Here is a 140,284-nt window from a genome sequence, read left to right on the forward strand (position 1 = left end):
CCTAAGTGCTGTACAGACACAGGACAAAAAGACAGCCCCAGCCCCAGCCCAATCTCCAGCCTTTTCCTCACCACATATTAGTCCAGAAGCAAGGAACAAAACTGAAGGTAAAGTTAAAGCTTCTTTTTATTCACAAAGACCTTCAACCACTTCAGTGTAAATTCCTGGGTCCTGATCTCCCTGTAGCCGAAGCTAAGGGCAAAGCACCCACTCAACAGGATCAAGCCCCCAGGTTGACTGTGAACCCCAGGAGTGACACCTTACTGTTCTAACAGCCCCATTGAGTCCGGCAGGGCTGGTCAAGAAGTAAGGCGTTCCTAAGAGCTTCACAGTCTCTGTGCCTCACTAGAATTGCTCGGCGTTCTTGCCATCTCCTCTGCCCGTGCACTGGTCAGATTTCTACCTGATTTGGTGCCAATCCAGCTCCATCCACCCAGAGCTCTTAAATTTCAAGTGCAAATATGTGACAAAAACTACAGAAAAGAAAAAACACATTACAGTACATTTCCCACTAGTCTTTTTAAATAAACAGTTACATGCAACGCAGCTTCTCACACAAAGCTAGGAGAAGCCCCTAGCTCGGTACAATACAGAAGGAGCAACCTGCTCCAGTCCGCTGCACCCAAGAAGACCCACTGACTTCAGCTGGGTGCTGCAGCCCCTGTGGTGATGAGAACCCATCAGAGCTGCAATCTGTTTCATAGTATCCTTTTACACTGCAGCCAGTGGCATGCATTCACGAATTTCTCCCAATGTTAAGATTTCTTAGTCGGGTCAAACCCAGCAGGAAGTCAAAAGAGGCAGGTTTGCGCTCCGTTTGGCATGACTGGGGAGCCCAAGGACTGAAATATCAGAGCTGCAGGTCAGCGTTAGTTTATCTGTGAGGTGGCAGCTTGTATCCCTAGACCGTAAGCAAGGCAGAATTGGGCTCTAACGGTTTATGGTAGCATCTTCCAGCAGGTTCCCCTGCATCCACCTTCCAGCCCTAAAGATCCCACCCTTTTCCACCGGTTTACCCTCTCCCATCCGTTAGACCCAGCTTTGCCATCACCATCCTAATGAACGAGGAGGACTGGCAAGGCTTCTCTTTGGAGCCCAGCATCACTGACCAATAGGGTAACTGCGGAGTGACACATGACTCTACCTCTTTCTCCCCCACGCCCAGGGCTGGATCATGCCGCCTCCACGATACACCCCTGCAGCGCAAGAAACCAAGGACCGGGATTGAACATGGCTCTCCGCCACGGCAGCACAGGGCTCGAACCACATGTCCATTAGTCCAGACCCTGAAGCGTGTTCTGACCGCATGTCTTCCTTAGCAGCAAACAATTGCTTGCGACCTGCTGGAGGAGGGAAGGATCCCGATGACGGCTGCCGTAAAATGTCAGTCATCCGAGCGGCTGTCCAAATCGGGGAAGAAGGAGAGTCAGGGGCTGACGTACAACCGGGCGCAGCGTGCACAAATAGTGCAGATGCTGCCGCCAGGCCTTCCTGTCCGAAAGCCTCCGAGAAAGCTGTAAAGAGAGGACAAAGGAGAAGGAGAAGCACGGTCGGGCTCCTGACCCATCAGCAGGGCTGGGCTCAGATTTGACAGGTCCTCTGGTGTTTCGTTTTCTTCCCCCTTTCCGGGGTGACAGGCTTCTCTTCAGGGAACACGATGACGGCATATTCTGTGTTGTCGGGTGGGTAACTCTCCACCGGAGCCTCTGTGTGCTCCTCCTGCTGGAATTCCAACACGCCATAATCCACTGTGTAGGTCGTCACCTGTTCTTTCTTCTGCACAACAACAAGAGGGGGCATGCTTACGAAGAGTCACATCCACACACGCCTGGCTTCTCTATGTACCCCACACACAGGCACACGCAGGCATGCTCCCACAGATTCAGACCTTTTAGGGCCAGAACAGACGACAGTGACCGGCCATTCTGACCTCCCATATAGCACAAGCCAGAGGACCTCAGCCAATAATTCCTGCCTCAAGCCCAGAACTTCTCTTTGAGCAGGAGGGTACCTTTTTAAAAGCCTCGATGTATAGATTCTACAAGATGGAGAATCCACCACCTCCCTAGGTAGATGGCTCCAGTGGTTAATGACCCTGAATTAAAAACATGCACTAGGCTTCTAGTCTGAATTGGTCTAGCTTCAGCTTCCAGTCATGCCTTTTTCTGCCAGATTCAATCTCTTCCCTGGGTAGATACTTACAGACTGTGATCAAGTTATCTCTTAACCTCCTCTTGGATAAACTAAATAGATTGAGCTTCTTTAGTCTCTCACTATAAGGCATTATTAGAGAGCAACCAACTCTATGAACTCAGCAAGGCTGCAGTCAAAGCACGTTGCACTGTAATCCCATCAGCTCTCACAAACTCAGAGGACTGGACTTGGCTAGTAACTGGACAGGACGTCTGCAAAGGACAGGAGGTGCTAGTGATTTTGCAGGGAGCACTCCTCTCTGCGTCAAGGCTGGCCCAGGTGTCCCAGCGTGGCAGTCGGACACACTGTGAGCTGCGGGTGCCACCTTTGGGGGCTGACATATAATCAAGGTCCACACACCCATGGCCCTTTTATCAAGAGGAGGGACGTTAATCCAATTGTCCCAGTCCAACTGCAGCTCAGAGAATTGCATTCTCCCCCTGGCTATTTCCAATGCAATATTCTTCGCTGTGCCATGGGGCTGCTGAACACCGACACACACCACATTAGCAATCCTTATCAGAAGTGTTTGTGTTGCTGCTCAGAGCGCTGGGGGCTATTTGGAGATAAAAGGGGCCATATAAATAGATAGTCAATCCATTATGATTATTGATAATAATGATACATTGGCTGCAAACCAAAGTACTTTGGCTGCATCTAAGAGTCTTTCATTCTGTTTCTTTTCTCTCTCTCGTTTCTCCTCATTTGCTGGAAGGTGCCTGGTTGCACTGGCCCTTGAAGGACTCGGACTGGGCTGTGGGGACGGGTGAGAAGCTATGGCATTGTGCAGTTCTGCCTGCGGTCCTGGCGTAAATCTGGGCACTTGCTACTAAAGACCTGGCAAGTCCAGGTTCTTTCCCGCCTGGCGACACTCCACAGCAGTGCAGCCGCACGTGAGTGACAGGGAACTTACCAAGAGTGCGTTTTCACGATGTGGTTTCTGCTGCCCTGCAAAGTAACACATTTGGTTAGACCATGCACAGGAGCTGGGCTGCAGCGAACATCACGGGGGGGAGTGGGCGTCAGACTTAGCTCAGCTTCCCGCAGCATTACAGCTCCCTGCAAACGACTCTGGGGCTGCACAGACTCCACCCCACACCAGCCCCTTCCCTGTGCAAGATCCCACTGGAGGGTGTGCCGGCATCCACCAATCCAGACATACGTCCCCTAGGCTCCCCTGAAAGCCAGCAGGAGAGTCACCAGCGCACGAACTGCAGGGCTGGGCCCAGCATTCTGGAGCAGAGACCCATTGTGCGGAGAATCGTGCCCTGTTTGTCTACTCTAACGCCCTGATCATGAGCAATTGATCACTAGGGCCAGACCCTATTCTGCTCTGTTCAGGTTCTTATGCCATGAGCATATGTGAGGAGCTGAGCTCCTGGATCCAAGCCACTAGCCCAGGTATCAAGGCTGAAGAGCCCTGCTGGGACTGGTGGGCTGGAATCTCCTCACAGGTCTCTGGGCAGCCGCCGGGCGTCTCCCTGGCCACACTGCGCCCTCAGTTTCTGGTAGCCAGCAGCCAACGTTCAGCCTGCCTAGTGGAGAGACCAGCCAATGGATACACAATCCATGCGCCCCAGCTCTGCTAGCCGAGGCTGCAGCAGGCTCATCGAGTCCAGCCGCCGCTGGACGGGGACAGAGCGCTGCACTGAGTGGCTGTGGGGCCGACGGACCAGACAAGCTGAACAGCTGGGGACCCTGCACTCAGACAGCGCTGCCCACTGTGGGCTCACTAAGGCCCAGGCCTGAGGAAGGGGCAGCGTGGAGGAGAGCTCTGGGAGGCACAACCCCACTACCGTGGAAGGGCACCCACCACGCCTTCCCTTGGGACCGCAGAGCCAGCTCCACAGGCCACAGCCCTGCCCAACCCAGACAGGGAGCCAGCCACACGCCTGCAGGGCTGGGGGCTAACTGCCCTTTAAACAGGGGCTCCAGGCAGGGGGTAGGCTCCTTGTCCCGTCCCCCACACTGGCCCTACAATGGGCTGAGCCAGTCTAATGCGGGCTTGGGGGAATGTCAGAGAGTTGGGGCCCAATCCTGGGAGGCGCTGAGCACTGTCCACTCCCAGTGAAGCCAAGGGGAATTTTGCCCACGTTAACACCCCGGAAGGGCCTCAGCGTTCGGCCCACCAAGCTCCACGGCACTCAGCACCTCTCAGGATGGAGGCAGAATGGCTGAGCTAGCCCTCCCATCCACAGCGGCCCTGTCGGGTCCGTCTATAAAAGCCTCTGCTCACCACAGTCCCTAAGCACCCCTCCTGTCCCCCACCCTTTTTTCTCCAGCTAGCCCTGGCTTTCCCCCAGCAGAGGCACCGGCTGGGAAGGGCAGCAGACTGCCGGGGCCGCGCTCGCCCTGCCACGACGCACCTCCCGTCCGGCGCGTGGTGATGAAGAGCACATAGGTGATCGGCCCCAGCAGCATGGCCGCAGCGATGCTCACGCCAATGATGACTGGCACTTTAAAGTCGCCCACCTGGTTGTCCTCGGTCACGTTGGGAATGGTGGTGGGCCCTCCTTCTAGGGAATTGCAAATAAAAAAGGAGAACCACTGCAGTCTCTGTGAAATACAAAGCAAACCAAGTCCTCTCCTCCAGCACGACAAGCCGCCCCCTCTGCCTCCTCACAGAGGGGCCACGGCCCAGCCTCAGCGCCACTGATCTGTCGCTTGCACCCCATGGCTGGAGTTCACAGCTCTTAAGGGAGCCCTACACCCATTGAGTTTCAACCTGTGGCATAAGCAGGACTTAACTGGTGTTCCCGTGGACAGAGGTGAATTTCACACCGTTTGTCAGACCTAGCACTGGTGCTGTCGTCACACCGTGGGGTCGTATGACGGGACTGCCCGTGACAGCTGGGGAATGGACTCAATGACCCAGAGTGTCTCTTCCAGCCCTGTCTTCCTAGATCTTCCTAGTGCCACCCAATCAGTCCAGGCCCCTGCTTAGCTCCATCTTCTATTTCATTTGATCAAAACAAAGGCAAGATGAAACATTTGTACTCAAAGTAACCCCGTGCCCCCCTGCCTCCATTCGATTCGGCGGTTCTGGGTAATAGGGTCAGCTGGAAGAGGCTCTGGCCCAGTGTAAGACTGTGTAACGAACTGGTGGCCACATATGTACAGGCACCATCCATCAATATTAGCAGCCAAACCCAGAACCTTTGCACCCAGCACACATCTGTATCAGCTGAGATAAGAACGGCCATAGTGGGTCAGACCAATGGTCCATCTAGCCCAGTATCCTGTGTTCTGACCATGGCCGATGCCAGGTGCTTCAGAGGGAATGAACAGAACAGGGCAATTATCAAGTGATCCAGCCCCTGTTGTCCAGTTTCTGGCAGTCAGAGGCTTAGGACACCCAGAGCATGGGGTTGTATCCCTGACCCTCTTGACTAATAGCCATTGAGGGACCTGGGAGATACAGGTGTAATCCCATTAGCTCTGTGTAAGTAGGAGGCTGTCAGAGTCACTTGAGTTGTTTGCCAGAGGGACACATAGTCACACGGACTAAGGCAATTAGAGCTGCTAGATTGGGGGGGGGGCAATTTAATTCACAAAACAAATTGAAATATTTCCATTTCACAGGCTGCAAATGACCCCTTTTCTCTCTTTTTTTTTTTTTTTTTCAAAAACTTTCATGACATTTTCAAATCAAAAAGATTCCTGAAGTGGTCGATGTTGTTTACTGACAAACGTGCTTTTGGTGAGCATAAAAGCCCCCTCCCCCCTGTGTTTGGCAAACGAAAGAATGCCGATAGCCATTTCAATGACCGTTTCTATGTCTTCGATCAAAACCATCACCAAAAACGGTTTTTCACAACATTTTTCCTTTCTAAAAAGGCCACCTTTGACCCCAAAAAATGGGATTGAAAAGTTTCATCCAGCTCTAAAGGGCAGGTATTGCACTCTGACACGTCAGGGGTGCTGGAACAGTTAGTATAGCGGGGGTGCTGAGAGCCATTGAACCAAACTGTAAGCCCTGGATATAATGGAAACCACTTCAAGCCAGGGGATGTGGTGGGGCTGCACACCCCCGCACATCCCGAGTTCCAGCACCTATGTTACACTGTGAGCTCTGTGGGGCAGGGATCGGCTTTTTGATCTGTGTCTGTACAGCGCCTAGCACCCTGGGGTCCTGGCCCATGATGGGGCCTCACTGGTGCTTCCATAAAAGATAATAATAATAATAATAGTCCCTGCTCGTCCCATGCATCTTAGATCTACAGGAGTTCAAACTCCACCTGCAGCACCCTTTTCTAATACGCGACAGCTGCATAAATACAGACAACAGGGTTGTCAGGGGCGTGAGCCTTCAGCATCTAAAACATGCAACGTAAAGGAGCTGGGCTTTAGCGGAAGGACAAGAGATGCTTATGGACTTGGGCTTCCACCTCCCTGTTGACTGTGGTGTCAGGAAGCATGTGGCCATGGGTGAGAGGTCCTTACAGTGGCAGCAGATAATTAGCTGGGCTGGGACAGTAAAATAAGAAAATATCCATGGCCGAGTGACTGCTGCCAGGTAAAATGCCACGGTTTATTATTTCTGAAGTATCACAACTGTGCACCGGGTGCTTGATGTGGGTCAAGCTCTCCCCGCACCAACTTGCTTTCAGTTACCCGCAGTGAGCCCAGTGGGGCCCGCCCCAGCACAGATCTGGCCTTGATTCAGGTCAGCTGCTGGCAATGTGGCCGCGTGGTTTGTAAACATCACACCAGAGACCATTACTACTTTCACTCTGGCCGGGAAATCACACGTAACAGTGTCTAACCCTGGGGTCCGTGGTCCTGGAGTGGTGCCTTTGGGTGCTACCGTAATATATTGGTTGGAAAGAGGAGCCCCGACATACACCCTGCAGAGCAGCAAGCGAAGGCTCTGCTGACCACCAGCAGACATGAACTCCACAGCCAGAGATGCTGATTGATTTGAGCAGCTGGAAACTGCACATTCTAACCTAGCTCGTTAGGGCATCACGGGGTGGGGGGAATTCTGGACTGGAAATATCACTCAGCCCACAGGCCAACAGAGCATTGTAGCAAATCTTCAGCCTCACTGCGTCGCATGGACGCCTGGAACTTCCCCACAGCAAGGAGGACAGAGCTCAGCCTCTCCCGCTCCAAAAGCACAAGCCCCTACCACTAACGCAGGGTCTCTGGCACACAGCTGGGCTGCTCTGAGCCCCTCCAGCAGAGGGCTGCGGTAGACACGCATACAGGCTTGCTCGTTATACTGTCTTTGAAACAAACCTGTAACTATGAGCTGGGACACGTTGCTTTCCACCACTTTACTGGGCGAGGAGAAAGCGATCAGCCCGCAGTAGTACTTGCCACTGTCATTCTCAGTTAGGTGCAGAATCCTTATCTCAACAGACGAGGTATGGTTGATAAGGGTGAATTTCTCCTTCGGGAATTTATTTGCATTCCCATTAAACTCAGCAATTTTTTGTGTGTAAGTGGAATTGATCTTTTTGTACCAGTTTAAACTATAATCAAACTGAGGGAAGTTCGCCGTGGTAATATTGCAGAAGAAGCTGGCTGTGTCGCCCACAGGCAAGGATAGCTTCTCCGGGGAAAACGTCACTGTTTCTGAGAAAGGAAAGACACAAAGAACAGGACACCATGATCAGCAGGAGCCGATACACTCATGGGCCTCGCAGGCACATTGCACAAACCATTATTATTTATTTATTCTTTGTATTACCAGCGCACCCAGCAGCCCTCGTGCTGCATCAGGACCCCCCTGCGCTGGGTGCTCTACAAACGCAGAACAGACAATGGTTATTATTGATAGGGTGGTAGCACCTAGAGGCTTCAGTCAAAGATCAGGGCCCTATCGTACAAGGTGCTGTATGAATGAGTAGAACAAAGGCAGTCCCTAGCCTGGAGTGTTTGGATCTTTGGCCTTTCCCAATCCCCCCACCACTAAAAGCAGAGGGAGGATCCAGACGCAATGTATGTGCTGACAGCCTGAGAAATGGTTAACCATGGGTATGCGTCAGCGCAGCAAACATTGCTCCCCTTAGACAAAAGGAAATTCAACCCCTGTCCCTGTTGTGGCTGTCTCACAGGCATTGGGAAGCTCTGTGCAGTCCTTGTGAGGGATGCTGCATTCTCAGTCTATGCCTGAGCCTCCTACCTCAAAGGTGCACAGAGAGGCAGTGTGATGCAGTGGGTAGAGCACTAGACTGGGACTCAGAAGAGCTGGGTTACATTCCTGGATCAGTCACTGGCAAGTTGGGTGACCTTGGACAAGTCACTTGCCTCAGTTTCCCCCTCTATAAAATGGGACTAACGATCCCTCTTTTTTAAAGTGCTTTGAGAGCAACTGATAGAAGAGTGTTGTAAAGCCAGGGGAAGACAAAAAGTGCTGCACATCTGTAATTAATTGGTTAATTTATTACTGACTCATTATTGTCAGACAAAAAGGTGTCATGAGTCTAAGTGGTGATTAATGCTCTGTCTCCTCCATGGTATGTATGCAGAGCAGCGACCAGAATTTAAAGCTAAAACATTTAGCATTGGTTCTTTTCCTTGTTTGTCAGCAATATGGGGCCCACAGAGTCTAGGAAATTTACAAGAGCTTCACCTTCCCCTGCCTCATTGGCAGCTGACTGTTCTGAAAACCTCTGGGCACTGAGGGTTTGGAAATCTCCCGGAGAGCTCTATGTACTGCGGAGTTCCCGATGAGTGGGGCGCACTTGGGTGTCTCAAGCCTGGTCTTCAAAATCTCTAGTCACTTTTGCAGATTTTTGCCGGAATTAAAAGATATGTATTAACTGTTTGTTGTGTCTACCTTCTCAAGCGGAAGCTCTTTATCTGTATGTGCCACACGGCACTGAATACAAAGCCCTGCTGGCCTAACTCCATTGAAATCAATGGGATCTTGACAACAAAGGGTCTGGTATTGGTGCTAAATAACTAGCTAACGTTTAATCATTGATAATAACTGTTCTATTAAATGTTTATACGGGGCCAAATTCGGCTCTCGGTTGCACCCACTTGACCGCAGAGGAACTTCCAGCTGTTTCATATGAAAATTAGGATCTATTTTTATACCATGTTAGTCATCCTTTCTGTGGCTGATTTTGCCTCTGAAAGCCAGCAGGTGAAACTGACGCAGAGTTGATTTACAGGGTGGGGTGGGGGCATAACTGATTGTGTACCTGATTCCAATCAGGGTGCGTGAAGCTACCCTGCCTACCCTGAGAAGCCCACATGGCTAGTTGGAAAGGTACGCGTGATGCCTCATTTGTCGCTCTCTGTCACCTCTTCTCTCCGCCGGGTGTTGAAGGGGTAATAACACAATCAAATCTGTAGCAACAGACTGATGCCCTAAGCTCCGAATTCTGGGTCATATCGTACCTGTGCTCGGCCTATGGAACTCCCGTTGACGTCAGCTGCGTGGACTGGGCCAACGACTGAGGGTAGAGAATGGCCTATGGCATCACCGCAGGACTGAGGCAAGTGATGATTCAAGGGTGCAAAGAGGGAGACAGTGGACTCTAGATCATACACAGAGACCCCCGAGGGCCAAAGCTTTCCAAAATGAATAGTTATTTTAAGCGCCCAACTAGACACCGCAAGGGACCTGATCTTCAAGTACTGAGCAGGCCGACCCAGAGAATTCCCATGCGGCAGGCCACAGCATGTCAGGCATACATGCCTCAGTTCCCCCCTCTGGTAACCCATGGGTTCTACGCCAGGCTCTCTTGCTTCAATAATATCCCTCCTTGGGGACAGTTCATTAAGAAAACATGATGCAAATAAGTCCATAACCCCAAGTCCCAATCACTATCTATTTCCAATACACAGTGTAAGCCATCTTTAAAACTCAAGACATCTCATCCCTCCATGCCCACCTAACACAGCCCAGCACCTTGGACCATGCCCGGACTCTCTGTAAGTCCTTGTCTTTTCCTCTGGCCCGGGACAGCCACCCCAGTCCTTCTAATTAGAGTGCAACCCTGCTCTTCTCAGCGGGAACCCCCCCCACACACACAGCCGAGCATCCGTCACACACACCCCCCACCCCCCGACCCTCTCCCAGTTCCTTGGGGTCCAGCGCTCTAGCCCTGGAGGTAGCAACAGTCAGCTCCTCCGCTGCTCTTCTGCCTTTTCCCAGGTCCCAAACCCGCCACCTCTGGCAGCTCCCATCTCCAGCCCTTCTTCTGCGGCCTCTGTCTCATCCGGTCTCTCTTGCACGCTCCAGTCCCAGGGGACTCTAGTAGTCACTCCCAAGGATCTTCCTGCTTCTGGCCTCTCTCCCTATTCCCAGTGAGTACCCCACATCTGTTCTCTCTCTTCCCCCTTTCCAGACTGACTCTGTGCCCTGATTCACCCAGGGGCCCCAGGGGCCTCCTCTTATAGCCCACTGGGGCCAGCTGGCCCAGCACAGATGCACTGGCCCTGCTCCTTAAAGGTGCACTGGCCCCTCCCTCGCCCCAAATCTTGGCCTGTATCCATTATTGTCACCTTTCTTGCCTCACCCACCCACCCACTGCTTCTTGCCTTAGCCTCAGCAGTGACGTAAGTGTCTGGGGCAGGAGCTGTCTTTACACTGAATATTTGCGTAGGTCCTAGCAGAAGGGGGACGGCTCTCTGACTGTGTGTTTCTAAGCACTACTGCAACCACAGCGACACCAATCGTAATCATCATGATCATTTTAAAATATCATTTTAAATAAAGTGTTAACTGTCCCCATCTGCCCCCGTCCCCTGCAATCATTAATAATCCGTCTAATGTGCCTCAGCCCTGGAGGGATCACCCCGTGGGATCAGAGCAAGAGCCACCAGGGAAACTACAGTCCTCAGCCACTCCACTGAGACTGCCAGCAACCGTGTCAGATGTGCCCGCTAGGCCCTGGATTGAGACCACCAGCTCCTTTCCCTGAGGCCACCCAGCTGCTGGCAGACAATGACCAGCCTGTGACTTGAACTCATTGCCTAGCAAGGAAATGCTCCATCCCTGTGGGAGCTCCCCTGTGACAAAGTGGGAATTTTTTGTAACATGAAGCCTATGTGTGCCTCGGTTTCCCCCTATGTTTTGCATTCATAGACTCATAGAATCATAGAATATTAGGGTTGGAAGAGACCTCAGGAGGTCACCTAGTCCAATCCCCTGCTCAAAGCAGGACCAAGACCAACTAACTCATCCCAGCCAAGGCTTTGTCAAGCCAGGCCTTAAAAACCTACCCAGCAAAGGGGAAAGAATTAAGTTGGCTGTCAGGACAGACTAAGAGACATAGGTGTCACCGAGCTGTCTGAACAAACTGCATGGCTCATTAAAAGAACTGGCCGAGGCCAAATCATATCAATGGAAAATGCGAGAAGACAATGGAAAACCCCAATGGGCCGAATACTTACACCCAGCAATCAATGACCCAGACGCTCCTGTTGCCTAAATACGAGCGATACCCACCCGTGTGCCCATCTGCAAGGAGGTGCCCATTCTGGTCTTGGCTCACTAGTGTTTATCGGCTGGGCATCCGTGCATGAGGGCTGCGAACTCAGCATGGCCTGGCCTGGAGAACAAAGGGCTAAGAGGTGACTAGCAGGGAATACAGCACTGGTTTCTGGCTCTCTGTGACGCTGGCAGACCAGGTGCTAGCTCATGCCAGATCCCCATGCCTGAGAGATACAGAGCTGGAGCCAGGCTGGCTCCCCTGTGTGTTAATATGGTTAAAATAGGTGTAAGAATTCTAAGAATGCATTTAGACTTTATTGAATGCTGGTAAGGTGCTGCCTACATTAACCTCACTTATAACATCTGTATCCCATAGTGTATGGCAATATTTGTATTGTGAGCCTCTGTGGCTGTGTAAATCACCAGACAGGAAAGAGACATGAACTAGTATAAAGTGCTGATCTCTAACAGAAGGTGTTATGCCCTGCCCAACTATTATCATTAAAAAGGACAAAAGACTCAGTTGTCCTGCTCTTCCCCCCACACCCTGCATGGCAAGGAGTCATGCAAGGGAATTCCTCCCATCAGCTGACTTTGCAGCCCTGAGCACATGGCAGGAGGGAGATAAAAACCCCAAAGAGAAGGAACTAACTATGTCCATACTGCTTGGACTCCAGAGGACAAGGTTTTTAGGCACAAGCAAGAGATCCCCAGTGCTTAGCCTGGGGTAGCCCTAAAGGACATAGAGAGCTTGCTTTTATTACCTTTTGAAACTTAAGATCATAACTCATTTGTGTATCTATGTTTGCCTGCTTTAACCTTGTAAATAACTCTCCTGTTTCCTTTACATACTTAATAAATCTGTACATAGTTTATTATGGGATTGGCTACAAGCCTTGTCTTTGGTGTAAGATCTAAGGTGCAACTGACCTGGGATAAGTGACTGGTCCTTTGGGGCTGGAAGTAACCTGAATGTTGCTGTGATTCTTGGTGTAAAGGACCATCCATCACAAAGGCAGGGTGGCGAGACAGATCGGAGAACGCAAGGGGACCGTCTGTGATTCCATGTTAAGGCTGTTACAACGCCTGAGGAGCTTACATTTGGCATTTGGTTGGTGAAATCTAAGTATAGAGCTCACAGCCAGTTTGGGGTTTGTGCCCTGCTTCCTGGCAGTCTGCCCTGAGGTTGATATGCACGCTCTTGAGTCATGGCTGGCAGCTTTACACTCTCTCCTGGGACTGACTAAGGCAGTCAGAAAGAGACAGAGCCTGCAAATGGAACTCACAACAGCTTGGCTGGGGAATTGCTCTGGCTTGACCAGAATGGATGACGCTTTCACCTCTATTTGTTTGCACTAACCCAAGGACTTCCAGTGCTGTGTCCCAGGTGACTAATGAATCCTATGCTGCTTGAGTGTCCCTGGAAACACAAGGTGAGGTGAACTAGTCCCTCAGGAGGGGACCAGTCCTGACCTGGAGTCTCAGTTGGACTCGCTGAGCAGAGTTCCTGGTGTGAAACAGGAGTGCGGGAGCTGAGTAGCTCAGTCTAGGAAGCAGCGAGGCAGTATGGCCAACTCTGAAGAAAGAGTGGGACCCCTTGGGGATCTGGCACATTAGAGGGGTTCCTCCCAGAGACTGTTCAAAAGCTGGGACAACTTCTTCAAAGCACTGGTGCACAGACGCCCGGCTGATAAACACTAGTGAGCCCAGAACAGAATTGGCACCGCCTTGCAGATGGGCACACTGGTGAGTAGTGCTCGTATTTCGGCTACAGGAGTGTACAGGGCTGCAGCCATATGCTCTAGGGACACTAACGTTAATCCTCTTAACCTCTTAACATTTGACATGATCTATTTTATGATTGTAATTTAATGGCTTATGAGCATCATTGGCAAAATACTGGATGAGGGAAGGGCTTCATATATAAAACCCAAAATGGAAGCCTTTACTTCCATTGACTGAAGCCAATGGGGCTAGATTCATTGGGAGGAAGAGGTTCACAGTCCGCCCCACAATTATTATCATGAATTATTGATAATAAGCTTCTCGGGCGCTTTCCCCAATAAATCTCTCTCTCCAGGTTAGACCCGGTCTTGAGCCCAGCTAGATAGCAGTGTTGGAAATCCAGATCTAAATCCAGATTTTTGACTTGAGCCCCTTACTAACGCATCTTGAGAGACAGACATTAAATTAATGGTCATTCCGATTTCCCAGGGAAAAGTAGTAACAAGCCGTTTCTCTCACAGATTACAAGAGCCAGTGATCCGAGCTGACAATCCCCTTGAAAGCTCCAGAGATTAATAAACACATAAATCTCTTTTATTAAACACAGAAGATCAAAACCTCCTGGGTCCAATCGTGAATGCTGGCACACAATTCCCTCAGCTTCTATGGACATTTCAGACAGGCAAGGAAGTTTACAGAAGTTACGAGGCTTCCTTATGAGATAGGGGATTAGAAGGACAATTGGTCTGTTGTGAGACGGCATATCCCCTGCTTATGAATAAATGACTGAGGACATTCAGATGAGAAGAGACAACTGGGGAATCATTGCAGATTCCCATAGTAGGCTCTTTGGGGTGAGGGCTTTCCTTTTGCTCGATGAGGATGACGCACTTAGCACACTGGGATACTGGTCCATGACTGGTGCTCCTAGTGCTACGGTACCACACATATAATAATAATAATTAATAAGTAGGCAAATTTCAGAGTAACAGCAGTGTTAGTCTGTATTCGCAAAAAGAAAAGGAGGGCTTGTGGCACCTTAGAGACTAACACATTTATTTGAGCATAAGTGAATGCATCCAATGAAGTGAGCTGTAGCTCACGAAAGCTTATGCTCAAATAAATTTGTTAGTCTCTAAGGTGCCACAAGTACTCCTTTTCTTTATGTAGGCAAAAGAGTTTGTCTGGGTTTTGCACTTGTCAATATGGTTTAATTTGCGTGATTGGATTTTATTTGACGTGGAAAATATTAGACAGGTTTGGGGTTTGGGTTTTTTTACAAAATGCAGCTGTTTGCCCTGACTGCAGCGGGTAAAGGACTTTATGACCTGACACTGCTTTTTTTTTACTAGTTCTAAAACAAAATCCAGACATTGCTCATTTCCAGAACTCACTTTACCACATTTAGAACCCGCTCAAGAACTCGTCACAGCTGGAGTTCATTTTGGCTCTGCCAGATGTGATTTCTGTGCTTTCACATGCCTTTGATTTGATTTCTTTTCCCCTTAGCTCAGCCTTGAAGCCAGACAATGACTTTCAGGCCAGAGTCTTTATTGTTCCCATGGCACAAAGTGCCAGTCACTTACAGTCACATATTTTTGTTTCATTTTTCCAGCCATGGCATTTTGTCTGGGCTTGTCACCTACGGATCTCAGAGTGCTTTACAAATGTGGGTACATCTCGTTGACCGCCTTTTACTGATGCCCCCCCCCCGGGGCACAGAGACAGGACATGGCCTGGCCACACATCAAGTCAGGGGCAAAGCAGGCACAGAATCCCGGGTGTCCTGACTCTCAGCCCCATGATCTGTACCAGACCACACCACATTCCATTTTCAGAAGATCCCCTGAACAACAATGGATTAAAGGCCCGAACCTCAGAGATCAGGCCCTGAATGAAGCGGGGATTGGAGGGCAGGGGGAAGGTCCAAAAAGTTTTGCCAAACCCAATTTTTAATATTATAATACATCTACCCATTCCACTGCCTTCCCCCCCAGCTCCCTCCAACTATTCGTTTCCCCTTCCACTATTCTCAGGCTTCTACCTTCAAACTGAGTGGTGATGGGGGCCGGATCGGGGCCCCGCATCCACGCCAAACATTTGCATTTGTTTCTATCCCGGGGTCTCTTCCCAGATGCTGGCTGCCTGGGCATTTCAGATCCGGCATTTGGCTTTCCTGCCTTCTCGCTGCCACTGCTTGCGCGGCTCTAAGCCTAGCAGATGCTCCCCGCCAGCCATAAGCCGCACCAGCTTTGTGTTCAGGAGCGCTGTGAGCGTGTCGCGCGGCCCAGATACATACCAAGCTGGGAGAGCAGCAGCACTGGCCTGCAGGTCAGCAGCACCGCACAGATGCCGACCACTAGAACAAGCATCGTCCCTGGCGTCGCCTTCGAGGGGCCGGGAGCCCTCTGGGGGTTGGCTTCCTCCCCTGCACGTGCGATGCACCAGTCAGGATCCAAGCTGCTATGTCTGTGCTGTGTGGCGGGAGGGCACTCCGGGGCCTGGCCTGGCCACCTCGTATCCCAGTGGCACTGTTCCCCTCGGGGGCCGCACGGCGGCTGTCGACTGACTGCAGCTGAAGCAGAAGTGGAAATGAAACGTACCCATCTCGGCTTGAGAGGGAAACCCTCCCTGCCTCCCGCCCCCGTCTTTCCCCTCCTCCTCCTTCTCCTCTGACACAGCTCGACAGCTGCACCCAGCCCCGCTCCCCCGCTCCGCACCCAGGAGCCTCGGCAGGCTCCCACGCGCCATCCACCCGCAAAGAAGAGAAAGCGGCATCAGCAGAACGTTAGGGGTCTGAGGCACGAGACCACAAGCGAAGGGGGAGGGGGCCCGGAGCCGCACTTCCTTTGCCCCACACTTGACGTCACCCACAGGTTTGCTCCTGCCAGGCAAACGGCTCTGCGTTTTCTGCTTGTGGCTGGGGGAGCGCTTATCTCTGTATTATTTATTCTGACTTTTTATAGGGCTGCTGACAGCTCCCGGCCTGACAGCTCCAGAGACGGGACTCCTCTGTTTATCCAGACAGCAAGTACATCACACTTCCCCTAAGCCCCCACCAGGTCCCCTCAGCCTTTGCCCTTAAGTGGTCACCTCTAGCGGCAGAAAGGGTCTCTCGGTTCCCACGGTCTCCATTTGCTCCTTGGCTTCTCAGCTGAGATTCCCAACCGGGGCATTAGCTAATGCCAATGGCTTGAGATGGGGACACTTGCTGACGGGGAACTGGAGTGAGGCCACCAAACTCAGTTCATGTAGGCCAAACAGCCATTAGATGGCAGCCATTTTGATTCATCACCCACCTAGCTTGGATTCAGACCTACAACCTACAGACCCTTATCAATCCCCTGAGTTATCCAGGGAGAGAGAGAGACACAGAGAGAGAGAGAGAGAGATAGCTTCATGAGCTGAGACTACCAACAAGAGTACCAGCTTGTGCCCACACTCAAGAGTTTGAAGAAGATGATGATGGTAGATTTTTCTGCCAACCCCTCTCCCAAACTATAACTGTCTAAAATGAAGAGGACTAAAGATAAATGAAAAGGAGCACTTGTGGCACCTTAGAGACTAACCAATTTATTTGAGCATGAGCTTTCGTGAGCTACAGAAGTGAGCTGTAGCTCACGAAAGCTCATGCTCAAATAAATTGGTTAGTCTCTAAGGTGCCACAAGTACTCCTTTTCTTTTTGCGAATACAGACTAACATGGCTGTTACTCTGAAACCTAAAGATAAATGTTATATTCAGAAGGTGCTTCCCACACACACAAAGGAACTGTGTACAGAAAATCTTAAGGCCAGTTTTGCAAGGAAGAGGGCTAGAGGACAATTAGATACCACAGTGCGAGGGGCCTTAGAAAAAGCTATGACAGATGACCCATAGCACCTCAGTCTTTTCCATCTTAACCAACTTTGCTTCTATGTGTCTGCTGTGCTGACTAACATTTGCATAGGAAATCAACTATGATGAAACCGCCCCGTTCTATGGTTCTTCCTGCATCTCTTGAATGGAAGCTCATTACCTTTAGAAAGTCTCAGGGGAAAATTTGTGATTTGTTCTTGTTTGTCATTGTGATCTGATAAATTTCCGTGCTTGCAGAAATGAACCGGGCTGTTGTGGTTAGTTCAATGACAGCATTCAAATCCAGCATCAGGGTGGCCTAGATCAGTGGCTCTCAACCAAGGGTACACATACTCCTGGGGGTACACAGAGGTCTTCCGGGGGGTACATACATCAACTCATCTAGATATTTGCCTAGTTTTACAACAGACTCCATAAAAAGCACTAGTGAAGTCAGTACAAACTAAAATTTAATACAGACTTGTTTATACTGCTCTATATACGATACTCTGAAATGTAAGTACAATATTTATATTCCAATTGATTTATTTTATAATTATATGGTAAAACTGTCAAAGTCAACAATTTTTCAGTAATAGTGTGCAAGGACACTTTTGTATTTTTAGGTCTGATTTTGTAGGCAAGTAGTTTTTAAGTGAGGTGAAACTTGGGGGTACATGAGCCAAATCAGACTCCTGAAAGGGGTATAGTAGTCTGGAAAGATTGAGAGCCACTGGTCTAGATGGCACGGGGCCAGCCTGCTAATTAGAGATGGGCCAAATGGTAAGATTTCAGATCTGGGGCTGGAGCATATCTAATGTAACGTAGGTCTGATGGGATGTTCATCCCACATCAGCCCTGAAAAGGTTAAGGTGGCCCAGAAGAGGCTAATGAACCCTTTCAGTTGCACCTGGGGGGAGGCCCAGGGGTTTATAAATTACTAATTGCTGATGAAGCTTGGGTGGGAGAGAAGTTGGGAAAGGATTATAAAGAGAGGAAATTTGTAGTAGCAGGGAGCTGCCATGTGGAAGCCTGCAGGCACTCTCTGGGCTTAGAGAGGAAAGAAGGAGAAACCCAGGAGGTGAATAGGAGCCCTGGGCTCCTCTCCCTGAGGGAAGGGCATACCAGAAGGGTGATGGATAAGGAAATGTGATAGAGACAAGTAGGAAGCAGTCTAGGGACACAGCAGCAAGGTTTGGGATGGAGCAGACCTTGGCTGTGGAGTGTAGGGTCCCTGGGCTGGAACCCAGAGTAGCGGACAGGCCGGGGTTCCCCCTAACAGCCACTGACGAAATGGCATAGCCTTGAATTGGAGGACTGCTGGGAACGATACCTGCACAGCCAGTCCAGTCCAGTGAGACTTTGAAACCCGTGAAGGGGAAAACTATGGTGACCTGGCTGGAGGGCCAAGCCACCAACAGGGAGCACTGCAGCTCCTGGGACGTGAACGGGGACACAGCACAAACGAGAGACAGAAGGGGGTGTCAGACCAGGCAGATACCCTAGATGCCTGGCCAGGAGGAAGCGCGCTTGCGGTAAAGGGAAACCCATTACGCCAGGGATCTGGGTTTAGACCCGAGGCTGAATCTGGGCTAGTGTCCTGAGACAGAACTTAATGGCAAGGAAAACTTGTGTTCTGCGTTCTTGAAATGTCAGTAACCATCCGCAGCAGAAATCATGTGAACTCAGGTGAGCTTGTGAGATTTCTGCCTTCTTGGGCCAAAATCTCACAAGAAAGAGCGTTCTTTGGAGATTTTTTGGCCTCACCATAACCTTAAAAAAGAGGCCCCTTCTCTCTAGCATCTATCTAAGCGAGTTGGAAGGTTTCAAGTGTCCATCAAAAATCCAGCCTGTTTTTGTTCTAGGGGTTTGGGACTTGGGTTTTTTACGAACACTTGAAAATTGGTCCCAAATGCAGACATTGTGCAAGGTCTTAGTGACAGGGACGGCCTGCCTCACTCACATGCAGACGAGCTGCCGAAACCTGAGCAGGGCAGGAACCCCATGCACCAGGTCACAACCCCCCCGAGCAGGGAGCCGGGCCCAGCCCCATGGGAGAGGAGCCGCCACTACGGGGTGTGTGGGGCGGGCATCCGCCCTGGGTGGGAGAACTGTATGTTTGCCTAGAGCCCTGGGGTGGGTTAATCTGGCCCTGCTCCTAGAACACTCGCTTGACAATTCCAGCAATTGTTGCTCCTTCACAGGCCTCTCCAACAGCCCACTCTGCCTGCCCCCTGTCCCTGACTCTGAAGCACTGCCCCCTCCACAAGCCCTCAGATATTCCCCTGGCTTCTCTCCTGCCCCAGTGCAGTCACACAGCAACACCCCAGCAGCAGCAACTTTCCGCTGCTTTGGCAACACTTGCTGGTCGGTTTGATTTGTCCCTTGTCTTCTTTCCCTACACGCGTGGAAAAGAATGCCACAACAAGGGCCTCTTCCTTAAGCACAAGGTAGAAACGTCTAAAATATCACAGAGGCCAGGCTCCCCGGGGCACCAGCTTTCGGCTGCATTCTACCCGTGCGGCTGCTGCCCACTCTAACCGGGCTTGTTGGATTAGATTTTACCAGCTGTGGAAAAAAAGGCTGATTGTGCTAAATGCGAGGCCTTTGATCGCACATGAGCGTGTGTGTCTGTGGGGGGAGGCACTGCATCAGACGCTGAGTCTGGGGGGGAAAGAGGCCAAAAAAGGGCTTGAAATGTCAAACCCGATCTGAGACTTTTCCCCACGGGCTTCTGCTTTTCTTGTGCCCCCATCTGGGGGAGATGTTAACTGCAACCCTGCAGCCATTCATGGCCCACTGTGCTTTACCACAGAGCTTTATCACATTTCCTTATCCATCACCCTTCTGGTACGCCCTTCCTCAGGGACAGGAGCCCAGGGCTCTTATTCACCCCCTGGGTTTCTCCTTCTTTCCTCTCTAGCCTGGGGCACTGGCTAGTTCTTAATTGGGGTAACTATATTCTGTTTCCCTAAAATCCTCCTGGAGCTCTATTACGGTGGCTCTCAACCTTCAGGACTCGTTTATAAACCTGGCTGGCCTGTTGCAATCCAGCGAATAGCTTTAGTACAAAACACTTGAGTTATTAAATATGTTTTACCCACAATATATAATATACACATTAACATAATAAGTACTAACTAAGTACACCGTACTAAGTACACCATAGCCCCAGTTCCTGCAGCTTCTGTCCTGCAGGGCTAGCTGAGCTCAGCTCCCCACACCCAGCATTGTGACCTCCAGGATCACAGCACCTCTCAGGTTTGGCCTGGCCCCCTCGCCCAAATTTGTGTGCGTGGCATTGCAACCTGGCACACTTGCTCACATTTGGCCCTGTAAGGAAAAGGCCTTTTCCTGTAGCCATATTGTAAGGCCTAAGGCCTGTGTCTGCAGCCACATTAGGAAAGCGCACTAAAGTCACATCCTCACATTCCATCTAAATTATATTAAAACAATGTAATATCGGGCTGTTCAGAAGACGATCCTGTCCACCATCAACAGATAAAGAAAGAGATCTTAAGATGATTAAAGAAAACTTAGTTTGATAGCATTCTGTCAGGCAAGAAACCACTTATCAATAGTTGTGGTTGTGAAATCCTCATTTCTTTATTGTTTTATCTTTATGGTCCCCACTTCTCTATTGTTTGTCTGTATGGTCTCTGTCTGGTTCTTTGATTCTTTCTGTCTGTTACACAATTAATTTTGCTAGGTGTAAATCAATTAAGGTGGTGGGATAGGATTGGTTAGAGAATTTTGTTACAATATGTTAGGATTGGTTAGTAATATTTTAGTATAATGATTGGTTACGGTACAGCTAAGCAAGACTCAAGTTTCACTATATAAACTGGGGTCCAAAAGGAAGTTCTTGGGAACCAACTGCAGGGCACAGCCCCAGAGCTGCCAGACTTCAACACTCTGCCAATGACACCTTCCAGAAACTGGAGTCCCCCAGGTGACCTGATCCTGACTAGCCATCAAGAAAAGTTCATCTGTCTTATTGAGACTGGGTGTGGTGAGCATTGTATGTTTAGCGAATGCATTCTTTTGTTTTGGTAATAAATAGAGGTTAAGTAGGATACTACTGTGTAAGGCTCTTTCACTGGTAAAAGACCCTGCAAACCTACAGTGTAAGGTTACTCCTGAGCCCTAGGAATGGGGCAAGGATGGGTGCCTAAATTAAGAGAGTTACGCCTTGAGCCCATGGAAGGGTAAAGGTGGATGCCCCTAGAGTGGTAAAGGTGGGTGCCCATAGAGTGTGTGAGTAACAGAGAATTTTGTCAGGTGCCCCCTTCCCCCCCCACGTCATCATGATAGAGGAGAGGGTGAGCCAAACCCCTCATCCCCAGGCCCACCCTGCACCCAGAGCCCCCTCCCGCACTCTGAATCCCTCATTTCTAGCCCCACCCCAGAACCCACACCCCCAGTCCAGAGCCTGTACCCCCTCTTGCATCCCAACCCAGTGCCTCAGCCCAGAGCCATCTTCCCACACCCAGAACTCCTCATTTCTGGCCCCACCCAGGAACCCACACCCCCAGCCAGAGCCTTCACCCCCTCCCCAACCCCTTGCGCCAGCCTAGTAAAAATGAGTGAGGGTGGGGAGAGCAAGCGACAGAGGGAAGGGGGACGGCGTGAGTGGGGGTGGGGCCTCAGAGAAGGGGCAGGGCAGGGGTGAGGCCTCAAAGGAGGGGTGGGGCAGGGGGAGCAAAGGTCTTCAGTTTTGTGCAAGTAGAAAGTTGGCAACCCTAACAGACACCCACATCTGCATGTGAACAGGAGTGTGTGCGGTTCACTATTTGCTAGTTTCCTGTTTAAAAGTTTGCATCATCCAATCCGGAACCTAGAAGCAATACCATGCGATGTAAGGGACCAATCACACATATGAATAACGAACCAGTTGTAGTTCACAAACATTCCATAGCGCAGGTATTGTTGGACCAAACAAGGTAATGGACATTTATGGATAACAAAGACATTTGCATAATCAGGACCTGTTCGTGAATATTTGGCCATCAAACAGAGGCGATTTATTCACAACACAGCGATTTATTCACAACACATAATTCAACCAGTTCTAGTAACTAAATATCAGAGGTAAGACAGTCTCATGGTCAAAGTCCAGAACGGGGAGTTAGGAGACCTGGTTCTATTCCTGACTCTTCCACAGACTTAGTGTGTAATCCCTCTGTGCCTCAGTTTCACCACCTGTAAAATGGAAGTAATAACCTCCTGCCTCCAATGGAGGTGGTGAGGGTTGATTAGTGCTTGGGTATGTGTAGATGCAAGATGCTCCAGAAGTACAAATTGTTACATTGTATCTTAGACAGGTCTCATCTCTATATACTGCAGCGTGCCCACATTATGACGTTATAGCTATGCATTGAAAGTCTGAGTCTGATTCAGATTGTAGCACGATTGCTCAAACTTTCCAGCACGTCCTAAAAATAAGGAGCAAGGGAATTGTTTTCGTCTGGGGTGGGGAAACTGCTGTATCCACTCAAAACTTACAGCTTCTAAATTTAGACCAGAACTCAGAAATTTTGACGTGAGGATTCCATTTGACTCAGGCAAAATTCATGGTCTGGGCCGTTACCTGTGTTTCGATTTTTATTTCCTGTGGCCCTAGATGCCAGGGCAACAATTATTTGCAGAGAAGAATCTGTATGGTGTGCGTAGCAGGCTGCTGTTTGCTTAGAAATGCAGCTGATGTGCCTTAGTCTTCAGAGTCTTTATCGAGCAATTAATTGAATGGCCAGTGCCTCTCTTCATCACAGCATCACGCTTATCTGCAGCCAAAATTATAGGCATTTTTACAGAAAAAATAAGTAATTTCTACGCCGAGCTTTGTGGGAAATCATTTGAATACAAAAGATAAGCACATTGTCCAGGGCAAATCCAGACACATATCAACTCTTTTGTTCCAGTGTAAAATGTTTCTTTTTCCATCACCACTTCCGGGGCGCAGCACGGTGCCAGGACAGGTAGGGACTAGCCTGCCTTAGCCCTGCAGCACCACCGACCGGACTTTTAACGGCCCGATGCTGACCAGAGCTGCCAGGAGCCCTTTCAACTGGGCCTTCCGGTTGAACACCGGACACCTGGCAACCCTATCAGAAGAACATTTTTCCCCTTTTAGTTTTAACAAATAAGATGGAGCTCTGTGGGCTGGAACAGCAGCAGGCATGGCCACGGGAGTGAGGGGGTGAGCCAGGGGCAAGGAGGCTGAGCAAGTGGCTAGCGTGTTTGCAAGGGAACAAAAAGAGCCTTTGCTACAAAATGTGTTTCTGTTAGCAATAATATCATACAATAAATTGGCTGGTGACTCCAGGCCTATCCCGAGCCCGCTGTCATCAATGGAAAGACTTCAGTGGACTTGGGATCAAACCACAAGCTATCGATCCGCTCTACTAGATGGAACCAGAACAGCTCAGCTGTGTGTCAGGGATTCTCCTTCGGCTCAAGGGGTAGTGGCCTGCGCTTTTGGAAAAAGAAGGTCTGGGTTCTATCCTCACCATTTCCATTAAATGCTCAGTGGCCATAGGATCCAGCACAGGGGCCACCATGAAGATCCTTCATGGCCATGGGCTTCTTGCACCCTTTTTCCCTTCTCTAGCACCCACCCAATGTGCTTCGTAGGCATTTTGAAATTTAGCAGTTTGGCCGCCGCCACCAGGAGACAAGCAAATATTATTGTCCCTGCTTTACAGGTGGGGGGCCTGAAGTGCAATGTAATCAGCACGCTTCTTCCATTGTTTTTTGCCTCCCTCTCTTGCAAACCCCAATGGAAAAAGAACAGCGCCACACACTCCCTAGGGCAACCTGGCCACGTGCAATACCCTGTGCAGTGTCTAGACCCCACATTCTGAAGGGTTTTGGAGCAGATGCCAAGCGGCCAGTGTACATGAGTATTGGCTGCACCTTACCATAATACAGCTCCATGTTTGCATCTAGCAGCTTTGCAGCCATACCCAGAAGGAGCTGTATTTAATCGATCCACATGAGCTATAAACAAACGCCTACATGACTAATGTGGTAACTGCTAGCCTTGCAAATAGAGCACAAATCGCCAGGTATTATTCTAGAAGTGCTTTGATAACTATCACCCCGATGTAATTATTTTCCCTTTCAGAAATACCTGACATTTTTGGTAATGTCACATCTATTCAGTACATAACAGAAACTGCTCAAGCCTGGCAAACTCTCCTTATTAGGTAATATCTCTCTAAGAGGGAGAAATAGCCAGTCGGTGCATGACCAAATGTCTGGATAGGCATGATTGTTGTTTGACACTTTTAATATGTATTTTTAAAAGGTGATTTGAGTCTTTCTGTGCATCACCACTGCACCATGCATCACCAGCTTAAAACAATCAGCTCAACGGACTTGCTCCAGGTTTTACATCAGCGTCTCTGAGATCAGAATTTGCCTTACCAACTCTTCCATTCTGAAACCAGCAGCAACCAAAAACGGATGAAAAACATGATTTTTCCTACATTTGGATAACTAAAAATTGGCTAACCAGAAAGTTCTTCCTAAGCCACAACCATGGCATTTGTTGCTGGAATCCTATGATAAGAGTAAGGCACAAAGAGATTACAAGGATGGGCACAGTATAACGCATAGAAAGAAAGAACAGAGCTGGTCAAAAAATCAAAGCAAAGTTTTTGCAAAGTTTGAGAACATTTTTAGTTTGAAGTTTTCAGAAAGAACTTTCCCAACGTTTCCATAGTTTTTTCAACAAAACTTTTCAGTACAGAACATTTTAAGTTATCAGTTCTCCTCCTCCTCCTCCCCCCACCCCCACCCCCATTCCCCTTCCCATGATTTCTTTCCTTGTTTTCACTTGGACTCTGAAAGATGGCAAAAAAAGGAAAAAGAGGGGGAAAGGAAGAGAAACGGGGGTAGCAAAATATTAAAACAAAACCAAAAAAATTCAGCTTTCATCAAAAAATGACAATGAACTTTTTTGTGTGTGCATAAAAAGGCCATTTTTCAGCAACAAAAACTGGAAAATCTCAACCAGTTCAAACATACAAATAGATAAATAGCTATAATTAGGGTGACCAGACAGCAAGTGTGAAAAATCGGGACAAGGTGGGGGGTAATAGGAGCCTATATAAGAAAAAGATCCAAAAATTGGGACTGTCCCTATAAAATCGGGACATCTGGTCACCCTAGCTATAATGACAATACTATGATTCTATAATAATTCTGAGGAGGATGTAGTATTTCTGTACGAATCTGGGGACCCCACCCACCTATTATGACCATACCACAGAACCATAATTCTCATTAGGAGAGTGAGTGCTTGCCGTTCTTCAGTCCCCTCCAGCAAGGAAAGTGTTAAACATGCCAGGTCTTCAAGGCACCCGATTTCCCCCCTCGTGGAACTCCCAGGGACAACTCCCACTGACGTCACTGGGAGCTGGAGCAGGCCCATGGCTCTCTGCGAAATTGTTCAACCCATACCGCTGCACCCCATTGCCCTGTTTGCGAAGCTCACAGTCCCCTTGTTGTGAGCGGGTCCCTCTGCCGTCATTTCCACGGGCTTGGCATCAGGCCCAGAGTGGCTAAAAATGTCACAGATATTTTTTAAGGAATGTCAAAACCAGGGAATCTTGGGAGAGCAAAAAAAATGCTTCGGCACACCCCAGACATTCTCAGTCACAGCTGGAATTTGCAAGCCCATATGGTGGATCTGCAAAGCAGGGGACCACAACTCTCCTCAGCCCTCTCCCCACTGCACTTCCCCTTCCCCTGGCCAGGGAAAGGGAAAGGTCCTGAACCAGGAGGTGGCTGGGCTCTTTCTGAGAGAGGGAGCCGCATGGCAGCAGGAGAGAAGCCCTCGGAGTGGTGCGCAGGGCCGCCTGTGGACTAGGCTGTAAGATTGCAGGACATCACACAGCACTCATGGGGGAGCTCTTTAACTCTGTAACTCTTTAAGACTCTGTACCTATGGCAACTGCACCCTTTCCTGCCAGCCCATCTATAAACCTGAGTGGTTATTAGCACCCACCAGGGCTTCTCTCCAAGACGCGGTACACTGGGCACTGTAGTGGTACCCTGGGGCCTTGGGGTACAGAGCAGCTCCAATGACTACAGCCGCTTCTGCAGTCCATTTAGCTCCCCGGGAGGACACAGAAGGACTTAGGGATCGTAAGTTTCAGAAATAGAAACCTGCAGCCCTCTGAGAGTCTTTTTTTCCATTTAAATTAGAGCCACTGAAGGCACATTTAATCAAATGGCAGCAGCAGAGGCTGGCTGGGGCAGGAACAGGAAATGGTTAATAGTGTTTGCAAATAAAGGCGCAGAATGCTTGGTGCTTTTCAAATATTTCTCAGAAATTAGGAGGGTTTGTGCAGCTGATTTGCATGAAGCGCACAGCGGACCCTGTGGGGAAAGAGGGCCAGGTTGCTCAGAGCACAGCTGAGAGTAAGGAGCAGCAAGAGCCAGGGGGCATTTTTATATTTTAAAGGAGTAAACACCAAACACCCAGAGCAATTTTGTATGACAAAAATCAGGGGGATGCTAGCTAATGAATTAAACTGCTTATTGTCTTCACCCAGCAATGAATCTACAGGACAGCGATAGTAATAGTCAGTTATAATTTGTACGGCAATTGCACCTAGAGGCGACAACAAAGACTGAGCTCAACGGGCCAGAGGGCTGCACATTAGAGACAATCCTTTCCTCAGAGAGCTCGCAGTCTACATCGACAAGCCAGCCAAAGGAGGGATTATTAGCTCCATTTGACAGGTGGGTAACAGAGGGCCATCCCCAAGACACGCTGGGTATGTCCAAGCTGCAACTGGGAGTGACCCTCCTTACCCGGCACAACAGACTAGAGGGCTCAAGCTAGAGCACCAGAAATAACAGTGTGGACGTGGCAGCTTGCACTGCAGTTCAGACTAGCCCTGGGCCCTTCAGGGTCTGAGCTTGCGTGACTAGCCCAAGTCCCCGCGGCAGCTGCAACGTTCACGCTGCTAGCACAAGTCAGTCTACTTAGGCTGGGAGACTCACTCCAAGCTCTTGTAGACATATCTTAAGTGACGTACCCAAGGTCACAATGGGCATCTGTGGCAGAGCCATAGCTCTCCTTAGTTCCCATCCAGTGTTAATCCTCAAACCAGCCTTCCTGCTGGAAGCCCTTTTCAACCTTTCTCTGGCCTGCAGGACCCCAAGGCACTGCACAAACTCCATAGGCCTGTTCCTTCTCCCCTGACTCATGAGAATACAGACAGGGACTTCCCCCTCCCGTTGATGTGAGTGGGGCTGCTTGTGAGGGTAAAACTATCAGGATTTGGTTTCTGGGATCACTTTACCACTGAAATGCAACCATCTCTGGAGGAGAGAGAAGCAGCTGGGCGCTCAGACGGAAGACAGTGCACAATGTGATAAGGGACAGGAGAGCAAGGCAAGCTTCCAGCACATAAATATTACACAGGGATCTTTAATGTCTCCGCAGGCCAGGACCACAGGGCTTCAAATCTAGCTTGACAGCTCTCCCCATCATCTCCTACCATCCAAGTTTATTCACAAATGCTGGGCATCCTTTATCTGCACCTATCATATGTTCCAGAGTAAGGGCCTACCCTGGAAGCTTTAATTAGACAATTAATTAGACCACTCCTGTAAGGCCGACTCTTGCAAGCAGGGCTGTAGGATTGGGCCCTAATGAGATCCTTCCTCTAGCTTTATTGAGGTTATAACTGTCCAATCCCTCCTGCAAAGTGAATGTTCGTGAGGTTCTGATGAGTGCAAGCTCGGGGCAGGCTGCTTCCTTTGTTCGGTTTGCGGTGATTGAAAGGGTTTCAGATGCATAGTGTGTGGTCTGTATGTAGGAGCCAAGGTGGCCTAGCTGTGACAACAGAGACCTAGGAAGGCAGGCCCAGTGGGTTTAATCGTGGTGCTGCAGAAACTGTGTCACAGGGGCCTAGCCTGGGCTCAGAAACCTAGCACTGCTTCTCAGCAATAGTGTGATTGCTCCACGGTGGGAGCCAGGTTCCTTGGGACAGGTACTCTGTTGTTATGCATTTGTACCGCATCTAGCCAAGCGGTTCTTGACCTTTCCAGACGCCTGTCCCCCTTTCAGGGGTCTGATTTGTCTCACATACCCCCGAGTTTCACCTCACTTAGAAACTACTTGCTTACAAAATCAGACAAAGACACAAAAGTGTTACAGCCCACTAGTGCTGAAAAATAGCTTGCTGTCTCCTTTTTACCCTATATTTGTAAAATAAATCAACTGGAATATAAATATTGTCTGTACCTTTCAGCGTATGGTATATAGAGCCATATAACCGAGTCATGGTCTGTATGAAATTTTAGTTTGTACCGACTTGGCCAGTGCTCTTTATGGAGCCTCTTGTAAAACTAGGCAAATCTCTAGATAAGTTGATGTACCCCCTGGAAGACCCTTGTGTACCCCAGCAGAGAACCACACCCTGTTCACACCCTGTCTCTTGCAAAAAGTGCCAGGGAATCTTCGGTGATGACAAATGGACAAGACCGTGGCATTGCGTCAAAGATGGTACCTCTGACGGCCCAGCTCCCCCTATCTCCACAGGGAGAGGCTGCAAATAGTAAAAGGCCACGTGTTTCATTTTTCTGCATCACTGCATATACTTTCCAAATGGGGTGCTGCCATTGAGCAAGGCCTGTAGGCACAACCATTATAACCTGTTTGTTACCCCTCTGAAGGCAAGAACCGGCCTGGCAGCAAGATCCGTTTGACTGCGGACTCGTCTCCCTAAGGAAGCTGTAACTAACTGTCGCCTGGGGCATTTCAGACTGGTCTAGACAAACTACAAAGTCCAAAATAATTCCTTAGGCTGAACTATCTCTCCCTTGGGCTTAGCCCCACACTGATCATTTCCTGAAAAGGTTGGTAAAATCCCAGGTGGGCATTTTTGGCGGGATCGACTTGAAAGCAATCCCTGGGCAAGTAGGAGCCACCATGCTGCAAATCACAGCCACAGCGGGAATATGTCAGCAGTAACAGAGATCAGATCCCCTGCTCCAAGCAATACTGTCTGCTTAGCCCCACCATATATCCTATCTCATGAACTAGAGGGAAAATATCTATAGGGTCAGCAGTACAAGACCCATTGCCTAGAAAGGAGCAGGTCTGAGTCTATGCAATAGGGGCCACTGGTGCTAGCTAGTTCATGACAATATATTCTCAAGCATAGAATCACAGAAATGTAGTGCTGGAAGGTGCCTTGAAAAGTCCAGCCTCCTGTGCTGGGCTGGACCAAGTAAATCTAGACCGTCCCTGGCAGGTGTTTGTCCAACCTGTTCTTAAATGATTCCAATAATGGGGATTCCACAGACTCCTTTGGTAGTCTACTGTAGCGCATATGCTCTGTGCGTTGCTAACTCATTGACAAGTTATGCAGAAGACACCCCCTTTGCTGAAGGGGCTGTGCTTTTACAAGGAGATCAGAAATTTCGATCTGTTGCTGCTAGAGAAAAAGGTAATAATTAGTCATTATTTGAAAAGGAAAGGCGTGGGTTTGAATGGGAAACATGAGATTGTACAGGCAGATGTCAAGCAAAGGCTGCCCGGCACCCACAAAACACAGCAGCAACGCACCGCAAGACACTGGAAAACAAACAAACAAACAGTCCCAGGCATTCAATCTGAACTACTAAAGGGAACTTCCCGCTGCAGTTAACTCCACTGCATTTGGAAAGTATATGCAGTGATGCAGAAAAATGAAACACGTGGCCTTTTACTATTTGCAGCCTCTCCCTGTGGAGATAGGGGGAGCTGGGCCGTCAGAAGTACCATCTTTGACGCAATGCCACGGTCTTGTCCATTTGTCATCACCGAAGATTCCCTGGCACTTTTTGCAAGAGACAGGGTGTGAACATCCCCAATGGCCAAACTCCAAGCTGGGTAATAATGGTCTCCAATCAGCAGCTTCAGCTGGAGACAGTCATTTTCACCTCCTACCCTCACCTGTTGTTTAGGGTAGATGCGGCACTCCACTCCAGAGATGGCTGAGTTTCAGCAGTGACTAAACCCATTCGACAAATGCTTTGAGACCCTTGTGGAGGCAAGGTGCCACGCACCGTACCCACGAGACGTCCTCATGATGCTGGTTGTATCAAGATAAACAAAAAAGGAAGCAGGATGTGAGCTGCTCGGAAGAAGATAGCGTTAGAAGCTTGGCTGTTTGCCAGGCTCCTTTGGGACACCTGCAAGGAGCTGCTGATCAGAAACCACAGTGGGCAAAAGAAGAGAAACACTCCTGCATGACGAATCAGGACTTTTTGAGGCGTCATATGAGGGGTTTAGGAAGAAACCCGTGGGCCAAATCCTTTCCCCGACACTGGCTTCACCAGCACAGCGGGTGGTGTGGAGAGAATCTGCACAAGGGGCATGGGTGAAGTTGATGAAGTCCTGTACCCCGGCATGCAGAGGAAGCCATTCCCCTTGCAGGTGCAGGGCAGCCACAATGGCACAGAATGGCCATGGCCATCTCTCCCCTCCCTGTTAGGGGAGAGGATTGTCATGTTCCTCCCCCGAGCATACCCCAGGTGCTGAGGCTGCATGCAGGAGGGAGGACATGGCCCTGTTAGAGATAAGAACATATGACTAGCTGGACCCTCTGTGCAGATATGGCCCCACAGTGATGCTGTGCACTGCAGATCTGGGTCTCTCTGCACCTTCTGGTGGCCTGTAGCGTGGTGAGATGGAGCATGCAGCAGCCCTTCCCAACCTTGCCAGTGTAATCAAACTACGACTTCGGCTGCCCCTCAAACTCCCCACACTCCCCTCCATTCTCTTCGCCCCACTCTGTAATTAAACGGGGATAGCCTACTGGGGCATGTACTGCTGGGAACAATCCTGCCCAGGAGGGCGTGGGTCATTGGGAAATGAGCTAAGAAATCTCTTCCTTTGAGTCTCTCATTCCATGGGCTGCTCCTAATACATTTTGCGTGGGCGTATGTGCTTCTTTAGCTTAAGCAGTTGAGATTCGTGCTTTTAACTCCAGAGTCCTCCATTCAGCCCTGCAGAGGACGCTGGCCAGGCAGGGTTGTTGGATGCGCCCACAATGGGTATGCAACATAAAGGCCTCTGAGCATCTCCTCTTCCTGGCTGACTCCCTAGCAAGGAGTCCTATCTCACACCATCACCACTTCAGCCACATTCACTTCCCCTTGAATAAAAATAATCAAATGATTCATTTTTTTAAAAAAGAAAGTAGCATGGGGCTGCTAAAAAAACAACAACAACTAAACAAGTTCCGATAAGGTATATTACGGCCTTGCATTTCCAGTAAAACAGGTATAGGCCTGTGTTGGGAGGAGGAGGTGTGACGGAAAAGTGAGCTACTTATTATCATGGTTTGTTACTTAATTACCACACGACTTATCGTCTTCCTTCCTTAATCTCACCCTTTGAAGCCCAACCAACCCCTGATGAATGGGGCTCTCTGCTCTTCCTTCCATGCCTTGCTGTGCCTCGGAATCAGAACAGGGATGGAAAAGCAGCTGCCATGAACAAAAGGCTAAGAATAACACCCAGCACTGGGGGGACGTAGAAATAAACGTGAGAGATCAGGGGTCCGAGGGAGCAAGCGAAGAGTCTGGCGAGCAAAAAAAGTGGGAAACTGACAAAAAAGAGTTCTAATAGGAAGTCAATTAACCAGGTCTCCTCCAAGGGTTCTGGAACGGCAAGTCAAACCGTTCTCTCCTAGCGTCTTCCTCCGACTCACTGTTCTGACCTGGAGCAAGCCACTTAGGCCAACATTTTTAAACACGGGTTGCCTAAAGTTCGATCCATCTTTAAGCCACCCCCGGGTGTGAGCATATGCACCTAAACGTACAGGGCAAGGTGTAAAGAACTGAAAGGAAAATGCCAGTAGGCAGGCGAGTTGTATAAATGATCTGCAACCCAACTAGGGGGGTGAAGATTCTGCGGAGTAATGTTGCCACAGTCACTGCACACCTCCCTCCTGTTCCCCCTGCAGGCTGGCTCCTTCTTTCTGGGCTCTCTGAGGTTTCATTGATGTGTAGGACCCTCTCCAGGGGGTGGCCTTTAAAAGTCATATTTTATTGGTGTGTTGTTTCCAAGACACTGCCTCGGTCTAGAATATTTCTACCAAATAGTGGCTATTGTTCTTTTCTAAGAAGTCTAATCCTGCAAGGTGCTGAGCACTGCAAATTCCTATGGAAGTAGGTGGGAGCGAAAATGCTCAGCACTATGGGGATTAGGCTGTACAGTCTCTCTCTCTCTCTAGCTCCTCTGCACATGGAACCGTCTGACATCCTGCCATGTATCCCACATGGTTTTGGTGGACCTAGTTTGTTTAAGGTTTTATAGTTATCCTACCCCAGGATTCACGTGTAGAGGGAAAGCAGAGAAGTTCCCCCTACCTCTACGTCATAGTACCCAGGTCTCCTGACTCCCAGGCAGATGCTCCCCGTAGGCCTTTGCACTTCCAATGTACTCCCCACGCATCCTCCCAGCCTCCTTATGAAGCAGGTAAACATGGAATCTTAGACCAAAGGTTCTCAACCTCTTTTGTTCTGAGGCCCCCCCAACAGGCTATAAAGAACTCCACGGCCCACCTGTGCCACGGTAACTGTTTTTCTGCATCTAAAAGCCAGGGTCGGCATTAGTGGGTAACAAGCAGGGCAATTGCCAGGGGCCCCCATGAAGCTACATTGCTCAGGCTTCAGCTTCAGCCCTCAGTGACGGGGCTCAGGGCCCTGGGCTTCAGCCCCATGCGGTGGGGCTTTGGCTTTCTGCCCTGGGCCCCAGGGAGTCTAATGCTGGCCCTCCTTGGAGGCCCCCCTGACCCCTACTCAAGGTCCCCTAGGGGGCCCCGGACCCCTGGTTGCCTGGTTGAGAACTACTGTCTTAGACCCACTTCCCTGATGGCGAAACGTGAAGCACAGCAAGGGGATGGGGGTTGGGATGCTCCAGCAGCCAGTCAGTGGGAGAGCTGGGAGTGGAACCTAGGAGTCCTGACTTACAGCCAGAGGATAGCTGCCTACCCCACTCCTTCCTCCGACCAATGACTCGATGGGGAGGAAGATACACTTATGTACCCACAGCAAACTGCAGAGTAACTCCTCCTTGAGATGAGACATGATACAGATTTCTGATCTGCCAGAAGATCATTTCCAGGCGATGCTTCACACTGTAATGAGAGAGGAAAAAAAGCTTAGCGTGGGTGTTTTGCATGGGAGTCTGCTGTGCAGCTCAACTGCAGCTCCCTGTAACCCACTTGGCTGTGAGATCATTTATCTTTAGACACTATTTCTGCCTTCTTCACCATGGTTCACAGGCGAGAGCAAAGCAAAGGCTGCCATCATTGTTCTGTTCCTTCCTAAGTAAGGTCCTGCATTTCCTTATCATCTTTTACCCCACCAGATCCCATAGCAGAGAGCGCTCACCTCATCAACCACTTGCAGTGCAGCCCCTCCTGCTCCTGGGAATGGAACAGGGGCAGGCAGCTGTTTCACAGAGCACAGCTCTTTAGGACAGGAAGTAAAGAATAACACACCTAGTTGAAACTGCAGGAGGAACTTAAATAGGCAAAAGGCAGCTGCCTGAGCTGGAATTTGGTCAAGACAACAGAATCAGCACTTTTATTTTTACCAGTAGCACCATGGGATCTTTAATGTTCACCAGCCCCACTTGGTATTTGTCCACAAGTGGGTCCTTCAACTCTTTATCCCAAATATCTGCTTTTTAACTGAATTTCATCACTACAAAATGTATCACGGGCGGGGATCTCTTTCCACCTCCCTTTCAGTCATAGGCATTTTGTTGCTGTTCACTGAATGCCCGCAGGCTTTGTCTGGGCCTAGACTAGAGAACTGTTTGTCAGTCACCTCTCTTCCCAGTTCGCTGCAGGCTGCCACGCAGGAGTGTAACCCAAAAAGGATACCCTGTCGCTCTAGGGCACCTTCCTACATTGGCACGCAGGTCCCCTGTCCAGATGTGCACATTTCTCCCTGGGCACATGCCCCCTTATCCAGATGAGCATCCTTCCACATGCCCTGGGCGTAGACCCCCTCCGTCCAGATGTGCGGGCCTCCACCCCCATTCAGATGTGCTTCCTCCTTCCTCCAAGCCCTGGGTGCCTGCCCTCCCAGCCAGATGTGCCTCCTTCCCCAGGCCCCGGGCGTAGGCCCCCTCGTCCAGATGTGCGGGCCTCCGCCCCATCCAGATGTGCATCCTCCCTCCTCCAAGCCCTGGGCCCCTGCCCTCCCAGCTAGATGTGCCTCCTTCCCCAGGTCCCGGGCCTAGGCCCCCTCCGTCCAGATGTGCATCCTCCCTCCTCCAAGCCCTGGGCCCCTGCCCTCCCAGCTAGATGTGCCTCCTTCCCCAGGTCCCGGGCCTAGGCCCCCTCCGTCCAGATGTGCGGGCCTTCGCCCCCATCCAGATGTGCATCCTCCCTCCTCCAAGCCCTGGGCACCTGCCCTCCCAGCCAGATGTGCCTCCTTCCCCAGGCCCCGGGCGTAGGCCCCCTCGTCCAGATGTGCGGGCCTCCGCCCCATCCAGATGTGCATCCTCCCTCCTCCAAGCCCTGGGCCCCTGCCCTCCCAGCTAGATGTGCCTCCTTCCCCAGGTCCCGGGCCTAGGCCCCCTCCGTCCAGATGTGCATCCTCCCTCCTCCAAGCCCTGGGCCCCTGCCCTCCCAGCTAGATGTGCCTCCTTCCCCAGGTCCCGGGCCTAGGCCCCCTCCGTCCAGATGTGCATCCTCCCTCCTCCAAGCCCTGGGCCCCTGCCCTCCCAGCTAGATGTGCCTCCTTCCCCAGGTCCCGGGCCTAGGCCCCCTCCGTCCAGATGTGCGGGCCTTCGCCCCCATCCAGATGTGCATCCTCCCTCCTCCAAGCCCTGGGCACCTGCCCTCCCAGCCAGATGTGCCTCCTTCCCCAGGCCCCGGGCGTAGGCCCCCTCCGTCCAGATGTGCAGGCCTCCGCCCCCATCCAGATGTGCATCTTCCCTCTTCCAAGCCCTGGGCCCCTGCCCTGCCAGCTAGATGTGCCTCCTTCCCCAGGCCCCGGGCGTAGGCCCCCTCCGTCCAGATGTGCGGGCCTCCGCCCCATCCAGATGTGCATCTTCCCTCTTCCAAGCCCTGGGCCCCTGCCCTGCCAGCTAGATGTGCCTCCTTCCCCAGGCCCCGGGCATAGACCCCCTCCGTCCAGATGTGCATCCTCCCTCCTCCAAGCCCTGGGCCCCTGCCCTCCCAGCCAGATGTGCCTCCTTCCCCAGGCCCCGGGCGTAGGCCCCCTCCGTCCAGATGTGCATCCTCCCTCCTCCAAGCCCTGGGCCCCTGCCCTCCCAGCCAGATGTGCCTCCTTCCCCAGGCCCCTCCGTCCAGATGTGCGGGCCTCCACCCCCATCCAGATGTGCATCCTCCCTCCTCCAAGCCCTGGGCACCTGCCCTCCCAGCCAGATGTGCCTCCTTCCCCAGGCCCCGGGCGTAGGCCCCCTCCGTCCAGATGTGCGGCCTCCGCCCCGCACAAGGGCGCGTGCCCCGCCGGCAGAAGTCAGCGCCCCGCCCGCTGCCGCGCAGCTCTTGGCCCCGAGGCGCTGGGGGGCGGGGCACTGGCGCGCAGCTCCCCCGTCACGTGACGAGGGGCAGAGGCTTACAGAGTCCGGAAGCGGAAGCGAGGAGCGCCGGCCGGGGGGAGGGCCGGTTGCTGTGGTAACGCGGCGCGGCCGTGGCCATGGGGGAGCCGCTGGGCCCGCCGAGCCTCGAGAACTCGTACAGCCTGCGGCCGGCCTTCCAGCACAAGTGAGCGGCCGCGGCCGGCTGGGAGGGCCCTGGTTTGGGGGATGGAGTGGGGGGGCTGGGAGGGACCGGGAGCAGTGAGGGCCCTGGGGGGTGTTGAGGGATGGAGTGGGGGACCCTGGGGGGTGGGGGAGGTGTTGGAGTGGGGGGGCTGGGGGGAGGTGTTGGGAGATGGAGTGGGGGGGCTGGGGGGAGATCCTGGGGGGGACTGGGAGCAGTGAGGGCCCTGGGGGGTGTTGAGGGATGGAGTGGGGGACCCTGGGGGGTGGGGGGAAGTGTTGGAGTGGGGGGGCTGGGGGGAGGTGTTGGGAGATGGAGTGGGGGGGGATCCTGGGGGAGATGGGGAGCAGTGAGGTGTTGCGGGATGGAGTGGGGAACCCTGGGGGGTGGGAAGATGTTGGAGTGGGGTGGCTAGGGGGCCCCTGGAGGGTGGGGAGTAGCGAGGGCCTGGGGAGGGGGGTGGAATCAAGGTTCTGGCTCACAAATCTTCAGTCCTGCCCCATCCCTCCTCCCCCTGCCACCTCCCTGAACACCGTTTTTTGTGAGGTCCAGAGGAAAGGTGGCCATTGCCCCCCATTCGCTGTCCCCTCAATTCTGTGTGGGGAAGGGAAGGTGGGTGTGGACAGTTACCCTTCTCATCTATGCTTGGAGGTATGTGTAACAGGGTTGGCACCCACCTCTCAGGAGTGCCCCCTTCTGTTTGGGCATCTCGGCATTCTTTAGGTCAGGAGCCCCTTTTCCGTGGTTCTCAAGCACTCAGCCCTCCGGCCATGTGACACTGTCTGCCTGTTAACCAGCACACACCCCTTCTTGGGTATACAGTCCACAGAGACCTAGCTCAGTACCCCTCTGGTGGTCTCTCTCTAGCCCTCCTTTGGCTTTAGCCTTTATATAGTCCGGCCCTGGTATGGGGCCATATCCCCAGGGCTTCCTCCCTGGAGACACTAGCTTTCTGTAGCCCTCCTCAGGCTCAGTTCCTAGCAGCCAGCCAGGAGCCCCCCGCAAGTCCCTGCCAGCAGACTTGGCTGTCCATAGTTCTGCTGTTCTTCCAGGCCTCCAGTCCATTCTTCTCCTGTTCCATGCAGCAACTAACTACTGCTCTGTTCTGCAGCCCTTCTTATATGGCCCTCCTGCGCCCTGATTGTTTGCTTCCCCTGCAGCCACTGTAAGCTGCTTGGAGGCCTCTCTACTGCTCCTTTCCTGGGATGGGAGCGGCAGAACCCTGAGTTCCTCCAGCAGGGGGCCTTTGGGCCTAGTCCACCCTATCACAGTATAACTATGATCCAGTATTAGATTTTATTTGCCCATCTACCTGACTAGAATGTAGAGCTGGTGGGTGTGTACAGTTTTGCAAGGTTGGTTAACTAGCTTCTCTTTTGCTGCTCTTTTAATGCATTTCCACTTGCCGAGAATGAAAGGTGAATTTTTCCACATAGCTCATTTCATCCTGTACTGTGAACTTTCTGAGATTAGGATTTTTTTCCCCTGTTAGATTCCGATCTTCTGCAGTAAAAGAGTGCATCCATGCGATACTGAAAGAGAATCTAGCCAATGTGCAATACAACCCAGAGGAAACGCCGGGGCTCACACGGTCCTTATCAGAGACAATTAAAGATAGACTGAAAGGTAATGAGGATTGGTGGGGAAACTGCCTCTTTCCTTACTGAATTTGTTCCTTTCTTTTGCAAGTATTGATTCTCTCCTCTGTTTTTTAAAACTCCTTATTCACTGATGACTGACCACAACTCTATATTATTTAATAAACTAGTATATATGTACATGGTGCTTTACAACTTGGTCTCAGTCTTGAGGATCTTAACATTTAATTCAGACAAATCTGATTACATACAGACCCACTGGTGAGAGAGATCAGCTTAGGAAGTATCATGGAAGAAGTAGAATGCATGGAGCATGGGTAGCATGGAAGAAGGGGCATAACTGAGAGTTGGAGAGCGAGACCAGGACCTGATTCTGACCTCACTTCCATAAATGGAATCACTCCTGGTTTAGCCTGGTGTAAATGAGATCGGAATCAGATCCAAAGGGACCACACTGGGAATCAGACTCATTGGGAGCAGCTGAGGGAAAGGTAAGAGACTAGGGAGCAAGAGGCTGTGGGTCATGACATCATCATGTACTGATGGCATGTTGCAGCATAGCAGTGTTGTTTCAGAACATTGCTTTGCATGTTTTCGATTCCAGAAGTTATTTCAGGACCCATTAAATGTTCCCCACGTCCAATTCTGGAATAACTACACAGATGAGAGTCAGCATTATCATTTTGGGAATAGGGTTGTACTCTCTCTGCTGTCTGCCTTTGCAGCAAGAGAACCAAAATATCATGAGTTCCTGCATTAATAGTGTGTTTTAGATCTCCCTTACAGAGATGCTAATTTTAAAATAGATTATGTAGCATATGTCGTCTGAGCTATGTCCAGGACCTGATTTCAGTGCTTTATAAAGATATACATGGTGCCCTGAGGCAGGAGTGGCCCAATACAGCCCACAGGATTTTGCCTGACTTCTGTGTCTGCTGTCATCTTGAATAAGGAATGACACTGTGAGCACTACCAGATCTAGCATGTCACACTGCATCTTGCAGCAGAGATACAAATGGAGTGTAGCATGCTGGAGTCTTGCCTTATTGAAGATAGAGGCAGTGTTCTATTTTAAGCAAATTTGTTTTGGCTCTTGCATTTCTGGTGAGTTGCCAGTTTCACCCCCTTTACCAAATTGGTATCACCTATACCCTGACGGTATCTATTTGCTGTTCTTTTGGAATAGAACCAGACAGCTTTGTAGTCATGTAGCTCAGATCTGTGTATGCTCTTGAGAGGCCTCTACTACTAAAACAGGAATGTTAAAGATACTAGTAATACATGGCAGAAACCGCAATCAATTTCCTCAAGATCAGAACAATTTTAAAATAATTCAGATGACTTGAAACTTCTGGGTTTCATGTAACAGCCTCGCTTCTACTCTGACCCTTTTGTTTTCATGGGATTTTTTTTTTAACCTTGGAAAGTTGTCTAATTGGCATGGTTGGTGTTTGTTGTATCTGTTTGAGAGGTTTTTCCTCTCCCTATCCTGTGTTTCAAAGGTGCTGAGCACCTGCAACTCCCATTTATTTGAATCAGATTCTGGTGCTCAGTACTTACGAAAGTGAGGCCATTAGGCAGCTTATCTACTGTACATAGCATTCATTTCACTGCCCATTGGAAACTAAGAGTTTCTAGTTACAAAATAAATAGCTCTCTCCCTGTGTCCTGTCTGACTATAATAAAATTCTGTACTCTTCCATTTTGAAACTGTTCATTTTTCTCCCTCTTACTCTGCAGCAGAGGGATTTCACCGATATAAAATGGTGGTGCAGGTTGTGATTGGAGAACAGAGAGGTGAAGGAGTGAAGTAAGTTTCGTGCATTTCAGGTGTCTTGCTTTTGTCATCCTCATCAAGAGTTAATACAGCAACACCCTTGCTCCTAACTCTCTGAGACAGGCAAGTGTTCTGCAGGAGGTCAGACTAGATAATCACTATGGTCCCTTCTGGACTTAAAATCTTTAAAACATAGCTCATGTCACAGAGTTCTCTCTGCTGTAATTAGCAAAGCAAGGCTGTTCGTATCCTCTTGTTAGGCAGCAATTTACTAAGGGCCAGATTTTCAAAAGTGCCCATCTCCCATTTAGGCCCCCAAATAAGTATCTAGACTTTCAAAAGAGCTTAGCACCCAACATGTAGAATTCTCTTAAAAATCTGACCTCAATTGTGGGTGCTGAGCACTTGAAAATATGGCCCCAAATGCTGGTGATTAGAGAAGAATTCTTACATGTTGACATAGAAAGATTGTGGCTTCCACTAGTGCTGAGCTAAGAAAAGAACGTGTTGAACAACCCAGGAAGTAGGTAATCTGTATCTGCTGGGTTTATCTTCAGTATCTGTGTGCTCCTCAATGAGATAAATGCAACAGATAAGGGTAATCAGATCTCATACCCTTTGTGTAAGCTGATTAGAGATCAGGAAAGAATATCTCTTCCCTGTGCGTTACATCACGTACATTTGGCGAGATATAATGCGTGTGTGGTGGTCCCCTTCCTCTAAACCATCTCCACACGGGCCACTGTCTGAGGCAGGATACCAAACTCGATGGACCAATGATGTAATCCAATCTGATGAATCCTGTGTTGTTGAGCTTGAGGCAACAGCACCAGAACCAGCGGCCCAGGATGCCATGGCCCCCTCACTTCTTAATACAGGTGTAGTTTGGAGGGCAGTGGGGCGGTGCTGGCCGAAGGCTTGAAGTTTAGGGGGGCAGCACCACTGCAAAGTGCATCCCCTGCCGGTGCTGCTCCGCAGCTGCCCAAGGCTTCCAGTCTGGGGGGGCAATGCAACTCTCTACTCTCCAAACTACAGCCATGTTAAAAAGTGGGGGGCAGGGCCCCTGGGCCGCCCCAGTTCCAGCACTGGTGACCCCCTCACTTCTACAAGGTTCTGGCACCCTTAACTTGGTGTATAAACCATTGGAGGAAATTCTCTGGCCTGTTATGCAGGAGGATGGACTAGATTTATCATAATGGTTCCTTCTGGTCTTAAAACCTTAAGTTCTTTGCTATGGGGTATCAAGTTGGCCCGCCCTGAGCTCTTATTGACTCAGATAGTGTCTGAGGTGGGGAAATTGCAAGTAATGCTCTCCCTAACTCTCTGAAAAACATCAACTTCATCCAGCACAAAGTCACATTCCCAAGTCCAAATGAGCTGGTTTTGTTCTTCAAAGGAAAACAACTCTTGGCTTTCAGGGAAAGTAGTGACCAGGTATTCATATCTCAGTTTACCCCCCCAGGTTGCCGTGTTAATGGCTTATCCCAATTCATTTGTTTAGCATGGCTGCACGGTGTTTCTGGGATGCTGACACTGACAACTATGCCCAGGATGTTTTTATTAATGTGAGTATTTGCCATTTTTTCTGGGGAAAATTAAGTGAATCTGTTCTGTGTGTATTTATAGAGAGAGAGATTCTGATCACAGAATGTGGACTTGATACATTAACCTCTAGGCCATTTGTTCGTACTAAGTACCAAGACAATACTGAAAACAAATACCAATAGTCAGCAGTGGAATTTGTATAGGCCCCAATTCAGCAGTCTGTCCCTATCCAGCAAAGCACTTGATGATGATACTACAGTACTTAGATCTTACATAGTGTTTTTCATCCAAGTTCTCAAAGCACTTCACAAAGGAGGTGGGTATTCTTAGCTCCATTTTACAGCTAGGGAAACTGTAGCACAGGGAGGTAAAGTTACCTAAGGCCATGTTTAATGCTTTGCTAGTCAGAGTACAGGACTGGAAACCAGGATATCCTGAGCTTTGCCACTGACTGTCCTCTGACCTCGAACTAGTCACTGAACTCCTCTGCAAAATGAAGATAATATTGGGGTGCTGAGAATTAATGTTTGTAAAGTATTGTGAAGAAAAGTCCTGCTTACATTCTAAGTATTTAAGCAGTTAAAAGTGAATCAGATACCATAAGGATGTCTTCTGCAAAATTTGAACCTGTGTTATTTGTCATCTTTAACCATTTAGTGCAGCATCAGGATTTCTAAGTTTTTAGTGGATAATAAAATGACTTTTAAAAAAAAGACAAAAACTTGGTGTGCAAGTTGTTTTAGTCTGTTTTTTTTTTTAAACACTCTTAAGTTCTTGTCTAGATTTTCTTTATACCAAATTAAGGACATAACAAAAATATAATATTTGAACTTTAGTTGGGCTTCAATATGATCACTTGTTTCAGTGAGAGGAGTACACTTTTGTTAAAACTAATGTGCTTCTCTATTGTTTTCTCAGGACAGTCTGTTCTGCGTGGTAGCTGCATTTGGCTGTTTCTATTACTGATGCCAGTGAAGACTGCAGAAAAGTACTACAGTAGTTTTAGAGAGGAGTTAGTTTGTTTGGTTTTCTTCAATAATTTATACTAAAGAGGAGTGTACTCATGTTTTCTCAAAGTAGCAGACTTACAATTGTACAAAGCCTGCTCACTGTATCTCTGTAATACACTGATGTGTCCACAACTTCCTCTTCTTTCCTGCTTGTATAAATATAGCTTTGTAGCATATTGTTATTCTTTTGTCTTTTTAATCATCCTTCCTGCTTTGTGCAAAATGGATTTATTAACTCCTAGGAGCCAGATATAGTGCCTTAAAAGGACTAGATTGCTTTTATTAGTAGTGACTTGTTTCCATAATGTAATAAATATTTATGATCAATGTAATATAATAAATACAAATGTATATATTATACCTTTTCCCAGCTTTGTCCATACCTATGTGTCTGATCTTGTCTCTTCTAGCACTAGCATCTGCTCCTTCAACTCCACCAAATATGCCAGCCTTGAATGTTCATATAGCTGCTTCTCCCACAAATGTCTCCATGTTTCCTGCCATGGCTAGAATGCCCTCCTTCAGCTAGGCCAGAAGGCCACTACTCTGTCCTCTTGTAAATCCCTCCTCAAGACCACCTATGGCTGTGATGCTTATAAGAAACCGTGGTTCAATCTAGCTAACGTTAATTGGCCAGTTGGGGAGAGCTGATATTTAAGAAGAAAAACAATTTAAATGATTCAGAGCCATTAAGTCGGACTCATTATTAGGCTGTGTGACTAATGATTCTATGACCGTTACCCTCATCCTTCCTTCCTGTCATTTGCTAAATTCACTGGTTGCGTCTTGTTTCACATTAGGCCCAGATCCTGCAAAAACTGACAGCTCACATGCTTAACTTTAGCATGTGAGTTGTCTCATTGCCAAGTTAAGCATGTGCTTAAGTGGTTGCAGGATCGTGGCCTCAGTTTCTAAGCACTATGAGGCAGGGACCCAGTCTACTTATTTGTCCATGCAGAGCTCATCACAGTAGGACTCCAGTGCTGAGTGGTATTGCTGGATGCTACCACAGTATAAATTAGCAAACAAAAACTACGTTTAGTGACAGTTAAGGTTGCAGCAGGGCACATCCCTCCATCCCAACCCTTAAAAACAGGGAAATTAAGGGAAAGACGTGTGCATTCCTTTCCATCTTCACATCACCTGCAACAGAGAGCTAACACACTCTAGTGCCCCATAACACTTCACTCCCATCTCCACCAGCTACCCAAAAGCCATACGTACCCTGGCTGCATCCAACTTGAACTCTGCTACAGAACCTTGGCAGTGACCTCATATGCTTTTTATGTATCAACCAATCAGCACATCTGACTGTCACCCATTCATGCATTTGGGAATTTATTTTGCTTTAACGCTGCAAGTTGGCTGAAGTTGAGGTACAAAGAAAAGTGAGACAATCCAGTGAAAAGGGACCAGGAGGGGTGATTTTTAAACTCTTATTCTTTCTATACCAATTAATTTTTCACCAAACCACTGTGAAAAATTAGATTTCTTATGAAAATGGGATTTTTACAAACAAAAGGGTTAACACTCCTGTCAAATTGAACTCCGTAACACAACCCTACTATAATCTACCCAAGCTAACTGATGGTATCTTCCCCCTTTTTCAAGAAAAATGTAACAGCTCCTGCTCTAGAGAAAACTTGTATTAGCACAAAACATACTGCAATACAGTACTTTGCCCCAGCTATGCTAGTTGCCTAGATGAAGTGAGCTGTAGCTCACGAAAGCTCATGCTCAAATAAATTTGTTAGTCTCTAAGGTGCCACAAGTATTCCTGTTCTTTTTGCGGATACAGACTAACACGGCTGCTACCCTGAAACCTAGATAAGTTAATGTACAAGTTGTGATGCAGCATCCTTCCATTTTTAGGTTTGGTTTTGATGGCTAATAGAATCCATTAACACACAAAGGGTCTCCCAGGCCTTAAGGCAAAGCAACATGCTTCCAGCCCCAAGGCAGACATTTGCGTGTAATATGAGACCTAGTGCATGTGGTTGTCTCCCTCTAGTGGCTGGCCCCAGCCATGGTAAGAACCTGTCATTTCCTGACAACAGTCCTCCATAAATGAGCTATGTTTCCCCCTTGTGGATCTCAGAGGCCCCATAGCACTATTGCCTGGGGATCCTGCCCCACACTAAGCCCCGCCCCTCACTTCCAACCCCCTTCTTCCAGCAATGCAACTACTGCAGCTCCCTTTGTTTTAAATCTTGTCTCTCTTCCTTCCTTCTGGTGGATCACTGAGGTTTTAATCCCTCTCGCCCTTCCGGCACGGCCCCACCTTGTCAGGCTTCTTCTGCACCCTCAGAATGGCAGATCGGACGCGAAAGCACCACAGCAAATCCAAAAGGTGCTCAGTGTGTGAGGCTCCCTTTCCAGGAACATCAGAGGGAGAACTGTGTCCTATGTGCTGCCAGCCCGCCTCCCCCTTCTCTGTCACAGGGTTGGGCTTTGAGTCAAAGTGGCCTGATGGGGCCGTATCTCCTGCACGTAGCCAGGACTCCACCGGGGAGCCGTGGGACTCACAGGAGGAGGAAACTCCTCCACCATTGCCACGCTGGGTAAGTTAAGCAAAGCCCCCCTCTTATGAAGGGAAGGAGTTTCACAGGCTCCTACCCCAGTTCCTCAGGCAGGTGCTTTCCTTCCTGATCTCAAAGCCCTCACATCAGTTCACCAAGATTTTCCATCAAAAGATGATGCCCCTGCCAACTGCCTACATGATCAGGGCCTCAACAGACACTCTGCAGTTTGTTGTGAGTAACTGATACGTGCCACACCTCGCCTGTGTGTGATATGCTACAATTGCTAAGAATCAGACACTGATTAAAATGCTGGAGCTGTGTTTATGTTGCAGTGGGTGCAGAGCTTGAAACACACTCTTGTCCATGCAGCCCCGTGCTGATATTAAATATGCAAATAGCACACCTCATGAGGGACCCAGGTTGGCAAACAAACCTAGTAGGTGGCTCAGCACTCACAGGAAACCCTACAATAACAAACATGGTCAACCTGTGGAACTCATTGCCAGGGGATATTGTGAAGGCCAAAAGTATAATTGGGTTCAAAAAAGAATTAGGTAAATTCATGGAGGATAGGTCTGCCAAGGGCTATTAGCCAAGATGGTCAGGAACGCAAACCCTAAGCCCTTAGATGTTCCTAAGCCCCTGACTGCCAGAAGTTGGGATAGGATGACAGGGGATGGGGATTATCTCTAGATAATTTCCCTGTTCTGTCCATTTTCTCTGAAGCATCTGGCCCCGGGCACTGTCAGAGGCAGGATACTGGGCTAGATGGACCACTGATCTGACCCAGTACGGCCGTTCCTATGATGCACATGATCCAGTGCTGAGGACTAACTCTGCCATAACAGACTCAGCCTGGGCATCTCGCGGGCGTGAGCGTGACCCTCCGCTCCGATCGGTGGCCTGCACAGCCTGAGAATTAACGAGTGAATCTAAAATGCGCAAGGGGACGTGGGGCTGGACTACTAACAACCCTAAGATAACAAACCTCCTCTGCTGAGCCTGGAGGCCACCGGGAAACCCTTTTGTAAAACTGGGCCCCTCGGCCTCCCCGCAATGATAAACGTGGAACCCATCGGCAACCCTACAACAACAAACCCCCTGCGCAGGGCCTGCGGCCCATCCGTGATCCTCCTACAGCAAGCCCGGCTCCCCTGGCCCTGGGTTTGCAGCGACCCCACAACACCCAATGCGGGGCGCAGGGGCAACGCTACCCCAGCAACTTGGCACGTCAGGGGTCCACGGGCGACCCTACAATAACAAGCGCAGGGCACTGACCCGGGGCCGCCAGGGACCCTACAAAAACAAGAGACCCAGCCGCCCTGCAGCCCTACGACAACCGGCCCGGCGCCACCGGGCGACCCTACCACAACAAGCCCGGCCGGCCCGGGGGTTGCCCGGAACGCCGGTGCCGGCTGCGGTTTCCCGGGGGCCCCGCTGGAGCCGCGCGCGCGGCTGGTCCCTTCCCGTGCGGTCCGGCCCGACACGCAGCGCCCTGGGCGGCCGCCCCGCTGGCGAGCGAGGGAGCCGGGAGCGGCCGCGCCCAGCCCCGCCTCGGCCGGCGAGGGAGCGCGGAGCGGCCCGGCAGGTCGGAGTGGGGGGGCTGGTTCAAGGGGGGCGCTGCCTGGGGGGGCTGGTTCAAGGGGGGCGCTGCCTGGGGGCGCTGGTTCCGGGGGCGGGGGGGGCGCTGCCTGGGGGGTACCCGGCTGTGGGGGCGAAGGGGGCACTGGCTTGAGTGGGTGTGGGGGGGCATTCGGCGCTGGGGGCCTATTGGCTGGGGACCACGGGGGGCACTGGGTGGGGGGTACCCCGCTCTGGGGGTTAAGGGAGCACTGGCTTGGGTGGGGGTGGGGGGGTACTAGGCTCTGGAAGGGCTGTGGCTGGGGGCACTGACTAGGGAGTACCTGGTTCGGGGGGGTTGAGGGGACACTGACTTGGGTAAGTACAGGAGGCATGTAGTTCTGGGGGGGGGGTATTGGCTGGGGAGCATGGGAGCACTGGCTTGGGGACACTCAGTTCTGGGGAACATGGGGTCACAGGCTGGGGGGGGTACCTGGCTCTGGGGTGGGTTGAGGGGGCACTGACTTGGGTAAGCACAGGAGGCATTTATTTTGGTGGGGGGTAACTGGCTGGGGAGCAAGGGGGTACTTGGTTCTGGGAGCATTGAGGGGACCCTGGTTTGGATGGGTATGGGGGCCAACTTAGCTCTGGGTGGGCCACTGGCAGGGGATACCTGGCTCGGGGGAGCACTGGTTGGGAATGTATGGGGCGTAAGGGGTGGTATAATGAGATTTGGCTTCCTCCCTTAGATTTTCCAGGAGAGGAGCATAAACTCCCCACCCTGCTCATCTCAGTGCCCATTATTGTGTCCAGACAGGACTGCTAAGGGTGCCCCATTACAGTATTTGCTTTTGAATGTCCTTCCTTTTGTTCCGTTTCCTTATCTCTGGTAGTAATGACAGAATCAGAGTCCACACCCTCCCCCATACCTCCCACCCATATGTGCTCCATTTCCCTGTGGCTTGTGACAGAGTCAGAGATTAGGGTTGGTTGAATTGAAGCAGAGTACACAGATGAGTTATTTTATCTAGCTGTGTGGTAGGGAGGGTTATTTTTCCTGACTTCTTCTGGGCTAATGTGGGCACCATGTTTGGCTCAAATCCAGACCAAAAAAAGTCTACCCTATACACCTGAAGATGTGTGCAGTATATCACAGAGTTGTTGAGTTTGTGGATTTAAAACTACATTGGTCTGGTGTCTGGAATTTTATATACCAAAGTTCTCAAATTGGGGGTTGGGACCCCTCAGGGGTCACAAGGTTATTACCTGGGGGGAGGGGGGAAGGTGTCTTGAGCTGTCAGCCTCCACCCTTAACCCTGCTTTGCCTCCAGCTTTTATTAATGGTGTTAAATATCTTTAAAAGTGTTTTTAATATATAAGGGGGGGTTGCACTCAGAGGCTTGGTATGTGAAAGGGGTCACCAGTACAAAAGTTTGAGAACCACTGTTATATACTCAGTGGTGGACTAATGCCAAGAAATTATTATAGAATGACCAGTCAGTGACAGTTTGAAGGTATAATATTTTGCAAACCATTAGATCTAACCTTACCTGATCACTCTGGTTACAGTGTGTATGGTAACACCCATTGTTTCATGTTCTCTGTGTATATAATAAATCTCCCCACTGTATTTTCCACTGGATGCATCCGATGAAGTGAGCTGTAGCTCACGAAAGCTTATGCTCAAATAAATTTGTTAGTCTCTAAGGTGCCACAAGTACTCCTTTTCTTTTTGCGGATACAGACTAACACGGCTGCTACTCTGAAACCTGTATATGGCAGCGGTTCTCAAACTGTGAGTCGGGATCCCAAAGTAGGTCGTGACCCCGTTTTAACGGGGTCACCAGGGCCAGCATTAGACTTTCTGGGGCCCAGGGCTGAAACTGAAGCCCGAGGTCCACCTGCACCCAGGGTAGTGGGACTTGGGTGCGGCCCTCTTTCCTCCCCAGCTCTGACTCTGACATCCCTGGAGTGATGTAGTAACTTCATTGTCAGAAGGGGGGGTCGCAGTGCAGTGAAGTTTGGGAACCCCGGTATAGGGAGTAGGAGGGGAGATTTTGATTTCTTACCTGTGTTTGCTGACTGGCACTTCGTATGAGGGACAGGGAGGTGTGCTTTGGTTTTGGTTTGGTAATGGCTTTTGTATTGTTTTTCTAAATTGATAACACAGCTCCTAGAGACCAGGGTAAAAGGTTTTTTATTGCTATTATTTTAGTACATTTAAATCTAAGTAAGTAGCTGGTTAGCTCTAGTGGTTTGCAAAATGTTACACCTTCAAACTGTCACTGACTGGTCATTCTATAACAATTTCTTGGCATTAGTCCACCACTGAGTATATAACAGTGGTTCTCAAACTTTTGTACTGGTGACCCCTTTCACATACCAAGCCTCTGAGTGCGACCCCCCCTTATATATTAAAAACACTTTTTAATATATTTAACACCATTATAAATGCTGGAGGCAAAGCAGGGTTAAGGGTGGAGGCTGACAGCTCACGACCCCTTCCCACCCCCACCCCCCGTAATAACCTCGTGACCCCTGAGGGGTCCCAACCCCCAATTTGAGAAGTACTCCTCTCAAGTCATAAAGTACTCCTTTTCTTTTTGCTGTATACAACTTACCCCTATCACCTCTGTCCTTTCCTTTTTCCTGCTTCAACAGATGGGCTGTGTGGCATGTATGGCCCATCAACACCACATTTGGGTTATTTTGGACCAAGGAGGGGTGTGAATTTAAAAGATGAGTGGCCTTTAGGGAGAATGCCCTACCCACAGCTCTCTTAAATACCAAAAAAGCTCCTTCTGAGGTGCCTTTGCTGATTTCAAATGTGGTGCTCTTATTTGGGGGTGAGAGGGGGACTCTGATAGGACGGTCTCAGGCCATTTAAGGCTTCATACGTTAAAACCAACACACTGAAGTCCACAGATCACAGAGTGCTGGTGTCATTTATAACAAACAAGGTCTGCTTGACCCTTAAAAAGTTTAACTGGCATAACTATGGTAGTTAAGGGATGCGATTTTTTTTTTTTTCCGAACATTGTTATTGCTGGTAAAAGCCTCAGTGTAGAAGCTGTTACACTGTTATATGGCTGGTATAGCTTGTTTGGCTCTGCCGAGCTGGAACTGGTATAAGTTTTCATACCAGCATAAATGAATTTGCAGTATTGTAGCTTGCTGCTTTAACTACACCAGAATAGCTAAAGCAGCAAAACTTTTTAAGATAGACATGGCCAAAATCATCACATCCTACACTAGCTTTTGTCTTCCAAATGGAGTGAAGGTGTAGCCCCACCTAGAGCACATTGCAGTCCAATCTAGACATGACAAAGGCCTGATCTATGCTTAATTTTTGCCAGCATAGCTATGTCAGACAAGGGTTGTGACTTTATGCCAACATAGCTGTGCTGGCCAAAGCCCTAATGGAGAGGCAAAAAGTATTCCGGTAACAATACTTTGAGAAACAATCAAAAGAAAAAAAGTCCCATTCAATTACATCATGTAATGGCAGACAGCTAAAAAGTGACAAGTTTTTAAAGAGTTTATATACCAATGCTAGAAGTCTAAATAATAAGATGGGCAAACTAGAGTGCCTTGTATTAGATTAGGATATTGATATAATAGGCATCACAGAAACTTGGTGGAATGGGGATAATCAGTGGGATACAGTAATACCAGGGTACAAAATATATCGGAAGGACAGAACAGATCATACTGGTCGGGGAGTGACACTATATGTGAAAAAAAGTGTGGAATCAAATGAAGTAAAAATCTTAAATGAACCAAACTGTACCGTAGAATCTCTATGGCTAGTGATTCCATGTTTGAATAATAAGAATATAGCAGTAGGGATACATTACAGACTACCTGACCAGGATGGTAACAGTGACTGTGAAATGCTCAGGCAGATTAGAGAGGCCTCATGATGAAGCAGTGGAATTTATTCTCTGCCCCTCCCTGTTCATATGCAAACAACATTTTTCTCTTAATGAAACTCTTCTTCCCGTGGAATGCAGTAGGGCCAGCTCCTCATTCCATTGCTGTGTTTCGATGGTATATATTCAAAATTATAGGGTCTGTTTCTCAGCAGTACTACAACACCTGGCTAACAAAACATTAATACCCTCATCAAGGAATATACATCTCTCCATTGAGATCAGCCCCCAAATTAGCAACAAGAATTGCCACTGGTGGTTACTAAAGATTCCACATGGAGGTTAATCCTCATGTCCTGGCCAAACTCGGCTAACTGTGTCCCGTAATCTCAGTTGTCTACCTTATTTTTCACTCCCATGCTCAAAAGTTTGTGTAGTGTTTCTGTGTTCTGTGAAGCGCCTACCACTTTCAACCCCAGAGGTGGCTGTGTTTCTGTGGTGGGTGACTTGAGCTCTGTAGCATTTGTATCCATAACGGACTTGGGCATCCTTGAAGGGTATTTTCAGCATTTTAAAGAGGATCATTCCGCCCCCCCCCCCCCCCCGTCTTGCACCGTTCAAGATGCAGAATGCAATGCCACTGTAACGAGACCAATCAATTAAGGTGGCCTATTACCAGTAGGAGGAAAAAAAACTTTTGTAGTGATAATCAGGATGGCCCATTTCCAAGTAACCGTAGAGGGGGAAAATTAGCATGGGGAAATGTTTTTTCCCCTACTGACAGGTTTCAAAGTAGCAGCCGTGTTACAAGTGCCACAAGTACTCCTTTTCTTTTTCCCCTACTGTTACTCACACCTTCTTGTCAACTGTCTGAAATGGGCCATCCTGATTATCACTACAGAAGTTGTTGGTTTTTTTCTCCTGCTGATAATAGCCCACCTGAATTGATTGGTCTCCTTACAGTTGGTATGGCAACACCCATTTTTTTCATGTTCTCTGTGTATATAAATCTTCCTACTGTATTTTCCACTGCATGCATCTGATTAAGTGGGTTTTAGCCCCCGAAAGCTTATGCCCAAATAAATGTGTTAGTCTCTAAGGTGCCATAAGTCCTCCTTGTTTTTTTGCTGATACGGACTAACACGGCTGCCCCTCTGAAACTGTTCCGAAGGCTCACTGTGAAGTGAAGTTAACAGAATGCTGCTCTCAGCCCTGCAGATTTGTGTCCTAAGGGTCAGAGAGATTACACAGCGTCCACCGGTCCTGATCCGTGAGAAGGGCTCCTAGGCACTACAATGATATAAAGAATAATTTGTTCACGTTTGGAAGGCTTTCTCTGCAGCCAGAAGAGCAAGAACTCTTTTTTCAATGGAAGCTTAAATTCTGCAGAAATTAGCTGCTAAAAGCTCTCACTCATTGTGGGGCAGCTTCTCACTCACCACAGGCAAGAGGAGTTCTGACGCCTGCAATGTTGCAAAATTTTCTTTGTCAAATAGCTACATTCATGTTCGTGTCTACAGGAATTGTACTTCCTCTTTGAGTGTCCAGTCCAGTTCTTCTGGAAGTGGCTCCCTCTGATTTCCAGTGAGAGTTGGATCTGGTGCTTGACATTGATGTAGCTAGTGCATACTTGAGTCATTGTCTGAGGCCAGGCCTACGCTTCCACGTATGTTGGTAAAACTTACACGTACATGGCTTTAGGGTATGTCTACACTGCAGTTAAAAACCTGCGATTCTCCCAAGCCAGCTGACTCGGGTTAAGGAGCTGTTTAATTGCAGTGTAGACATTTGGGCTCAGGCAGCCTGAGCTCTAGGACCCTCCCACCTTGCAGGGTCCTAGAGCTGAGGCTCCAGCCCAGTCCGGAATATTTACACCACAATTAAACATGACCTGGCCTGAGCCCCACGAGCCAGCTGCAGGTTTTTAATTGCAGTGTAGGCACACTCTAAAGCAGGTTTTTCCCTAAGCTGTGTGCATGTGTGGCCATTTCCCCTGCTGACCCACCCCATCACCCAGGGGTGCTGCTCTCCACCGAACTACCTTAGCCAAAGTGGGAGGAGGTGAAGGCATGCACCAAAAGAGATGAGTCAGGTGGGCACAGGAAGAGTGTAAGTGGGGAGGAAACACAAAAGGGAGAGTGAGTGGTGAAGAGGCGCTGACAGATGTGGGGGATGGGATAGGGTTAGCCCTGAACGCAGGCAGTCACTCATTCCGTAGACAAAAAGAAAAGGAGTACTTGTGGCATTGGTTAGTCTCTATGGTGCCACAAGTCCTCCTTTTCTTTTTGCGAATACAGACTAACACGGCTGTTACTCTGAAACATTCCATAGACAGAAATCAATAAAACAGCATTGCCCATTGGAGGAACTTACAGTTCTTTGACTTGCGGTAGCCTTTACATCTGGCAGCAACACACTTGCAGTATCTCAGCAAGGAGCGCGTTTGTGCTCATTCATGCACTGGTTTAAATACAGTGAATGGAAATCTGAGTCACTCTGAGATCGCTCCTAGGCAGGCTGCTACATTAAGAAGAGCACATTCTGTTCAGAAATTGGGTGGGTTAAGAATTCCTATGGTTAGATACAGCCTGATGTTTCAGAGTAGCAGCCGTGTTAGTCTGTATTCGCAAAAAGAAAAGGAGTACTTGCGGCACCTTAGAGACTAACCAATTTATTTGAGCATAAGCTTTCGTGAGCTACAGCTCACTTCATCACTTATGCTCAAACAAATTTGTTAGTCTCTAAGGTGCCACAAGTATTCCTTTTCTTTTTGTGAATACCATTTCTTTTTGTGAATTCCATCAGACTAACACGGCTGCTACTCTGAAACCTTTCTGATATTGAGCTGCCTAGAGCTGAACATAGTAGTCCAGGCCACTTTGGAGACCACTGGTGTAAGGCCATGTTGAATCTAAATTGGGAATGTTATAAAGCACATTTCTAGTCTCCATTCCTAAGTAGTGTTTTATCTTTGCTTGACTCATTACTCCGGAACTTTCCCAAACACAGAATCCTCTGTGCTCCTAAAGTGCCCACCAATAGTTGTCCCTTTAAAAGCCCGCCTTTCAAAAAGCTCTGTAGGATCTGGCTGATGGAGCTTCATCCAACACCACTTTATGTTAAATCATCCAGTAGGTGTAACTGAGCAGTGATAGTCTGCAGAGATTGATAATATACAATCATATGCTTCAAGGAGGGTCGGGGTAGCGTTCAAGTGATGGTGTAAGCCTGCTCTCTTCCTGCAGTAGGTTCACCGTCAATCCAGAGACTCCAGACGCTCCCTACAAAGTGTTCCAGGACACCCACTGCATGTGCGGGGGGGTAGAGTCCTAAATCCACAGAGCATTTATTATTAGAGTTTCTAGACTTGGGTGTGAACCATATTTCCCAGGCATGCCAGTCTTCTCTGACAAGAGGCGATGCATATAGCTGATTTAGTAAAGGAAAAACTTTAACCCAGTCTTAAGTCACAAATTTGCAAATCCAGCATCTGCTTTTAAATCTTGTGGCAGTTGGAGTTGAGATTTTCCAGTGTTACCCATTCATGTAAATGCCTAGTTCCACTTCACCAGCAAGCAGTGTGGGGCTTCCTTGAATTCCTGGCATATTGGAAGTTAACAGCTGAGAGATCACTGCAAATAGCCTAGTCATGAATTAGTTCATGGGCAAGGTTTCTTCTCTGCCCCCGCCCCCGCAAAGGAAATCCAGCTTTACCCATCAGCTGTCTTGTTGTGTGAGGGTTCTTTTTGTGCATCCAGTTTATCATTGAAATGAGTGCTGGGAAATTGTACACAGTTACCCTTCAGACATGTGGACTGGGCATATTTTAATCTTTGGCCTGCCACTCAGATACTAAAATAGCATAACTAGCTTCATGCTAATGATATCATCACTCATATTGCAACTCCTGCCTGAGGGAGTTTCTCTCCAGCCAGCTGAGTATTACCCTCTCATCATTCTTGTGACTAGGAGCTGCTCTGCAGAGAAATTATTCAGTGTTCCCACCGGGCACTGTTTGTCAAGAAGTTTTGTTACCTGATGCCACATACAACTGGCTAGGCCTCCTGATTCAGGTGCCTTTGGGCTGATCTTTTGTACATAGTGCCCATTGTTGGCTGGTTTCTTAGCCCTTCCTGAGTGAAATATCTCTTATATTTCTTGTTCTTTATTTCATTCTTATAGTTTGCTGGAAAGACCTTGCCAAGCACCTCTTCTGTGATGGAGCCACCAAGTTCGTCCAGGCTGAATCCCCGGAAGAGAAGAAAAGATGGGTCAGGACCCAATGGGGCAACAGAGCTGGATGGAATCCCTCCGAAAATGTCCCGTCACTCGTTTGTAAGTAAGCAGGGCTTCTGATCAGAAGTGTTTCACTTTTGGAAAGCAGCTGAATGATACTGATGTTGCTACATTGATTAGGGCAAAGTAAAACATCCTCTGTGCCCAGGGAAAGAGGCGGAGCAGTGCAGCCGGCTAGTGCTGTTTGCTTCTTGCAAAGCTGGTTCGAAACCCTCCTTTGCTCACACTAATGTACATACTTACAACACAGACGTGAAAAAAATAGAGTCCAAAGCCAGCTGAGGTAAGCTTCTTTGTGGTAATTGTGGTGGTTTACTCTGGGCGTGGATGTGAACAGACTTGAAATAAATCAGCTTTTCACAGTTCTAATTTCTTTAGTGACGTAAGTGAGATTTTAAACAAAATTGATACTGGTTCCTTAGACCCACTTGTGGCCATGTTCCTACAGCTACTCATGTGGTTAAGCACATTAATAATGCCACTGAAATCAATGGAACTACTTGTGGCTTTAAAGTCACATGCATGCATGAGTGTTTGGGGGCTAAATTATTAAAACCAAAATAATGTTAATTAACATCTTGCCTTGAGGCGGATTGATTTCAATCAGCAGGCAGGAAACCTTGATATAAATAATCAATTTTTATCTTGTTTTGCATTTGAACTTTAGTTATTTTCATAAAGTGAGGTTGATCATTATTGGTTAGGTACTAAATTTATTACTATTTTTTGCTAACCCGAGGATACGCTATATCTGTACACATTTATTTAAGCAATTATATAGCTTAACATGCTTATTTGGTTTCTTAATTTTTACATTTTCATGATGTTAGAAAATGGTGACTGCATTCTTATTTGCCAGGTTGATGATTTGTGTGTGGTGATTTGTGTCAGGCTGCGTTTGGATGGAAATTGGAATTGTGTTATAAATGCACAAAACCAGTATTTTCAATTTTTTAATTAGTTAAATAAAACTATCTGAAATGTGCTGGGTCCACACATGGTTTACATTTAAAACGGATTTACTAAACCAGGGAAGTGTTGGCTGAGCTGATTGTTTCTGGTCACCATGTCCTTCAAGATTTTAGAACTAGTAGTTCTCATCTGCCCAAACCTCCATTTTTATTCACAGATTGGAAAAGGAAAACAAGCTTTCCTGCTCTTTCAGCTCCCAATTTCTCAGCTTTCCATGAACCTAGTTATTGAACTGAACTAGTTGAATAAAGTGAAATGAAGAAAATCTCTCTGAACCTGCAAAAGAGGCTTCTGTCAGTCAAAAGCTTGTTTAGCATTTCAGCAAACTCTGGTTCCAGGTGCTTAGCTAGTGACTGCCACAAGTTCACTGGTTTGTCTTTCTTTAAAACTTCCACAGCAAATACGTACTGCTTGAATATTATATTTTTATCTAAATTAAATGATGTTAATAGAATATAGCAAGTTTAGGCTTTCATATAGGTTATCATTTCAAATTTAATTTTTAAATAGGTTTATTTTTTTTTAAATATTTATGCTGAATAAAATCTGATTTTTATAAAATCTATTTTTATGCACCCTGGTTTGCCTTCTGCAGTGATGGTAGACTGGTTAGTCTCATTGTGTGTTTAATGGATTTCACTTTCTGATTCTGAGGTATTTAGCAGGAAGCTGTATTTGTGTTTCCAGCACTGCAGGAGAGTTTTCAAATAATCCATGAGAACATTTCTTGTCTGTACTGGGCTCAGTACAGCCTTGTTTTACAAAAGTGAAATGCTGAGCCCTCTGTTAATCTGATGGTGCCTCTCGAAGAGTCTCTCTCGGGCTGATTTCTTGTATTTTTAAATCATTAACACTGCTAAAACTATAACTCAGTTGCTTTTTCTCTCCCCCCACTCCCCCTCCAAAAAAGGCCCACTGTTTTCACTCACTGTTAGTACCAGACCCTGATCTGTGTTCTCCTTCCACCTCCCAAGTAGACATGAAGGGTGGGTTTATTGGGATCACCATTGCCAAAATCTATGCTTTCTTTCCAGAGCTTGCCTTGACTTCATACTGCCCTTGCTGTAACTCTGTAGGTTTGTCCTTATGTGGCAGCTCTCTCTCTCCTACTCCATGGGGCTCATGTGTATCACACATTCTAGAGTTCTTCCTTCCTGATCTTTCTGTCAGAGCTGGCTGCCATCCATTCCCCCATCACTGTGGGGTCAAAGTTGCTCGTAAAAATACCTGCAATGTGTTTCAGCTTCACCTTTTACCTTCCCAAATTTACGAACGAAGCTTTGCCTTTCAATAGCACCTTCCATTAAAAGACCTCAAAGTGCTTTACAAAGCTGAATGGGTAAAAATTAGTGTCTTCACTTTACAGATTGGGAAACTGAGGCACAGAATGGTGACATGACTTGCTAAAGCAGCTGTGCCAGAGCTGAGTGAAGAACCCAGATCTTCTTGACTTCAGTTGCTGTGCTTTAACCAACAGACCTTGTAACATATCATCTAAAGACGGGGAGGGGACGTGTGCGCACCCGCCCTCTTTGGTGCTACATTCATAGCCCTGTGAGGGCTTCTGATCACAAAAAGCACAAAGCGAACTGTACTTATACTGCTTCCTCATGCTACCTCTAGCCAACCCTCTTCAGAATACCTCAGCCTCTTTGAGGTGCAGACTCTGTGTGGGTCTCTGGAGTTTACTTCTTTTCTTTCATGAAAGGTTTTATTCCTAGGAGTTTAGAGCAGGGCTCCCTGTTCCTGCAAGGGCAAAAGTGTCACCCAGATACTTTACGCTCTCTTGGCAGATACTTGTAACTGAAGATCTGATTGCTCATTTAGAGGATTGCAGGGCTAAAGTTCCCCAGCAGACAGTAATAAAAAGCCCAGTTGACTTTATAGCCCTGCTCTGGTCATCTATTATATTCAGTATTTCAGGGTGTGTACCCCAACCCTGTTACATGGTGGAAAGACTGTTTTTTTTATCTAGAGAGGAGGATTTGTGTGATCCGTTAGGTAACATAACAATAAGAACAGAGGCAAGCATGGAAGTATTGGGGAAAAAAAAATAAAAAATCAAAGGGGGATTGAGTGTTAAATAGGAAATCTGAAGGCTGTATTGAGGAATGGATTTTGGCCTCATTAAATGTAAGAGTTTAATTTAGAACCCCTGAAGTGAGGAGATACATGCCTGGTGCTACAAATTTAGAGCTAGGAACAATGCCACTTCTGCCTCTGCATCCCGCAAGGTCCAGAAGACCCAAGGCCTCTGACTGTAATGGACAAGATGGCATGTAAGAGGCCAGAAACTTAGTACAATACTCTCATTAAAGAAGGTTTTGAAGGGCATTAGCTCACCACAGCATAGCAGCCAGGTTGCTGCCTTCCCATGCACTGCACTTAAAGAGATCCATTTCAGCTTAGAACTCCAATAGGGAGTGACATCTGCAATACTTGCAGAAGGTCTGCCAGTGCTCACCACAGTGTGCAGGATGAAATTGCTGAGAAATCTCTTGCAGCTGTAATTTGGCTTAAGTCACAACATTAGTGTAATGGTTAGCAAGATTGATTCCTCATCATCTGATTTAGGGAAGGGCAATCTTCTGCTGTGACACACCTTCCTGCTAAAAGAGAAAGTTAGTCTCTAACAGTCACAGACCCCACATGGTCATTTAGCTGAAACTGAGCTGGCTGCTTATTGGAGGGTAAGATGCTTTGTTCTGGTCCAGAAGAAATCAGCCCTACAGTAGCTATAATTGGACTTTATGCCTCCTAATTCTCACTCTGAACTCCACCAACGTGTTGGTTTTGCAGGTAGTTTCAAAGGGGTGTGGGGGAAGTCCTGTAATGTTCCATCAGATTTCTGTGCTTTCCCACAGAATGTGACTGGTTTCCCGCCTTCTAGGGCTTACAAATCGGTGCTTTTAAACACTTTCCCTGGAGAGTCAGACCGGCTATAGGCAGCTTCTCTTTATGTGCTAATAGTTTGTGTTCTGATACCTGTAACTGCTGGCATGTTACAACACTGGAGCCTACGCGTGGGGAGATGTGTTTCAAAGTATGGTCCAGCTGAGGCAGTTTGGTCCAGTGGTTAGATCTGAGGACTTGGGAGTAAAGGAGTCGTGGGGCAGATTCTCAGCTGGTGTGAACTGTCATAGCTTCACTGAAGTCCATTCACACCAGCTGGGAATCTGTGCCCTGGGCTCTGCTGAGCTTTGCCTTTGATTCAGCATGTAACTTAACCTCAGCTCACCTCAGTTCTCTCCATCCATAAGCTAGGGATAATTACCCCCCAGGACCGTGTTGGGGCTTAACATCAGTAAATCTCATTAGCACCTTTTGCACAAAGCTCTCCTAGTGCAGCGTGTCTGCTATTGAATTGCTGGGCTGTCATAATTCCCCTGCCATCCCGGTTTGCTTGTGCTGTGGCTGTGTAAAATGCTGAACCTTGGGGGGTTGCAAGCTATTTTTCTCTCTGATTATTTAGGGCTTGAGGGAGCCAGCTCCATTTTCAGATCAAATTGAAGTGGACTACAGTAAGCCGTATGTCAGACTGACGTTGGAAGAGGCGACCCAAGGCACCCCCTGTAAGTACTGTAAAACCAAATGAGAAGGCAGTTACCTAAACACATGTGCTGTTCCAGGATTTCTCCTGGCTGAATTAAAGCGTTTCATCCTCCCTTGCGTCAGGTTGGAAGGAGCCCTGCTTAGCTATTTAGGAGCGTTATATCCACCCTGGGGACTAAGACTATTATTATTTGTATTACGTGACTGCCTGGAGATTGGGGCCTCTGTTCTGGGAGCTGTACGTACACATTGTAAGAGAAGGTTCCTGCACCAAAGAGCTTACATTCTCCTCAATGCTAATATTGCTTGTAGCCACCTTCCTGAGTTACTGAAGAGCAGTATCAACACTAACCCTCTTCTTTGCGACAACTGAGACAACTTAAAAAGTTAGACGAGTAAAGAAGCCAAAAGGGATTTAAAAAAAAAATCACTTGTCTCGTGACAAGTATAAGACGTGTGAGCAAAACAAATACCCTTAACGGTGGCAACGTTGAGAGGAGCCCTGCCTGCACGCTGAAGGATACAGCAGCATACGTTAGATAGCCAATTTTAGGATGCTCAGCAGATCTGCCCCTGGGAATAGGAGGGTGCCGATTTCTACAGTCACTTGTATGAGTAGAATGGTGTATTACTCACTGGTCAAGGTTTTGTTCAGAAGCATGAAAATGGCAGTGCTAGTAACACCTGCTAGGGGCCGCACTCCTCTGCTGGTCCTCTGCTGACTGTTCAAAGTACGTGATCGTACCCAGCCCTGCATGGTGCCAGCTTCGTAGCTGTAGGGAAAGCACTGCACTTCTTTCTGTAAATAGCAATAAAGTCATTAAAGGAGGTTTACTCATCTCATGACCTGTCAAGGCCTACTGAGCAGTCTCCCAAGGGAATTTCTGGAAGCCCCATGGCTTTGCACAGTCAAATCTAAACTGATCTAAACGCTAGCACACAGGTTTCTAACCTGTTGTCTGTGATACATGCTTTGAGAAAGTTCAAGACGCCCATTCTCACATACATACACCAGGGACCAAGCCTGTATTGGCCCGCAGATCAGGGTTAGAGGTCTCGAATCTCTGATTCCTCAGTTTCTCTATGGAATCATTTAACACCTTCAGGATCAATCAGATTGGCTCTGCAAGTAATAAATTGTTACTGTCTTTTAGCATTCATTATACAGCTCATCTGCATCATCTAACATCTGTCCCTTTCCAGCAAAACTCACTTTATTACCTTAATTGACTGCCTCTGTCTCACCTTCAATGGCCTATAGTGTCCCTAACTACTGTACATCTGTATTCTTCCCCCACACTGCCCCCCAGTCCCATCCTCCTGCTGCTCCCTTTATCCGATTCTCCTTCCGTCAGCTTCTGGCCTCCTTAAATGCTGCCCTCTATATATGAAGCAGTCTCACTTCCTGTCTACCAAGTGCCCTCCCACTGGCTCAGACTTGTCTGTCTGGCTTAGATTGGCCAGAGAGCCGTGTGTCAAATAACTTCCGGGATGGGTGAAGTGTCCCACAGCTGTGAGAGAGTCCTGTGTTGGCCCAGAAAAGTGGAAGTTAAGAAGTCCATTGTGGTTTTAGTAGTATATGGGTTCTCGAATATCCTTTAGGCTGAATGTGGAACAGTGGGTGAAAGTTAAGCATGTGTGAGCTCAAGTATCGAAATAAACGAGCTGCTCTTTAGTAAGAGATGGAATAGCCATTAATCCGAATGGGGCTGAACCTTCTGGCCCCATCCAGGGAAAGCTTTACAGCAGTAGCTTCTCCATGAAATTATCTGACAGCCCCAAGGCCTAGCAGGACTGTTTTGTGCTGTCTCGAGATGATTTTCAGTGCAGCTTGTCATTCCTTGGAAGCAGGAACTAAAGGTTGGCTCAGTAATAGCCCTGCCTGGTTGATTTAGGAGTCATACTGAGCAGGAATTCTCGTTGGCCATTCTTCCAGAATTGGAGGACTACAGCTATAGTAGTGAGGTTCAGCATGGAGTGTGGGGGGAATTGGGAAGATCTCAGGATTTCCTCCAGGAGCCTGCTTGGCAAACGTAAGACAAACCCATGAAATGTCTTCGGCTAGTCACTCATTGGTAGTCAGTTGCTGAGCAGAGCATTGGCATGTTGCATTTTGATTCCTGTAGAATGGCGATGTTGGATGTTTGCATTTTCCCCAGGTTTTCCTTTGTGCTGTGTGCACCTTGTCTCAGAGCAGCTGCACTTAGCCCCAGGAGAACACCAGGCATGGCACTTTCGGTTTTACGTCTGTCTCTGAATGTCATTCCATGCTTAGTCTGGCACCCCCATATACTGACTCCTAACGGAAACAAACCAGCAATTTCCCTTCTCAAACCTTTTCTGGCAACAGCTCCACATTCTGACAATTGTTTCTGTAACAACACATACAACCACAAGGAACCCAAGGCTCACTAGGTCTTTGCGCAGCCAGCAAATGCTTTCCCCAGGAATGGCTCTCCATGAATAACGTCTGTTTGTTTTTATGCTCAGTGGATCGACCAGTCAGGGTTTATGCTGATGGGATATTTGACTTATTTCACTCTGGACATGCCCGGGCCTTGATGCAGGCAAAGAACCTCTTCCCGAACACATATCTCATTGTGGGAGGTAAGGAGAGGTCTCTTGACTTTGGCAGCCTTTCAGGAATAGTTTACCATGTCAAAGGTAGGATTGCAACCTGTAGTTTCCTTTGCACTGTCCCACCCTTAACGTCTTACACGGTGCCTTGCACTTGTTGCACCTCAAAGGGCAGCCACGTTGTAATCTCGTCCTCTTCAGTATTGAATTGGATAGAGTGCAGTGCTGGGAGACAAATGTGCCTGTCTATAAAAATGGAACTCCAGAAATTTTTTTTTTAAAGGTGGGGACTACTTTCTATTCTGACTGAGTTAGTCTAACCGTTGATCTAAATTTTGTGTGACAAGAAATGCTGTCCAAAGCATTGAGTGCCAAAAAATAAAAGGGGACTTTCTGAGCCTTCATCTGGAGAACCAGAGCAGGTGAAGAATAAGAAACTGTCCCTCTGTGTGCGTAGTCTCAATGTTCGCTTCAAGCTGGGAGTGATTTCACCCTCCCTATATCAGCTGTTCGGCTGGAGCAGCAATATATCAATTGAGATCAGCCTGTTTACGTTTGGGCCTTCCCAAATTATTACATAGAGTTAATAAAGAATTGTTGATTTTTATTTCATATGGTTTAATCAGCCTGGTGATTGGATGATTTGCCATGAACCCATTCTATTCTAGTTTGATTTGTTCAGATGGGTTTTGGCTTCGTTTCTAAATTTAGAAACCTGTTTGGTTCTGATGTTTCTTTGCTAGGTGTCAGGGGTCTGGACCCAAGTTATCCCCTGTGTAAATGAGGCAGTTCTGTGTCCCACCTCGTGGCGGTCCATAGAGCTGCCCTGTGCTCCCAGTACTGACAATCAAAGAGGAAGAACACTGTTAGCTTTTAAAGGAAAGTTGACTTTTCTGTATTCATCATTTCTTTCGACAAGCAGCATGGGTTTCAGAGCCTTTGAGGGCCTGGGGTGAAGGGTTACCAGCCAGTCAACGGACCAGTTTTGCATAATAATGCTGTATTCTTCACAGTGTGCGGAAATCAGTGGAATTGAGAGGCTTCCTCGCCTCCGTAACGCGCTCTCTTTCCCCTTCCACCTCCAAACCTTTCACACCTATGCTTTACTGCAGTAGTTCTCAAACTGGGTCGGGGCACCATTTTAATGGGATCAGCAAGGCTGGTGTTAGACTTGCTGGGGCCCACGGCCAAAGCCTGAGCCCACTACCTGGGGCCAAAGCCCGAGGGCTTCAGCCCCGGGTGGGGGGGCTCAGGTTACAGGCCTCCCACCTGTGGCTGAAGCCCTTGGGCTTCAGCTTTGGCCCCTCCCACCTGGCGCAACGGGACTTGGGCAGGCTCAGGCTTTGGTCCACCCTCCAGGGGTCGTGTTGTCAGACGAGAGTCTTGGAGCAATGAAGTTTGTGAACCCCTGCCTTACTGGTTAGGGCTGTAGACTGGGAGTTGAAAGCTGGGTTCTCTTCCTGAATCACCAAGATCTCTTGTGGCACTTGAACTGTAACTCCTGAGCCCGTTTCGCTTGGAATATCTGCCACGGTCTTGGCACAGAGTCCTCTCGTGCTGCACGGGGCAGACGGTGGAGTCGGGCAGTGGAGGGGGTCAGGGTGGGTATTCAGAAGACTAACAGAACTCACCTTTTGCTCTGCAGTGTGCAGCGATGAGCTGACCCATAACCTCAAAGGCTTCACGGTGATGAACGAAAGCGAGCGTTACGACGCAGTGCAGCACTGTCGCTACGTGGATGAAGTGGTGAGAAACGCACCGTGGACCCTCACCCCGGAGTTCCTGGCAGAGCACCAGGTAAGACGCAGCAGTAGAGCTGCCAGGTGCTTTCAGACAATCAGGCAACTGTGCTGTGTGTGCACACTTGTAACTACCATCCTCCTTCCACACACCGGCGGTACAGGATTCCGAGTAATTGCTGTATTTCCCTCTGATCATTCGTGCCAGCAACCCTCTTCTGTTACACGTCCTAGACTGTGCCATGAGTTGGTATAACGGGTCATGTTCGTTTCTGAGGAGGTTAGGGGCCGGAGCAGAGCTAGCCTGTAATGGCAGATACTGTCAAAATCGGAGAGGAAGCCAGATCCAGGGGGGATCCATCATAGTGAGCCCTCCTTTTTGCTGTTCCCTAATATGAGAACAAGGGGTCACTCAAAGTTAGTGACAGGTAAATGCAAAACAAGTAACAGTCCCGTGGGTGAAGTTCCACTAGCAGGAGTTTAGAGAGGCAAATACCATGGCTGGCTTTTAAAAGGGGCTGGTAGTTTTACTGCCAGTAGTAACACTTGTGGCTGTGCAGATTGAGAGAAGGTGAATCAAATGTCCTGCTTCAGGACACGTGCTTATTTGCTGCAGGGGTCAGGAAGGAATTTGCGGCCAGATGCACTAAAGGAGCTTTCTCACCTTCCTCTGGACATCAGATATTGCCCTCTGCTGGCACCAGGCTACTGCTTACGGGCCAACAGTACACTTGGTTTATAACGCTGTTTGAAGCTTGAAACTGCCGTTTGCTTCTTACTCCAGTTGTCTTCCTCCTTGGCGTGCACTCGTAGGCTTGTCTAGGGTTGTGTAGGAGGGCTGGGCTGTGGAGGGTTAATCTTGTTTCGAAAGCAAAGCACATTGACATTCCTCATTGCTTTGCTAGCTCCGTACCTGTACACAGGTGCTCAGCAGTAAGTAATTAACCGTTACTTGGTCATTACATAAAAAGGTACCTTCTGTGTCTTCAAGGAAAGATTTATTCTAACTCTTTTCTTCAACTCCCAGATTGATTTTGTTGCCCATGATGACATCCCATATTCTTCTGCTGGGAGTGACGATGTTTATAAACACATAAAAGAAGCAGGTGAGGCATAAGTCGTGGTGGTGACCTGTAGCCTTTACCATCTAGCACTAGCTGGTGGGTCTTGAGGCAGGTGTTCTAGCAAAACCAGTGTTCTAGTTGGTGCCAGTTACTGTCCAGCTTGGCAAGGATTGAATGTCTTGGGAGACTGAGCTCGCCTCTGACCAGGTTCTTTTACTGCTCCCTTCGCCATGGGATTGGAGTGCTTAAAAGTTTGATTCTTCCACACTAGGCTTGCACCACATTGGCATGGCTGCTCCTGTGATATGTGGAGTAAACAGAAGCCCTGGGTCTCAAAGGCTGATACCATGGTCATGGTTAAAAAAATAAATAAATTTTTTCTTTTTTATTTATTATTTATTTTTTTTTTTTAGTTCATTAGTCCTGGTATGGTGGATCTGCTCTTTCATGATACATCCTTTAGGTAACAACGACCGCATGCTTGTTATCTAATACCTAGCAAAATAAGTGATCCACAGTTGTATCCCTCAGTCTCCATTCTAGAAATAGCAAGTATGTCTCGTCTCTTAGTTAAAAATGGCACTGAAAAAGCAAAATGCAGGATGCAGTTTTCACATCTGTTGGGCTTAAATGAATGTAACCTTCTCATACTGCAACATTTTCATACTCGATGTCATGGGTAGGACGGCAAATTTCTCTTGGCATGTTTGTCACAAAGCACAGAGCAGTCACGGTGAATTTAGTAAGAGGCCTGGGTGACCGCTCCCTGATTTTTGATTTTAAAAAAATGCCCCTCTCCTTTCCCTGCCCCATGCCAGGAGCATCAAGCACCCAGAGCAACACTGGTACCTTAATCCTGGCTGGGTGAGGAGAGGAGGACCAGGGAGGGAGAGTGGGTTGGAGAGAGAGATCACCCTGCAGTTCTTGTCTCGCAGGGCTGGGGCCAACACCCTCTTGGGTCGTACGGGCCAAACTGGAGCGGCACTGCAACCCGGTGTGCCAGGCTGCACCCACTTCAGGGCACTAGGCCCAGCCCCACTGGAAAAAGAGCCACCACAGTAGAGTGAAAAGAGAAAAGACATGGGCAAATGGGAAAATCACGCTCTCCTTGACTCTTGTCCTGCTGTGACAAACCTCCAGTGTAAACATGGCTACCAGTGCTGTTTGTATTCAGACAAAGGCAGCGTCCTCTCAGTCTTTTTTCCTTTGTCCTGTCACGGCCCATTCCATGACGATGGGCTGGTATCCTCAGCACAGTATCACAAATTCAGTGCTGGAGATTCCCTGATTAAAACGCGTCTCTAACAATAGCGAAGAGAAACGATTACAAACCAACCAGCCAAGTACATTTCTTAGAAACATGCTCTCTTCCGGGTGATTGTTATCCTTTAGTCTATTGGCTAACTCTTCCTCAGAGCCCAGTAATGGTGCTCCTCTTCATTTAGAGTCCAGCTTTTGATCAGCTTACCCCCCCCTTCACCCCCCTGCTGAGTTTTATATTAAATAACTGCAGAGATCCAACAAAGGAGGGGTGGGTGGAGAATCTGAGCCCACCTTCCAGCATGCTACTTAGAACTCAGGGGGCGCTCGGTCAGTGACAAACCCAGATTCCCGTCCAGTCAGCTGGCTGCACGATACGCTTCAGTGGGTCCTTCTCATGGGAAGGAAAATAAAGTTTTTGCTGCCAGCAACCTGACCCTTTATTGGGTGCATTAGGTTCTCCAAGGCTGACGGTCACATTTTTTGGGGTGCTTTAAGTGATGTGTGTTGGAGACATGGGTTAGTCTCCCTTCATCCTTTATGAAATCGGTACATTTAGGCAAGCGAGGAGTCACCTGCACAGGGTAAAAGAGACCCATGGAAGTGTACTCTTGACTTGCACTCTGCAGCCTTGGTCCAGCCACTGTGCCACCCCATAGACTTCACTGGCTCACCGCCCAAGTGCCTCCGAGTGCAGGTTTCAGGCCCAGGAGTATTGCTGAGCTGTTTGCGTAGATAAGCCCAGACGGGACCACTGTGATCATCTAGCCTGGATTCCTCCAGAACACAGGCCAGAGGACTCCCCTGAATTAATTCCTGCTTCAAGTCCAGTCACTGTGATTGAACAAGAGCAGATCTTTTAGAAAAACATCCCATCTTGATTTAAAAAATGCCAGGGATGGAAAATCCCGCATACCCCTTGGTGAACTGTTCCAGTGGTTAATTCCTCTCGCTGTTTTTAAAAAAAAAAAAAAAACTTTATTTCTAGTCTGTGTCTCTCTAGCTTCAACTGCCAGCCATTGGATCTTGTCTGCTAGACTGAAAAGCCATCTACAGTCAAATTCCTGTTCCCCATGTAGGTACTTAAACTGATCAAATTGCCCGTGAACTCGCTCTTTGATAAGCTAAATAGCTTGAGCTCCTTCAGTCCCTCACTAGAAGGTATACTCTCCAATCCTTTAATCCTTCTTGTGGCTCTTCTCTGAACTGTATCCAGTTTTTGACCATTCTTCATGAATTGTGGACACCAGAACTGGACAGTTTCTAAGGGTCAAAATATAGACCAAGGCCAATTGGAAAATAAATATATATAGTAAGTAGGGTATGATCTTTAAGAGCCTGTGAAATACCCCAGCCTGTATATTGAGAGTCAGTAGCAGCTCCTCACTTCCATCTGACCTACACCTGTCCTGGATTCTGTTCCCCTGGTTTCAGGCATGTTTGCACCAACTCAGAGGACCGAAGGGATCTCCACATCCGATATCATCACCCGGATTGTACGGGACTATGATGTCTATGCCCGTCGAAACCTGCAGAGGGGATACACTGCCAAGGAGCTGAACGTCAGCTTCATAAATGTGAGTCTCAATGCGTTAAACTGCAAACACACCTGGGCAGGGACTGTCTCTGAACAGTGTGAGCCTGATCCTGACCCAGGCCTCGGGGAGTGGCTGCAATACAAACAAGTAGTAATAAATCTGCAGGACTAACCAGTCACACACACACACTGAGCCAATATTTGCTTTTTTTGCTGTCCTAGGATCTTGTCCGATCATTTTCCCCCTTGAAATGCTGCACAGAAGATTCAACGCCAACAAAGTGGCAATCAGAATTTTTCTGTGAAATTGTCTGTTTCTGCCAGTCAGCCATGTGATTGCATCAGAACAGTTCCTGGTTGCGTACTGTGCTGTGAACGCTGCAGATGCAGGTTGCAGAGCGTCGTCATTTTGTGTTTTTGATTGAAACCTCATCCATTCCCAGTCGTAGCTTGTGTGTGTCCAGGAGCCTCTGGCTGCTCAGAACTAGGGCCAGTGCTGTTTGCTTTTATTATTGCCAGCAAATTATCTTCGCCTCTTTAAATCCTAAAAAGTAAGAGTAATTGCCCATGGGACAGGTGAAAATTTAAGTGTTCCATGTCCTAATCCTTCCCCCTGCATTGTTTGCTTCTGCAGGAGAAGAAATATCACCTGCAGGAACGTGTGGACAAGGTGAAAAAGAGGGTGAAGGACGTGGAGGAGAAATCAAAGGAGTTTGTCCAGAAAGTGGAGGAAAAGAGCATTGACCTCATTCAAAAATGGGAGGAGAAATCCCGGGAATTCATCGGCAACTTCCTGGAGATGTTTGGACCAGAAGGAGCACTGGTAACAAGTTCACCCTGGAGATGGGGAACAAAGACTGGGTGGGTGGGGGATTTCAGAAAGCGTCCTGGTAAACTTTAATGCTTCTGGGAGTTGCTGTTGTGATAGCCCTGCAGAGGGAAGTCCTCTAGCTAACCACAGCACTGGGTGCAGTGGCAGCTTCCCTCCCAGACCATCTCCATCAGCCATGTGCTAAGGGAGGCCCTGCTAGAGGCAAAAGTAGCTCAGTCTTTAAGGATCACTTATCCTTGGCCTGTCTGAGATGACCAACATGGATGCCACTTAGTGCCAGCTGCCACGGCTGGTTTTTATTCAGAACACTGATTCCCCGAGAGTTGGACTGACCCCTCCAACTTGTTTTACACGTCACCAAGTAGCCATGGGAGGGTGGTAACTTACAGCCATTAATTTGAACGGAGCGCCTAGTGGTGAAATGCTCCCTGTTCTGTTACCCAGCCCTCTAAGGCTGTGTGCTGTAGATGCTTGAACTGATTGACACTGAGCCTGTCCAACTGCAGCTAAGTTTGTGCTCATGCAAGTGGAGTTTTTTCCATAGGGTTCCTATCGCAGCATGGGATGGCGATGGGCCAGAGCAGCCATAAATGCTGCGAGTGCTGGCTCCAACACCCATTCCCATCACCTTCGAACGTGCCACTAGCCACAATGTTAATCTCCCTCCTGTTTCCCTCCCCTCGCTAGAAACACATGCTGAAGGAGGGCAAAGGCCGGATGTTGCAGGCTATCAGCCCAAAGCAGAGCCCCAGCAGCAGCCCGACGCATGAGCGCTCCCCCTCTCCCTCCTTCCGCTGGCCCTTCTCCACCAAGACCCCTCCTTCCTCACCGGCCAACCTCTCCAGGAACCAATCCGCCGTCGCCTATGACATCAGCGAGGATGAGGAGGACTAGGCGGCTGGCCGCGGACACTGAATCGCTGTTTGCCGAATTCCAGTTCCTCACCCCAGGGGAACTTTAAACGTGAGAGCAATGGTAACGTGGCTTCTGACGACCCTCCAAGAGGCACCATCTGCTCTGTGCAAGGGCTACTGTCTGAGAAGCACAGTCTAACGTTCTCCCTATCCCCAGCCCCTTTTTATTGTTTACGTTCCAATGGTTTCCAAGAGAAAAGTGGGTTTTATTTTTTTTTTTAAGTATTTTAAAGAGAGTGGCACTGAAGTCTTTACCCTGTGAAACCTCAGCCAGGGGGGTATTGGGAGAACAGTTAATCGGACCCTTTTGTCTGTCTGCTGTTTAGACCCACTGCAGCCTTTTATTGCCCCAATTCAGGATTCTCCATCACTGCCGAATCTCTCGAATGACGGATATGCCAGGTCCTCATATGGTGTGAACTTGAGACAGCGCAGGAAGCGGTAGAGTAGATGAGCTATTTTTTAATTATAAAGAGACATCCGTACTCTTCTGGAACCAGTAGGAACCTACCCAGCTCTCTGTGTCTTGACCTTGCTTCTTTTAGCTGAGGTTCCCAATGTTTCATAGTGGAAACATGCCTCATGTCTCCTGTGTGGGAAATCCGCCATCTGAGCAGCCACACCAGCATCAAATGGGTCACGCGCCGTTCTGTAAAGTCTAGTAAACCTGCACAATAGGTACACCTCTGCAAGGGAAAGGCTGTCTTAGAATGTTCTATCTGCCATGCAGGCATCTAGGAGCATCACTAAATCTCAGGCCAAGAACCTCATTTCGCCCATCAGCTGCTGTTTGAGGGAAGAGCATTACCTCTTCTTTCCAGACATGCATTGTGTGGTTGTGTGCACGTACGCTCAGCTAGGCAATAACAAATATGCCTGCTCCTTCAGAAAGGTCCTCTTCCTGCCTTCGCATCTCCCTCCAGTCTCTGGTGTGCTGACCATATTACGGTCTGTCCAAACGTCCACTCTGAGCGCTCTGCTTTGCACGGGTCCGTATTTGTTTACATTATTGTGCACTAAGGGATGGAGAGCTGTGATCTCTCTCCTATCGGGGAGGTGAAGACCCTGCTAAGAGAGCTGTTCAGAATGTCCGTGGCCAATTCTGTGTCCATTTTGATGTACAGTCGGATAGATGCTGGGGTATGTTATCCCAGCGAAGGGCGATGTTCTCACATAGGTGTCAAATCATTTGTGCATTAAATGCAGGTACCTCTGTCCGTTAGGTGTTTCTTGGGGGCGCAGAAATAGCATGAAAGGAAACTGCCACTATTTTTAATTTTAACCGATAGCCCCTGTTCTTTTGAAATTGTCGTCCAATGATGCTTTGCTATTAACTATATAATAAATGTTTATATTGCGCTTTAAGTGCCCCTTGGTAAGCTGTGTAGCACAGTGTCAAACACTGAGTCCCTGCACAGCGCATGCCCAAGGGAAGTCCTTTGGGCAGGCAGGTTGTGGGTCTTGTTGGAACACACTCTATCCTGGAAGCCAGCATCCAGGGGGTGGAGCTGCCATATCTACAGCCGTGAAACTCCCAACGTTGCTTTTTTGCCTGAGCTTGCCTTGCCATCTGCTGCTTGGAAAGAGCTTCCTTGAATGTTGCATACAGACCATGGGGTCAGATTAAGACTCTCGTGGGCAAAGTCTGCGGGTGTTAAAATCCACGACGTCCGATCCAGGGAAACAGTGATTCTGTGGAGACTAAAAGGCAGATGCTAGAACCATCCTACACAGTAATGTGCAGCTATTGAACGTGACCACCCTGTACGTAAAAGGGGCGGCCGCTTCCTCAAAGCTCTGTCAAGCTATTCTTTGAAATGCCACCTTTGGGGCTTGGTGTAGACTCTTGTCCTCCACCAGGCTTGGTCAAACCGATTCTTCCCCCACGCCTATATTTCCCATGAGACCAGAGCTGGCAAAGGGGAAGGAAAGCTTTGGTTTCCCAGTACCCCAGTGTGAGTGATTCCTCCCAGCAGGGATGGCCATGGCTCTGGGAAGTCTTTTAGCAGCGGTAGGGAGCACTTGCATTCTGAGGTGGCACCAAAATGGTGAGATGCAAACGATTCTTAATTTCTCGGCATCTGAGTGGTGGCATATGTCTGTATCACTCTCCTTCGGCAGATACTTAGTCTGTTTTCTCACCTGATCGCAAACTTTAGGCAGGGCAGCACAGGGCACTGACAGTCACGTTAAACACAGGGTGTGAACAGTATTCTGTAGCTTTGGATGATAACAGTATTTATGGTGTCCAGTCACTCCTAAATCCTGCACAGGGAAGCTACTGCATGGTCTCTGCCCGGGGTGGGGTCACTTGTGCAGCCGGGGTGTGTTGTTTGCCTGTAACTAGGAATATCAAAACTGTTGCTTGTACCTAACAATCCCTGCTTCCTCCTTTCACTTTGCAAATCGAAATGGACACTCCAATCCCAAATCAGTGTTTATATCATGGCTTTTAGAGAGACGGCGTCATCGCATGGAGTCCACTGTCTGGCACACTTCATGTCTGTTGCCGCACGTAGCTGAGTGCCAGGAATCCTTCATCTGCACTGTACCCTCAGCATAGCAAAGTTCTCCATGACAATTGATGAGGGACAGGCTGGGTTTCCCAGGGTGTTACCTCATCATAATCACTTGACTGTTTCATTCTGCGCGTCTCTGCTGAGCCTCACCTGCACATTGGAACAGCTGCTCATGAGTGTCGGACGGGGCTGGTTAGAATCAGACCCTACTGAGGAAGTGACAGAGTAGAGGAAGGAGAGAAGTCTGTGTTTCTCCCCCACTACAAGATCGATCTCCATGGGGAATTTGCCGCAATAAGATGGAACCTGGTACCACTAAATCCATATGGGTCAATTTCTGCAAAACCATATGAGATGCGGCTTCGAACGATCTCTGATCTCATGCATATGGTGGCTGGCTTTGAAGCCAAGCCATTGCAAATGTCCTTCCTGTCCCATGTGGAAAGGCGGCAGTGGAGTGACGCTAAAAGGTGAAGCAGGAGATAGTAGCAGGCAAAGGCTGAGCGTGAGCAGCTTCTGCTGCGATTGATTGGACTCTAAGAAGCTGTGATAGTGATGTTCAACAGCACGTGAGTTGGGGCTTCAGAAGAAAGTTATTCAAGCTTCTGGAGGGAAAGTGAAACCTGTCTGTTAAAAAGTGTGATGGGGTTAAACTCTTTAACAAAATCATTTAAAACCTGGCCCAGTGTAGAAGGTGTGATTAAGGCCCATCTGTAACTCAAAGCATGTGTTAGTGCAGTTAATGCTTCTAACGTATTCTTTCCCTCCTCTTTGTAACAATATATATGGAACACGCTGGGGTGGGGGCCTTGTGCAGGAAGCCTGTATGCAGATCCACCCTGTAGGGGTTGTTTGTTGTGACTTTTAATGGTGTTCCGATTCCCTGCCTTCCTTTCATATACAGAATGGGATGTAGCTTGTCCAGCGAGGAGACAGAACCTGTCTTTTCAACTCTTCGTTTGAACATTGCACATGGCCAGGTACATGGAGCACGTGTTCGCCTTGGCTGCTGTTTGACTCCTAGAAAGCCATAGAGAGAGAGAGGAGGAGAGGAATATTCTCAGCAGTACATTGTCTGTCACAAGCATAACCAACTGTGTAAAACTCCACAGTTTTGTAACTCATCTGCAATGCTGCCACTTGGGTCAAGCTTGACGAGAACAGTTGTTTTGTTTTTTTTTTGGGACGAGATCAATGCTTAGATTTTCCAAAACAAATACGTGGAACAATGTGGATTTTGGAATTCATTTTAAATTCCAGCTTTTTTCATTCACTGAAACGTCACTTACCTTCTTCCAAAAGCGCTGCAGGATAAGGTTTTATGCTGGGATACGAACTGAGCTAAAGGGTGTGGTGGTTCAGAGTGCTAGGGGGAAAGTGGGACTTTCCATCAATGCAATCCCAAGTTGCGTGACACTCTAGGCCAGGGCACCGAGTTAGGAGTCACGTGAGTTTTGTTGTCTTAGCAGGACAGTATGCAGTCGTACTTGAAACACACCGGTGTGGTGCATTGCTCCTCTCACTAGGGTGCCTCAGGATGTCTCCTCTCAATCATTGTTAACTGTATTGGTTTCTCTGTGTGCGCACACATGTTCCTGGCTTGTTCCGAGTTGGTTTTTGGCTTTTATGTTTAGCCAAATAAATGCAAAGTCATTTTACCCAACCCTTGTCAATCTGTGCCCGACATATTTTTTTTGCTTAATTTGAGTGCTTTTAATCTCCCTTGATCTGCCGTCCCTTATTGAAAAGATGATCCAAGGTAAAACCATGACCAGAGAACTCCTGAAGTCGTAGCCTTTCTTAACAGATTTCCCACCAGTTCCCCTTCTATGTGTGAAACTAGCACTGAGCTACTGACCAAACATGCCCTGTGTCATGCTGGTTAATGCCGCTTTTCTTTACCAGTTTATTCCAGACTGTATTCTACAGCTCTGCAAGTGCAAGGCCACTTTTTCTTTCTTTAATTCCAGCCTGGCAGCTGAGTCTGTTCCGCTAAAGCAGAGGGGACGTGCAATCTGTGCCATGTTTGATTTGCAGTTAGAAAAGTGGCAGCATTTTCCAGTGGAAAATAGACCTCTCTAGGAGTCAGGATGCCTGGGTTCTCTGTTCCACCACTGTGACCTTAGACAACTCACTTAGCCCATCTGTGGGTTTGCTTTCCCCGTGTGTGTAACTGGAATACTAATACCCATCTTTGTGAAGGCTGTTGGGGCCTCTGGATGAGTGGTGCTGTAGCTGTGATAGGTACTGACTTTTCCATAATTAAAGCTAGCAGCTGGGGCCACTAGTTTGTATAAAGGGGCTGGGTTTTTCACACTTCCCCTGACTGCATAAGTCCATAGAGACTCATTTGTACACCTCAGTGTTGGAATATCCCCATTTGTGTAAACCAGGGGTTCTCAAACTGAGGGTTGGGACCCCTCAGGGGGTCGTGAGTTTATTACATTGGGGGTCACAAGCTGTCAGCCTTCATCTCAAAAGCCTTCACCTCAAACCCCACTTTGCCTCCAGCATTTATAATGGTGTTAAATATATTTAAAAGTGTTTTTAATTTATAAGGGGGGGTCACACTCAGAGGCTTGCTATGTGAAAGAGGTCACCAGTACAAAAGTTTGAGAACCACTGGTCTAAACCGATGGAAGTGGTAGCCAAACCCTCAGCTCTTTGAGACCAGAAGTAAGCAGAGTTTTAGCCCCCACTTTTTTCCCTTTTGTTAAATTGAAATGGAGGAGTAGTGTTCGTTCCAACAGCAAAGAGCCCAGTTTAAGTGCCTGGATCGATTTTTATTCTGTATTTATACAGCACTCGAGGTGAGCTAGGCACTTTACAGATAAGGCCCCTGCACTAAGAAGCTGGTTTACAGAAACTTTGGTTCATATCCTTTGGATTTCAGAGCCATCTACCATCTGGATGCAAATTGTGTTTCCCTCCTATATGTCACTTGCCAAATGAAACTTCAGACAGCTACCTAGGGAAATATTCTATCACTGTGAAATTGCAGAGGGAACATGTTTTGGCAAAAACTCCTTGTGCCATGGCTCTGTGCTCTCAGAAGCTCCTTTCTGGTCACCACTTCTTCCTGTCTAGGCTTTGCTTTCCATGTCCCCATCCAGAAGGCTGAAAGGTTGGTATCCTGCCTTGTCGTCCTGTTTTCTGTAATACATCCTAGTCACCACCGTTATGATGAAGGTCTCCAGGATAAGCAACTGCACACTCATGTCTGAAAACAAACCAAGAAACAGAGGGGTTAGTTGACAGGTCTTTCATTAGCGTTCTTCCCTATTCACTCACCAGCCAGAACAGTATAGTTGTTTAAAGAAGTATGTTACAAAGGTAAGGGGAAATCAGGATTCACTAGCTCCCAGCAGTTACCATATGGGGGCTAAAAATATTTCCTTTTGGACAAAGGATTAATTTGCTCTTTAGAGCAGCAGAATTTCACTTCCATGCAGGTGAACAGTACCTGTGTCTAGCTAGTGCGTAAGGCCTAGTTCTGCCTTGTCCCTCACCCAAGGCAGGGGCCTAGTCTCGCAGACAATGCAGTCTACTTTGCTTTTACAAGAGTGTTGAAGAGAAGCTGGCCCGGAAAATTCCCGGGAGAAAGGGCTGGAAACAAATACAGCAGCAGCTGGATTGACTAAACTAACAGTTGCCACTTCAACAGGCTGTTTTTCATTAGTGAGCAAATGTGTAGATACGCCTAGTCTCCTGCTGCGTCACGACGTTGAAAATTACAGCTGTTTTTGCTACAGTGGAGATCGCAGGTTTGTATAATTTTTGGTGGTGCCCAGAAGGGGTCCAAGTCTTGCCCCCCTCCCCCCCCTCGGCCTTCCCCACACACACCCCTTCCTTGTAAGCTGATACATATTTTTTTAAATAATGTAAAAATAGACTGGAAACAGTAAACATTTAATAGTTTTCCAATATTGCACAATATCACTATCGTAAGAAAAAATTATTTAACTAAGAGTATCAACTTTATTAATACTTGTTTGAATACAGAAACAACCCAGCACTCTTGGATCAATAACCCTCAAAAGGAAACAGCTCTGTCTAATTCGCTATTGGACTCCAACCACATAAATCTTGACAGCCAAGACTGATGAAAACTCCTTTTCTGATCTTTTAGATTTGCCACATCTTTCTTTTGTAAAAAGAAAAGGAGGACTTGTGGCACCTTAGAGACTAACCAATTTATTTGAGCATAAGCTTTCGTGAGCTACAGCTCACTTCATTGGATGCATACTGTGGAAAATACAGAAGATGTTTTTATACACACAGACCATGAAAAAATGGGTGTTTATCACTATAAAAGGTTTTCTCTCCCCCCACCCCCCTCTCCTGCTGGTAATAGCTTATCTAAAGTGATCACTCTCCTTACAATGTGTATGATAATCAAGGTGGGCCATTTCCAGCACAAATCCAAGGTTTAACAAGAACGTCTGAGGAACGGGGGGGGAGGGGGGGAATAAACAAGGGGAAATAGGTTACTTTTTATAATGAATCAACCATTCCCAGTCTCTTAACTTCAGTTTGCAGGCCCTCACTTGATGAATTACCCTTTTGTTCTTTTTCTCTGGGTAACTTTATTAAGAATGTATCCATTGTTGTTTATTATTACACAAAATTAATGGGATTATTATTACACAAAATTGTGGGAGGAGACTCAGGGTAGGGCAGAGGGTTGGGGTGTGGGGGGGATGAGGGCTCTGACTGGGGTGTGGGCTCTGGGGTGGGGCTAGGGATGGGGTTTGAGGTGTGGGAGGGGCTCAGGCAGAGGGTTGGGGGGGGTGAGGGCTGTGGGGTGGGGCCCGGGATGAGGGATTTATGGTGCAGGAGGGGGCTCAGGGTTGGGGTGTGGGGGGTGAGGAGTAAGAGATTCTTTTCCTCTCCCAGGCTGGAGAGCAGGCAGAACTCGGTTACATGACTGGCATTACTACGCGGGGTGTACACTATTTTAACTGGCTTTGTTGTTTTAACTATTATACAAATATTTCAGCCTAGTAACCAAGATGAAAGGAATCTAAAAGGGTAAATCTTCATTAATGTGCACAGGGAGGTAAATGCGAAACTCTGTTATTGGAGACATGGCCAGCCTGAAAGCCATGTATTGTAAACAAGTATTTCTTTACCTCTTTATGGCTCTCTCTAAGTCTGCACATCTCTTATCTTGGACAATGAAAATCAATTAAGGTGCTTCCAAGTTCTCAGTGTTGTAATCTTCGGGTTGCGAACACTTGATGGAAATTTGTCCTTGCTGTAAAACCAGTGTTTTTAATGGAATTTAAAAGAATAACAGGGGGGTATTTTTATGTGGGTCTTCAGGGTTTGTTTTTATAAAACTAATTTTTTAGATAAAGTGTCACCTTACTCGGCTTGTCCACACTGGGGTTTCACACTAACAAAAACTGCCAGCACAAGTCATGATTAACTGGGCATGGATTGTCTACACTAGGGGCTTGCACAAATGCAGCTATGTTGGTGTAAAATAACCCAGTGCGGACAAGGCCTACAAGTCAGACAGTCTACCCCTGTCTACCACAGCAATGCACCCCTAAGAACCATATGGAAAGAAATGCCAACTCCAAAGCAAAGAATGGGGCCGGGGATGACAGGTTCACTGTGCAGGAGGGGGCTTGGGGCTGGAACAGAGGGTTGGGCTGCGAGAACTCTGAGTAGGGGGTGAGGGCTCTGACTGGGGGTGTGTGCTCAGGTGGGGCTGGGGATGAGGGGTTAACGATGCAGGAGGGTGCTCAGGGCTGGGGAAGAGGGCTGCAGGGTTCACGGTGCAGGACAGGGCTCAGGGCTGGCTTACAGGGTTGGGGTTGGGGGAGTGAGGGCTGGGGCTGTGGGCTCTGGGGCGGGTCTGGGCCGGGGATGAGGAGTTCAAACTTTGGGGTGCAGCAGGCAGGCTGCCCTGGGGCTGGGGCCAGAGAGGAGGACTCCCCCCAGCCCTCTCCCCACCAGCAGCAACAAGCTCCAGGGTGGGGCCTCCCTCTCCCCGGCACGACACTCACCCAAGCCCCAGGCTGCTGCTCAGGAGGTCCAGACAGGATAAGCCCCCTCGGAGTTGCCGGGCAGGGGGTCTGCCATGCCGCTGCGCCGCCTCCCCTCCGCGGGTGCAGCAGTCAGCCTGCCACCCGTGCCACTCCATTAGCCGGCAGCGGCCAGCGAGGGAGGGCAGTGCAGAGCTGCAGGGGGCAGCTGCCTGGGGCAGGCAGGGACGCTCAGGGCAGAGGTGCGGGGGCAGCAGGCAGGGCCAGGGGAAGAGACCTGGCCCTGAACATTGGAGGAGCCGGGCCCCTGGGGCCCTGAATTTGTTGGAGCCCGAGCACCAGGGGCCCATACAACTCGCCGCCCTTCATGGAGATGCAAAGAAGGCAATTACACTTTCCTTCAAGGAGTGCAATAAGAGGAGCTTCTCCTTTTCTTTCAAAAGGGAAGAAAAAAACATTGTGAAAATATTCCTGTGCCATGGAGAGAGAGGCCGACTTCAATCCTGGGCCAGTTTTCATCCTTAAACTAACCCAGGCCAGGGCCTCTTGCTACTCACACTGTGACCTCGTCTTGGAGGACAAGGGCGGGGCGCAGGCGATCTGGCCGCTGCTTTGCAGGATGCTCAAGATGGAGGGCTGTAGCGCAGTCAGGATGAGGAGCACCTGCCACCAGAAGACGTGGGGATGAGAGAGCTGCTTGCAAACTGAGGGACCCCCAACAGGGGTGTGTTGGTGTATCCAAGGCCTAGCCCCTTCCTTCACGCTGACTTTCTCATTCTAGCAGCTAGTAGCTTTCTTGCATACCCTTGGCCTCCCGAGGCCCCCGCAGCAAGCTCCAGCTCTGCTTTGAATACGTGTCCACGGGTCAGCCTTGCTGCCGCTTTGTGCTGGAGACTCAGCTGCTGAGTCTGTCACCACCACCTACCCTATTCCTCAGCCGTTCGTGCCACTACACTGGTACCTCGCTCTATAGCCTTAAAAACCGCAGTAGAGGGGGTTTAATGTTAGCCCACTTTCCTGATACTTAAAGCATCTAAATTATTTCCTGGGACCACTCCCTGCATTCCCATATCAGGTGAGGAACTGGTTCTTGAGCCCTACAGGGGTTACACCACCCAGCTTTGTGTCTAGGCAATAACTACATTATTCAAACTACAGTGACCAGTTAAGTCTAAATATGAGTCCTTCGCTGATCCTGCTGTAGCTTGGGAGAAGCACAGTATCCTCTCTTTTGGGGCAGACTTCATAGGATCTTCCTCTTTTCTCCTTGGTCCACAATTCTTGCCCTCCCTCTCCCCCCCCATTTTTTTTTAAATAAACTTTCAAATCCTTGCTTACTCAAAGGAATCTTTATGTCAGTTTCTCCATTTTTACATAATTTCCCCCTTCCATGTCTGCCATTTCAATGCCAGGTATCCTAGTGTGTGCTGGAATCCTTCTCTGTCTTGATCCACCCTCCCGTGTACTCCTGCTGCTCACTCACCGCATATGGCAGGGGTACTTGTGGGAAAGCGGGGTCGGTCTTAGGCATTGAGCTGGTCCTATTGCTCATTCCACACCTGAAGCCCCTCGTGCTCCTTGAGAGGATGAGGTAGTTTCAAGACAGGGGAATAGAAAGGCAGCCAGCTCTGGGGTATCAGCCAGCCGGAATATGGTATGCTGCACATGTGGGGCGAGTGGAGTTTTGAAGGACCCAATTTATAGATGCAAAGGCCAATGAAAGCCCCTTTGTGGCCAGGAAAATGCTAACAATCGGTAATCACCCCGAGCAATGTTACCTGGAAACAAGCGAACTTGGCCCCCATGTTCTGCTCTGCCAAATGTACCCTCGCCTGGCGGAACATGATCCCAAGGGCCCACAGAGCAAAGATGGTGGAGAACCCAAGGCAGGTGTTTATCCAGAGTGCCACGCTCTTAGCGGAGATCTGGGAGGGACAGAAGAAAAGGAAGCATGGCTGTGATTTCCAGCCCCGAGTAGGAGACGGAGCATTGTCCAGGATGGGGCACGGACATGCTGCCCTGATACCCCTGGGCACTGGGGAGAGATGGAGAATCCGAGCAAGACAGGCAGCCCCACAAGTTGCTGTCACGTTCCCCTCCCGCTGCACAGCCAGGGAAGCAGTCTCCCTTCTAATGCTGGATCTATGGCCCAGAGTCAGAGGTAGGGCTAAAGTGGTACCCTAACCCCTCTACCTTCGATGGGTGAAGGGTTATGACTTACATCAGCCGGATTGTAGTTTCCATCTTCAGCCAGGGCCAGCCCCACAAAGACACAGGCTGTCTTGAAGAAGGCAAATTGAAAAGTGCCCAGAAGAAAGAGTTTAAGTTTTCTCCTATGATGGCAACAGAGCAAGATGTCAGTGACCGCTCCGGAGCCAGGAGCTTGCTCCTTGCAAGTCTGCTTTTTACCCAACCTTCCACCACTTGCCACCTTGCCTTGCCCTCAGGCCACCCCTTCTAGGCCTGCAGAACGGACTATAACATGAGACTGGAATGCCCTGTGAGCCAGAGACCAAAACTGCCTTGTGAAATTCACGGGGATTTCTAGTACAGCCCTTCCCTGCCACTGGCCAAGCACATTGGACAGCAAACTCTTGGGAGCAGAGACCTTGCCTTGTGGGGCTGATCTATAAATCATCCCACATCTTTCGCTTGGCTTTTGGTAGCACCTGGGAGCCCTAGTCATAGACCCTGCCCCCATGGTGTGAAGTGCTGGACAAACGACAAACGAAAAGACAGCCCCTGCCCCAGAGCGCTGACAGTTTCCGTATAAGATAAGATGACAGCTGGATCCAGTCAGACTGGGGAGTAGATGGAAACAATGAGCCAACACTTGGGGCTGCTCTAGATTGCACAGAGGTGGACTGAAGCCAACCGTTGCCCCTTCCCTCCACGGGGTGTGGTGCAAGCAGAGCTCAGCTGCTCCCATGCTTCTGGCCGGGCACCTTCAGAGGGAGTTATGGGGTTCAATGCACCTCTTGGGAGAAGCTGCACCGCCCCATGGCCGGCTTCTCGTAAAGGGAGGGGCTAAGGAACCCGCATTCCTCCCAGCCACTGCTGTCCCTGTGTAGTGCCCCAGGGCCCCCATCAGTGCCCAGGCCTGGCAGCCTTACTTGGTCATAGTGATGCGCGGGCAGCAAGGGCAGCAGCAGCAGCAGGGGCCTGTGCTGATCACCATGGGCGTGTCCCTCAGGGCTTTGAGCAGGGCCTCCTTCCCCCCGAAGCCTTCCACCATGATCAGCATGAGGAGGTAGAAGCATATGCTGAAGTACCTGGGGGCAGCACGGGGGGCAGAGAGCGAAGTCAGCCCAGGGAGGTGACAACGCCACAGCACAGAGTTTGCTCCGCACGGGGCCAGGCCCCGCTCCTGCAAGGCGCAGAGACAGATTAACACACGGGGGGGCTGGCCAATTTGGCAACCCACGGAAAAATCTCATGATGCTTGGGCAGCAGGATTTAGCTGCTGCATCGTCTGCTCTGCTAGTTGGGCTGGCTGGGCTTGGAGCAAGGCTTCTTGGATGAGCCGGTGAGGGGATCAGCCGGCGGGAGGCTCTTGCATCTGGCTGGGCAGCCAAAGGGAGGTGGGGAACACCACCTCCTGCTGTGTCTCCTCCAGTCCCGGCTGGAGTCCTACTGCCCCGAGCCCAAGGACACAGGCTGCAGGCTGCAGCCTGCAGCACATCAGCGACCGGGAGAACGTAGACAGGAAGAGGGGTGGGCTGGCTGCTGGGATGGGGAGCTCCCCGCAGCCAGGGGCGCTGGGGAAATCCCCACTACCTCAACCCACCAGTGAGCTCCCAGGGAAATGCAGCCCCACAAACACATGGGGAAACAAGGGGGGGCTCCCTGCTGTCCTCAATGGGGGAAACATGGAAACCCCCAACCCTACACACACACACCCCATTGGTCTCTGCCTTAGCTCTCAATATTCAATCACTTCTCTCCCTAGGTGTGACCTGTTCTCTCTCTCCTCCTCTTCCAGTTTTTTCCTGTGTCTTTTGGTGATTGCAAAAGACATGGTGAGACGGAGGCTTTGTCTGGGTTTTTCATACCTCCAGCCATGGTTTCGAGGCCTTTGGATGCCCCTATCTCTGCACCTCACAATGCAGCATTATTTGCCTCATCCTAGTATGTCATGAGGTAGCCCTGTTTACCCCCACGTGAGATCGTTGTGGATCCCACCTCTCCACGCATGTGGTTCTTGCCGTGGGATCTTAGCGTGGGTTCTTGCCGTGTCCAATTTGACAGGGCATTATTCACCCCCTGCTCAGCTGATATGAGGCCTTCCGTAGTACAGTTCTCCCACTTCGGCAGTGGATGAAAGACATAGTGCTATTTACCGACGGTACGTTTACGCTCTGTGTGTGTTTCCCCCTCACTCAGCATGAACTGATGTGGCTCTGTTTACACTGGGCCCCAGATTCCAGCCCCAACTCACTCAACTATGAACTTCACAGATGAATTGTGGCCCACCCAAATTTACTTCACAAAGATGGCCGGTGGAAACAACTGCTGCCCTAGGCATCCATTCCTATGGGAATGCCAAAGCCAAGCCGGGCTAGGGGTAAAACATAAAGGACAAACCCAGATAGTTATAGAAATGGGAGAAATGTATCTTGGGAGGCCCTTCAGCTCCAGTGACTTATTTCCCTTCCCTCCATTACACCAATGATGAGGCATTGGGAGAAGGGAGTGCTGAATATTCTCTCTCTGCAGGATTATTGGACAAACTATATTCTCATTGGCTTAGTAATGACAGAACTTGCTGTGGTCTGCTCTGGCTAATCAGAACCTGGCCTCTTCTTCACAATGTGATTGAATGGATACGTACATGCTCGTTTCCGTTTACGTTTTAGCACTAACTGTTACAGCTGACTGGTAAAATGTCACCTTGCTCACAGTTTGACATGAACTTTGGCACCCATCAGAGTCTTTCAATGTTTCTTCATAGCTGAAGTGATCAATGGTAAACTTTGCTTTAGATCAGTTCTCTCCATTGGCTGAACCTTACGGTTCTGAATAATGAGTCATTGTGCCTCAGGTTTGGCTTATTTCTTTTAATTAAGTTACTTTCTGGAACGGTGCCGCCTGTTCTTTCAGACAATAGAAAAACTGAAAGATAACGCGATCAACAGGTGGGAAAACCGCACACCGGCCATGTTCAAGATAATTGGGGGAGATGAAAGACCCGCTTCTTGGCCTGCGAACAACTGATTCCTGTAATACCAGGGTTGCCCAGGTTAGCAGTGTGATGGTATGGATAAGATCTAGCTAGATTCACTTTCTGTGTGGAAAAATTGAGCAGTTAATATAGGCATAAGGAACCGGGATAGGATTTGCTTCGTTAGTAAGGCCGTGTGTAAACACTGAATTGAGTCATCTTATTAATACAGTTTGATACATCCATGTTTTTTATGCGGCGGGAGGAACGTTCTTTGTGCCCAGGGCCCTAATAAATCTTAATCCGCCTCTGGCTAGGCCAGGAGCAGCCGGATCAGTCCGAGCTCCCCCAGGCTGCAGCGGGGCCGGGTGGTAGCAATACTCACATGCCAATAGCCATCTCCACCACCATCATGGAGCGTGGTAACCAGAGCCCAAAGCAGCAGAACACGGAGACCATCTGGAGAAGAAGGGAGGGCAGGCCCAGCGTAAACGGGAGGTAGCCAGGCATGCTCCAGTCCGGTTCCCCCACAGGCCCTGGGGTAGGCGGGTGAGCGGATGGCAGAGATGGGCCCACAGCAGAACTCTGGAGCTCCATGGGCCGGCCCGTTTACAATCCAAGTTCTATGGGGCTGGATTTTGCAATTGGTCCCTTGCCCTAAAGTGGTCTCAGCATCTCATCACCCCCGCTACTTGGGGGAGCTCAGAGACCCGGCATGATCCCAGATCCCCCTGGGATATTTGCAGTGCCCCCAACTCTGGATCCACTCTCTAATGCGGATGTAATAAACCAGCCCAGCACGGTCCCCTGCCCTCCGCAAGCTAAAGCTCCAGGGCTCGCTCCCAGCCTGCACTGTCCACCAGCATAACAGGAACCCACAGCATGGCTGTGAATGCCCGCCAGGATCCTGTTGCCATCCCCTCCCTCACAGCGAAGGCTGGGGCTCACCGTGGGGGCCGAGCTGCTCCAGATGAGGGTTTTCATCTTGATCACGCATCGGATCTTCTTTGACAGGTAGATGGCTTCTTCAAGGAAGATGGCGACCGACACCAGTGTCAGGAAGGTCATGAGGCCATGGATGGAGAGCTCGATGGGGTCCAGCTCTGCAGGGAAGGGAGGGGATGAGAGAGATGTCACGGCCGTCCCTCCCATGCAGTGCAAAAGCCCCCTGGAAATCTGCATGAGATGTGAACACGCTCTAGGGAGGGTGAGTGGTTGGCCAGCCGTCCCTCTGCCTTTTCTCCCCTGTCCTCAGGGCTGGGTCCCTGCCCCTCCCCACTGCCCCACTTCCCTGCTCTCTCCCTCAGCCCTACAACCAGGAGCCCTTTCCCCCTGCCCAGCACCGGGGCTGAGAGGGCGGGACTGCTCTGTGACCCAGCCAATATTGAGTCCTGGCCCAGTCTAACTCTCCCCCTCCCCCCGCCGGCACCCATGGGGCAGCGCCCCCCACGTACTGTACAGCAGCTGCAGCGAGGTGGGCGGCTTGGAGACACAGGCCAGGGGGACGCTGAAATTCGTAATCAGCAGCTTAATCAGCTGAGGTGAGAACCTGCAGGAAAACCAGGCCCCCGGTTAGCTCCGCTCTCGGGCTGGAGTCCAGTCCCACCTGTGGGGAGGGATTCGAGGGGTGCGAAGCGGCCCCAGCTCTTCTCGGCCAGCAGCTTGCACTGGGCGCTGTAAGATCTGCCCATCTGCAATGGGTCATTGGCCAAGCTCGCCCAGCCCAGCTACGCAAGGGCTAATCATACAACTTGGCCCCCTGCAAAGCCCCATGGCCACTGGGAGCGCTGCTGGCCTCCCTGGGTGGAAAGCACTCGATGGGCAGCCCTGATTCGTAACCCCCCCAGCCGGGGCAACAGCAACCGATCACAGGCTGCAAAGGGGCCAGTGGACGAGGAGTGACCCCTGTGAAATGAGTGTGGCAGGTCTCAGCCCAGTTCCCTTGGAGCAGGTGCCCCAATGACTAATCACCCTTCACTCGTGGGGCCTGGGTTTAAGGTGAGGTGAGTTTATGGCTAGGCATTTCTGGGCGGGGCTGGCGTAGTTAGAGTAACCAGATAGCAAGTGTGAAAAATCCGGACTGGGGGGGTGGGGATAATGGGTGCCTACAATAAGAAAAAGCCACCAAAATCAGGACTGTCCCTATAAAATCAGGACATCTGGTCACCCTAGTCGTGGTCGGAGGTGACCAGCACTAACTGCCCCAGAGCTGGCAGAACAGGGTGACACATCCTGCTTCCCTGGGTACTCAGCCCTCCGTAGCAGATGGGACCTGCCCTGGCTTATAAATAATGGCACTCAGCAGGGAGCAGATTGCACCAAGTGTCTGGACATTTCCCGAGGGCATTGGGGCCGTGGGGGGGGAATTCACCCTCCTCCTTCACACAGTCCTCAGCCCCCAGCACGCCCCACACCAGTGCAGAACCGAGGAGCTGCTCTGCCTGCAGCCTCGACGTCCCCTACCTGGGGTCGGATAGGAGCTCTGCAGAATACTCCATTCTGCCCCTTCCCCCGGCAATCAAGCTGGCTCCTGCTCACCGTCCACAAGCCCAGCTGCTGGCTGGCCAAAGGCTCCAGCAGCGTTTGCCAGGCGGGGGCAGAGTCCCAAAGGTCGGCGCTCGCAGCCCGGCCTTGTGCAGTTGTAACTCCCCTTCCGGGGTGGGGGGAACGGATCAGCGGTCACGATGCATCCCCCGTAGGTAACCGGCTGTGGTTTGTCTGGGGACACAGACACTCCAACTAGCAGAGCAAATTCAAGGGTTACCACGAATCTCGGTCAACAGGTTTGCACAAATAACTCCCCCACCCCGCCTTCTCTGTGTGTGCCAGGAGGTTCATTGGACGAGAAAGTGGTTCATCCCCGCTCTGCAGAGAGGAGCTGCCCTGGCTATCAGCTGCCAGGTTATTGACCTGGGGCCCAACAGCACTAACCAGCCAGGATCGGGGGACTTTGCATCCACAGCAGGGAGAGGACGGCTTTCTAACGTGGAGAAAGTGGAGTTAATGCAGTGTGTGCACACATGTGTTTTGTGGGGTGAACTCTGGCCCCCCTGCTCGGTGGGAGGGTGACTCCATCATTCAGAGAGCCCTGGGGGTGACAGTGGAGGGCAAAGCAGACAGGAGTTTGCCTTGGGACCCGGCTGTGCACGAAGCCAGTTCAGCTCTGGGCTTTGCAGTAGTGAGCCCGCGTGGGCCCTGCTCTGTGGGGCTGGGCCCTGGCATAGCTGGGCAAAGTGGAGAGAGTTCAGCGAAGAGCAGGGGCGGTGGGGGGAAGCGAGTCAAGGGGGAACAACTGAGAAGGGAAAATGAAAGGAGCAGAACAAGCTGAAACTGGTTGAGCAGCAGCTCAGGGGAGGGGATTCATTGGAGGCCTGAGGGGGGTGCACTCGCTGCAGTGGGGTGGAATTTAAAAAGAGAAAACATGGGAAGGGGTCCGGAGAGTGAATCGTTCCCCTGGAGCAGCTCTGTTGCTTGGGGCACTTAATGCTAGCCTGGACGAACTGCCAGCAAACAGGTCAGGGAACAGCCCAGCCCCGGCCCCAGGAGACGGACCAGAGCAGCAAGTGGGTCATTTCCATCTCTAACGTCCAGTCCTACAGATGGAATCGCAATTAACCTTCCTGCCACCACTACCGGCCTGGGCTCCCGGCTGGCCTCCGGCTTCACCTCCCTGGGTGCTGAGCAAAGTCACGGTGAAACCTTCTACCAGGGACACGTCATGGTCTCTCGGCAGCGAGGTTTTGCCACCGCTCCAGTGCAGTTCTGCAGCGTGGGGTGTGGAAACCCACCAGCCCCCCAGGCTGGGCTTCACTCTGATTTGCACCAGAGCTGAGCTACAAGTAGGGGCCCAGCCTGTGGGCACGTGGGGATGGGCTTGGAGCTGCCAGGGACGCCGTATGAATATTGTGTGTTAACCAGGCTATTATGATGGTTTCCTGCGTAGCAGGGCTGTCAGGAAATGCGCCCAGGATGGGGCAGGCGGCGTATCCTACCCACATCTCTCGGACACTGGAGAACAACGCACAAGCCTTCACCTTGATTCACCGGCTCAGCCCCCTTCTGGGCCTGTCAGGCTGGTTCCCCCAGAAGCGAACTGGTCCCTGTGGAGTGGAGTCGGGGCCTGGGAATCAAAAGACGTGGGGGAGTTTGAGACACTGAGGCAACGCCGGGGTGGGGGGAGTGTCACGTGCCCAGCGGATTTCTACCTTCCCTATAGCAACAGCTAAATGTCCCAAAGCGACGAATGCAGAGGGGCCATGCAGACTCTGCCCCAGCCCACTACATGGGACTGCTTCTCCTTCCTTGCGGAGGGGCGGGGGGTGAACCCCCGCTTCGGGGAGGCTAGCCTGCTGGCCCCGCCCCAGCTGAGGCCCCGCCCCTGAGTCCCCCTCGTTCCCCCCATGGCTGGAGCCTCTCCCCCTCTTGCGACTGGAGGAGCCCAGGCTGGCTGGCCCCAGCCATGCTGTCCAGCCCAACCCCCCCACCCCGGTCTGCCCGCCTCAGTTGTGCCAGCCGACCTGACCCGCCCTGGCTGGCCCAACCCCCACCGGCCAGCCCGGGCTATGCCGGCTGGCCCTACTCCCACCAGCCCAAGCCACCGCAGCGGCTGGCCCGAGCTGCCCATGGCTGCCCCAGCCCCTGGCTGCCGGCCGAGCCCCGAGCTCCAGGCCTGGGCGGGCGCTGAGCATCTGCGGGCTTCAGGGGACGGGGCGCTGAGCGTGGACAGGGCCACAACCTAGCTTAGGGGAGGCTTAGCCCCCCCGGCCAATGATACCCGCTGCCCCTGCCTGCTGGGGCAAACGCCCGGGCCTATTCCTAGGCTAGAGGCTGCTCTCCCTCCCACTCCTGGGGCAGGGGCTCTGCCCCGGGGAAACCGCTCCCCTGGCACTGCTGCGGGGCTTGTCCTGCCTTCCAGTTAGCAACAGCTGGCATGCCCTCCCCGAGCCTCGCTGTGCGCGCGGGGCTGGCCCGAGCCGCCTGGCATCGCCGCTCCCCCTGAAACGTCTAGAGGTGACGGGGGGGGGTCATGTGCCCCCCCCCTTGAAATCCCCTCCCCTCCCCGCATCAACAGTTACGTATCCCCTCTGTGACCCACAATCCGGCAAGGAGAGAGCAGGTTTGGCGAGGGAGGTATCTGGCCCTCAACCTCCAACTCCCATCAAGTTAGGAGACTAGCTACCCGTGAGGATCTCAACCCCTGCCAAGCGGGCCCGGAAACCTTCGGCCTCCCTGGTCCCCGCAGAAGGACGCAGGACGCCAGGTGTGACAGCCGCGCACGGGGGGCTGGGTTAAAGCCCTTTTCTCCGAAGCGCTCTGCTCCTGGGGTTAAAGAAACGGCACTGCTTGGAGAACGGCCGTTTCAGCTCAGTGGCAGCCACAGGTCACAGCGAGGGTTGCCAAGTTTCGAATCGCACAAAACCGAACACCCTTGCCCCGCCCCCTGCCCCGCCCCTTCCCCTAGGCCCTGCCCCCCGGTCACTCCATCCCCCCTCCCTCTGTCACTCGCTCTCCCCCACCCTCACTCCCCTGCTCACTTTCACCGGACTGGGGCAGGAGGTTGGGGTGCAGGAGGGGGTGAGGGCTCTGGCTGGGGATGCAGGCTCCGGGGTGGGGCCAGAACTGAGGGGTTCGGGGTGTGGGAGGGGGCGCCAGGCTGGGGCAGGGGGTTGGGGTGCTGGCTCTGGGGTGGGCCAGGGATGAGGGGGTTGGGGTGCAGGAGGGGGCTCTGGGCTGGAGGGTGGAGCTGAGGGGTTGGGAGTGTGGGCGGTGGCATCAGGCTGAGGCAGGGGGTTGGGGTGCGGGAGGGGGTGAGGGCTCTGGGCTGAGGTGTGGGCTCTGGGGTCAGGCTACAAATGAGGGGTTCAGGGTGTGGGAGGGGGCTCAGGGCTGGGGCAGGGGGTTGGGGTGTGGGCTCTGGGGTCGGGCTATAGATGAGGGGTTCAGGGTGGGGGGGGCTCAGGGCTGGGGCAGGGGGTTGGGGTGTGGGCTCTGGGGTCGGGCTATAAATGAGGGGTTCAGGGTGTGGGAGGGGGCTCAGGGCTGGGGCAGGGGGTTGGGGTGTGGGCTTTGGGGTCAGGCTATAAATGAGGGGTTCAGGGTGTGGGGGGGCTCAGGGCTGGGGCAGGGGGTTGGGGTGTGGGCTCTGGGGTCGGGCTATAAATGAGGGGTTCAGGGTGTGGGAGGGGGCTCAGGGCTGGGGCAGGGGGTTGGGGTGTGGGCTCTGGGGTCAGGCTATAAATGAGGGGTTCAGGGTGTGGGAGGGGGCTCAGGGCTGGGGCAGGGGGTTGGGGTGTGGGCTCTGGGGTCGGGCTATAAATGAGGGGTTCAGGGTGTGGGAGGGGGCTCAGGGCTGGGGCAGGGGGCTGGGGCTCTGCATGCTGTCTCCGCCAACAGGTGCCACCCCTGCAGCTCCCATTGGCTGCAGTTCCCGGCCAATGGGAGCTGCAGAGCTGGAGCTCGGGGTGGGGGCAGCACGTGGAGCCCCCTTGCAGTACCTCCCCCAAGGAGCCGGAGGGACATGTCGCCACTTGCAGGAGCCACGTGGAGCCGGGTGGGGAGCCTGCCAGCCCTGCGCCAACCGCACTTTTAACAGCCCAGTCGGCGGTGCTGACCGGAGCCGCCAGGTCCCTTTTCGACTGGGCGTTCCGATCAAAAACCGGACACCTGGCAACTTTAGTCACAGCTCCTGAAGGGAAGAACTGCAGCTGCTGATCCAGTTGGCCCTGCTGCTGGGCCAGAGCGGTCGGCACACGGGGGACCCCGTCTGAGCGTGAGCAAATCGAATCCGCGATGACAGCCGTGGAGTGGAGGTCCAAGGTCCGAGCCCGGCGGGGTGCACTCAGAGAGGATTCAGTGGTGCAGCCAGCTCCTACACCATGTAATAGTGACTGTTTCGATCTAGGGATGCAGAAGAGAAGTGACACACCATCTGCCAGCTTTAGTTACACTCTCTAGGTTGTCCGAGCCAAACTGCCCTGCCCAGGGGCTGCCTGATGCCCGTGTTTGCGCTACCGGCCGTTCAGATTGCGTATCTTTAGTGAGAACAAACGTACCCGTTCATTAGGCCATGCGGCTTTGTGTGTTTGTGTGTTTCTCAGAGCTAGACGTCCCCATCCAGCTCTTCGAACCGACAGGTTTGTCACAGGGAGAGGTTTGGTGTTGTCACAAGATTGTCAAAATTCAAGTTTTCTGTATCCAGCTTGGATCCAAAGAGAGCCTAGCTCAGGGTCAGGCTGACCAGATAGCTGGTCCCTGAACGGCGTCTGTCTGCACTCAGATCTGTACAGCACGGAGCGATCAGTGTGTGTTCAGAAAAATATATGGGGTCTCTTAGCAAGGAGATGGTCATATTTTCCTTCACCACTAGAGGGCGGTCCTAACAAGCTACAGAGGAGTTTGAATACTTGGTTCATGACGACTTCTATCTCAAAGTATGTCTACACTAAAATCACGAGGAGTCCTTGTGGCACCTTAGAAACTAACAAATTTATTTGGACATAAGCTTTCGTGGGCTAGAACCCACTTCATCAGATGCACGGAGTGGAAAATACAGTAGCAGGTATACATAGTACATAAAAAGATGGGAGTTACCTTACCAAGCGTGGGGTGGGGGGGTCAGTCTAACGAGACAATTCTATTAACAGTAGAATACCAAGGGAGGAAAAATAACTTTTGTAGGTGTAATGAGGGTGGCCCATTTCAAACAGTTGACAAGAAGGTGTGAGTAACAGTATGGGGAAATTAGTCTTTGTAATGATCCATCCACTCCCAGTCTTTATTCAGGCCTGATTTGATGGTGTCCAGTTTGCAAATTAATTCCAGTTCTGAAGTTTCTCGTTGGAGTCTGTTTTTGAAGTTTTTTGTTGAAGAATTGCCACTTTTAAGTCTGTTATTGAGTGCCACTCGTTATGGGGATGAATGGTTATGCAAACCAATACCCCAGTAAAAGAAAAATGGTTCTCCCGATCCCAAAGGACCAAGCCCTAGACTCCGGTCAATATACAAATCAGATCTTACCACAAATCACGCTGTTGCCAATCCTTTAGAATCTAAAATCTAAAGGTTTATTCATAAAAGGAAAGAAATATAGATGAGAGCTAGACTCGGTTACATGGAATCAATGACATACAGTAATGGCCAAGTTCTTGGTTCAGGCTTGCAGCAGTGATAGAATAAAGTGCAGGTTCAAATCAAGTCTCTGGAGAACATCCACCGCTGGGAGGGGTCATTCAGTCCTTTGTTCAATGCTTCAGTGTAGCCAAATCCCTCCAGAGGTAAGAAGCAGGATTGAAGACAAGATGCAGCAGGTTTTTATAGTCTCTTGCCATGTGGTCTCTGCTTTCTTTCTTTGTCCCACGGACAAGCTGCCCATCCCATGGCCTGGAAAAACCTCAGAGTTCTGTCCATAGGCAGGTCCCTGCCTGCCTTGTTCAGTCACCAGGTGTGTCTGCCTTCTCTCAGTGGGTCAGTTGTGTAGCTGATGGTCCTTAATGGGCCCTCAAGCAGGCTAGGCAGAGCTGACACCAACTTGTCTGGGGTGTCCCCCAGAAGCAGAGCACAAGTTTGAACTACAGACAGTCTAGAGCCAATATTTATAACTTTAAATACAAAAATGATACCTGCACACAGACAGCATAATCCTAACCAGCAAACCATAACCTCGTCTTAGACACCTTATTTGACCCCCTATATGCAAGATTTGGTTCCACTACAGGACCTTGGTTGCAACCATGTTCTATATGGTCCCAGTTCAAGTCAATAAAGTGAGAGCAGGGAAAGTGAAAAAAACTGTGAAAGCTGAAGCAGAAAAGGCAGAAGACAAAATGTCCAGAGGCGGTGCACATGGGGGGTGGACAGAGCAGGGCGAATGCTGAGAAGAGCCATGGTGTGAGCAGGGGCATTAGACAAGAGACCAGCACTAGCTGCTGAGATGTGATTGCTCTATTAACTATTCTTACGGGTGTTAGCAGAGTGCCCCGTCACCCCCTGGTGCTTGGTGCTGTACAAACCGCAGAGAGACGGTCCCTGCCCCAGAGCACTTGCAATCTAAGTGCAAGGTGCGAGAGAACATGTGGATACAGCCAGACCAAGGGTGAAGCACAAGGAACCAATGAGCCAGCAGCAGCTAGCGCGGTAGTCAGCAGCCACAGCTCAACAGCAGCCTTGCCTTTGGCAAGATTTTTGGCAACATCTGGGCACAGGAGAGCATTCATTTGTATTTCAGGGGTGGAAAGAGACCAAGGGCACTGGAACCTTGGTAGAAGTTGGGGGTGGGGCCCACCGGTGACAGAACCGGGGAGGAGGGGAGGGCCATGCCCCCCACCTTGTAACATGGATATAGTTTGGGGGCAAGGGGTAGCATTGCCCCCCAAAACTGCAAGCTTCAGGCAGGTTTGGAGTGATACTGGCAGGGGTTGCCTCCCCAAACTGCCCATACTAAAAGGGGGGAGGTGCATGGTCCCCCTAACCTCCCCCCAGCTCCAGCACCATTGAAGAGACCCTGTAGTGAGATGGGCCTGTGCACAGCTTGGGGACAAAACAGAGGCAGAAGCTATGCCCAGTGCTGGGATCTCACATGTGCGTAGGCTGTCTGATTAATTTCTTCTGCCACACAAACGCCGGAAACAGGGAAACGTAACAAACGGGCAAGGCCTGAGCTGGGCCGGACACTGGGCCCTCCACCCGCCAGCAGCTGAGGGGTCCCAGCCCTCCCATAGCAGCAGGGAGGGAGCCACCAGCTCTACCTGCCCCCTTGCAGCCTGCCCTGCTGCTCAGGAACATAGTTCATTTTAACCCCCCTGCCCCTGGGCCCGGGGTCTCACTCATATTTCCCAGCTGGGATTCGGAGCCAATCCTGAGCTCATGGATCAGCTGGGTCCCAGAACCTGCTGGGCTGCTCCTTAGGCCAGGGCTTGCTGCCCCCCCGGCTCTGCAGGGCCTTAAAGGGGCAGACCGCCCTGCCAGAGGCCCCAGCTGAGATCGGGGAGCTGCACGTGAACAGAGCAAGAGACAGGCCCTGCCCCAAAGAGCTAAACAGACAAGACAGACAATGAATGGGGAGAGGAGATAAACTGTCCAGGATCCCACAGCTGGTAAGCGAACCCTGCCTCCTAGGCCTGTGTGCTGCCCTCACTGCCTCCCTCTGCTACCCACCTAATTCCCTGTCCCTCTGTGTTTGCTCCTTTTGTTCCACAGTAGCAGGGGGAGGGCCGGCAGGTCAGTGTAAATGTGACTGTTTAGACACCGGGTGATTAGAACCCATGTGGAAGCTGGCAGGGAAAGGGTTAACCTTATCCCTAAAGGATGGAGCGCAGGTGCAGGAATCAGGGTTGGGCCAGCCCTGAGTGAGGCCCCCACCTCCCACACAGTACAAAAGGGGTGTGGTACAGGAGGGTAGCTCTGGCTGTGAGGGGCAGGCAGGGTGGGTCTGTCGGCAAGGAGCTAAGGGGAGAATAAGGAAAGGAAAGGGATCTGATCTGATCGTCTTTTATCCTCTCTGGGGCTTGGCTGACGCTAAGGAGGTGTGAGACAGGTATCTACTGGCTGAGATAAACCAGCTGCCCCAGGGAACTTGCGCAGAAGAGTCCTAACAAAGCTGTCTCAGGAGAGCTCTGGCCCACTGATGTTAATTTTGAATAAATTGTGGCATGCTAGGGAAATTCCAGAAGACTGAAAGAGCGCTCATGCTGTGCCAGTATTCAGAAAGGGCAAGTGGGACGCCCAGGGTAACTAGGCTGGTTAGTGTTACGTTTCAAGGCACACAGAGAGAAGCTAGATAAAACCATAACTCCTCTTGCTGGAAGGCTGCAACATAACATGACTTTAGTTCTTGAAATCCAGAACAATGACACAAGAGTCAAAACCAGAGAGAGACAAAGCAGGCTGCTCCCTAAAACAGAAAGGCACAGCTGCCCCCACTTTTCTCTAGGCAGTCATTCTGCAGACAGGCACTGATCACCTACTTCTCTACAGAGCCCTCTAACCTGGAAGGACCAGGAAAACCTCTGAGAATTTAAAGTGGCAATTGCTATTTTAACACAGTTTTCAATACACGACACTTAGCTTGACATCAATCAGTCCCAGGGGAAATAATGGAAAAGCTGATACAGGGTTTAATCAATATAAAGAATCAAAGCTAGGAGTGCAGTTCATGCCAGTCTATATGGGTTCATTGAAAATAGGTCTTGTCAGACAAACCTGATTGTATTCTTCGGGGAGGTCACTAGTTTGGTAGTTAAAGGTCACTGCATGTAAGAGACTTAGACTTCTGTGAGGTGTTTGAGTCAGCACCACAGGACATTAACACTCTGCAATATCAGCGGAGGACACGGGCAATGGATTAAGAGCTAGCTAACGGAGCGATCTCAAAGGAGCTGCCGACGGGGAACCCTCATTGCGCGTAGGGCTTTCTAGCGGGTGTCTGTAGCAGGGATCGGTGTGAGGCCAGCTACTGTTCAACACTTTCGTCGATAAACACAGACCCAGTGCTGGCAAAGTGCACGGGGGACACACAGATGGCGGAGTGGGGGATAATGATGCGGACGAAGCTGTCGGGCAGGGTGAGGGATCGCTTGGGAAGCTGGGCCCATTCCAACACAATGCATTTGAAGCCCGCCACGCACAGGGACGTACGTCTAGGTCCAAGAACGCGGCCAGACTTCCAGACTGGGGGCCAGCCTCCGGGCCAGCTGTGACACACACGACCTCCCAGAGCCATGCTGTCACACCGGGGCGAAAGAGCGCCTCGGAGTATAAGCAGGGGAGGAGTGAGTAGGCGCAGGGGGGATCCACCCCCGCTCAGCACTCGTACGGGAATACTGCAGCCAGTTCTGGGGCCCACTGTTTAAAAAGGCTGTTGAAAAACTGCTGCAGAGAAGAGCCAAACAAATGATTTGAAAGCTGGAGAAAATGCCTTGAATGAGAGAGACTGCGAGAGCTTGAGGTGTTTGACTTTGAGCTTTGAGCAGGGTGTGGGAGTAGATGACCTCCCAAGGTCTCTTCCAACCCTGATCTTCTATGATTCTACAATTCTCCAAAGGGGGCTCAAGTGGCAATTGGATCACCGGGTGCCAGTTCCCTCCCAGCGAGGACGTCCCTGGCCCTAGCGGGCTCTTTAATGGGACAGAGAACAGTAGAACAGGAGCCGCCGGCTGGGAGCGGAAGCCAGACGCACTGAAATCAGAGCTAGGGCCCACGGTTTGAAGAGTGAGGGTGACAAGCTATTGGTACACCCTGCCCAGGGAAGCGGCGGGTTCGCCTGGATGGCTTCCAGTGCAGACCTGCTGCATTAGCCAGACACAAGTTACGGGGTTCAGTCCAGGGGTCCCTGGGGGAAAGTTAAGGGCCTGTGCTGGACTGGAGGTCGGAGTAGAGGATCGAACGGTCCCAGATTGCCGTCAGGTCTGAGCCACACTTTGTCAGGGCTCTGGCTGGAGGAATGGCTATTTCTGTCTGACCCACAAGAGACAGATGGTTCTGGGGGGTTGCCAGACTCTAGAGCCCAGCAGAGAGTGTCTGAACTCCCCCGGAGCAGGCAAGTTCCTGCCGCAACGACCAGTACAAACCCCGTGGCTGCCTCGTCCCTAGGGGGGCCGGGACCCTGGCTCTCAGGCCTTGTTGAGAGCACAGAGTGAACTCGATGGCTCCTAATGCACACGCTGCGTGGGGGCTGATGCTCACCCCAGCGCTCGCGGCTCTGCTCTGGCCCCCTGCTTGTGTCTAGGCTGGTTGGGAGGCCCCGTGTGACCCTGGCACAGCATCGCCCACGCGGCGCTGACAGCGGGCACTGCAGGAGAGGCAGCTGAGGGTCTGTTCTGCCAGCCTGTCGTGGCCCCGAGGCAGCCTCCCTCACCAGGTGGGCATTGTAGCTCTTACCCTGCCAGATCCTGCAGAGAGGGGGTAGAGTCAGGAACCGCGGTCAGGCCTGAATCCTGGTGCCCTCTGCTCCCCAGCCTAGCCGTGGCCCCTGGGAGCCAGGCCTGGTGCTGTCAGTGGGGCCGTGATTGCTGTTGGCTCAGCGGGGTGCTAAAGCGGTGGGTTACAGCGGGGATCGGTGCCACCCCGCTGGTCCCTGGGCAGGCAAGGAGAGAGCAGCTGGGTTTACCCCTCCCTCCCCCCAAGCTGGCCAGGGATTTCCAGGAAACTCTCGGGGCTGCATGCTGCACCCGTGAACTTTGGACTAGGCAGAGTTTGTGTGCCAGCCGGGCGGGGGCAGGGAACCCAGTGCTGTCACGCAGCGTTCTGCCCGGGGAGGCACTCCAGTGTGTCGCACTTGGAGCCAGGACTCCTGGGTCCTCTCCCCAGCTCTGCTGCTGATTTCCTGGGAGGCTTGGGACAAGTTACTCCCTTGCTCTGTGACTCAGTTTCCCCATGGGAAGGGTGGCTAATAACACCCCTTCTGCCTCCTTCGAGGGCACCCACCCAAGCCCCTCTCCTGGAGAAATGGGCTCAGTGGGGGTCTCTGGGGCCTTCTCTCTGCCGCCCTCCTGTGGAAGCTGCGGTACTGCCCTGCTTAGGGCTGTCAGCAATGCTGGGAGGCTGTTCAAACAGAGCCGCCGGCAGCGCTGGGCCTTTGTGTGTCTCTCCTAAAGGCCCCACACTAGTCAGTAAGTCCCACAGTGCTCCTGGGGAGGGACCTGTCACCCCATCCCACCTTACAGAGCAGGAAACTGAGGCACAGAGTGGGGACAAGCCCTGCCCAAGCGCACACAATGAATGGGTGGCTGTTGAACCCTGACTCTCAGCTCCTCCTGCTGTAAACACTAGACCCCACTCCCCTCCCACAGCCAGGGATAGAACCCAGGAGTCCTGGCTCCCAGCTCCCCCTGCTCTGACCACTAGACCCCCCTCCCCTCTCATGAGGCCCCAGTGTGCCATTGTGATGTCCCGCAGCACCATGGAGCTCCCTGAGAGGTCAGCGTGTAACCGAGGGAACGGGGTGCCTACATTCTGGGGGGGGGGGGAGATTCCGGGGGTGCTCGGAGAGCCCTGGCAATGCTGGGTGCTCACACAGCCACCACCATGATCCCTGCCAGGGGGGTGCCACACTGGGTCCTGCCCAGCCTCTTCGCTTCCTTTCACTTCAGCTCCCTCATGGGCCTGAGCAGCCTGTTCTTCTCCTTCCCGTAAGCAGGGCTGCCGGTTCGAACCCCCACTGGCTCAGCAGCACCGGGGGCTGTAATGGCCGCCCGGTCCCTTCCTCCAGGCAGGAATTACGGCTCCTGAAGGGCAGCGAGGACAGAGGGCGTCCGGCTGCAGAGTGGGGGTGAGGCCCTGGAGTGCCAGGCACTGCTGGGCATGGAGAGAGGGCTGGGATGGGCCTGATGAATTTAGCAGATGCTCCCCAGCACCTGAGCCCGTCCCCCTGACAGGCAGGGCAGCTTGTGCTATGGGGCAGAGCCCCCTGGGGTGTCAAGAGGCCCAAGGCCTGTGCGGAGCCAGCCAGGTAGGGGAGGGTTCTTCATTCGCACGGTGTCTGCGTCAGGTTCAGAGCCGTGCTGGGGTGGCCCAGCCAGCTGTAGATGGATCTCAGTAGCCAGCGAGCAAATGCCCCAGGAGTCAACATTGAAAGGCAGAGTGCTGAGCCTCTGGACCTAGGCCCTTGTACACCAGCCAGCGCCAATGAGCCCCCTGCACAGCTGGGCGGGTTGGCCCCATTTTACAGATGGGGAAACTGAGGTGTGGAACCAGCGCGAGGTCAGGGACCAGCTCAGACGGCGTCAGCACCGGAGTCGGGATTAGAGCTCAGGGCTGCGCTAAGCCCGTCTCTCCCACACACGCACTGAGCCCCTAACTCCGCCACGGCATCTATCCCGACAGCTGGGGCAGGGCCGTCCACTCCTGCTAGGGATGGGCCGCAGCAGAGAGGACACGAACCCTGGCACCCGAAACCAGATCAGTCCTTCCCTGAGGGTCAGAAAACTCTGGGACCCGTCCCCCGTGTTATTTTCACTGGGTCCAACTCCACGGCACCTGGGGGTGCTCCTCCCCCACCGCTCCACAGACGTGTACTCGTGCTTTGTCGGTGCGACGTGGGCTCAAAGCCCAGCCCCACCCCCAGGCAGGAGGGGGCCGAGCGGGAATGTCTGCATGGCTGGCGTGAGCACACGTCCGTGGACCCTGGGGCAGTGGAGACTCGCCCACGGCAGCCTCTGGCCAGCAGAAGCGCCCCAAGAGCTGCCAGCCTCAGTGCTCGTGGGCTGGCCGGGAATTTCCCCCCCAGCAGAAGCGGACAGGTCAGCGAAGGAGCCTGCCCCGGGCTCAGGCCAGCGCAAACCCAGGCCCAGGAGGGAATCTGCCCAGGACACCAGCATTAGCAACCCCTTTGGCCTCAGGAAGAGGGTCAGGGATGTGCAATGGCCCCACGTGGCCTCTATCTCCCCTTCCTCTGGGTGCCGGCAGATCCTGAGGGTGCAGCCCCCAACCCCACCCCTGCTGGCACCTTTCTCTGCCCTCCAAGCACTAAGCAGGTCTCCCCCTGCTTAGCGTCCGAGCTGCACCCGGAGCTCGCTGGCTGTGGGCTACCACCCTCCCCTCTCCTTCCGTTTCAGATGCAGCTGGCTGGCCGTCCACGTGTCCCTGGCTTTCCCCCTGGTCGCAGGCATCCTTTTCATCCCAGCCGTGGCCAACCTCCTGCTGGCCAGCTTCACGGACCCTGGGATCCTTCACCGAGGTAACAGGAGCATGGCCCAGGCTCCCGAGGGGAGGGCCAGGCAGCTGGGCCCTGTAGGCAGAGAAGGGACAGATGGTCTTTGCTGTGAAGGCTGGCCTTCTCCTGAGGGCTCTGCCGTTCTCTCTGGCACTCCAGCTCCCAGGCTGGGATGCCTCAAGTCACCGCCTGGGGTTTCCCTGGGTCCTGCAGAAGCCTAACCTATGGGCAGGACAGGGACGGGCACCTGACTGGCCCCCAGTGCCCCCCGTTGAGCCGCTTACCCAGCCACGGCTGCACAGACGGAGGTCAGAAGCCAGCAATGAGCAAATCTGCTTGACAAAAATAACGTATTAAATCCCTGTCCCCTGGGAACTAGGTGTTAGTGACGAGGCGCAAGCTCAGATCCTCAAAGCACAGCCTCAGCCACTGGCGCTGGGGAGACTCTTCTGCAGCTGTTAGCACTATAGGGTCTATGACACACTGTTGAGCAGTGACTTCTACATCCAGCAGAGGGCAGGATGCACAGGCACATTCTGTCGTTCCCTTCAATGACGAGAGCCACGTTCCCCGAGCAATGCTCCGTCACGGGTGGGGTGGTCTGCTCCTGGCTTGAGCAGCACCTCCCCACGACAGACTAAGGGCCGTCCTGGGCCTCGCTGCAGCATGGCAGGGCTGGCACCCTAGCTGCCGGCAATGAGTCAGAAAGAGCGGGAGGGAAAAACTGAAGCAAGAAAGAACCAAAGTAAAGTCCCCGCAGAGGCGCACAGCACGTGTGACTGCAGCGGTCTGCACTGAGCGGAACAGAGCATCCGTAGACGTACAGGTGCGGGCTGCAGGCATGCAGCCAGACCAGTCACACCCAGCGCAGCTGCCAGTTTCTGCTCCTGCTGCCCAGGGGTCTAGACACATCCTGGCCTGGAGGGGGGGATCTGGTTACCAAGCCTCCCTGCGAACACGGCCTTTCCCTGGCCCTGGGAGCCAGGAGGCCTGGAACAGCTCTGTCCCAAGCTGGCTTTGTTTTCCAGTGAGGCTGTGCTGGTGCAAGGGGCCAGCCGGGCGGCGCCAGAGGCAGATATGCCCACAGGAGCCCACGCAGCCTGGGCAGAGGCCGTGCCAGCACCCCACTAGGCCCAGCCCAGGGCTCAGCCCGTGCCCAGCCAGTGCCGTCAGTGGTGGGTGTGTGACTGGCATGGGTGTCCCCTAGGAGCCAGGCTGAGACCCTCCAAACTCCCCACACACCAGCTACAAGGCGGGAGGTCTCCGAGCCTCCCTGCCAGCGCTGGTGGGATTTCCGTGGCCTTCCACTACAAGCCACTGTCCCCTGCCCTCCACCATCCCCACTTCACCCGCCTCCTATCACCACAGATCTCCTGGCAGCCCCCCAGCCTGGACATGGGCCACAGCCGGCTTCTCCAAGGACTGCCTAGCGCCTCCCACTGAGACAGCTGGGTCCAGCTGCGTCCTTAGGGCTGGGCGCTGGGTCCTGCGGCTGGGCAGAGGGTCCAGGGGATAATCTGCGACCTTCCTCACTCCCATCGGTGCTTTGCTGGATGCACATCGGGGCAGGCCCTGTCGCTGGGAGAACAGTCTCACTCCGCGCTGTGTCTCCCTGAGGCAGGGGCCGAGGGCCGGGCCGAGTTAGTGATCCGGGCGCTTCGGGTCAAGGAGAGCCGCTTCGAACTGCACTGGTGCCGGAAGTGTCACTACTACTGCCCGCCACGGACCTTCCACTGCCCCTGCTGCAACGTCTGCGTGGAGGTGAGGCTGGCGGGGCTGCGCTCGGTACCCTGGCCTGGGAGCCTGCGAGCCCAGCCAGACACCCCTCTACACACAGATCCGCACCCCGCCCAGACACCCCTCTACACTCAGATCCCCACCCCGCCCAGACACCCCTCTACACACAGATCCCCACCCCGCCCAGACACCCCTCTACACACAGATCCGCACCCCGCCCAGACACCCCTATACACACAGATCCCCACCCCGCCCAGACACCCCTCTACACACAGATCCCCACCCCGCCCAGACACCCCTATACACACAGATCCCCACCCCGCCCAGACACCCCTATACACACAGATCCGCACCCCACCCAGACACCCCTCTACACACAGATCCCCACCCCGCCCAGACACCCCTCTACACACAGATCCCCACCCCGCCCAGACACCCCTCTACACACAGATCCCCACCCCGCCCAGACACCCCTCTACACACAGATCCCCACCCCGCCCAGACACCCCTCTACACACAGATCCCCACCCCGCCCAGACACCCCTCTACACACAGATCCGCACCCCGCCCAGACACCCCTATACACACAGATCCCCACCCCGCCCAGACACCCCTCTGCACACAGATCCCCACCCCGCCCAGACACCCCTATACACACAGATCCCCACCCCGCCCAGACACCCCTATACACACAGATCCGCACCCCGCCCAGACACCCCTCTGCACACAGATCCCCACCCCGCCCAGACACCCCTCTGCACACAGATCCGCACCCCGCCCAGACACCCCTCTACACACAGATCCCCACCCCGCCCAGACACCCCTCTACACACAGATCCCCACCCCGCCCAGACACCCCTATACACACAGATCCCCACCCCGCCCAGACACCCCTCTGCACACAGATCCCCACCCCGCCCAGACACCCCTATACACACAGATCCGCACCCCGCCCAGACACCCCTCTACAAACAGATCCCCACCCCGCCCAGACACCCCTATACACACAGATCCGCACCCCGCCCAGACACCCCTCTACAAACAGATCCCCACCCCGCCCAGACACCCCTCTACGCACAGATCCCCACCCCGCCCAGACACCCCTATACACACAGATCTGCACCCCGCCCAGACACCCCTATACACACAGATCCCCACCCCGCCCAGACACCCCTCTACACACAGATCCGCACCCCGCCCAGACACCCCTCTACACACAGATCCGCACCCCGCCCAGACACCCCTCTACACACAGATCCCCACCCCGCCCAGACACCCCTATACACACAGATCCGCACCCCGCCCAGACACCCCTCTACACACAGATCCCCACCCCGCCCAGACACCCCTATACACACAGATCCGCACCCCGCCCAGACACCCCTCTACACACAGATCCCCACCCCGCCCAGACACCCCTCTACACACGCCACACAAACACAGACACCCCTATACACACGCCACACAAACACAACACCCCTATACACACAGATCCCCACCCCGCCCAGACACCCCTATACACACAGATCCCCACCCCGCCCAGACACCCCTCTGCACACAGATCCCCACCCCGCCCAGACACCCCTATACACACAGATCCCCACCCCGCCCAGACACCCCTCTACACACAGATCCCCACCCCGCCCAGACACCCCTCTGCACACAGATCCGCACCCCGCCCAGACACCCCTATACACACAGATCCCCATCCCGCCCAGACACCCCTCTACACACAGATCCCCACCCCGCCCAGACACCCCTCTGCACACAGATCCCCACCCCGCCCAGACACCCCTATACACACAGATCCGCACCCCGCCCAGACACCCCTCTACAAACAGATCCCCACCCCGCCCAGACACCCCTATACACACAGATCCGCACCCCGCCCAGACACCCCTCTACACACAGATCCCCACCCCGCCCAGACACCCCTATACACACAGATCCGCACCCCGCCCAGACACCCCTCTACACACAGATCCCCACCCCGCCCAGACACCCCTATACACACAGATCTGCACCCCGCCCAGACACCCCTCTACAAACAGATCCCCACCCCGCCCAGACACCCCTCTACACACAGATCCCCACCCCGCCCAGACACCCCTCTACACACAGATCCGCACCCCGCCCAGACACCCCTCTACACACAGATCCCCACCCCGCCCAGACACCCCTATACACACAGATCCGCACCCCGCCCAGACACCCCTCTACACACAGATCCGCACCCCGCCCAGACACCCCTCTACACACGCCACACAAACACAGACACCCCTATACACACGCCACACAAACACAACACCCCTATACACACAGATCCCCACCCTGCCCAGACACCCGTACACACACGCCACACAAACACAACACCCCTATACACACGCCACACAAACACAACACCCTGCACACACAGATCCCCACCCCGCCCAGACACCCCTCTACACACGCCACACAAACACAGACACCCCTATACACACGCCACACAAACGCAGCCACCTGCACACACAGCTCCACAGCTCCATAGACTCACAGCCACGTACGCTGCCCTGGGGAGTCCTCCCATGCCTGTTCCTACTTCCCCACTAGCCATAGGACAGGCTGGCTCACCGCGGCACTGGGCCAACAGCTGCAGCTGCCCCTGGAGGGGGCCGTGCAGTGGCCCAGCGGGGACATGGGCAGCGCTGATGTCGGGCACTTTCCCTGCACACCCAGGAGTTCGACCACCACTGTAAGTGGCTGAATAACTGCATTGGCTGCCGCAACTTCCGCTTCTTCTTCCTGTTCGTGGCCTTCCTGTGCAGCTACAACGTGGTGATTCTGGCTTCATGCATCACCTACCTGGTGCTCAACTACCACCAGGCCTACGGCGCCGAAAAGATCTGTGCGTATCCTTGGAGAGATGAGCCAGGGCTTCCCCCTGCCACGGGTCCTTGGGCATGCAGCCGGCACAGAGCACCCAGCCCTGGGCACGCAGCCGGCACAGAGCACCCGGCCCTGGGCACGCAGCCGGCACAGAGCACCCGGCCCTGGGCACGCAGCCGGCACAGAGCACCCGGCCCTGGGCACGCAGCCGGCACAGAGCACCCGGCCTTGGGCACGCAGCCGGCACAGAGCACCCGGCCCTGGGCACGCAGCCGGCACAGAGCACCCGGCCCTGGGCACGCAGCCGGCACAGAGCACCCGGCCCTGGGCACGCAGCCGGCACAGAGCACCCGGCCCTGGGCACGCAGCCGGCACAGAGCACCCGGCCCTGGGCACGCAGCCGGCACAGAGCACCCGGCCCTGGGCACGCAGCCGGCACAGAGCACCCGGCCTTGGGCACGCAGCCGGCACAGAGCACCCGGCCTTGGGCACGCAGCCGGCACAGAGCACCCGGCCCTGGGCACGCAGCCGGCACAGAGCACCCGGCCCTGGGCACGCAGCCGGCACAGAGCACCCGGCCCTGGGCATGCAGCCGGCACAGAGCACCCGGCCCTGGGCACGCAGCCGGCACAGAGCACCCGGCCCTGGGCATGCAGCCGGCATTATGCACACACACTGAGCTTCACCCCACACAGGCCAGAGTTGTGGAGCTCCAGGGGGCTGGGGCTGATCTTTGTGGTCCACCAGGATGCCACACACATGCACACACACACACAGGCTGTGTCCCACACTCAGTGGGCAGGCCGAGGACTCGCCCCTCAGCAGGAGCACAATCCTGTCCAGACCTGGCTTTATATCCTTCCCTTAATCTCCTGCTGCCAGCATCATGGTGACCATCCCGGCCGCTCTCTACCTGCTGCCCCTCCTGATCCTGGTGGGATCCCAGGCCCGTTTCATCACTCTGGCTAAACGCACCTATGAGCTCAAGGTACGGGGAGGAGGGAGCCCAGCCTGGGGCTCAGGGCGTGTGAGCAGCAGCTGGCGGTGGTAGAACCAGAGGGTAAAAGCTGCTCCAGGTTTTAGTCATGGGAAATCTGTCCAAGAAACCAATATGTGTGCACACGTGTGTGCGTGTGCATGGATACATGTGCGTATGGGATGTGCATGCAAGGGGGCCTGATCCTGCAGCTCTGCTGCATGGACCCCCCCCCAACCCCCTTTCCCATCACTGGCATTCTTGCCTGCTCAGGCCTGCATCAAAGGCGCATGTGTGTGAGGCTGGGTCCCTTCCAGGCCGCGCCTGGGGGGGGCATCAGGGCCGCTGGTGGGTGCAAGGGCTGGAGGCTTGCCCTCAGGAGGGGCTAGGCCAGCCATGCTCAGGGCACAGCCCCTGCACCAGTCCGGCCAGGATGCAGCTGATGGCTGCAAGGCAGCGTTGCAATTTAGCGCCTCGGAGGCATGGCCCTGGGGTCGTCTTCCTCACGCTGACACATGTGCCGGCGGCGAAGCATCGTCCGCCCCAGCTGGTTACTCTCTAGCCAGTTCCTGCCTCTGAAACTAGAGCGGGTACAGGTGCCAACGCTGTGTCCCTCCTGTCCCAGAGCCCCATCCCCAGCTCCCGCCGTTGTGTCTCTTCTGTCCCCAGCTTCGCGAGGCGGGCAGAGCGAATCCCTTCGACCTGGGATGGGCCAGGAACTGGTACGCGGCCCTGTGTGCCCCACAGGGACCAAAGTGAGTGCAAGGCCCCTGATTAGCGCCCCCCTCCTTTCACAATCCCATGGCTGGGGGACCAGCTGGGCTGCTCCCAGCTGGGGGTGTCGGGGCGTGCTGAGAACGCAGGCGATCAGCTGCGATCCCGAACCCCAGCCCGGGCGGGGACGGGCATCGCAGCCCTGGATGGACCAGCCTTTGGAGGCCCCCACTCTAAGCACTGCAGCGGCTGGGCTGAGTAATCAACCACCGGTGCCTCCTCCCTGGAATCTTGTACATATTCTCTTGCATTAGCGCCCGGGGGCCCCAGGCAAGATCGGGGCCCCGTTGTGCTAGGCGCTGTATAAACATATACGAGGAATTGATCCCTGTCCCGAAGAGCTTCCAATCTCAGCAGACAAGCACCAACCCGGGGTGGTGGGAGGGTGTGGGACGTACGAGTGATCGAGGTAGCCGTGTGCACACTTCCCAGGAAAAGTCCCTGGACAGGAGCCATGCTGTTTGCTGAGGGGCTTTCCCAGTGATCCATCCCCCCACCATGCGGTACTGAGCAGAGTGTTACCGGTGACTCTCCAAGGGGGGATTTCTGTAAGAAAAGGCGGCCTCCCCGCTGGCCTTTCTGAGAATCACACACTCGCCTGCTGCCTGGCAGAGACGAGGCAGGACTCAGCTGCACTGGCTGGAAAGGAGATCCTTTGTGGACACACTGCGGCTCTCTGGCTCCCAGGCTGGGCTGCCCCAGGGCCGCGCTCTGGACTCAGCACTCATGCAGGGGCCAATTCACCACCATTCCCAGAACAGCTGGGGTTCCACTATCATGGGTCTTGGATCAGAGCCATCCCTGGTTCTGGCTCTGCATCGACTGGGGCTCTGCCTTCAGAGCTGGCTTGCTGTGACCCAGCGGGGCATGGTAGCAGCTGCCTTCTGCCCCTCCAGGTACATGGTTCGAGCCGCCAAACCAAAGGCAGCGACCTGCAGAAGCAGGAAGGCATCTGTGGCCTGGCTCCTTCCCCAGACGTCACGTCTGAACACGCCTTCTGCTGAACTCTCATCCCACCGCTGCCCCCAGGACGTGCCTGGCCAGGGGAGAGCAGCCAAGGTGTGTGGCTACTTGTTCTCGGCCATGGGAAGCCTCTTGCAGGGCAGGGTCCCTGTGGGAGCCACGTCTCAAGAGCCGCCTGCCCCGGATGGGAGGGCTCAGCTGGGGTTACCAGTGGCCGCTGGAGGCAGTCACAAGACCAGCTGCATAGACCTCTCCTTACTGGAACCTGCACCCCTTTCCCTGGCCGGAGTGAGGGAGGCCTGGCTCCAGGCCCTGAGCCCAGCACCATGGAACACCCTCGCATTCCCGGCTCCCTGCCCTCAGGCTGGCACCATAGACCCAGGAATGCCTGGAAGCATCAGCAGCATGGGTGGTCTCCTGAGAGGTGCGGCTGCCCTTAGCACCTGTTGAAGCCGCGGGGGGGGGGGTATGGGGGAGATGCCAACACCAGTGTAGGGGGAGGGTGTCCCTTTCTGTTTGCACCTCGCGGTTGATGGCTCAGTGCATCTCTCCACAGGCTGACGCCAAGAGGACCTGGTGCCCGGCAAGCCCAGAGAGGAAGGCGAACACGGCGATGAGAGGTGAGCAGAACCTCCCGCTTCTCACCCTGCGCGGCACCCCCAGAGCCCTGCTTTCCTCCGGGCTTAGCTCTGGGGCTTCACACACATGCACAAAGTCCAGGGGTAAAATCTTGCCCCCGCCCCCTGAAATCAAAACTCCCATTGACTTCAGTGTGGGCCAGAATGGTCCCTGTCCCAAAGAACTTACAACCCATGCAATGCTCCAGGGGTAGCCGGTTCACAATGGGAATGAAACCTAGCTTTTCTCTAGTGCTTTCCACCAGCAGCTCTCCGTGCACTTTACAAAGGAGGGCAGTATCTTCATCCCCATGGTACAGCAGGGAAACTGAGGCACGGAGAGGGGAAGTGATGTATCAAAGGCCAATGGCAGAGCTGGAAATAGAGCCTATGTCTCCCAGTCCGATGGTCTATCCCCTAGGGCACACTGACTCGCCTTTTGTAGCCCTGAGGCTTTTCCTTTGCCATTCGGCACTTCAGCGGGCAATAAGGGTGGTGGGAGGTTGAGACAAAGATGGGAAAAGTCCCAGCCAACGACACAGAGGCTGAGGCTTTCGTGTTTAAAGGAAAAGACTCACCAGGCATGTCGCAGGCATCTCTGTGTCTCTTTTCCACTGGGGACATGTGAGTAGCTGTCATGAGCCTTGGAGGAAGGTTCGTCAGCCCCGTTCAAGGCCGGCCTGGTTGGCATTTTCCTCGTTTTGATTTCTTGCTGCAATTGTTGGCATTTCAGCAACCCAATGCAAAATGTCAATACAAACGGTCAGAGCAATGCTTGGAGCATCTCCCCTGCCGCTAGCGCTGGCCAACGCAGTTCCATCCTGGGAAACACTTTGTCCCACACTTCGAAATGTACTGAAAACCCTTTCAAAGAATTGGACAATCTTCACAGAACTGTTTGCTGTTTTCTTCTACCGGCTCCAACTCACAGATTGAGACGCCAGAAGGGACAATTGTGCCCATCTAATGTGATGTCCTGCATAGCACAGGCCAGAAAAATTCACCCAATGAAAAACTGAAATCTATTTTAACAAGAACAGGTTTAGAATTTTTTTTTTTTTTGCCAGCAAATTTTCAGTGTTTATTAAATTAAAACTATCTACTTTAACAAATATGTTATAAATCACCATCTGATTTGGACCGTAGTAATACAAAAAGTTAATCAAGACCGACCGGACTCTAATGACAGTAGAAAAGACATGAACACACATTGGAGATTTGCACTGGTTTGAAGTCCCCCTTAGTAAGGATGGATTTTTTATTCTAAATTAATTCAGATCCTCAGCCCACCCACCTACATTTCCTGCTATTTTTGAGAGGTTTACAATCACAGTTAACTATTTTTAAATGTTTCTGCTCCCCCTTTGCTGTGCGAAGGACTCACACAATCAGCAGGGAAAAGGAAATCTGACTAAATAAGCTATAAAGGGGAAGTGGTGAAACTGACATATAAAGAAAATAGACAAATTCTGGTCACCTTCAGGGGCTTTTGGTAACCGTGACGGGAGGAAAATGTGCAGGCAGAAAGGTGATTGTTAAACTGACGTCACTCTGAAAGCATTTAAAGACAGCAAAACACCAAGATGCGTTTAGCAGATTGATCTTGGTTTTATACATTACTGGGTGGAATGTCCTGTTTGCAGACCTTCTATGTGAAATCCATTTGCTGCGGAAAAACACGAAATTTGTGTTTTTACAGATAACCTTTAGCTTTTACATTTTGTTAAAAAATAATACCATGCAGTAGGACTCCGTTTATCCGAGCCTCCATTATCCGGCTCTTCATATTAACCTAGCCAGGACTGACCGCCCGTGCCCTCCCGCCTGGGGCTGTCAGACAGAGCCCTGCCACCCGGGGCTTGGGCTGTCAGCCCCGGTTCAGGTAATACGGAGCGCCAGATAATGGAGGCTCGGACAAACAGGGTTCTGCAGCATATCAATAAGCCATGGCTACAGGGGGAGGGATAGCTCAGTGGTTTGAGCATTGGCCTGCTAAACCCAGGGTTGTGAGTTCAATCCTTGAGGGGACCATTTAGGGATCTGGGGCAACTATGGGGGTTTGGTCCTGCTTTGAGCAGGGGGTGGGACTAGATGACCTCCTGAGGTCCCTTCCAACCCTGTGATTCATGGTGCTGCACTGACACCTGTACATCCTGTGGCTAGGGAAACAAGCATTCAGCATTTTTTGTTAATTGCTGGAAAATGTGGATTTTTATGGCTTTTTATTGCAGAATATTTAGCTCACTGCTAATGACCAGGCTTTCGTAGAACTCCCCTCAGCGCTGAACGCATCTGTATACAAAGCAAAGGGGTGACAAAGACGGTGACTTAGCATGAAACCGTCCCGACAGTCCCAGTAATGATGGCTTTGATCAATGATTAGTAAATGATCCTGAGTGCAGCTGCTCCAGCCAGGTCTCCGTAGGGTCCCAGGCCCTGTGCTCCCGGCTTGGTGATTTCCCAGTTCTGCCTCCGATGAAGTGAGCTGTAGCTCACGAAAGCTTATGCTCAAATAAATTGGTTAGTCTCTAAGGTGCCATAAGTCCTCCTTTTCTTTTTGCCAGTTCTGCCTGTTGGTTAAAGGCTCTGTGATGAACGTTAACTGAGCTGCCCCCTCCCCTGAGGAGGGGGTGCAGGGAGTGCCACAGATGGGCACCGAGTGGCTGAACGGCCACTGCCCTGGTCAGGTGCTCAGCAGAGCTGGGAAACAGGCTTTTCAAAAGTGCGCAGCTCCCATTACAGCATCGAAATGGGGCCAGATTTTCAAATGAGCTCAGCCCGCTGGGCGCTGAGCCCTTGCAAACCTGGCCCTGAGCTCTCAGGAAAACCAGACCCTAAAGGACTTGTCGAAGACCATGCAGGGGACGGGTGGCAGAGAGGGGACTAGAATCCAGCCCTGCTCTGACAGCAGGAGCCGCTTTCTTTTGCTGATGGCCGTGGCTTCTCCAGGGGACAAGCGGGAGCTGCTCCTCGCTGGGACTCATTGTTCCGCTTTCTCCTCTCCAGTCCCAGGCATGGCTGAGTGGCCAGAGATGGCGGATGGCGGAGGAGGTGCGCACTGGAAATCCCAAATACACATCAGCAGCAGAGTGGTCTCGCCCACGGCCGCGCTCCTTTCAGTGTCTGAAATTTAAAGGGACCCCTGACGGCAGCTCCTTGTATTCCAGGTACAAAGGTTCCCCAAGAGAAAACCCTGGACAAACTGATGAATAAAGTTTCTATCCCCAAGCATTCAGTCCACGTCTCAGCGGCTAAGACCTCAGAATGATGGGCATTTTGGTGCTGGCCTGCAGGGGCAGCTCCCCTCTGCTGGTGCCCTGCCCGGCTTCTGCCTGCCTAGACCACCCCCCCACCACCCCGCCCTTGTGCATGCGAGCCCTGGCTGGGGGGTGCCTTTGGGAGGACGATGCTAGAGGGCGAGGCATGGAGCTGGGCACGTGATGGGAAAATCAGCTCGACATTTGTTACGTCAATTATTCAAGCAGCTGCAGTGCAGGCAGGGCAAAATTCAGCCCCCCCGGGTCCCTGGCAGCTAGTGCGTGGCACTGCTCTGCCTGGCACACCTCGTGTCTCACTCCCGGCTCTGGGGAGCTGCATAGGCAGCTCATCCAGCCCCAGAGGCAGGGGCGGGGTGGCACCAGGTGGCCAGAGAGATTGGCTTGAGTCACGTATCTGCCACTCCTCTCTGGCTGAGGGGGACCAGGGGGGGCTCTGGAGCACCAACGGGGGGGGGTGGCTCCGTTGATCACGTAGGGCAGAGACGGGGGCAGCCGTGGCAGGCCAGGAGCGGCCCAGTCGCCAGTGCCCTGGGCTGAGTCATTGCGGGGAGCGTGCTGCAGTTTCCACCCGTTCATCACAACGGTTCTGTTCCCGGTTCTGGGTTTCATTTCCCTCCCCGCAGGGCTCAGCTTACGGGGGGGCCTGCCTGGCGTGGGCTGTGGCAGCAGCGCTGGAGGTGGGCTGAGGATCTCGCGGCAGCAGGTGCCGCTCCACCAGTCCTGTGATGAGTTGGGCCCGTTCCGCAGGCCTGAGCGCCACCCTGAAGCAGTGGGCCGGCAACACCTGGGACGCTGCGGGCCCCAGCGAGCCGTGCTCCGTAGGAACGGCACGGGAGCCAACCAGAACCTGGCTGCCCATTAGCCCAACACGTGTCCCGTGGGCCGGAGGGTGGCAAAGCTCCCACCCCCCGGCGTCGCCCTGCGCAGGAAGGGAAGCTAGCTGGAGAGGCTGTTCTTACACATGCGGGAGGGTCCCACTGGGCCTCACACCCAGATCCCTGGAGCTGGGTACAGCGAGTTCCACGCAGCCAACGCTACCCAGACCAGAGTAATCGCTAGGGAGACAAGGGCTTGGGGCCAGACCCGCAGCTGGCGTGAGCTGACAGCAGCCCAGCTAGGGCAGCCTGCGGCCGCTGGGGGATCTGGGCTTAGCTTTGTGGTTGCAGGAGCTGGGCGCGCCTTGCCCTTTGCCTGCAGGCACCAGACGGCCCCAGCCCAGGCAGGGCCTGATCCGAGGCCCATGGAAGCCAGAGGGAGAATTCCCATTAACTTCAGCAGGTGTAGGATCCAGCCTGTGGCATGAACCTCCTGCCTCACCCCACCCCCCCCAGAACTGCTGCCAGCCCCCTTCCCTCCCCACATGCCCTGTGTCTCGATAGTGAACAGCTGCCTTTATCTGCAGTGGCTGGCGGGCGTGTGCGCAGGCAGGCGGGGCTGGCAGGGAGGAGGCACCTCGGGCACTGGAATCGCACTCCGCTTTCCAGCTCCTCTGCGCTGGGCAAGCAGCCTCGTCTTCCCCAGCCCGGGCATTGCTCCAGAATTGCAGGGAGGGAGGGGGGCCCTCACTGGGCCAGGCTCCCAGTGGTAGGTTGGTTGTTAAGCTGGTTTCACCAGACGTCTCCTGCCAGAGGTTCGCAGCCTTCCCAGCCTCAGGCTGGGTGCCCCCGGCAGCATCCAGCCTCTGTTACCCACTTGGCGATGGGGCGCGTGTGGAGTGGGGAGTGTGACGGAGCTCGGGGTACCCAGGACTGAGTCACCCTGTTCCCCCAACTGCCTCCAGCCTGAGGGCATCTCTCTTGTGATAGCTCCCTAACCCCGTCTGCCTTTCAGCCACTCAAGCAATCTCCTCTGGGCTAGGCCAGCGCAGCCCTGCCAGCAAGGGGTGACCCTACTCCCCAAATCCCCTTGAATCCCTCCCCTGTGCTACCCAGCCCCTGACACCAGCTAATCACCGAAATCCCAGATCCTCTGCCCCTAGGGGAGCAGCGTGCCCCAGTTTTACCTTAGCCCACAGCTCCTGTGGGACACTCAACACTGGTAATGAAACCAGCAAAGGGTTATTTAAGGAGATTCCACTCGAAACAAGAGAGAGTGATGGAAACAAACGGCTACAATGCAAAACAAAATCACCCACCGCGAACTAGGCCCTACACTTATCCATAGTTCCCTTTCCTAGCTCGTAAAGGTTTCCCCACAACGTTCAGGCTGTTGCAGAGCTGGCTGGCCTCATGGGAACCAGGATCCAAATGGTCATTGAACAGCCCCGCTCAGCGAGCTGCCTCCTCCATGAATGGCGGCAGAGGACCTCTCCCCACTCGGTGTGCTACTGAAACAGGCTTTCGTCCCTATTCACACACAAGGGGCCCTCTGTCGGGTGCAACGTTTCCTTTTCACCTCCAAGTGGTTTCGCGCCTTTGATGTTGGCTTTGATGGTTTTCCATTGGCTGTTCGGGGATGGGGCCAGGGTAGACAACTGAGCTGTATGTTACGTCACCGGCAACCCCATCCCGCATGACTAGACCATCACCAAGTGATATCACTGCCTGGGGACTCCTTTTAACCTTCAGACTGTATGGGCATAAAATTCAGTACAGTGACCTTATTCTTAACGATTACCCGTACACACACACACTGTGATCATGAACATTGATAAGTCACACACTTTCAGTGGAGACCTCCCATGCTATCCTCTGTGGAGGCAACGTATTTGCTGCTGTGAGTTTGCCAGGACTGAGCCAGGCATTGCTTGTGGGGGACAGGCGACGCGTAGGCCATCCAGCACCAGTGCGGCTCTCTGGCATTGTGAGTTACACGTCAGTTAGCGGGTGTGAGCGGGGACGGCCAACTGTCGGTAATGTACATGCCGTACGCTCACTTGGCCTCGCCTCTGTCGCCTTTGGGGCGCAGGAAGGACTTGTGGGGTGCTGGCCCCGTGCCCAGTGGGATTTTCACCCCACATCACCCAAGTTCAGCAGTGAGACTAAGTGATGTTGCACCGTCTTCAGCACGCCCCTGGTCCTTGGGGCAGGCAGCAGGGAGGTTTGTGATGCACCTTAGTTCCTGAGGGAGTTCATTCCACAGCCGGGGGCCGGCCCCCAAGGAAGCTCTGTCCCCTGGACAAATGTCCCCTGATGGTGGGGAGTTGTCGACCCCACTCTTCATTGGCTCCGTTAGACATCCTGGGCCCCGGCCATTGGGCACCATGAAGTTAAGGACTGAGGCCTTGAACTTGACTCGCTATTCTAGGGAGTGGCCTGCTCTGATGTCCTTGCAGCACGTGTGTTCCTGAGCTGAGCTGCAGCTCTGAGGACAAGCTGGCGTTTCCTAAGGGCGGCTGGCTGCATGCCCAGGTGTATCGCGTTGCTGTCATCCAGCACCGAGGCGGGGCAGGTGTATGCAACCGAGGCCAGGTCTTTCTGTCCCAGGATGGGATGGAGTGTCCTAGCCTAGCAGAGGCCTGACTCACAGATGCTGCTATGCAAGACCTCAGCGAGAACAAGGAACCTGGGAGCCCTCTCAACGAAGGACTGAATTGTCCAAGTACAGGTGTGAACCTCCGACCAGAGGAGACCGCCGTATGGCCGCAAACTCCTCAAAAGGGAATCATGTCAGGCTAGGATCCTGGCTTTGGGCAGGGGAACCTGCTCATGCCAAACCACTGTGGGACTCGCTTGATCGTCAGTTCACAGGGGCAGAGACATTTCAGAGGGTGAAACAACCGATCCGCCCCCTGCAGCAGGTTTGTGAGGGCTTTGCCCACTCTGCAGGGTGTCTTTTCCAAGAGCTGAGCTGGCATCAAAGGGCCAAAGTCTGGTCTTAGTTACACTGGTGCCAATCCAGAGTAACTGCATCTAGGCCAGGGGAGTTCATTCAGACTGACCCCAGCTCATCTTTGACAGTGCCCCAAATGTGCCACGTGCCGCCGAGTGTGAATGAGGAGACACTGCTCCAGCCCTGTAGTCAGACGGGCTGCAGCGGGGCAGCTACAAAGCCACGGGGAGCCGCTAGGGCAAGCGAGTGTGGATGAAGGCTGGGGGGTGATGGCCTGGCAGACCGGCTCGCTCCAGGGGTGGAGTAACGGGCGGCATTGGCCATGGGTGGGATCCAGTGTCAATGAGCGAGAGCAGGAGCTAGGGTCGAGCTGTCACAGGAGACATGGAGTTGATGCAAATCCACTCCCCACCCCCATGTCATTGTACTGGGGCCGTTGTTACACCGGGGGCACTTGGCCCGGGAGTCCGTCTGGCGTTGCACAGAGTCCATCTGCACAGATCACAGAGACGTGGGGTGTCCTCCCGAGTCCTAAGGAAGCAGCAGAAGCTGGCCTCCGTGCGCAGTGCGCCCCACTGGTCCCTCTAAACATGCACAGGTACCATCAGCCCGATTCGGGCTTGGAGGCGGGATGGGCACCCCACAGTGCGAGGTGGTTTCTGCCATCTCCCCCTCCCCCCCCGGCCTTTACTGCTCCTGGCACTTGGAGGGAGGCTGGCTGGCTGGCCGGGGGGGTGACTTGGCGGGGAAGTGACAAGCTCCCGGAGAGAGGGGCGGAGGGCCAGCTGCTGCTTTCGGTCCTGCCAGGGTCACTCTGGAGTGAGTCTGTTTATTGGGTTAGCACCACTGCTGACACAGAGCGGAGCAGAGCCCCTCTGCGGAGCTCTGGGGGCCCGTCATCTCATTTTATTAATGACCCTAGTAACAGCAAATCAGCAGCGTCTCCAGACTCAAGGAGGCAGCCTGGGATCTCAGCCCCCTGCGCACACCCAGGCCCTACAGTGTGAAATGAGGGGCCACGGTCGCTGAGTCGGGCTGTTTTGGACTGAGAGGGGAGCGAATTCCCTCATGCAGGGCTCTGCTCTGGCCACCGCCTCTCTCTGAGCCCGCTGGGCCGGGGAGAGACGCGTCGCCCGGCTTTGCGCTGTGGAGAGAGCAGAATCCGGCCCTGCGGAGGGAGGCCTCCCTGCAGCCACGGCTGGCACCGCAGTGTGATAGCAACTGCAGGACCCGTCACAATCTCCTCATGCCACAGGCCGGGGTGGGGGTCAAGTGTGCTCAGTTCCAGGGAACAGTGGTGCTTTTCCTAGGTGCTCTGGATCCAGCCCCACTCTCCTGCCGATAACGAGCCCTGCCCAGTTGCAAGCAGAGCGATATGGCCGGATGATTCCTCCGGGGGCCATGTGTTACCCGCAGATGACTTTCTCGGGGCCCCTTCTGGAATCTGACCAGCTGCTCCCAGGAGATATGGCACAGGAAAGGAAGTGAGGGCCTGCAAGCTGGGGAGGGCCATCCAGGTGGCTGAGCGAACAGACACATTGCACACCAGTTTCACTTCAGCCAGGAACCGCCTGTCACTTTCGGAGCAGGGTTTCCAGAGAACACAGGTTTCTGCTTATACATGCCAGGCTTAAACTGCCCATCGGCACTGGGGTAGTGGGTTGGGAAGGAAATCACACCATCCGTTCGAATCAGCAGCACTGAACCCACATGGTCATTTTCCTGCAGTGGGTTTCTGGCCTTCTCTGTGAGGAGCTGGGTGGGGTCTCAGAGGCAGCCACGTCTGGATGTACAGTCTGCAGGCAGAATCCTGGGGGTGGGGGGTGGGTGTCCATCCCTCTCTGGGATCAGTGGCAGTTAGGAAGCACAGTCTAGTCATTACCATACACAGAGCCTAGCTGTGCTGCAGACTCCCCGGGTGACCTTGGACTGCCTCTGTGCCTCAGTTTCCCCATCTGTAAAACAGGAGTAATAATACTGACCTGTCGTGTAAAGGTGAGGAAGGTTGCAAGGCTTAATTCAACAACATGCCTTGCATGCCAGTGCTGGAAGGGGCTCGAGAAGTGCCAAGTATTATTTATAACTGGAGCTGGCATTTCCAGTGCTGCTGTCAGTGATCCTGTGCTAGCTTCAACCTGACACAAGTGTTATCGTCACCTGAATGGCCCCCAGTGGGCCTTTGTGCAGGTGTGAACAGGGCTTGAATTCTGCTGTGCGAGCCTGGGACCTGCCTGGGGGGGCTCCCCTGGGTGTAGCAATGCTGTCTGCTGAAGCCAGATGGACTCAGCTTCAGTTCCTCCTGCTGCCAGCCTCAGCCCTCGCTAGCTGGGGCAAATGGCCACTGAGGCACTACCAAGGGGGTCATTTGGTCGGGACTAAACAGAGAGGCTCTGACCTAAAGATTTCTGGTGCCCTTGACAAGTGCTAAGTCAATCGTCCCCATCTGGGGCAGAGGCAGGGAGCCTGCTTTGCAGGGGATCTTCGATAACCAAATTAGTGCTTCACTTCAGGGAAAAGCTGCCAGCAGAAGCCCCACCTGGGCCGTCCCGCACCACAAGAGCAGGCCGAGCTGTTCTCATGAGACAGGTCTGGACTGAGCCCCCAGCTCCGAGCTCTGCAGAACACTGGGAGGCGGAGGGGGTGTGCCAGGCCCAGATCCAGATCAGAATTCTGTAGCTCAGGCTTAGCACTGGCATTATGAAGGTGCCCAACCCGCCAAAACAGAAAGGGTCCAAACATCGGGGCTTAAGGGATGACTGCCTTGAGATTCAGGAGGCCAGCTGGGAGCTCCCAAGCATGGACAATGGAAGGGGGTTTAGATACCACTAAGGCCAGCCGTGGGGCTAAAATCCCAAATTCAAGCAAACCGTCTGTCCTTACGCCTCTTTCCGCCACGCACAGGTCACCAAGGGCTGGGGGTGAAGTTAGACAGCTACTCAGAGGTCTCTGCTGCAGCCCTAACGGGCTTGATTCATTTTCAGGTCCTACCGCTATATCCACTGTAACAAACACAGCCCTGCAGGGCACAGCCTGGCGCACACTGGAGACTTGCCAGGGGCGTGCCGTGGAGAAGTGAAATCACAATACATAGGCACCAGCAGGAAATATTTAAGAGTTGTCTCAGCGTCAGCAGGCCACGCAACTATGTAAAATCTCTCGCTACAGCAGCTTCTCAGCCTGGGGGTCACAACCCAAGTTGGGACCACCCTGTTCCTCCCTGAGTGCTGGGAGGGGGTGCTCCGAGCCAACTCCTGATCTTACAGCTATAACCCCTGTTCCCATCACGGCCCCTATAAGGATAGCTGCTGGAGTCAGGAGACACCGGCCGCTGCCCTGTGATGGGGGTACAACACCCACATAATCCTGGCCCACAGGAGTGCCTATCGACTGAGATCTTAGGCTCTTTGCTCATCTGAAAATACTTCAGTACGGGTGCTTCTGGGATTACGGCTTTTCATCCCCAGAAGGTTTTTCCTCACTCCTCCATGTGGTGCCACTCTGTCCTGTCCTCAGAGAACTGAGACAAATTTCCTCGGTGAATTCTCCTAGCTATATTGACATGGATCTCACTAAGCCCTCCGTAGTGGGGAGTCTCTCCACCAGCACCATGGCCTCCCCGTCTTGGGTGCTGTTGCGTGGCCTGTTTCCTCCCTGTGTCTCTTTCTTTGTCTCATCACCTCTCCGCTAAGGCCCTGATCCTGCAAACATACTCTAACTGAACTTGAAATACACGAGGCGTCAAGCTGAAGTCCATAGGCCAACTCCCATCCTTCAGTTACGCCCACAGGAAATGTTTGCAGGACTGGGGACCTGCACCGTCAGCCCTTGTCTATTTTATTTGTCTGCGGGTTGTCAAACACCGTCAGGTGTGCTTGTAGCATAAGGCTTTAATCTAGCTGACAAGGGTAACAATGGTAGTGAAGATGTGGTGGACCAGACATCAGTGCAGGCTGAGTACAGAGCCAGGGTACCAGGCAGGCCTGGACTGAGGTGGCCATCCCTGCTTTACTGTTATTACCCACTCTAGCTAGATGAAAGCTAGCACAGGTATGCCGACCGGTGCGACAGTCACGCCTGGTTCTGCGGTGTAGACATATCCTGTATAGAACTAGCACGTGGGTGTTCAGCAAACGATAACAGCTGCACAGGTAGGCAGTGAGCAATGAAATCTAACAGCTTTCTAATGCCTCTTCTTAAAGCTGAATGTATGTTTTACATGATCCTAAATTCCCATTGCAATGAGCTAGGCTGCGTGTGTCCTGGATAATAAAACAGTTTGGAATTCCTCGCTGGTTTTTCCTCCCTGGTGAACTCTGTTTGCTTTTCCTTCAGAAGCCCATTTCCTGTGTTGTGCTACTCCTGTCTGAAATGAAACCGCAAGCACATTCAGCAAGGAGCTTTGCAGCGTCCTGAAGGCATTGTGTCCTTAAAACACAGTCTTGTTAATTGCAAGGCCTTTCATTCGATCCCCCTGAGGAGGGAGAGGCAATGCCTGAAATCTATGCATTCATACCTCAGTTCACACTTGCAAAAAAAACATAGAAAGTAGTTCCCCGCTCTGAAGGTTGGCGTTTATCTCAGAGGTGGTAAAAGTTAAACCCCTTAGATTTCTTTCAATGAAATCCAGCCTCTGAATCAAAGGTGCCTTGTTTAAAAACAGAAGGTCTTTTTCTTCCTTAGCCACCTGAAATATTATATGTCGGGGCTGATGGTTTTATTTCTTGAGAGCGAGGGTGTAAAAAACATACCCGGTAAATGAACTGGGGCTGGGAGTGGTTTATTTGGTTTCCATTTTATTTTTATAGTCTGTCTCGGACAAGGAGGCTTCAGATCAAAATGCTGAAGATTAAAAGAAAAAGTGCCCCCAAAGCACCCAAACTACCTTTAAAGGGAAAATCAGCAAAAAGGGATGATGCCCCCCAAACCCCCATTTCTTCGGAAGAGTTAATTCACCCCCAGAGTCACCATAGCACATTTCCACTAAGAGAATTTTCATGGCTCAAGCCCAGCAGAGTGAAAAATTCACCTCTCTTGGACAACGTGAGCCAGATCCTCAGCTGGTGCAAACTGGCATTGCTCCACTGACATCAATGGGGCGACACCGATTTATGCTCGCTGATGATCTGGCCCATGAAGTGAGCTGTAGCTCACGAAAGCTTATGCTCAAATAAATTGGTTAGTCTCTAAGGTGCCACAAGTACTCCTTTTCTTTTTGCGAATACAGACTAACACGGCTGTTACTCTGAAACCTAAAAATGGCGTGTAATCATTTGATTGATTGATTGATCTCCACTCTTATAGAGAGAGCACAACACTCTGGGCCTGGCCGTGATCTGAGATCATGTATAGCTGTGTGTTAGCATATTCCAAAAAGCAACAGTGCGTGCACCCCACTTTCATCTACCCCCCGGCTTTTAAGTGCAGTGCAGCTCTGTCCTCACTTAGGTGATTAGAGATCAGTTGTGGAGCTTCCCAGCCAACAAGACGTTACACTCTTGAATGACAAGTGACTTAGGCAATTGATTCATAAAAGCTGCAGTCCTCATATATTACTCGTTACGTAGGACCCTAGAGATAACATACACCCCCTAATGAACAGAAGAGACTTTGGGTTGCCTCCTTGTACCTCCATAAACACCACAGACGAGCCCTTGAGTCCTACTTCCACTCTGACAGTGTCTCCATCTGTGGCCTCGTGCATGTCATAGCATTGATCTGTGCCTCAGTTTCCCCATCTGTAAAATGAGGATCATAGCACTGACTCACCAGGAGTATCGTGAGGGTTTCACCCGTGAATCCTGCCGCAGCAAGTGGAAGAGGGAAAGCAGTGGGTAAGTGCTCAGCACTAGCATTCAGCATTCAGAGGAAGCCAGGGAAACCAGCTCATTTTTTTCACAACAGCTTTTCCACAGTTACGGAACAGACAAACCAAGTGAGTTATTAGGGTTGTCCAAAAGTTACCCAAGCCCATTTGTTCACTGTGCCAGGCTTAGCCTGGCGGGGTTAGCAGGCAATTCCTGGCCTCGCAGTCAAGCCTTCTGTTGTCTCTCAGATCACCGCAAGAACGTAATGTAACAAACCAGCTAGAGAGAGAGAGAGAGAGAGTGGGCAGGTGCATCGCTTCCTTTACTGGATAGAATCAGAACTATTCACCTGTGTGTCATAGGCATTGTACTGCTAACAGCCAATGGAGATTCCACTTCAGACCAGTACCCAATCAAGCGCCACGTTTCCTGTCTTTCTTAATGTCAGCTGCTTCGGCAGAAATTTTAAAACTGCACTGCCCAGCACAACGTGTGACGCTGGCAGACCAGGGGACAGCTCATGCAAGAGTCCCCAGGTCTCAGTGGAACACTGCCAGCTTCAGAGCTGGAATCAGTCTGGCTCACCTGTGTGCTAGGATTGTTAAAATAGGGGTTAGAATGAAAAGAAAGTGTTTAGACTTTACTGAATGCTTGTCAGTTGCTGCCTGCATTAATCTCACTCACAACATCATGTGACAGGGTCAGGCCAGATGACTATAAGAGAGTAATAGAAGGCAGATATATTAGCCCCAGGCTAAGTAGGTCCCTTTTCCCTAGGTAAGGTAACAGGGAAGGTTCCAGAACAATCAGGAACCTTCTGGAGACAATTAAGACAGGCTGATTAGAACACCTGCAGCCAATCAAGAATCTGCTAGAATCAATTAAGGCAGGCTAATCAGAGCACCTGGGTTTTAAAAAGGAGGGCTCATTTCAGTTTGTGGTGAGCGTCTGAGGAGCTGGGAGCAAGAGGCGCTAGGACCTGAGAGTGAGAACGCGGACTGTTGGAGGACTGAGGAGTACAAGCATTATCAGACACCAGGAGGAAGGTCCTATGGTGAGGATAAAGAAGGGGTTGGAAGGAGGCCATGGGGAAGTAGCCCAGGGAGTTGTAGCTGTCCCCCAGCTGTTCCAGGAGGCACTCTAGACAGCTGCATTCCACAGCGCCCTGGGCTGGAACCCGAAGTAGAGGGCGGGCCCAGGTTCCCCCCCAAATCCTCCCAACTCCTGGTCAGACACAGGAGGAGTCGACCTGGACTGTGGGTTCAGAAAAACGGCCAAGCTGAGGGCTGCCATGAAGCTCCAAGGCGAGCAAATCTGCCAATAAGCACAAGACCCACCAAGGTAGAGCAGGAACTTTGTCACAATCTGTATTGTAAGGGAATATTTGAGCAGTTGTTTTGTGATCCTATGTAAATCACCAGACAAGAGAAAGACATTAACTAGTGTGATGGGCTGATCTTTGACAGAAGGTGTTGATGGGTGTCCTGCCCAGTAGGAAAGGTCCATCAACACCAGACAATTGTGGGACATTAAAGAGGCCAAAAGGCACTGGTTGTTCTGCCCTCCTGCCTGTGAAGACGAGTCATGCAAGTGGATTTTGGGTGACCAGATGTCCCGATTTTATAGGGACAGTCCTGATATTTGGAGCTTTGTCTTATGTAGGCGCCTATTACCCCCCACCCTCTATCCCGATTTTTCACACTTGCTGTCTGGTCAGCCTAAGTGGATTCCTCTCATCAGCTTTCTAGGCACAAGCAAGAGGTCCCCAGTCCTTAGTCTGGGGTAGCCCTAAAGGACATAGAGAGCTTGATGATTATAGAAGCTTCTATTACCTTTTGAAACTTAAGGGTATGTCTACACTACAAAATTAGGTCGAATTTATAGAAGTCGTTTTTTTAGAAATCATTTTTATATAGTCGATTGTGTGTGTCCCCACACAAAAATGCTCTAAGTGCATTAACTCGGCGGAGTGCTTCCACAGTACCGAGGTAAGCGTCGACTTCTGGAGTGTTGCTATCCCACACCAACTGTTGGTAGCTATCCCACAGTTCCCGCAGTCTCCGCTGCCCATTGGAATTCTGGGTTGAGATCCCAATGCCTGATAGGGCAAAAAACATTGTTGTGGGTAGTTCTGGGTACATGTCATCAGGCCCCCCTTCCCTCCCTCCCTCTGTGAAAGCAATGGCAGACAGTCGTTTCGCACCTTTTTTCCTGAGTTACCTGTGCAGACGCCATACCAAGGCAAGCATGGAGCCTGCTCAGCTCACTGTCACCGTATGTCTCCTGGGTGCTGGCAGACGCGGTACTGCATTCCTAAACAGCAGCAGCAACCCATTGCCTTGTGGCAGCAGACGGTGCACGAGGCCTGAAAACCATCGTCATCGTGTCCAAGGTGCTCCTGGCCACCTCGGTAAGGTCAGTCAGGAGCGCCTCGGCAGACATGGGTGCAGGGACTAAATTAGGAGTGACTCGACCAGGTCATTCTCTTTAGTCCTGCAGGCAGTCCTACTGTACCATCTTATGGTGAGCAGGCAGGAGATGTGGACGGCTAGCAGTCCTATTGCACCGTCTTCTGCCGAGCAGCCAGGAGATGTGGATGGCAGGCCTATTGTACCGTCTTCTGCTGAGCAGTCAGGAGATGTGGATGGCTTGCAGTCCTTCTGCACCGTCTGCTGCCAGCCAAAGATGTAAAAGATAGATGGAGTGGATCAAAACAAGAAATAGACCAGATTTGTTTTGTATTCATTTGCTTCCCCCCTCCCTACCTCCCTCCATGAAGTCCTGCCTGAAATACCAGAGAGAGGGATAGCTTAGTGGGTTGAGCACTGGCCTGCTAAACCCAGGGGTTTGAGTTCAATCCTTGAGGGGGCCATTCTGTGTGACAGTTGTTTTTGTTTCTCCTTGATGTAAAGCCACCCCCTTTGTTGATTTGAATTCCCTGTAAGCCAACTCTGTAAGTCATATCGTCAGTTGCCCCTCCCTCCGTCAGGGCAACGGCAGACAATCGTTCCGCGCCTTTTTTCTGTGCAGACGCATTAGCACGGCAAGCATGGATCCTGCTCAGATCACTTGGGCAATTAGGAGCACATTAAACACCACGCGCATTATCCAGCAGTATATGCAGCACCAGAACCTGGCAAAGCGAAACCGGGTGAGTAGGCGACGTCAGCACGGTGACGAGAGTGATGAGGACATGGACACAGTCTTCTCTCAAAGCAGGGGCCCTGGCAATACAGGCATCATGGTGCTAATGGGGCAGGTTCATGTGGCGGAACGCTGATTCTGGGCCCGGGAAGCAAGCACAGACTGGTGGGACCGCATAGTGTTGCAGGTCTGGGACGATTCCCAGTGCCTGCGAAACTTTCGCATGCATAAGGGCACTTTCATGGAACTTTGTGACTTGCTTTCCCCTGCCCTGAAGTGCATGAATACCAAGATGAGAGAAGCCCTCACAGTTGAGAAGCGAGTGGCAATAGCCCTGTGGAAGCTTGCAATGCCAGACAGCTACCAGTCAGTTGGGAATCAATTTGGAGTGGGCAAATCTACTGTGGGGGCTACTGTGATGCAAGTAGCCAACGCAATCAAAGATCTGCTGATATCAAGGGTAGTGACCCTGGGAAATGTGCAGGTCATAGTGGATGGCTTTGCTGCAATGGGATTCCCTAACTGTGGTGGGGCGATAGATGGAACCCATATCCCTATCTTGGCACCGGACCACCAAGCCGGCAAGTACATAAACCACAAGGGGTACTTTTCAATAGTGCTGCAAGCTCTGGTGGATCACAAGGGACGTTTCACCAACATCAACGTGGGATGGCCGGGAAAGGTACATGACACTCGCATCTTCAGGAACTCTGGTCTGTGTCAAAAGCTGCAGGAAAGGACTTTATTCCCAGACCAGAAAATAACCATTGGGGAAGTTGAAATGCCTATAGTTATCCTTGGGGACCCAGCCTACCCCTTAATGCCCTGGCTCATGAAGCCGTACACAGGCAGCCTGGACAGTAGTCAGGAGCTGTTCAACTACAGGCTGAGCAAGTGCAGAATGGTGGTAGAGTGTGCATTTGGATGTTTAAAAGCGCGCTGGCGCCGTTTACTGACTTGGTTAGACCTCAGCGAAACCAATATTCCCATTAAAGAAAAGGAGTACTTGTGGCACCTTAGAGACTAACGAATTTATTTGAGCATGAGCTTTCGTGAGCTACAGCTCACTTCATCAGATGCATACCGTGGAAACTGCAGCAGACTCTATATATACACAGAGAATATGAAACAATACCTCCTCCCACCCCACTGTCCTGCTGGTAATAGCTTATCTAAAAGCCATTTCCAGCACAAATCCAGGTTTTCTCACCCTCCACCCCCCCACACAAATTCACTCTCCTGCTGGTGATAGCCCATCCAAAGTGACAACTCTTTACACAATGTGCATGATAATGAAGTTAGGCCATTTCCTGCACAAATCCAGGTTCTCTCACTCCCTCACCCCCCTCCAAAAACCCACCCCCATACACACACAAACTCACTCTCCTGCTGGTAATAGCTCATCCAAACTGGCCACTCTCCAAGTTTAAATCCAAGTTAAACCAGAACATCGGGGGGGGGGGGGTAGGAAAAAACAAGAGGAAATAGGCTACCTTGCATAATGACTTAGCCACTCCCAGTCTCTATTTAAGCCTAAATTAATAGTATCCAATTTGCAAATGAATTCCAATTCAGCAGTTTCTCGCTGGAGTCTGGATTTGAAGTTTTTTTGTTTTAAGATAGCGACCTTCATGTCTGTGATTGCGTGACCAGAGAGATTGAAGTGTTCTCCGACTGGTTTATGAATGTTATAATTCTTGACATCTGATTTGTGTCCATTTATTCTTTTACGTAGAGACTGTCCAGTTTGACCAATGTACATGGCAGAGGGGCATTGCTGGCACATGATGGCATAAATCACATTGGTGGATGTGCAGGTGAACGAGCCTCTGATAGTGTGGCTGATGTTATTAGGCCCTGTGATGGTGTCCCCTGAATAGATATGTGGGCACAATTGGCAACGGGCTTTGTTGCAAGGATAAGTTCCTGGGTTAGTGGTTCTGTTGTGTGGTATGTGGTTGTTGGTGAGTATTTGCTTCAGGTTGCGGGGCTGTCTGTAGGCAAGGACTGGCCTGTCTCCCAAGATTTGTGAGAGTGTTGGGTCATCCTTTAGGATAGGTTGTAGATCCTTAATAATGCGTTGGAGGGGTTTTAGTTGGGGGCTGAAGGTGACGGCTAGTGGCGTTCTGTTATTTTCTTTGTTAGGCCTGTCCTGTAGTAGGTAACTTCTGGGAACTCTTCTGGCTCTATCAATCTGTTTCTTTACTTCCGCAGGTGGGTATTGTAGTTGTAAGAAAGCTTGACAGAGATCTTGTAGGTGTTTGTCTCTGTCTGAGGGGTTGGAGCAAATGCGGTTGTATCGCAGAGCTTGGCTGTAGACGATGGATCGTGTGGTGTGGTCAGGGTGAAAGCTGGAGGCATGCAGGTAGGAATAGCGGTCAGTAGGTTTCCGGTATAGGGTGGTGTTTATGTGACCATTGTTTATTAGCACTGTAGTGTCCAGGAAGTGTATCTCTTGTGTGGACTGGACCAGGCTGAGGTTGGTGGTGGGATGGAAATTGTTGAAATCATGGTGGAATTCCTCAAGGGCTTCTTTTCCATGGGTCCAGATGATGAAGATGTCATCAATATAGCGCAAGTAGAGTAGGGGCTTTAGGGGACGAGAGCTGAGGAAGCGTTGTTCTAAATCAGCCATAAAAATGTTGGCATACTGTGGGGCCATGCGGGTACCCATAGCAGTGCCGCTGATCTGAAGGTATACATTGTCCCCAAATGTGAAATAGTTATGGGTAAGGACAAAGTCACAAAGTTCAGCCACCAGGTTAGCCGTGACATTATCGGGGATAGTGTTCCTGACGGCTTGTAGTCCATCTTTGTGTGGAATGTTGGTGTAGAGGGCTTCTACATCCATAGTGGCCAGGATGGTGTTATCAGGAAGATCACCGATGGATTGAAGTTTCCTCAGGAAGTCAGTGGTGTCTCGAAGGTAGCTGGGAGTGCTGGTAGCGTAGGGCCTGAGGAGGGAGTCTACATAGCCAGACAATCCTGCTGTCAGGGTGCCAATGCCTGAGATGATGGGGCGCCCAGGAGTTCCAGGTTTATGGATCTTGGGTAGCAGATAGAATATCCCAGGTCGGGGTTCCAGGGGTGTGTCTGTGCGGATTTGATCCTGTGCTTTTTCAGGAAGTTTCTTGAGCAAATGCTGTAGTTGCTTGTGGTAACTCTCAGTGGGATCAGAGGGTAATGGCTTGTAGAAACTCGTGTTGGAGAGCTGCCGAGCAGCCTCTTGTTCATATTCCGACCTATTCATGATGACAACAGCACCTCCTTTGTCAGCCTTTTTGATTATGATGTCAGAGTTGTTTCTGAGGCTGTGGATGGCATTGCGTTCCGCATGGCTGAGATTATGGGGCAAGTGATGCTGCTTTTCCACAATTTCAGCCCGTGCACGTCGGCGGAAGCACTCTATGTAGAAGTCCAGTCTGCTGTTTCGACCTTCAGGAGGAGTCCACCTAGAATCCTTCTTTCTGTAGTGTTGGTAGGGAGACCTCTGTGGATTAGTATGTTGTTCAGAGGTATTTTGGAAATATTCCTTGAGTCGGAGACGTCGAAAATAGGATTCTAGGTCACCACAGAACTGTATCATGTTCGTAGGGGTGGAGGGGCAGAAGGAGAGGCCCCGGGATAGAACAGCTGCTTCTGCTGGGCTGAGAGTATAGTTGGATAGGTTAAAAATATTGCTAGGTGGGTTGAGGGAACCATTGCTGTGGCCCCTTGTAGCATGTAGTAGTTTAGAAAGTTTAGTGTCCTTTTTCTTTTGTAGAGAAGCAAAGTGTGCGTTGTAAATGGCTTGTCTAGTTTTAGTAAAATCCAGCCACGAGGAAGTTTGTGTGGAAGGTTGGTTTTTTATGAGAGTATCCATTTTTGAGAGCTCATTCTTAATCTGTCCCTGTTTGCTGTAGAGGATGTTGATCAGGTGATTCCGCAGTTTCTTTGAGAGCGTGTGGCACAAGCTGTCAGCATAGTCTGTGTGGTATGTAGATTGTAATGGATTTTTTACCTTCAGTCCTTTTGGTACGATGTCCATCTGTTTGCATTTGGAAAGGAAGATGATGTCTGTCTGTATCTGTGCAAGTTTTTTCATGCAGTTGATAGATTTCCACTCCATACGGCTAAATGCAGTGCCTTGCATAATGACAGGTTTCAGAGTAACAGCCGTGTTAGTCTGTATTCGCAGAAAGAAAAGGAGTACTTGTGGCACCTTAGAGACTAACGAATTTATTTGAGCATGAGCTTTCGTGAGCTACAGCTCACTTCATCAGATGCATACCGTGGAAACTGCAGCAGACTCTATATATACACAGAGAATATGAAACAATACCTCCTCCCACCCCACTGTCCTGCTGGTAATAGCTTATCTAAAAGCCATTTCCAGCACAAATCCAGGTTTTCTCACCCTCCACCCCCCCACACAAATTCACTCTCCTGCTGGTGATAGCCCATCCAAAGTGACAACTCTTTACACAATGTGCATGATAATGAAGTTAGGCCATTTCCTGCACAAATCCAGGTTCTCTCACTCCCTCACCCCCCTCCAAAAACCCACCCCCATACACACACAAACTCACTCTCCTGCTGGTAATAGCTCATCCAAACTGGCCACTCTCCAAGTTTAAATCCAAGTTAAACCAGAACATCGGGGGGGGGGGGGGGTAGGAAAAAACAAGAGGAAATAGGCTACCTTGCATAATGACTTAGCCACTCCCAGTCTCTATTTAAGCCTAAATTAATAGTATCCAATTTGCAAATGAATTCCAATTCAGCAGTTTCTCGCTGGAGTCTGGATTTGAAGTTTTTTTGTTTTAAGATAGCGACCTTCATGTCTGTGATTGCGTGACCAGAGAGATTGAAGTGTTCTCCGACTGGTTTATGAATGTTATAATTCTTGACATCTGATTTGTGTCCATTTATTCTTTTACGTAGAGACTGTCCAGTTTGACCAATGTACATGGCAGAGGGGCATTGCTGGCACATGATGGCATAAATCACATTGGTGGATGTGCAGGTGAACGAGCCTCTGATAGTGTGGCTGATGTTATTAGGCCCTGTGATGGTGTCCCCTGAATAGATATGTGGGCACAATTGGCAACGGGCTTTGTTGCAAGGATAAGTTCCTGGGTTAGTGGTTCTGTTGTGTGGTATGTGGTTGTTGGTGAGTATTTGCTTCAGGTTGCGGGGCTGTCTGTAGGCAAGGACTGGCCTGTCTCCCAAGATTTGTGAGAGTGTTGGGTCATCCTTTAGGATAGGTTGTAGATCCTTAATAATGCGTTGGAGGGGTTTTAGTTGGGGGCTGAAGGTGACGGCTAGTGGCGTTCTGTTATTTTCTTTGTTAGGCCTGTCCTGTAGTAGGTAACTTCTGGGAACTCTTCTGGCTCTATCAATCTGTTTCTTTACTTCCGCAGGTGGGTATTGTAGTTGTAAGAAAGCTTGACAGAGATCTTGTAGGTGTTTGTCTCTGTCTGAGGGGTTGGAGCAAATGCGGTTGTATCGCAGAGCTTGGCTGTAGACGATGGATCGTGTGGTGTGGTCAGGGTGAAAGCTGGAGGCATGCAGGTAGGAATAGCGGTCAGTAGGTTTCCGGTATAGGGTGGTGTTTATGTGACCATTGTTTATTAGCACTGTAGTGTCCAGGAAGTGTATCTCTTGTGTGGACTGGACCAGGCTGAGGTTGGTGGTGGGATGGAAATTGTTGAAATCATGGTGGAATTCCTCAAGGGCTTCTTTTCCATGGGTCCAGATGATGAAGATGTCATCAATATAGCGCAAGTAGAGTAGGGGCTTTAGGGGACGAGAGCTGAGGAAGCGTTGTTCTAAATCAGCCATAAAAATATTCCCATTGTTATTACTGCTTGCTATGCGCTCCACAATATCTGTGAGAGTAAGGGAGAAACGTTTATGGCGGGGTGGAAGGTTGAGGCAAATCGCCTGGCTGCTGGTTACGCGCAGCCAGACACCAGGGCCGTTAGAAGAGCACAGGAGGGCGAAGTGCACATCAGAGAAGCTTTGAAAACCAGTTTCATAACTGGCCAGGCTACGGTGTGAAAGTTCTGTTTGTTTCTCCTTGATGAAACCGCCGGCCCCTTGGTTCACTCTACTTCCCTGTAAGCTAACCACCCTCCCCTCCTCCCTTGGATCACCACTTGCAGAGGCAATAAAGTCATTGTTGCTTCACATTCATGCATTCTTTATTCATTCATCACACAAATAGGGAATAACGGCCAAGGTAGCCCGGGAGGGGTGGTGGAGGAGAGAAGCACTGGGAGGGATGGTGGAGGAGGGAAGGACAAGGCCACACAGCACTTTAAAAGTTTAAAACTTTAAAACTTATTGAATGCCAGCCTTCTGTTGCTTGGGCAATCCTGGGGTGGAGTGGCTGGATGGCCGGAATCCCCCCACCGCATTCTTGGGCGTCTGGATGAGGAGGCTATGGAACTTGGGGAGGAGGGCAGTTGGTTACACAGGAGCTGTAGCGGCGGTCTGTGCTCCTGCTGCCTTTTCTGCAGCTCAACCATACGCAGAAGCGTATTAGTTTGATCCTCCAGCAGCCTCAGCATCAAATCCTGCCTCCTCTCATCGCGCTGCCGCCACCTTTCAGCTTCAGCCCTCTCTTCAGCCCGCCACTTACTCTCTTCAGCCAGCCACTTCCTCTCTTCAGCCCACCACTTACTCTCTTCAGCCCACCACCTCTCCTCCAGGTCATTTTGTGTTTTCCTGCACTCTGACATTGTATGCCTCCACGCATTCGTCTGTGCTCTGTCAGTGTGGGAGGACAGCATGAGCTCAGAGAACATTTTATCACGAGTGCGTTTTTTTTGCCTTCTAATCTTCACTAGCCTCTGGGAAGGAGAAGATCTTGTGATCCTTGAAACACATGCAGCTGGTGGAGAAAAAAAAAAGAGACAGTGGTATTTAAAAAGACACATTTTATAGAACAATGGGTACACTCTTTCAGGGTAAACCTTGCTGTTAACATTACATACACAGCACATGTGCTTTCGTTCCAAGGTCGCATTTTGCCTCCCCCCACCACGTGGCTAGCCCTTCACCCCTCCCCATGGCTAACAGCGGGGAACATTTCTGATCAGCCACAGGCAAACATCCCAGCAGGAACGGGCACCTCTGAGTGTCCCCTTAAGAAAAGCCCCCTATTTCAACCAGGTGACCATGAATGATATCACTCTCCTGAGGATAACATAGAGAGATAAAGAACAGATGTTGTTTGAATGCCAGCAAACATACACTGCAATGCTTTGTTCTACAATGATTCCTGAGTCTGTGCTACTGGCCCGGTGTGGTAAAGTGTCCTACCATGGTGGACGGAATAAGGCTGCCCTCCCCAGAAACCTTTTGCAAAGGCTTTGGGAGTACATCCAGGAGAGCCGCAAATGCCAGGGCAAATTAATCATTGAACATGCTTGCTTTTAAACCATGTATAGTATTTTAAAAGGTACACTCACCAGAGGTCCCTTCTCCGCCTGGCGGGTCCGGGAGGCAGCCTTGGGTGGGTTCGGGGGGTACTGGCTCCAGGTCCAGGGTGAGAAACAGTTCCTGGCTATTGGGAAAAATGGTTTCTCTGCTTGCTTGCTGTGAGCCATCTACAACTTCATCATCATCATCTTCCGTGTCCCCAAAACCTGATTCCGTGTTGCCTCCAACTCCATTGAAGGAGTCAAACAACACGGCTGGGGTAGTGGTGGCTGAACCCCATAAAATGGCATGCAGCTCATCATAGAAGCAGCATGTTTTGGGCTCTGACCTGGAGTGGCCGTTCGCCTGTCTGGTTTTATAGTAGGCTTGCCTCAGCTCCTTAAGTTTCATGCAGCACTGCTTCAGGTCCCTGTTATGACCTCTGTCCTTCATGCCCTGGGAGATTTTGACAAAGGTTTTGGCATTTTGAAAACTGGAACGGAGTTCTGATAGCATGGATTCCTCTCCCCATACAGCGATCAGATCCCGTACCTCCCGTTCGGTCCATGCTGGAGCTCTTTTGCGATTCTGGGATTCCATCATGGTCTCCTCTGCTGATGAGCTCTGCATGGTCACCTGCAGCTTGCCACGCTGGCCAAACAGGAAATTTAAATTCAAAAGTTGGCGGGCCTTTTCCTATCTACCTGGCCAGTGCATCTGAGTTGAGAGTGCTGTCCAGAGCGGTCACAATAGAGTACTCTGGGATAGCTCCCGGAGGCCAATACCGTCTAATTGTGTCCACAATACCCCAAATTTGACCCAGCAAGGCCAATTTCAGCGCTAATCCCCTTGTCGGGGGTGGAGTAAGGAAATTGATTTTAAGAGCCCTTTAAGTCAAAAAAAAGGGCTTCGTCGTGTGGACGGGTGCAGGGTTAAATCGATTTAACGCTGCTAAATTCGACCTCAACTCCTAGTGTAGACCAGGGCTAAGAATGTAACTCATTTGTGTATCTATGATTACCTGCTTTTACCTTGTAAATAACTCTCATTTCATTTTCCTACTTAATAAATCTGTACATACTTTATTATAGGATTGGCTACAAGCATTGTCTTTGGTGTAAGATCTAAGGTGCAATTGACTTGGGATAAGTGACCGGTTTTTTGGGACTCAGAGTAACCTGAATGTTGCTGTGATTCTTGGTGTAAGGGACCATCCATAACAAAGGCAGGGTGGCAAAACAGATCGGAGAACGCAAGGGGACCGTCTGTGATTCCATGTTAAGGCTGTTACAACGCCTGAGGAATTTACACTTGACACTTGGTTAGTGAAATCTAAGTATAGAGCTCACAGCCAGTTTGGTGTTTGTGCCCTGCTTCTTGGCAGTCTGCCCTGAGACTGGCACTCACGCTCAAGTCACTGCCGGCAGCTTTACAATATGCTTAGAAGAAAACATAAAGCACCTACTGAAATGCCCAATGCTTTACCACATGGGAGTGAATGAATTTCTTCCTGACCTCATCTGCTAATCCCCTTATGCTCTGCAGCATGAGGGCTGAGATTTCGTGTCATTTTGGTCTCTGTAACTCCAGAGCCTAATGTCAGTCACATAACTGTCTCATCCATCTCTGAATCCTGACAAGCATTTTGCTTCAGTTGGATGGTCCGTATTGTTTTAACACCGAGGCTAAAGAGTCCAGAATGCAGGCGTGCAGTTACAAAGGTGAGATCACGAAGCAGGCAGTTTTGCTAAGCTCTGTGGTGTTAGAAAGGTCACAGAACCTCTCTCAAGGACTCAGATGACTTCCTGAGTTCAGCTCAGCAACTGGACGAGTTGTGTTACAGCTACGATGGGGCAGGAGATGAATGATGGTGATTTATAATTCCCGCTTCTCCCCCCTGTTTCCCTTGGACTCACCTGTGGAAATCTGGCATATGACTTGTTGTCCCAAAGACATGTGTAATCTGCTCCGAAGCGATGGCGTACTTGAAAAGGGAACCGAGATCAGGAAAGAAATACCACAGATAAAAAAAAAGAATCTGGAAAAATGTCACAAGCTCATCTGCAACAGACCAAAAAAGCCATGAAACTCAGGGCTAACTGCAGCCCCTTCCTTTGCCCCCATGTACTGTACCTCACCTGACAGTGACAGAATCCAGACCATGAGCACTGGGTTATTTACCCTGAGACGCAGAGCAGTTTAGCTATTTTTCTTAATTCTTCATCGGCAGCAAATATTAGGAAGCTTCCTTCTATCATATTCCCCCTGTATTTGGCACTGGTGTGACTGCTCTGGAATACACTGTCCAGTTCTGGTGTCCACATTTCAGGAAGGATGTTGATACAGTGAAGAGGTTCAGAGAACGTTAAGGAGTGACTAGATCACAGTCTATAAGTACCTACAAGGGTAACACAAGTTTGATAATAGAGGGCTCTTTAATCTAGCAGACAGAGGTCTAACAAGGCTGGAAATTGAAGCTAGACAAATTCAGACTAGAAATAAGGCACCAATGGTAATTAACGACTGGAACAATTTACCAAGGGTCATGGTGGATTCTCCATCACTGGCAATTTTTAAGCCAAGATGGCTATTGTTCAAATGAGAATGAATTCAGGGAAGTCCTATGGCCTGTGTGACCCAGGAGGTCAGAGCAGATGACCAAAATGCTCCCTTCCGGCAGGAGAAGCTATGCAAGTGAATTACCGATGGGTAGTGCTGTCTCAGCTCCTATCAAGCTGGTCAAATCTTCTCACCATCACTAGTAAAACATCCTTCTCTAGGGCTTCTGCGCAGCCTGGTGCCAGCTGGGGCAGAATGCTCTTTGCTGCCCTTCTTCTCTCAAAGACAAAGAAGCAGGACCTCGGCCCTTTATTTCCTGGCTGGGTAATTCAGGGCCTGGGGAATGAGATTTTGCCCCATGGTCAGGGGTTCAGATCCAGCCCAGGTCAGCAGGGCTATTCAGTGGCACCTACAGGCCCATCACAAACCTACTGCCACAACGGGCACTAGTTAGCTCTCTTGCTGGCAGGCTCAGTGGGGAGACTGAGGCTTAAAGTGAATGGACCCTGAGCTAGTCTCTCAGCCTTAGACGGAGCTCCGATGGCAGGCTGGCATGGGACAGCTGGCTTAGCCACTGCTCACGCCATGTGGTATCTAAGTTTCGCTCCCTGCACTTCACCAGCAATGAGGAAAGCTGTTGATGGTCTTTGCTTTTCTTCTGCTCTGCTGGAGATCATTAAAGCATCTGATGTAACAGCTCAGAAAGGCACCCAGATACACCGAAAGCAAATGAACATGAAATAAGCCTCGGCATGTCAGCACACCCAGCCCACGCTCCATAAACTAGGATTATTCATCCTGCATTTGCCCCTGAAACACAATAATCACGAGCATTTCACAGCTGCAAACTCTTCTCACTCCTCCTGAACCCGCTAACACTGTGCAGCATTGCAGGAATGCATTTCTCTGCCTTGCTTTTCAGCCTTAAGTGGATTTGGGTTTTAGCCTCCTGTGCAGACTCTGTGTGTGGACACAACTTGCACTTGTGCATGGGGGTTTGCACTGGGGCAACTCATCGTGGCTTGGAATCATGCTGAGCTGATGTAAACTGTATCTACACTTGAGGGTTGCTGCAGTGCAGCTATCCTAGAAGCTAAAATCCCACTGAAGACACAGCTGCTATCCCGTGGGAGCTCTCCCCGGTTGCATGCAGCTGAGGTTCTCTTCTATTCAGGGCCTTGCTCTGTGGCCATGGCTGTGGTGGCTGGAGCTTCCCGGACTTTAGAAAAAGAACCTCAGCCATTGCACAGTGCGCTCGCCTCTATTTCGTTTAGAGCACATCCTGTTCCAGCAAAAGAAGAGACTGTTGCAGACGGTAATTCAGGTGCTTGGCTCTATGAATGAAGCAATTTCCCCCAAAGCAGAGGACATTGAGCATGTGCAGCCTCTGGGCAGAAATGACTGTGTTCTAACCGTCTGCGCGGTTTGTCTTGATCTGATAAGGAGCTGCTTGTATTGCCTAATGCAAGGTATAGTTTAGCATAATATTTTGCTATGCAGGCTCGACAAGTGTTCTGCCTAAATTATATAACCATTAAAGACATGGGGCTGGCATATTAGTAAACAAGCTTCTCTCATGCATGTAGTAAGTATTATTTGTATTACAGCAGTGCAGTGAGCTCCCGATCAAGGAGCGAGATCCGGTTGTGCTAGGAGCTGTACCAACAAATTGAGACTGTTCCTGCACCAGGGAGATTGCAATCCAGGAAACAAAGACTTCCCAGAGTTCTCCCAGGGCCTGACTGCCTTTCTCCTCCAGATGACTAAAATTAATGCACATGACATGAAATGCTCATGACATGACAACACATGCCCCCCTTGTGACTGGTTCGGTCACAGAGATCCCCTTGGGAATGTCACATGATGTGCTGAAATTACCTCTGAGCCCATTTGCCCTGCAGCTTGGGACTTCCAGAACCCTGCCTTGTTGAGCCAGACATGCTAGCCTGCTGCAACACAGACCCAGGGTCTGATCCACGCCCCCAAAGCTGCAGACTTAACTGAAAACAGCTCAGCAGGTTACCTGTCTCCAGCATCCAATGGGATCCAAACCCCAAATAAATCCGTTTTATTCTGTATAAAGCTTATACAGGGTAAATTTGTAAATTGTCTGCCCGCTATAACATTGATAGAGAGATATGCACAGCTGTTTTCTCCCCCAGGTATTAATCACTTACTCTGGGTTTATTAATAAACAAAAGTGATTTTATTAAGTATAAAAAGTAGGATTTAAGTGGTTTCAAGTAAGAACAGAGAGAACAAAGTAAGTCACAAAGCAAAATAAAACAAAACATGCAAGTCTAAGCCTAATACATTAAGAAACTGATTACAGGTAAATCTCACCATCAGAGATGTTGCAATAAGCTTCTTTCACAGACTAGACTCCTTCTAGTCTGGGCCCAATCCTTTCCCCGGTACAGTCCTTGTTAGTTCAGCAGACATCTCAGGTGGTAAGCAGGGGTTTTCTCATGACTGGGACCCTCTTTATCCTGCTAAACCCCGTTGTATAGCTTTGGTACAAGGTGGGAATCTTTTGTCTGTGCTTGTCCCCACCCCCACTTCATCATGGAAAAGTACAAGGATTAAGATGGATTCCAGTATCATGCGACATGGTCACATGTCAATGTAAGACCTCAGCCTCCATTCTTTCTGGGTCGGCCCATACATACACAGGAAGGCATGCAGGTAAATAAACTATTTACAACCAATTGTCCTACTCAGTGGGAGCCATCAGGATTCTAAACCACCGTTAATGGCCCACACTTTGCATAAGTACAATAGGACCTCAGAGTTATACTTCATATTTCTAGCTTCAGAGACAAGATACATGAATGATACATGCATACAAATAGGAGGAATATATTCAGTAGGTTATAACTTTTGTTATGATACCTTACAAGAGACCTTTTGCATAAAGCATATTCCAGTTACATCATATTCACACTCGTCAGCATATTTCCATAAAACATGTGGAGTGCAACGTCACATGCCTGCTTCTTTATTATTTCTGAGAAATGAATAATATGCAATACCCGCTGCTCTTCGGGAAGCTATAGAAATACCGGGAGCATGCACAAATCAGTGCAAACGAAGAAACTAGATGAAGGATAGTCAAAATAAGGACGCAACTGCTGCCCATAAAATGTAACCTCTCGGAGAAATGGTTAAGGTGCCGATTTGGGAGACCTGCACCCCAGCTGTGCTGCGAGCACACAGGGATACGACAGGGAGTCTGTGACACTTGATCTAGGCCACAAATGAAGTGAGTTTGGAGGGCTCTGTCTAGTCCAAGGTGGGCATCTGACCTCATCACTCCTTCACTTGGCAGTTCAGCACAATTGGCAGGAGCAAGGCATGGCTGGGATAGAGGGACTGTTGCCGGGCAGAATAACTGGAAGAGCAGCACTGTGAAATCAACTTGGCCGTGACCAATGCCATTTATCTCTCATTTCCAGGAAAGTTCAGAGCCCTCCTCCCCTGGCTCTCACACCCCTCCACTAGCGCAAAAGACTTGCCCTTGAGATGCCACTCTACAGGCATTGCACAGCACATAAGAGGATACTTTACATGTGACTCGCTGCAGAGCTACTTGGAACATGACTGAATTATCTGTGCTACTCCTCCAAAAGGAAGGCATTGCTTACTCCACTCCTGTGCTGGTGAGCCTGAGTCTGCAGTGTTGTGCAAAAGTTTGCTGGGAAACTCAGCCCTCAGACTTGCCAACTGTCCTGCTCTGACTGCCCCCCAGTTTAAAATGCTCCTAAATGAGTACAGTTCTTCAAGTTCCTGCTAAAGTCTTACCTACCCCAGGGGGTGGGGAGGTGCCCTGGTTTCAACCATCAGTGGAACTGCACTGGGGCAAACCCCATAGGGCAGACAGGCTAAGCTGTGATTTGCACTGATGCAGGTTACCCTGCTTTCTAGTTCACTCTAGGCGTTTGCACTGATGCTGCATCAGTGGCTGGCCACCAATGGCTAACATGGGGGCAACATTCACCCCAGTGGTGCAGACAAAGCTGAAGGACAGTAATGTTACATGGCCATAAGTTTGCATCCTGCAAACATTTACCTCTGTGAGTAACTTTATTATTGGGAGCAGCCACACTGAAGTCAATGGAAGTGAGCAGTCAGGAGATCTATCTGGGTGCATAAAGCTACTCTCATGAGTAAGGATTTGCTGGGTCGGGGTCTTCGGTAGATTTTCCTTTCATCTTCCCTCCTAGTATCCTAATGACACAAACAGAACTGTACATTAATCCTCCGCGTTAAGAACCTATGTTAACTAGAAAGGGGGAGTATGTGACATCCTTATTGTGGGCCTGACCCTGAGATATAAATTGATCTGGCCTGGAAGTGAGCACCTCAACTCCCATGTGTGTCCCTGGGAAATCGAGAGCACTCAGCATTAGGAAGGAGCCGGCCATAAAGGTATATTAGCTTGCACAAGGGATATGTCGACACTGCAATTAGACACCCGCGGCGGGCGGGGCTGAGGCAAAGGGGCAGTTTATTTGTGGTGTTGGACAGCAGCCTGAGCTCTGGGCCCCTACCACCTTGCAGAGTCCTAAAGCCGGGGCTCCAGCCCGAACATCTGCAATTAAACAGCCCCTTAGCCTGAGCCCCGCAAGCCCAAGTCAGCTGGCACGGGCCGGTCGCAGGCTTTTAGTTGCAACACAGACTTCCCCAACATTTTCGTTCTAGTGGCTGCTGCTAAAGGGTTCTGACACCAGAGCCCATAACAGAAAGGATCAATATGGTGCCAGCCGGGAGCGGGCTTGAGAGCGACTGGTGGCATAAATAAGGGACACGTGCCAGGCCACCGTGAGCCTCCTGCTTTTCCGAGTGCTTGCTCAGCCTGCCTGTGCTAATCCCAGCATAATTAAAGTCCCTTTTTCTCTTTCAGATGTAGCAGCAAGCGATTAATCCCACCGAGGGAAATCTCCAGGCTACAAAAGGCTCTCAGGCAGCTGCCCTGAATTACCCCAGCTGTGATTTCAAAGGAGGAACGCCACCAAGGAGAAGACATCTGTGCAATCAAACACCATGAAACCAGGGATTGCCTTAACCTAGTAACACTCAGGCAGATTTATGCTGACATTTGAGGCTGGTGTCTGCAAGTGACAGCAATCTCTCAGGTGCAGCAACCACCAACTGTCTCTCGAAGGACCTCCTGGCAGCTGGCAATGCCACACACATAGCGCTGAGACATTTGTTGTTAATCTCCAAAGCCAACATGCTCCCTTATCACACAGGGTGGCCCCCTCCAAGTTTACTCTGCAAGCCACATTAGCTATTGATGTAGCTGGAGATATATGTGCACGGGTTACATTGACGCAGGAATGGAAAACGTGGGCCAGAGTGTGGCTCCTTGGGGTTGCACACATGTACCCTCAAACCCAATATAGTGCACACTGGGCCAGACTGTCCCTTCATCTCCTCCCAGCCTTTATTCTTTCCCGTGGACACAAACTGTCCCGAAAATGGCAGGGAAGAGATAGGGCCAGTATCCCATCCCCCTGCCCTTGGCACTGGCTCTTTGAGCTAACTGGCAGGGAAGAGGATGCTCACTGCACCATTGCAGGGGTGGCAGGACATGGCATACACTCTATCCTGTGTTCCTTGGTGCTTAGGGAAGGATTGTGTCTCCGCACTACCCCTTCTGCACTATTCAGAGCTGTAGCTCATCAAGCCCTATGTGAGCAGCTGAGCACACACAGTCCCTGTTGATGCCAGGGGAGCCGGGCATGCCCATGAGCTCTCCATCCACGCCTTTAGAGGTACTGTACTAAAGAAGAGCATTGCATACAACATAGATAACCCCCGAAAATCAAATACAACAGAACTCAGACTGCCCCACTGGGTTTCCCATCTGAACTACTCGAATCAGATCAGCTTCACAGGATTGCAGTCGACAACCAGAAACCAGCCTGGCTTTGGTCAGACCCGTCCCAGAGATTCATGGGAAATGCTGCAAACCTCAGCAAGATGTTCTGGGAATTTGGCCTGTGGCTTGAAAAACAATGAAAAACAAAAGCAGGGGAATTTCATGTGATCTAGGCTTTCACAAGAACAAAGAACATAAGAACGGCTACACTGGGTCAGACCAAAGGTCCATCGAGCTCAGTATCCTGTCCTCCGACAGTGGCCAATGCCAGGTGCCCCAGAGGGAATGAACAGAACAGGTAATCACCAAGTGATCCGCCCCCTGTCACCCATTCCCAGCTTCTGGCAAACAGAGGCTAGGGACACAATCCCTGCCCATCCTGGCTATTAGCCATTGATGGATCTATCTGCCATGAATTATCTAGTTCAGGGGTGGCCAACCTGTGGTTCCGGAGCCCCATGTGGCTCTTCAGAAGTTAACATGCGGCTCCTTGTCTAGGCACCGACTCTGGGGCTGGAGCTACAAGCGCCAACTTTCCAAAGTGCCGGGGGGTGCTCATTGCTCAACCCCTGGCTCTGCCACATGCCCTGCCCCCACTCCACCCCCTCCCGCCCCCTCCCCTGAGCCTGCCATGCCCTCGCTCCTCCCCACACCCGCCCAGAGCCTCCTGCACGCCATGGAACAGCTGATCAGGAGGTGCGGGGAGGGAGCGGGAGGCGCTGGTCGGTGGGGCTGCCAGTGGGCGGGAGCGGGGTGGGAGGAGCTATGGGGGGGGCAGGGGCTGCTGACGTATTACTGTGGCTCTTTGGCAATGTACATTGGTAAATTCTGGCTCCTTCTCAGGCTTAGGTTGGCCACCCCAATCTAGTTCTTTTTTGAACCCTGCTTTAATCTTGGCCTTCACAACATCCTCTGGCAAGGAGTTCCACAGGTTGACTGGGCATTGTGTGAAGAAATGCTTCCTTTTGTTTATTTTAAACCTGCTGCCTATTAATTTAATTTGGTGAACCCTACTTCTTGTATTATGAGAAGGAGTAAATAACACTTCCTTATTTACTTTCTCCTCACCAGTCATGATTTTATAGATCTCTATCATATCCCTCCACCTTAGTCATCTTTTTTCCAAGCTGAAAAGTCCCAGTCTTATTAATCCCTCCTCACATGGAAGCTGTTCCATACCCCTAATCATTTTTGTTGCCCTTTTCCAAACCTTTTCCAATTCCAATATACCTTCTTTGAGGTGGGGTGACCACATCTGCACACAGTATTCAAGATGTGGGCATACCATGGATTTATATAGATCCAATATGATATCCTCTGTCTTATTATCTATCCCTTTCTTAATGATTCCCAGCATTCTGTTTGCTTTTATGACGGCCGCTGCACACTGAGGGGATGTTTTCAGAGAACTATCCACAATGATGCCAAGATCTCTTTCTTGAGTGGTAACAGCTAATTCAGACCCCATCATTTTATATGTACAGTTAGGATTATGTTTTCCAATGTGCATTACTTTGCACAAAGACAGTTCCTCACAGCTATGCATATAACAGTGATAAGTCCAAACTGGAAACTTGTAATCAAATTAAAAGCTTGAGATCTGGGTCCATACTTTGTAGTTTGGGCCTGACCTAGAAATCCAGCTTTGAACTGCACAGCTCCAGTCTTTCCATGCTCTTTCTGCTGCCGGCTTGGCAGGCCTTTTCTCCTTTTCATTCCACAAGCCTATGTTCACTCCTCAGCGACTCCTCCACCCAGGAGCTTGGTATGGCTTCAGTAGTGCTTCAAATCAACCAGAAAGGGCACTAAATACTGCGTTCACACAGTGAACTAGTCAAGCTTTTACTTGCTCCAGGTAGGAAGAAAAATTCCTACCAGAGTAATAAATAAATTGCTAATTACAGAACTGTTCAGACAGGCACCTTCTCTTTTGGGACGGTCTGACTGCAATTACCAGAGCAGAATTCCCAGCTGAACGTGCGTCTCACTGCAACTGCAAGGAACTTGTTAGCCATAACTTTCCCATGAGAGATTGTTTTCCTATAGCTTAATTTCCTTTTAAGTGAATGTACATGCCCTGTGAGCTTTTCAAGAGCTAAACACTTGCAGAGGCTTTAACAGAATTGGCTGCTTCAACCGAAGACGATTTTTCAGTGCTGATGAAAATTGTGGCACTTAGAGCCCCGGAAACTGAAGTTCTTTGATTAACCACAGCCTGGGATGCAAATATGCATGCTTCCTCATCCTGTCCCCTTCCGATATCTTTCAATACTGACCCAGAGGGACCATCTCTAGGGGAGAGAGCAGACTCTAGCCTATATGGCTTCTCTTAGTCCTTAGCTGAGACTGTCAATTGGTGGCAGGGATGTGAATGCCTGCAATAGGGACTGGATTGAGACCACACATTCATTTCATACAAGGTATTAAACTGTCACCATAGTATGGTCAACTTTCAGCCCCTGCAAACCCTAGCCAGATTTGATCCGGAGAACCAGAGACAAAAAACTTGCTTGTCTCTAAGTATCAATACCCCAAGTCGTCTAGGCCCCATCCTTGCTGGAGAAGTGTGTCCAAGACTGAAACCCTTTTGTTAAGCAATGACACTAGCTCTTCATCCCCGTAGGTAGGTCTTTCACGTAGGGCC

At 51.2% G+C, this 140,284-nt stretch overlaps 5 protein-coding genes and 1 long non-coding RNA gene across 12 annotated transcripts in view; 4 read left to right on the forward strand and 2 right to left on the reverse strand.

Annotated features, from left to right (window-relative positions):
- Positions 1–537: 537 nt before the first annotated feature.
- On the reverse strand, positions 538–15,687 carry LOC144270383 (programmed cell death protein 1-like). The gene is made up of 5 exons (XM_077826844.1): positions 15,615–15,687; positions 7,435–7,773; positions 4,560–4,709; positions 3,107–3,141; positions 538–1,776 (listed from the first exon to the last, which is right to left on the reverse strand). The coding sequence occupies exons 1-5, from the start codon at positions 15,685–15,687 to the stop codon at positions 1,582–1,584; spliced, it is 792 nt and encodes a 263-aa protein (XP_077682970.1). The 3' UTR covers positions 538–1,581.
- Positions 15,688–35,775: 20,088 nt separating this feature from the next.
- On the forward strand, positions 35,776–42,207 carry DYNLT2B (dynein light chain Tctex-type 2B). Its single transcript, XM_077827060.1, has 5 exons — positions 35,776–35,915; positions 37,405–37,538; positions 39,251–39,320; positions 40,789–40,852; positions 41,751–42,207. The coding sequence occupies exons 1-5, from the start codon at positions 35,848–35,850 to the stop codon at positions 41,796–41,798; spliced, it is 384 nt and encodes a 127-aa protein (XP_077683186.1). The 5' UTR covers positions 35,776–35,847; the 3' UTR covers positions 41,799–42,207.
- Positions 42,208–45,843: 3,636 nt separating this feature from the next.
- On the forward strand, positions 45,844–72,721 carry PCYT1A (phosphate cytidylyltransferase 1A, choline). Of its 2 annotated transcripts, none has more exons than XM_077826118.1 (9): positions 45,844–45,952; positions 53,979–54,131; positions 58,537–58,636; positions 61,107–61,223; positions 62,839–62,990; positions 63,960–64,038; positions 66,691–66,833; positions 67,428–67,616; positions 68,313–72,721. In XM_077826118.1, exons 2-9 carry the CDS (start codon positions 54,015–54,017, stop codon positions 68,517–68,519), a joined length of 1,104 nt encoding a protein of 367 aa, XP_077682244.1. In that variant the 5' UTR covers positions 45,844–45,952; positions 53,979–54,014; the 3' UTR covers positions 68,520–72,721. The 2 variants fall into 2 exon arrangements, with proteins under 2 accessions (XP_077682244.1, XP_077682245.1); XM_077826119.1 differs by having other exon boundaries at positions 71,963–72,721.
- Positions 72,722–73,836: 1,115 nt separating this feature from the next.
- On the reverse strand, positions 73,837–102,302 carry SLC51A (solute carrier family 51 member A). 3 transcript variants are annotated; one of them, XM_077826255.1, is made up of 11 exons: positions 102,209–102,302; positions 86,250–86,335; positions 84,679–84,954; positions 83,670–83,764; positions 83,164–83,318; positions 82,601–82,674; positions 80,168–80,326; positions 79,276–79,387; positions 78,833–78,979; positions 77,612–77,717; positions 73,837–74,278 (listed from the first exon to the last, which is right to left on the reverse strand). In XM_077826255.1, the coding sequence occupies exons 3-11, from the start codon at positions 84,711–84,713 to the stop codon at positions 74,142–74,144; spliced, it is 1,020 nt and encodes a 339-aa protein (XP_077682381.1). In that variant the 5' UTR covers positions 84,714–84,954; positions 86,250–86,335; positions 102,209–102,302; the 3' UTR covers positions 73,837–74,141. The 3 variants fall into 3 exon arrangements, with proteins under 3 accessions (XP_077682381.1, XP_077682380.1, XP_077682382.1); XM_077826254.1 differs by having other exon boundaries at positions 102,132–102,269; XM_077826256.1 differs by lacking the exon at positions 80,168–80,326 and having other exon boundaries at positions 102,132–102,269.
- On the forward strand, positions 97,266–109,028 carry ZDHHC19 (zDHHC palmitoyltransferase 19). Of its 4 annotated transcripts, XM_077826250.1 has the most exons (9): positions 97,270–97,448; positions 97,764–97,885; positions 99,483–99,622; positions 102,314–102,486; positions 103,346–103,451; positions 104,109–104,194; positions 105,110–105,272; positions 105,733–105,796; positions 108,800–109,028. In XM_077826250.1, exons 1-9 carry the CDS (start codon positions 97,303–97,305, stop codon positions 108,925–108,927), a joined length of 1,128 nt encoding a protein of 375 aa, XP_077682376.1. In that variant the 5' UTR covers positions 97,270–97,302; the 3' UTR covers positions 108,928–109,028. The 4 variants fall into 4 exon arrangements, 3 of the variants coding, with proteins under 3 accessions (XP_077682379.1, XP_077682378.1, XP_077682376.1); XM_077826253.1 differs by lacking the exon at positions 105,110–105,272 and having other exon boundaries at positions 97,266–97,448; XR_013347098.1 differs by lacking the exon at positions 108,800–109,028 and having other exon boundaries at positions 97,267–97,448; positions 104,065–104,194.
- Positions 109,029–135,164: 26,136 nt separating this feature from the next.
- Positions 135,165–140,284, forward strand: part of LOC144270385 (uncharacterized) — a 13,591-nt gene continuing 8,471 nt past the window's right edge. Inside the window, exons 1-2 of the long non-coding RNA XR_013347151.1 lie at positions 135,165–135,415; positions 136,660–137,938. This is a non-coding gene — a long non-coding RNA (uncharacterized LOC144270385). The remainder of the gene's footprint in view (positions 135,416–136,659; positions 137,939–140,284) is intronic.

The sequence above is a fragment of the Eretmochelys imbricata genome, chromosome 9 (assembly GCF_965152235.1).
Source record: "Eretmochelys imbricata isolate rEreImb1 chromosome 9, rEreImb1.hap1, whole genome shotgun sequence".
In the NCBI taxonomy this organism is placed as follows: Eukaryota; Metazoa; Chordata; order Testudines; family Cheloniidae; genus Eretmochelys; species Eretmochelys imbricata.

Coding starts and splice junctions, on each gene's coding strand:
- LOC144270383 (XM_077826844.1), bottom strand. CDS start 15,687: ATGCTTGTTCTAGTGGTCGGCATCTGTGCGGTGCTGCTGACCTGCAGG. Junction 7,774..15,614: donor GCTGCTGCTCTCCCAGCTTG/GTATGTATCTGG, acceptor TTCCTTTCTCAG/AAACAGTGACGTTTTCCCCG. Junction 1,777..3,106: donor ATCGTGAAAACGCACTCTTG/GTAAGTTCCCTG, acceptor GTTGTTGTGCAG/AAGAAAGAACAGGTGACGAC.
- DYNLT2B (XM_077827060.1), top strand. CDS start 35,848: ATGGGGGAGCCGCTGGGCCCGCCGAGCCTCGAGAACTCGTACAGCCTG. Junction 37,539..39,250: donor AATTAAAGATAGACTGAAAG/GTAATGAGGATT, acceptor CTTACTCTGCAG/CAGAGGGATTTCACCGATAT. Junction 39,321..40,788: donor CAGAGAGGTGAAGGAGTGAA/GTAAGTTTCGTG, acceptor TCATTTGTTTAG/CATGGCTGCACGGTGTTTCT.
- PCYT1A (XM_077826118.1), top strand. CDS start 54,015: ATGGAGCCACCAAGTTCGTCCAGGCTGAATCCCCGGAAGAGAAGAAAA. Junction 62,991..63,959: donor AGTTCCTGGCAGAGCACCAG/GTAAGACGCAGC, acceptor TTCAACTCCCAG/ATTGATTTTGTTGCCCATGA. Junction 66,834..67,427: donor TGAACGTCAGCTTCATAAAT/GTGAGTCTCAAT, acceptor TTGCTTCTGCAG/GAGAAGAAATATCACCTGCA.
- SLC51A (XM_077826255.1), bottom strand. CDS start 84,713: ATGGAGTATTCTGCAGAGCTCCTATCCGACCCCAG. Junction 77,718..78,832: donor CCAAGTTCGCTTGTTTCCAG/GTAACATTGCTC, acceptor TTCTGGTGGCAG/GTGCTCCTCATCCTGACTGC. Junction 74,279..77,611: donor CTCCAAGACGAGGTCACAGT/GTGAGTAGCAAG, acceptor GTTTGTTTTCAG/ACATGAGTGTGCAGTTGCTT.
- ZDHHC19 (XM_077826250.1), top strand. CDS start 97,303: ATGGCTGGCGTGAGCACACGTCCGTGGACCCTGGGGCAGTGGAGACTC. Junction 102,487..103,345: donor GGCGCCGAAAAGATCTGTGC/GTATCCTTGGAG, acceptor TCCTGCTGCCAG/CATCATGGTGACCATCCCGG. Junction 103,452..104,108: donor AACGCACCTATGAGCTCAAG/GTACGGGGAGGA, acceptor TTCTGTCCCCAG/CTTCGCGAGGCGGGCAGAGC.